General features: G+C 32.7%; 18 protein-coding genes, 1 long non-coding RNA gene and 1 other non-coding gene across 24 annotated transcripts in view; 10 read left to right on the top strand and 10 right to left on the bottom strand.

Moving 5' to 3' along the window:
• LOC11437070 (50S ribosomal protein L4) overlaps positions 1 to 391 on the bottom strand; it is a 7,242-nt gene extending 6,851 nt beyond the window's left edge. Inside the window, exons 1-2 of the mRNA XM_024780212.2 lie at positions 239 to 391; positions 1 to 5 (exon numbers count right to left, since the gene is read on the bottom strand). The exon at positions 1 to 5 is cut by the window's left edge and continues 142 nt beyond it. The gene's annotated coding sequence lies outside the window, so the exon portion shown is untranslated. The remainder of the gene's footprint in view (positions 6 to 238) is intronic.
• A 5,771-nt stretch (positions 392 to 6,162) lies between these two features.
• Positions 6,163 to 14,170, bottom strand: LOC11436627 (transcriptional corepressor LEUNIG). The gene is made up of 18 exons (XM_003603412.4): positions 13,972 to 14,170; positions 13,580 to 13,677; positions 13,323 to 13,432; positions 12,599 to 12,964; positions 12,418 to 12,506; positions 12,093 to 12,171; positions 11,934 to 12,009; positions 11,771 to 11,820; positions 11,294 to 11,605; positions 10,929 to 11,147; positions 9,436 to 9,681; positions 9,205 to 9,349; positions 8,462 to 8,571; positions 8,142 to 8,291; positions 7,265 to 7,420; positions 7,001 to 7,117; positions 6,653 to 6,847; positions 6,163 to 6,535 (listed from the first exon to the last, which is right to left on the bottom strand). Exons 1-18 carry the CDS (start codon positions 14,001 to 14,003, stop codon positions 6,392 to 6,394), a joined length of 2,694 nt encoding a protein of 897 aa, XP_003603460.2. The 5' UTR covers positions 14,004 to 14,170; the 3' UTR covers positions 6,163 to 6,391.
• Positions 14,171 to 25,987: 11,817 nt separating this feature from the next.
• On the bottom strand, positions 25,988 to 26,873 carry LOC11429975 (uncharacterized). Its single transcript, XM_003603410.4, has 2 exons — positions 26,714 to 26,873; positions 25,988 to 26,595 (listed from the first exon to the last, which is right to left on the bottom strand). The coding sequence occupies exons 1-2, from the start codon at positions 26,797 to 26,799 to the stop codon at positions 26,202 to 26,204; spliced, it is 480 nt and encodes a 159-aa protein (XP_003603458.1). The 5' UTR covers positions 26,800 to 26,873; the 3' UTR covers positions 25,988 to 26,201.
• Positions 26,874 to 31,108: 4,235 nt separating this feature from the next.
• Positions 31,109 to 33,972, top strand: LOC11426779 (probable protein phosphatase 2C 22). Of its 2 annotated transcripts, none has more exons than XM_013606442.3 (4): positions 31,109 to 31,629; positions 32,135 to 32,338; positions 32,750 to 32,961; positions 33,221 to 33,972. In XM_013606442.3, exons 1-4 carry the CDS (start codon positions 31,465 to 31,467, stop codon positions 33,783 to 33,785), a joined length of 1,146 nt encoding a protein of 381 aa, XP_013461896.1. In that variant the 5' UTR covers positions 31,109 to 31,464; the 3' UTR covers positions 33,786 to 33,972. The 2 variants fall into 2 exon arrangements, with proteins under 2 accessions (XP_013461896.1, XP_003603456.2); XM_003603408.4 differs by having other exon boundaries at positions 31,110 to 31,629; positions 32,138 to 32,338.
• Positions 33,973 to 34,012: 40 nt separating this feature from the next.
• On the bottom strand, positions 34,013 to 41,675 carry LOC11418462 (pleiotropic drug resistance protein 1). Its single transcript, XM_039831862.1, has 24 exons — positions 41,321 to 41,675; positions 40,791 to 40,911; positions 40,588 to 40,676; positions 40,418 to 40,502; positions 40,166 to 40,325; positions 39,993 to 40,069; positions 39,850 to 39,903; positions 39,667 to 39,757; positions 39,262 to 39,563; positions 38,889 to 39,170; positions 38,484 to 38,800; positions 38,231 to 38,391; positions 38,023 to 38,126; positions 37,743 to 37,900; positions 37,547 to 37,659; positions 37,296 to 37,453; positions 36,408 to 36,740; positions 36,026 to 36,316; positions 35,858 to 35,941; positions 35,625 to 35,758; positions 35,263 to 35,490; positions 35,016 to 35,187; positions 34,515 to 34,769; positions 34,013 to 34,420 (listed from the first exon to the last, which is right to left on the bottom strand). Exons 1-24 carry the CDS (start codon positions 41,641 to 41,643, stop codon positions 34,163 to 34,165), a joined length of 4,350 nt encoding a protein of 1,449 aa, XP_039687796.1. The 5' UTR covers positions 41,644 to 41,675; the 3' UTR covers positions 34,013 to 34,162.
• Positions 41,676 to 43,132: 1,457 nt separating this feature from the next.
• Positions 43,133 to 43,204, top strand: TRNAG-UCC (transfer RNA glycine (anticodon UCC)). Its single transcript has one exon. It is a non-coding gene; the product is annotated as a tRNA-Gly (tRNA).
• A 531-nt stretch (positions 43,205 to 43,735) lies between these two features.
• On the bottom strand, positions 43,736 to 47,729 carry LOC11425856 (uncharacterized). 2 transcript variants are annotated; one of them, XM_024777750.2, is made up of 7 exons: positions 47,515 to 47,729; positions 47,398 to 47,440; positions 47,233 to 47,318; positions 47,091 to 47,153; positions 46,494 to 46,548; positions 46,297 to 46,374; positions 43,736 to 44,123 (listed from the first exon to the last, which is right to left on the bottom strand). In XM_024777750.2, the coding sequence occupies exons 1-7, from the start codon at positions 47,631 to 47,633 to the stop codon at positions 44,037 to 44,039; spliced, it is 531 nt and encodes a 176-aa protein (XP_024633518.1). In that variant the 5' UTR covers positions 47,634 to 47,729; the 3' UTR covers positions 43,736 to 44,036. The 2 variants fall into 2 exon arrangements, with proteins under 2 accessions (XP_024633518.1, XP_003603454.2); XM_003603406.4 differs by having other exon boundaries at positions 43,743 to 44,123; positions 46,494 to 46,589; positions 47,226 to 47,318; positions 47,515 to 47,723.
• A 6,262-nt stretch (positions 47,730 to 53,991) lies between these two features.
• Positions 53,992 to 55,189, bottom strand: LOC11423363 (BURP domain-containing protein BNM2C). The gene is made up of 2 exons (XM_024777748.2): positions 55,028 to 55,189; positions 53,992 to 54,957 (listed from the first exon to the last, which is right to left on the bottom strand). Exons 1-2 carry the CDS (start codon positions 55,082 to 55,084, stop codon positions 54,184 to 54,186), a joined length of 831 nt encoding a protein of 276 aa, XP_024633516.1. The 5' UTR covers positions 55,085 to 55,189; the 3' UTR covers positions 53,992 to 54,183.
• A 7,159-nt stretch (positions 55,190 to 62,348) lies between these two features.
• On the top strand, positions 62,349 to 65,960 carry LOC11435450 (uncharacterized). Its single transcript, XM_003603400.4, has 2 exons — positions 62,349 to 62,439; positions 64,425 to 65,960. The coding sequence occupies exons 1-2, from the start codon at positions 62,398 to 62,400 to the stop codon at positions 65,817 to 65,819; spliced, it is 1,437 nt and encodes a 478-aa protein (XP_003603448.1). The 5' UTR covers positions 62,349 to 62,397; the 3' UTR covers positions 65,820 to 65,960.
• Positions 65,961 to 70,385: 4,425 nt separating this feature from the next.
• Positions 70,386 to 75,933, top strand: LOC11431520 (ABC transporter B family member 11). The gene is made up of 12 exons (XM_003603399.4): positions 70,386 to 70,758; positions 70,877 to 70,931; positions 71,049 to 71,224; positions 71,320 to 71,541; positions 71,626 to 71,864; positions 72,123 to 72,648; positions 72,768 to 73,041; positions 73,159 to 73,952; positions 74,098 to 74,364; positions 74,594 to 74,857; positions 74,941 to 75,234; positions 75,538 to 75,933. The coding sequence occupies exons 1-12, from the start codon at positions 70,411 to 70,413 to the stop codon at positions 75,913 to 75,915; spliced, it is 3,837 nt and encodes a 1,278-aa protein (XP_003603447.2). The 5' UTR covers positions 70,386 to 70,410; the 3' UTR covers positions 75,916 to 75,933.
• A 3,152-nt stretch (positions 75,934 to 79,085) lies between these two features.
• LOC11437069 (EG45-like domain containing protein 2) lies at positions 79,086 to 85,694 on the bottom strand. 2 transcript variants are annotated; one of them, XM_003603397.4, is made up of 5 exons: positions 85,642 to 85,694; positions 85,502 to 85,533; positions 80,185 to 80,313; positions 79,651 to 79,951; positions 79,086 to 79,364 (listed from the first exon to the last, which is right to left on the bottom strand). In XM_003603397.4, the coding sequence occupies exons 3-5, from the start codon at positions 80,306 to 80,308 to the stop codon at positions 79,358 to 79,360; spliced, it is 432 nt and encodes a 143-aa protein (XP_003603445.1). In that variant the 5' UTR covers positions 80,309 to 80,313; positions 85,502 to 85,533; positions 85,642 to 85,694; the 3' UTR covers positions 79,086 to 79,357. The 2 variants fall into 2 exon arrangements, with proteins under 2 accessions (XP_003603445.1, XP_024633519.1); XM_024777751.2 differs by lacking the exons at positions 85,502 to 85,533; positions 85,642 to 85,694 and adding an exon at positions 80,384 to 80,663.
• LOC112420284 (uncharacterized) lies at positions 81,346 to 82,120 on the top strand. Its single transcript, XM_024779068.1, has 2 exons — positions 81,346 to 81,753; positions 81,986 to 82,120. The coding sequence occupies exons 1-2, from the start codon at positions 81,346 to 81,348 to the stop codon at positions 82,118 to 82,120; spliced, it is 543 nt and encodes a 180-aa protein (XP_024634836.1).
• Positions 85,695 to 91,834: 6,140 nt separating the features above from the next.
• Positions 91,835 to 97,709, top strand: LOC11432476 (probable 1-deoxy-D-xylulose-5-phosphate synthase, chloroplastic). The gene is made up of 8 exons (NM_001422019.1): positions 91,835 to 92,351; positions 92,445 to 92,595; positions 92,746 to 93,014; positions 93,933 to 94,215; positions 95,212 to 95,504; positions 96,406 to 96,684; positions 96,834 to 97,118; positions 97,299 to 97,709. Exons 1-8 carry the CDS (start codon positions 91,938 to 91,940, stop codon positions 97,449 to 97,451), a joined length of 2,127 nt encoding a protein of 708 aa, NP_001408948.1. The 5' UTR covers positions 91,835 to 91,937; the 3' UTR covers positions 97,452 to 97,709.
• Positions 97,710 to 99,971: 2,262 nt separating this feature from the next.
• Positions 99,972 to 104,652, top strand: LOC11428836 (probable boron transporter 7). 2 transcript variants are annotated; one of them, XM_039831856.1, is made up of 13 exons: positions 99,972 to 100,174; positions 100,814 to 100,926; positions 101,036 to 101,311; positions 101,414 to 101,552; positions 101,644 to 101,809; positions 101,935 to 102,101; positions 102,341 to 102,514; positions 102,612 to 102,707; positions 102,806 to 102,922; positions 103,031 to 103,338; positions 103,430 to 103,709; positions 103,823 to 104,041; positions 104,146 to 104,652. In XM_039831856.1, exons 2-12 carry the CDS (start codon positions 100,832 to 100,834, stop codon positions 104,039 to 104,041), a joined length of 2,037 nt encoding a protein of 678 aa, XP_039687790.1. In that variant the 5' UTR covers positions 99,972 to 100,174; positions 100,814 to 100,831; the 3' UTR covers positions 104,146 to 104,652. The 2 variants fall into 2 exon arrangements, with proteins under 2 accessions (XP_039687790.1, XP_024633382.1); XM_024777614.2 differs by having other exon boundaries at positions 99,972 to 100,279.
• A 780-nt stretch (positions 104,653 to 105,432) lies between these two features.
• Positions 105,433 to 111,329, bottom strand: LOC11429973 (potassium channel AKT1). Its single transcript, XM_003603390.4, has 12 exons — positions 110,895 to 111,329; positions 110,419 to 110,781; positions 110,137 to 110,194; positions 109,713 to 110,033; positions 109,285 to 109,530; positions 108,927 to 109,025; positions 108,250 to 108,282; positions 107,878 to 108,063; positions 107,192 to 107,386; positions 107,001 to 107,076; positions 106,048 to 106,641; positions 105,433 to 105,927 (listed from the first exon to the last, which is right to left on the bottom strand). Exons 1-12 carry the CDS (start codon positions 111,110 to 111,112, stop codon positions 105,662 to 105,664), a joined length of 2,655 nt encoding a protein of 884 aa, XP_003603438.1. The 5' UTR covers positions 111,113 to 111,329; the 3' UTR covers positions 105,433 to 105,661.
• Positions 111,330 to 112,134: 805 nt separating this feature from the next.
• Positions 112,135 to 115,471, top strand: LOC25490033 (GTP-binding nuclear protein Ran/TC4). The gene is made up of 8 exons (XM_013606438.3): positions 112,135 to 112,288; positions 112,374 to 112,443; positions 112,568 to 112,624; positions 112,741 to 112,858; positions 113,878 to 113,967; positions 114,088 to 114,267; positions 114,366 to 114,443; positions 115,087 to 115,471. Exons 1-8 carry the CDS (start codon positions 112,286 to 112,288, stop codon positions 115,154 to 115,156), a joined length of 666 nt encoding a protein of 221 aa, XP_013461892.1. The 5' UTR covers positions 112,135 to 112,285; the 3' UTR covers positions 115,157 to 115,471.
• Positions 115,472 to 117,243: 1,772 nt separating this feature from the next.
• Positions 117,244 to 120,302, top strand: LOC25490032 (GTP-binding nuclear protein Ran/TC4). The gene is made up of 8 exons (XM_013606437.3): positions 117,244 to 117,403; positions 117,494 to 117,563; positions 117,711 to 117,767; positions 117,880 to 117,997; positions 118,726 to 118,815; positions 118,918 to 119,097; positions 119,199 to 119,276; positions 119,950 to 120,302. The coding sequence occupies exons 1-8, from the start codon at positions 117,401 to 117,403 to the stop codon at positions 120,017 to 120,019; spliced, it is 666 nt and encodes a 221-aa protein (XP_013461891.1). The 5' UTR covers positions 117,244 to 117,400; the 3' UTR covers positions 120,020 to 120,302.
• A 2,541-nt stretch (positions 120,303 to 122,843) lies between these two features.
• Positions 122,844 to 125,610, top strand: LOC25490031 (GTP-binding nuclear protein Ran/TC4). Its single transcript, XM_013606436.3, has 8 exons — positions 122,844 to 123,004; positions 123,081 to 123,150; positions 123,257 to 123,313; positions 123,402 to 123,519; positions 124,077 to 124,166; positions 124,283 to 124,462; positions 124,563 to 124,640; positions 125,332 to 125,610. The coding sequence occupies exons 1-8, from the start codon at positions 123,002 to 123,004 to the stop codon at positions 125,399 to 125,401; spliced, it is 666 nt and encodes a 221-aa protein (XP_013461890.1). The 5' UTR covers positions 122,844 to 123,001; the 3' UTR covers positions 125,402 to 125,610.
• Positions 125,611 to 128,106: 2,496 nt separating this feature from the next.
• On the bottom strand, positions 128,107 to 130,031 carry LOC25490030 (uncharacterized). The gene is made up of 2 exons (XR_003010477.2): positions 129,095 to 130,031; positions 128,107 to 128,475 (listed from the first exon to the last, which is right to left on the bottom strand). It is a non-coding gene; the product is annotated as an uncharacterized lncRNA (long non-coding RNA).
• Positions 130,032 to 130,532: 501 nt separating this feature from the next.
• LOC11433529 (uncharacterized) lies at positions 130,533 to 133,787 on the bottom strand. Its single transcript, XM_039831854.1, has 5 exons — positions 133,572 to 133,787; positions 133,077 to 133,337; positions 132,806 to 132,989; positions 132,114 to 132,167; positions 130,533 to 132,000 (listed from the first exon to the last, which is right to left on the bottom strand). The coding sequence occupies exons 2-5, from the start codon at positions 133,309 to 133,311 to the stop codon at positions 131,976 to 131,978; spliced, it is 498 nt and encodes a 165-aa protein (XP_039687788.1). The 5' UTR covers positions 133,312 to 133,337; positions 133,572 to 133,787; the 3' UTR covers positions 130,533 to 131,975.
• Positions 133,788 to 140,207: the final 6,420 nt, after the last annotated feature.

Raw genomic sequence — 140,207 nt, 5'->3', positions numbered from 1 at the left:
TCAACCTACAATTGAATTGAAGTTGAGAGTAGAAACAATGGTGAAATGTGAAGTGTAAGAAATAATAATAAAGAGCGTTGAAGAAGAAATTAAAAGCAAAATAAATGAAAGTGAAAGGAGACATTTCATCGAACACATTGTAAGCATGAAAAATTGAAGGCAATTAGAGCATAACTAGCGGAAATAAAAAGCACGTGAGTTTGGGGGATAGAAGAATAAGAAGAAGAAGAAGAGTTACCGGCAACAGAAGAGAACATAAATGAGGTGAGATCGAGATTGATGAAGCAAGAGCTGCGAGAATCAACAGGTTTGTTCGGAGAGAGATGAGGTTTTGGATTTCTGAACGAACGAAACTACCCTTTTGTCAAAAAAAGTATCAACCATTCAACCCTTTCATTTTTAGTTTAATTTTTTATTTAATTATTTAAATCCTTTTATTTTTTATTTAATTCAAAAGAAAATTATGACGAAATTTGCTAAACGAGGATAAAAAAATAAATTGTGTCGATGCTAGAAGATTAATGAATATAACAAAGTGTCACATCTTATTAATTATCTATTGAACAAAATTAACCACAATTTTAAATGTTAGTAATCGTGATATTTAGGTATTCAAGTATACATATATATTCATTATCATTCGAAATATGTTTAAATACAATGATTTTTAAATTGTTCAAATATATGTAATATTTGTTCGTTAACCATGATTTAAGTTTAAATAGGTGTTCATCACAAGTATCAAAGTTCAACAAATTTTTTAAGCGGATCCTTTTGTGTTCTAGTTGAATGATGAAAATTTATACACTCATCGTAGTCGAATGACAAATAATATTTTATTATAAAAAAATAAAAATAAAAAGTCTAATGACCAATAGGGTCCCTAAAACATAAATATCAATCTCTTTTTATCCCTTGTTACCACTATGGTCTATGTTGTCGGTGTATGAAGTCTCTCGTTACTCCATGCCTATATTAATTATTATAATTATGATGGTTAAATTAATTACTCGTATAACTTTTTAATAAATACTTTGCAATAATTAAAATTCAATATCATTTAGTAGCCACCAACCATTTTTTTTTTTTGGTAGATTACCAACCATATATTAGTGCGAGGAAGATGGACAAAAAAAATTAAAATATACATTTACAACAAAAATTATAATATTATATGTGATTATTTCTCAGACAAACTTCCGGATTATTCAAAATCCATTTGCTCTAAAATTTTGAGGGACAACACCTAAAAATTACAACAATCATTTAGTTGGTATGCGTTCGTGTACTATCACAATCTTTATATATAAAAGTTAATCCGTAAGTCAATTTTTAACCTAATTTTAACCTAGATTTTATGATAACTTTTATGTTATTACCCCCGTGTTCAATTAAACCTGTTTAATTAAGATATAAACTTTAAAAATCGTTCCTCCTATTCCTATAACAATTTCCTCCTATTTTGTTTCCAACACAACAATAAACAGATAAACATAAAAAAAAAAAAATAATAATAATAATCACTCTTATTAACAAATTCTTCCTATTATTTCCATTTAATCAAAATGTTATTCCTCCTATTCCTATAATAATTTCCTCCTATTTTGTTTCCAACACAACAATAAACAGATAAACATAAAAATAAAAAAATAAAAATCACTCTTATTAACAAATTCTTCCTATTATTTCCATTTAATCAAAATGTTATTTTCAAATGCTTCTGAAATAAAAAACAACAGCTCACTACTAAATTCAATCCAATCCTATTTTCGCTCCTAACAAATTCCCTTTTTCAAAAAAAAAAACACCTAACAAATTCACAAATTCCTGTAAGTTTGTTGCACCTTTTCCAATTCGTGTGCATTAATTAAGGCATGATTTAATCAGAATTTGTTAGGCTTTCCATTATATTAGGCTCCCATTTTTGCGATTGCAAAATTCAAATTCCCTTCTAATATTAACCACGACCCAGACTCCAACTCCCCACAAATTTAGCTGTTTCCAAAGCACTTTTACGTATCAATTCTCCTTCTCACTGTAAATGTGTACCATACAGAATTGAATAAAACACATCCTTATTTATCCCTTTAATCATTCGTTCAGAGAATTTCTCCCTTCAATCATTCATTCAAAGAATATCAAGTGGTAATATTGAAAAATGTTGTTGTCGTATCACTGCTTAACGGGTATATATGATGTTATGGTCTGATTTTTGCTTATGTTTTCATGCTTAAAGATGTTTTGTAATACTTTTTATTTTTACTGTATTGATGCAACAGATCCTTTGGTTAATAATCCAGATTAATATAATGGAGTGTTTGCTGCTCCATCTTTTTGCTTTATTTTCAGCTGTTGAATCAAACATTTGATTCTTCAGTTTTTGCTTTTCAATCTAATGAAGTATCAGTCTTGCTAAATTCTCTTCATAATTTTAATCTAAGCATCCATATTTTATTCTCTTTCCAATTTTGACTTTCTTTTTTTACGGCATCTGTCTCTTATTTTCTTAATCTTGATTTTACAATTTTTCACATTCTCCATTGTTGCAGTTTTGCTACGATGTCGATATTATGATCTTTTTCCGTGTTCATTTTCTTTCAATTAAACGTAAGTATGCATTCGTTTTTCTTCATTCCTTCCTTCGATAGAATGTCGTATTAGCTTTGTTTAGTCTTCCCTTAAATGAAACAAATAAACAATTTATTGAGGGATTTAAGTGTCTTCTTTTATTTTGTTTCTTTATTTATGTGTGCACAACTCAAATAATACCTATCTTGAAGTAAAAATCATGTGCAGTTGCAGGTCCTCGCAATGCAACAATTGCTAATGTTATTGGTGGGTGAGTAAGAGTTTAGTCTCTTCATTTGGTAAGGAGATTTTATAAATATAACTTTTATTTTGCAATATTTAAGATTATAACTCAGAAAATATACATTGATTTGATTTTCACTTTGTGAAAACTTCTAGCAGGTGGTGAAAAGTGATCATGCTATATTTTATAGAAATTATATAGACTTAACTACAAGGGATTTGTTTTTGTCTTTTAGTTGGTTAACAATGTTTTTGTCCCGCATTTTGTTCTCTTAGATGTTACACTTTTTAGTTGTTAACATTTAATGCCTTCTTTATCTTAATTTATACCTGTAAGTTCTTATCAATTGATGGAAATGTGACAACGTAATATATTTAGTGTATAAAACGTAGGACATGCTTCGACAGAGGGTATGAATATGAACCAGGCATTTAGCTGCATGTGTGAATGTTAACTATAACATAATCTTTCATTGTTTTATATTCAGATAATATTTTTGAGATTTATTTCTCTTCATAATCCTCTTTAGGTAAAAATTATTGTCTTCACTCTTTTCTAAACTGCTTTGCTGATTTGTTGTTTTGTAGTCATAATAATATTTTTTATTAGAGGCTTTATGAATGGCAATACCAATTCTATAGATAACACTTTTCCGTAGAGCTGGTCTTCATGAGCACACATGAGTTCTCATCATAGCCATACAAATAGAACGATCCCTTTGAAAAATTCTTGATATTGTGGAGGATATAATGCAAATTTAATTTTTTGTTGATTAGTTTAAAGAATTGTAAGCTAAATAAAACAATCCAAATATTGTTGTTAATTCTTCTTCTTTGCTCATTGTGTTTAGCATTTCATTGCAGGAAAACAATTTACATAGAATTCCTTAAGGTGCCTAAAGCAAATATAAAGGTCTTCAATTTTGTTTGTGGATTGAGATAATGCAAAAGTTTCAGTTGTTTCTAAGCGTTATTGAAAGTTAAGGATATTTGATTTATTTTTTCAACCTATAAAAAACTGGTGTTTTTGTCTTATGAGGAAAGTCATGTGCATGGACCTACTATTTAACTTACGGTGCTTTTGACACAAAAACAATACAACAAAAGGAATTGTGATTTTGAAGGCTAAAAATCGTTCTTCTGGGTCCTTTGAGAATAGTTGATTTTTGTTTTGAAGGTTTATTATTGTTATTTAGGTATGAGTGGTTTTCATGTAACATAGGTTTTTGGAGTCAAGTAGTGACCAATTTGTATAATGTCGATTCTATTTGCACTTGCAAATTTTTTAATGAAGTTTAGATGATTACAATGAAGAGAACCAATTATAATTTTGATATGTGAATGATTGAAAATAGAATTTTAGATCCTTGTCGTTGTCTAATTTTTAGTTTTTAATATTCGTTTGTTTCAACTAAACAATTTCATGTCATCTCCTACTTTATTTTTTGAACTTGCATAAGTAAAATGTATAATACTCTTCATCTTTTATTTATTTTAGGATTTTTTTTACCATTACTTATTCTTATATATTAGTCGAAATGACCCGTGCGACGCACGGGTCTAAAGTCTAGTATTTTAAAATTTCCTCTCAAAGAAACCCTAAATATCTAGGGATGAGTTGTTTCCAGAAAGAGTAATTTTAGAGTGAGTGTCTAACTATGAGATTTCACTCCTTCAAAAAAATTATGAGATTTCACATCGAAAGATAAAAGATGTATAAGGCTATTAATCAGTCAAAAAAAATTAACTTTGGAAAGTGTGAAAGCATGCCAAAAATAAAAATATTTTTTTCTCTTTGTAAAGAGAAATATTACGGTGACAGCAAATTTGTCGTCAAACACCGAAGATAAATATAATGTGTATACATCAAACTCAAATTTTAATTAGTTTGTTATTATTTTTGACAGAATTAGTTTATTATTTCCCATCAATTTATTATGACCGGTGCTAGTTACACCCCAAAAAAAATTAGCTACATCCAAATTTATTTAAAATTTTACAATAATACTAAAATTGTCCTCTTCATGTAAATTTTTAAAAACCCATCTTTTATGATCGTTCTGAACCCTTACCCCCTTTCATCCACAAATCACCATAGATGTGCAACCAATATCTGAATCAACATCTTTGTTATTGATCTGTATTATATTCATAAAGGTTAGTGAATTTCATGAATTTCATTTTCAATGAGTTTCTATTTGTTTATTGTTTATTTTGGTATGAGATATGTTCAATTTAGGTTAGTGTAAATTAAGTTTACTTATGTTCAATTTAGGTTAATGTAAATTTAGTTTGCTTATGTCAATGTAAATTAAGTTTACTTATTATGTTCAATCTAGGTTAATGTAAATTTAGTTTACTTTACCTTCAATCTAGGTTAGTGTAAATTCATTTTACATGTATATAAGAGGTTAGTGTAAACTCAGTTTACTCAATCGAGGTTAATGTAAATTCAGTTTACTTATGTTCAATTTAGGTTAATGTAAATTTAGTTTACTTATGTCAATGTAAATTAAGTTTACTTATTATGTTCAATCTAGGTTAATGTAAATTTAGTTTACTTTACCTTCAATTTAGGTTAGTGTAAATTCAGTTTACATGTATATAAGAGAGGTTAGTGTAAACTCAGTTTACTCAATCGAGGTTAATGTAAATTAAGTTTACTTATGTTCAATTTAGGTTAATGTAAATTCAGTTTACTTATGTTCAATTTAGGTTAATGTAAATTTAGTTTACTTATGTCAATGTAAATTTAGTTTAATCAATCTAAGTTAATGTAAATTAAATTTACTTATGTTGAGTTAATGTAAATTCAGTTTACTTATTCAATTTAGATTAATGTAAATTAAGTTTACTTATGTTCAACTTAGGGGTATATTAGTCATTCTGGGGTGTAACTTGTTTTTTTTTTGGATGTGACTAGCACCAGTCATTTATTATGAATTACATATTTTTATACGATATTGATACGTTGTAAAAAAATTATGTTCAAATAACACTAGTTAAAGCACTACAGTAACTATATACAATATACATTTAAGTTAGTACCATAGATACTACATGTGCTATTTTTCTTAACAGGATGTTACAAGAACTATGATTCACCTTGTCAAAAAAAAAAACCTATGATTCACTAAATTATATAACAAGTGTCGCCTCAAAAAAAAAATATATATGTACACGCTGTTTCACTAAATTTCATTAGTTTCTTTCCGTTGCTTTTTTGAATAGTCACAAACACTAGTTTTGTTAAAAAATATTGCATAGGAAACCGGATGATGCAAGCACATGTCGGTGCAAGTGGCGTGAACTTAATTCATCAGCAGCGTCCCAAAGTTCAAATATTGTAAATGGAAGAAAAAAAAATAGACACTACGATAAATGTCTCCTTATATATAAGTCTACCTGAACTCGGCTCGGATTAATTGTTACTTGTTAGACAATCATTCAACGTTGCATTACATTACATAAGTTAGTCCAAAAAAGAGGGGAATAATTACAGAATGTTAGATCAAACACTAATGTAAACCTGACTGTATCGCAAGTATTGTCAATCGGAGACACAATTACCGTAAGTTAGTTACTTCCAAAGCTTGATGAACTTGTCATGACTGGCAGAAGCAACCAAACCATTTACGGTTGAAACCGCCAAGGCAGTAATTAAGCCATCATGAGCAGACAGAGTCATTGTCTTGTTCTCAGCCATGTTCCACAGCTCCAATGACTACACAACATGTACCAATATCAAGCATGAATTTCTTAATTGCATATTAGAGTAGGGAAAACGACAAAAATAACCAAATTCGCAAATATCAACAAGAAAATAAAGACGTGGACTTGCCTGGTAACAACCAATGACGAGCAGTGAAGGGAATGTTGGATGGAAAACACATGAGTGAAACTTACTTCCATTACAGCTAAGCTCATGAACACATTCCCCTTCAAGAGTCCAAATCCTGACAGAGTCCTCACTCACAGATGCCAGCAATTCTCCCGATGGATCCCAACATACAGAATCTATTGTCTTTGTGTGACCCTACAATCATTGTACAACATTAAAACAACCATTGGTTAATATTTTAAGTTCACTTCTAAAACTATGATGATAACCGGATAAGATAAAAAGTGCACGACTGGTGACCCTAACTCAAGTAGAACTTCTAACTTCTCATCGAAACATTTGTTTTACCTTTAATGAATATCGGCATGCCTGTGTTTCCACATCAAGTATAGACACAATGTTTTCAGCTGCTGCAGCAAGATACCTCCCTAGACGAGGTTGAAATCTCATCTGGGTAGTGCCACCCTAACCAACAAGAAAATTGTCACTTTAGTACGCAAGCTACAAAACAGGTTTCCCTTAAAAAATATAAGAGAAAGGCCATCTAGGGCTGAAAGCATCTTGTACAAAGGGACATGCAAAGAAAATAAGATAAATTGATTAAGATTCTACCTTAGAGACTCTAACACAACTGCCATTGTTTATGCTCCAATACCGTATCTCACCATCACCATCACACGAGCATATAAGATCATCTTTATTTGGATGAAAATCTAGTGACATGACAGATGTAGAATGTCCCGTAAAAGTGCGAAGAGAATACCCAGGCTGCATAGGAAGTATATATACAGTTAAAGCAAAATACCCATTAGAGAAACACAATTCATCTTCTATATAAAGGCAACAAACTATCCAAGAATGCAATCATTAACATCCCAGTAAAGATATAGATCTAACGCTCGAATCTAAATACAATAATAGGACAACTTTTTAGCCTTTTACAACTCCATGTAGTAAACATTAATCTAAGCAGCCACAAAATTATGCATAGACTACATGATCTTAAAAAATATGAGGATTACAGCATAAATCCATGATAGAATAGCATCTATGTTGAACACAATACAATTTCAATAAACTTCCAATTGTTGGTATCCCAAAATAAGTGTTGGTGTTTACTCATATCAAATCATAATCATCAATCATATTTGAGATTCGAAGTCTATAATTTCACTTTACTCTTCATCTAAAATCCTATAACTTGAACAATCTTAAACTCAAATCTTAGCATAGAGAACTATTATAGATATTATGTTTTTCTTGTAAATAACATTAAGAAGATTTGTTATCTCACTGACAAAATAATTTCAGTGAAAGATGGACAGATATACATCTGTATAACTTTTCGGAGTGGCACGCTTCAAGACTGGCAAATATTACCATTGTGATATGCATAGTATGTTACTCAAAACCATTTGGAAAATATAGAAATAATTTCCCCAAAGTGATATTATATTATTAAAGAAAAACACGAAAGAAATCTACTAACATTGTCAACATCCCAAACCCTGACAGTTTTGTCGAATGAAGATGTTGCTAGACGTGGCATGCTTGCACTGAAACGGACATCAGTTATCAAAGCTGAGTGCTCTTCAAGAATAGCTTTTTGTTTTAGTGAATCCGCGTACCATATAACAGCCTGCATTACATGAAAATCAGGAGGAGAATATGACATTCCATATCTAAACAGAATAAAGAAATGAATTTTGTTTTTCAATTTCCTTCAAGCAGGACAATTGCACAAGTTGACTGCTAATTTCAGAAAGTTAGTAGAGCAAAGAAAGTGTCAAGATTAATGTTTCCCCTAACCTTTTTGTCATGGCCACCACTTGCAAGTAATTTTCCATCAGATGAGAAATGGCAACATGCAATTTTGCTTGAGCTTGCACGTACAGAATTTACATCAGAAAATGTGAAGCCTGAAAGAAAAAAAATCAGCCCCATAGCTTCTGAATCTGTGTCATTGCCTCACGTCAAGGAATTAAAGAGTAACTATGTACAGTGGAGATTCACATATAAAAGATAAAGAAGCACATGCCTTTTAATTACATAACCAACAACACACACACACACACACACACATATAAAGAATTGTAAATGTTTTCAAATTAAATATTTGAGGCAAAACGATAAGAGACTTTGCGATTTATTAAAATCATCTTGATTGCTGTTTAAGATTCGTACTTCATTGTAATTCACCATTACCACAGCGAGTTACACACTAAAAGAAATAGTTTCGTGTGAACAAACTGTCAGTGTAAATTCATTTTACACTGACAAGACAACTAAAGAGAGTCTGCTACTTTGCTGCGTCATGTCACCACTTTGATGATGTAGTTAGAGGAATGGAGTGATGTGACAAAATAATAAATTTTTATTGGATGTCGGTGTAAAGTAATATAGTGACGGAGCAAATATCCTTCAAATTCTGAAAGATAAGAATGCAAACTTTTTTATTCAAGCGAGAGAATATTAGACATACACATAAGGAACTCTTTGAAAGTTTGAAGTCAGAAAATTTTATGATCAATATAAAGTGGTGTTTACTGCACCTTTGCTTACATCCATACAACGGCCAACAGGATCTCTAGGATCCGTATCATCTTGCGATAAAAAAGACTCTACATTATCATCTAAAGACCCATCGTCCACAAAGCGATCCACATCAGCCTTCAATTCAAGATCCTTATCATCCCACTGCCAAAATGAAATTCCAATGAGTATGCATGCAAGGAATGAAATCACTCCTTCCATCAATTAAAACGCATATAAAAGCAACTCACCAACTGGTTTGAAGGTGATGTAAGAGTTCCAGTACCATCAGTGCTAAACATCATTAGAGGCTTTGAAGAACTACTATTATGAGGCAAAGCAGGCATTGAAACAGCATCTCCAGGAGTATGAGTTGAGGGAGTTGAGGGGGCTGAACTTGGTGATGGGCCTGCCGTATTTGCCGTTCCTGAACTATTTGCAGGACCCGAAGAAGATACAGGTTGCTTTCTCTTTCTTCCCATCTGGTTTTTTGAAACCTTCAAGTACATTAAGAGAACCATGTTAGGAACCAATTTCATACTCTACATAAGTTGCACACTAAATTTATAATAATGTCGCCAAGTTGGACATATAAGTAGATGAAATCAAGACTTTCACTTTTTTTAAATGCAAAAACCAAATAAGAAATAAAATCTTTTCCAACTATTCAGTCCTGGAATCTTGAAGCTAAAGAGATTGTTTTGCAATATTTGAAAATCTTTTCCAACTATTCAGTCCTGGAATCTTGAAGCTAAAGAGATTGTTTTGCAATATTTTAAATTGAAACCATTGAAGAAACAACCAAAGATTCAAATTCCCTATTCTGTATTCCAAAATGCTTCCCACCATTAAAATTCTCAAAGTCACACGTAAATCTCGTTCATACGCACATCCATAAAATACACTAACCACAAAAAGAATACATGCATAATCATGCAATGAACGTTCAAATATCCTTAAAAAACATGTAAATAGATTTGAAACATATAAAATGCAGTTAACCCTGCTGTGGAACAAGCTACTATTGCAAAAATTGGTGAATACAAGCTACTATTGCAAAAATTGGTGAATGCAACCAACCATCATTAAGAATCTCATCCTTGGACCAAAAACAAGCAAAAGGTGGAATACCACAAAACATAAGAACTCACACTTTGAAGAAATATAAAATCGCTATTTTACTTTGATACATTTAATAAAGGTCAAATGCATCTAAAGGTCCTTAAAGTTTTTCGTTTTTCCCAAAGTGGTCCTTTTAGTTTTTGAATCGTTTCAGAATCATACTTTCCCTCTGAAAGCTAGGCAACAATGGTCTATGAATAAACTCTTCTCCATTACCTTCTTCACTTTGTTCAGTTGGTTGAACTTTGATCTGCACTGTGCTATGAGGATTTGATCTAATCAACTCATGACCATAATCATAAAGCCTTCTAAATTGCTCCTTAAATGACGGAAAGTATGATTCTGAAACGATTCAAAAACTAAAAGGACCACACTGGGACTTTTGAAACTTAAAGGACCATTTTGAGAAAAACAAAAAACTTAAAGGACCTTTAGATGCATTTGACCTTTAATAAAACAACCTGATTGTGCATTTCAGAAAAATTGTTAGCCGTTATGTGTCAAGCATTATACATTTCTACAGCTCAGAAAAAAACTATTACCCATCGTTTCAGAAAAGGAGCATCAATAAGTGAAGTGTTGCTCAAACACATGAGGTATTGACAGCTATAAAAGGACTGACCTGATCATTTCCTCTATATGAGTTTGACATGCTGCCATCCATGGTGACACTACCACCACCTCCCCCTACCTTATCTTGCTGGTGCATGCTATGATTTGAAGTCTGAGATTGCTGATTTGAAAGAGCATGCTGTTGAAGTTGCTGCTGTTGTGCATTGATGCTCGACTGTTGTTGATGTTGCTGCTGTTGTTGCTGCTGCTGTAACTGAGCCAGTTTCAACTACACATACAAAAAAAACACTTTCAGATTATGCAGATCATGAATCTTTTGGCAAATATAAGAGACTTATAGATAAAATTGTTTAACTAATTATGTTACAAATAAAATGAAGATAAAAAGGTAATTAATTAGAATAGAACTAGCACCTTCATTAGCATATCTGTATCTCCACGGGGAAAAGGAGGGCCACCGCCATGAAGAGGTGATCCAACATTCGATAACATGTCACCCCCAGGGTTCGAAAGGCCATCCTTATTTAGGCCAATATTCCTATTATTCAGAAGCATTCTCAGCCTTCTGCTTTCTTCACTGGCAGATGGTGATGCCAAACTCTGTTGTGCAAGCATAAGCTGTTGCTGATGCTGTGGTGTCAACATTTGTAGTTGATGAAACGGCTGAGGAGCCTGCATATAAGGCTTTTGCTGCTGAAGTAAACCAGAGCGAAGTTGCTCCAAACCCTAATAAAATTATAAGAAAGGCTTAGTAATGAAAGTTCACAACTGAAGTGCTTTTGTAACAATTGAAGAAAGCATATTTGAAGGATGTGTACGATGTGTTATGTTTATGAAAGTAGAATATATCTGCAGGGAGAAGTGATATTAATAAAAAAAATGATCACGTACTGTGAGTGGCCACCCTTTCAAAGTCAAATTGTTGTTCCCTTGATTTGATCCTGGCACAAAAAAAGTGAAAATACACTGTTTACTACAATTACGGGCAAGAATAAAAACTAAAAGACCACAACTAATGTTTCATTGAAACCCAAAAATCCTTATGGAAAAATACCAGAAATTCCTAACAATGATCCTTCAGGACCCGCAGCTCTGGGATTTAAAACAGGATTTATCTCACTCTTTATATCCTGATTTCAAATGGCAAGTCAGGGAAAAGCAGCTAATATGAAATATAGGAAGTAACAAGATAACTCTGGGAACAGAGGTGTACCGTTGTAGACCCTGGTAGTTGCTGACTACGAGCTTGAACTTGTGGAGACATCCCACCAGCAGTGCCATGCAAAACTTGCCTGAAATCAAGAAATTTGGTGCTAGCAGAGTAAACACCCACAGATATAGAGAATGCAGAATGTTCAGAGAACTGAACGCCAAATAAATGTTTTTAAAATAACGAACACATGATCATTAATTTTTCAAAAGCAGGAGTAGACCGTCCAAAAGACTAAGATATAAAGAATGTCTTTTGCTTCGCATTAATAACATGATCTTCAACTCATAGTATTTCAGACGAAACTTCAATTAACAAAAAAACTCACCCTGAAGGCTGACCACCAGCTGCAGCTGACTTCAATATTGAGGCATGATTTGGGTCCAAGAGCTGACCCATGTTCTCACCAAATCTTTGCTGTACAACATACAAAAAAAAAAAGCAATGAACATATGTATCATTAAAACAATATTCATCTTATAGTAGGATAACCGGGAACATCCCTCTACCTTCATGGCTGCGTCATCCAAAGAATCCCTCTGTGGGGGACCTTTTAACCTTTCCTCATACATCTTTGTTGCTATTGCATTCGCAGTTGCCGGGTTTCCAGCTAACCCATTTGCGCTACCATTTAACAGATGAGTCCTATCTCTATTTTGCTGTTGTTGTGGTTGTGGCTGCTGCGGCTGCGATTGTGGCTGTTGTTGATGCTGCTGCTGCTGTTGCTGCTGTTGTGCATGCCTCTGCATCAGAAGTTGTTGCATCTGCATGTGTTGTTGCTGCTGCTGCTGCGCATGCTGTGACTGCTGAGGTTGAGGCTGCTGCTGTTGTTGTTGTTGCTGTTGCTGTTGTTCCCTTGCCTTGATTAATTGAGTCTGCATACGAAATTTCACAGACCATCAATTTAACAACGGTAACAAAGATAATGGACGAGTACTTATTAAACAAAAGCAGCTGTGTAAACTGCAATTGCTATATCACTCAGCTAAAATAATAGTCTATAATCCATTTAAAAGAAAAATAATAGTCTATAATACCCGCAGTTCATTAAAACAATCAAATTTCGACCAATTATTCTGTGATAGCAAACTATCCCACAAAGGTCCTTTACAATCATGTGAAAAACAAACAGATTTAAGTACACAAATAATCACATGATCAAGTTTAGCATAAAAGAAGTTAGCAACTAGCATAGCATAATACAAAAACCATAAAAGTTTTCTTTCAACTAACCTCTATATATGATGCAGCCACCTCAGAGTGCTTCTCATTAGTCCTGGCAATGAAAATATCCCAGAAAACCGACCACCACTCAAACAGAAAACCTCCAGGAGCATCAATAGCTGCAATCCAAGTTGCCATCAACCACACACACACACAAAAAAAAAACAAAAAAAAAAAAAAAAAAAAAACTAAATCAATAAAATAGACAAATACAAAGAAAATTCCAGTTTTTCCTTCCATAAAAGCACGGTTTTGAGGAATCTTACCAACAGGGTCAGAAGATACTTTTCCCTCAGCTTGAAAAGCTTGAGCAGAAGCTTTCAAATCCCTCTTCACAAGGTAATCATGGATGTAAACATCTAACCTGAAATTTCTCACAATGCAACAACAAATAACAACTTGAATCAGCAAAAAAATTGAAACTTTACAACAAAATTGAAGTTCAGAAGCCAAAATTAGCAATTTCTTATAAAACCTAAGAAACCCAACAAAGAAAAAATATGTGCATTCATAATAAACATAAAAAAATATACAAGTGCATAACTGAAGAATAAGAAAAACCCATTAAGCAAAATGAAGAAATAAACAAAATAGAGCATGAAAAAGAAAAGTCATGTTAGAAAAAATGATGAATGAGTAAGTAAAGGTTGAAACTTGCATCTTATCAGCTTCCCAGTTAGTTTGAGACATGGTTGAAAAAGGTGACTGTGTAGAAGGTGTTGGATGAGCTGCGTGTTGCAGAAGTAGATGAAGAGTTTGGTTTTCTTGCTATGGCTGGCTGTGACAGAAGCTTGAAGAGAGAGAGAGAGAGAGAGAGAGAGAGAGAAGTAAAGGAGAAATGAAGGAGAATAAGAAAATCCAGAGGACTTATTTATTGGTCCATTTATTATATATTTATTTGAACAAATTCCTTCATTTATTATTTTAATAAATTCAGATATATTTTGGCACTTGACAGCTGGCTCCGTGTCAAAATAAAAGAATATCTTTTAACTTTTTTTTTCCTACAAAAGAAAGATGAATAAAGTTCTTTTTTTTTTGGGCTTTTGCCCTCTTTTATACTAAAAAAAAAGTTTTTTTTTTTACGTTAAGATTAAATAAAGTTAATTGCCGCTTATAGCACAAAAACAAATCACTCAAAACCCCTTAAAAAATTTGTCAAAAAAAAAACCCTTAAAAAAAGACTTATCAAAGAAACGTTATGCATAAATAGTAAAAATTAAAATAATGTTAAATATTTGTTATAATTCATAACTTGTTTTCATAAATCTATGAATAAAAAAATATTATCGTAAATCATACTCCCTCCCTCCGGTCCTTTTTATTAGAAACAAAAGTGAGAATCTTTTTTTTTTTCTTTTTATAAGAAATATTGATCAAGTTTCAAGTATGTTGAAGCTAAATTTCATTTGTACTCTTATTTATTATGAGAGAAAATATTAAAAGTAAGTAAGTTGGTGGAATAAAGAGTAATTAATTAAGGGGTATTCATGAAAAAAAATTAAATGTAGAGGTGTATTAAATGAAGATAACTATTTTCATGGTCTTGATGTTTTATGTCTTTTGTTTCTTGTATAAATGATCGCAAGGAGTATTTGTCTTTCTTTGTTTCCACCTTTGTGATGAAATGAACACACGTTTATTCAAGTTTACCAGGACAAAGGCTACGGTAAGCAACCTTTACGGGTCTCCTACCGTAGGAGACTTGATTTTTTTTTTATTTTGTTTGTAAAATGAATATCCACCATTGAATATACTTAAAAACTTTTAAATGGTTACGATTTACATGTTATGTGACCCGCTTGAATTATATTTTATAAATAGATTAATTTTAAAAAAGGCTAATTAATATGAAAAACATTATTTATTTAATGAGTAGAGAAAGATTAACCTTATTGGACAAAGAATTGTTTTTATGGGTAAAAAAATGCCAGTTAACGAAGCAGTATTTTAGGATTAAATAAAATATGATATATAAAGAATATGTGTGGGGCGTTTATTTTCTTAAAATAGATAAACCCATAATTTGTCAAAAAAAAAGATAAACCCATAATAAGAAGAAAAAAAGATCTGCCCTTAATTATGAAGAAAAATGGTGTGAGAGAAAATGCACAATATATATATGTCTGATTTTTTTTTTATTATTTTAAAAATGCAACAAATTAGATGAGTATATTTATTCAACAAATTATTTTAAAAATGCAACAAATTAGATGCACAATACTTACTTTTTCCACTAGAGTAGATAATCCATAGTACAAAGTTATAATAGCAATGTAAAAAAAAAAAAAAAAAAAAAAAAGGTTACAACATGTCTCGTACCATACGAGACCTGCCAATGTTGCGCACAGTAACCGGCGCCGTCTACAAGGCAGTGCTTTTGCCTCAACATTGGTTTTACCGTGGTTTTATATTTTACCAACCGTTTGTATAGGTTTTTACAAAGTCTCACATAACATGTATATAAGTAGATAAACTCACGTTATTTATACTTAAGATTTTCATTAATAAATCACATAATAATGATTTTGGGGGATGTTATACAAAATATGAAAATGGATGAGTTGTTTTACCTACTCTCTCGTCTCATTGCAAGTGCCTTATTTAAGTTATGTCTCGGTGCAACTCTTGCATGGTCATAAACATAAATGTTTTGAATTTAGTTACACTCATGAATGATAAAAAAAATAGAAAATAAAATATTACTATTATATTAATTATTATATAATAATTAATTTTTCTTTTACTTTTTATCAATTTTGTGTGTGCCTAAAGACTCGTTTATTTGGGATTTTTTATAAAAAAACTATTTTAACAAAAAATTCACTTTATTTTTCTATTTTTATAGTGTTTGTTTCTGATTTTTAAAGAAAAATCTTTTTTGTTAAAAATAACATTTTTAGCCTCGAAATGAAAAGTTATTCCAAGTAAAAAAAAATCGTTTTGATATTGAGAAATATTGCAAATGAGACAATAATGTAGAGAATGAATGCATGAGACAGTAACTCGCTAGGTACCATATTGAAGGTGGCATTTGGTAAACACAAAGGTTAAAATTGTGCATGATACACAAGTTGTGTAAATATAAAAGCAAAATTGATTTTGGACCGTTGATTTATTATTATTTTATTCGAATGGCTGAGATTTGTGATGTTAATGGCATGGGTGACCTGCTGATGTTGTAGCTGCTACAGCACACACGGGTTCCACCTGTTGAATAAATCGGAATATTTTAATTTTTTTTTTTGTTGTAAATGTTGTATTGGACTTATATAACAAAATGAGACCTATAAGAAAATGTTACATTGAACTTAATGGTAGAAGAAAATTATTAAATTTTCCTTAAATCAAATATAAATTAAATATACAATTAATCATTATTAAAATACATTTTTTTTTACAATTGGAATTTTTATTTGAGGATTTTTACAATTGACATGTAATAGAATATGGGGGGAGTCTATTATATGGATAACTAATAATCAATTATATCCCTTTTCCTATAAAAAAAACAAATCAACGGTATCCCTTAAAAAATAATTAATTATTGTAGCATTATATAATTTTATTTTCTAAACAAGATAATTTCCGTCTTTTTATTGTCATATTCTCTCCTTGACAACTTCCTCGTACCAATAATGTGTATTTTTTTATGGTTGGATTAGGAGCAATTTTTAAAGCACAAAGTTTATCCTTCAAGGTGTTTAGGTTTAATCATGCCTTCCAACGAAAAGATAGTTGGTAAAATTTTAATGGCACACACTATAATCTGTAATTTACTTCATATTGGTTGAATATTTTTTATGGTTGCATATATTATATATTGTCTCAACCTTTTTTTAAGAAAATATATTGTTTCTACCTATTGAGCTAAGTTTGTAGGGACAAAAATCGATCGAATATAATCCTTAAGAGATATAACAATTCTGCTTTAATCATAATATAAATTAAACATACAATAAATCATATTTATAAATTAAATATACACTGAATCGAAAATGAATAAAAATTTAGTAGAAGTTGTTGAAGTAAATTGAACGGTTGTAATTGAAAATAATTATTTTTTTCGAAAATTTATAATATGAATAAATTGGGTGTAATAGTTGAGTAATAAATAGACAGTTTAGTCACTATTATAAAAAAAAATATAACCTTTTAAGTTTCTTTAATAAATAGTGCGTGTGATGTATATTAAAGACCACATAGATTAATTATTGAATAAATCTAAAGTGTCAAGTTTTGCTTATTTTGGTGACCAAAGTGTATACATTATTGTTGAATGGGTCAAGGTAAATGGACATTAAAATACGCAGAACATTTATTCATTAGCAAGTTTGAGTTTTTGTATTTTTAAGAAAAAAATTTGTACTTTTATTCTCGGGTTTATTTAATTAATGTAGTATTATGTTATTTGTAAGAGTTTTGAGTTTGATAAGTCGTTCCGAAGTCTTTGTAGTAGTTTAGGTCAAAGAAACTTGCATTAGGGTGAGAGTTGTAAGCTTAATTAGTCAGTAAAGAGTTTGATTAGTCATTGAATGGTCATCCAAGTACTTTCACTCTAAGATTCTTTCACGTAGGGTAAGAGTTTTGAGTTTGATCAGTCGTCTTGACATCTTTGAAGTAGTTTAGGTCAAAGATTATTGTCATTAGGGTGAGAGTTGTAAGCTTGATTAGTCTGTGAAAAATTGGATTAGTCATCGAACATTCATCTAAGTACTTTGATTAGTCGTTGAACATTCATCCTAGTACTTTGACTCGAGGATTCTTTTAGTTAGGGTAAGAGTTGTGAGTTTGATCAGTCGTTCTAACATGTTAGAAGTAGTTTAGTTTGAAAGAAATTTGTTAGTTGATATGATATACATGACTTAATTAATGGACCCAAAAAAATGTAATTTTTGTTACAGTTAAAAAAAAAAAATAATACCTCAGTCCCTAATTATAGGGTCATTTTAAAAAAATAACGGGAATTGAGAAAATTGAAAGTGGTAACAAATTTGTTTGTAATTACTATTGTTTTCATAATTTTATCTTTTAAGAGAGAGTTGGTGTAGTTTAGGGTAAAAGTTGTGAGTTTGATCAGTTGTTATGACATCTTGGAAGTAGTTTAGGTCAAAGAATCTTGTCATTAGGTTGAGAGTTGTAAATTTGATTAGTCTGTGAAAAATTTGATTAGTCATTGAATATTCATCCAAGTACTTTGACTACAAGATTCTTTCAGTTATAGTAAGAGTTGTGAGTTTGATCAGTCGTTATGACATCTTGGAAGTAGTTTAAGTTTATGAATCTTGTCATTAGGTCGGGAGTTGTAAGCTTTATTAGTCTGTGAAAAATTTGATTAGTCATTGAACATTCATCTAAGTACTTTGACTGCAAGATTCTTTCGGTTAAGGTAAGAGTTGTGAGTTTGATCAGTTGTTATGACATCTTGGAAGTAGTTTAGGTTGAAGAATCTTGTCATTAGGTTGAGAGTTGTAAGCTTGATTAGTCAGTAAAGAGTTTGATTAGTCGATAAAGAGTTTGATTAGTCATTGAACGTTCCAAGTACTTTTACTACAATATTCTTTCAGTTAGGGTAAAAGTTGTGAGTTTGATTAGTCGTTCAGACATCTTTGAAGTAGTTTAGATCAAAGAATCTTGCCAAACACAAATCTCACATAATACTAACATCGAAGTAATCGTAAAACAAACATTGAGTTCAAATTGTTAAGTTTTGGTCTCTGCATCATTTTTCTATTTTTCACAATTTTATTTTTTCTATTAGGGTTAGACTTTATTAGATCTTCCATTTTAAATTTGTCATCATTTTTTTAAATTCCACAATTTTATTCCTTCTATTAGGGTTGAACTTTATTAGATCTTCCTTTTTAAATTCATCATTTTTCTAAATTCTACAATTTTATTCTTTCTACTAGTAGGGCTGGACTTTATTTGATATTCCTTTCCAAATACATCATTTTTCTAATTTCCATAATTTTGTTCCTTACATTAGGGTTGGAATTTATTTGATCTTCCTTTTCTGATTTTCACAATTTCATTCCTTCTATTTGGGTTGGACTTTATTAGATATTTCTTTTCAAATTCATCATTTTTCTAAATTTACAATTTTATTCCTTGTACTAGGATTGGACTTTATTTGATACACCAACATAAAATTGATTCTTATGAGTTAACTATATTTGGATAGTCTGAATTAAAACAGATTTTGAATGTGTAATGACCAAATTAACCTTTTAAATTTACTTAAACCTATATATTCTTTCCTTATTTTAGATAATTGTTTAAACCTATGTTGAATAATAAAAATTTAAGATAATCGTATAAAATTAGTAAAATATTATTATTGGTTTAGAAAATCATTTTTTTTCGTTACAGGTTTAGAAAATAATTTTAAATCTAAAGTTTTTATATTGTAAAAAATAAAAAAGAGGATGAAATTATTAAAAACAGTAAAGGAAAGGGTATCACAAGCAATTAAGCAACTCAGTGAGTTGACACGCCGTGAAAAATGAATTGAGATAAAACGGAAAAACGCAAACACAGGTTGAGAATTGAATACACCAGAAGCAATCAATGTCTTATTGTCTTTCCTACGAACAAAGATTTTTCACTAGAATTCCTCCATCGCTTTCGGTTTCACCGGCTCTTCCGCCGCGAGCCGCCCAGCTTCTCAGGAAACCGAATCCACCTCGGATTCAGAAAATTCCTCAGCGCTTCGCCATATCCGTCAACCGAGTTGCGGCGCCAATCCTAACTGAGGAGAAAAGAACAACGACGGATGCAAAACGAGAAGAAGAAAGAAGTACGGTGGTGATAGAGAAGCGTTGGGATGAGAAGAAGGAGAAAGAGAGACGGAGCGGTCGGAGGGAATATTTGGAGCAAGCGAAGAAGGAGTTGATCGGAGCTGCTGACGGTGGACCTCCGCGGTGGTTATCGCCGTTGGAGTGTGGTTCGCGGTTGGTAATGAAATTGGCAATGGATAGGAATTGAATAAGTTTAATGATGATTAATTTTTAATTTAGGAGGAAGAAGAAAAATGAGGTTGAAGTGAACTGTCTGGGCATGGGATGTTGGTGACCCACATATTGAAAGTGAAGGAAAGAAGAAATTATGATGTTGAAGAGATATGTTTGTCTTACCTAATGGATTAATTGTTTAAAGAGTGGGTGTATTTCTCATATAGAGGTGACTTAGCAAAAGAGACTGGTCATTATTTACAATTAAAATATGTTCTTTTTGTTTTTATGTTTTTTATTTTAGCAGGTTGGAAACCGATAGGTGGCATTAATACACCAATTTGTGTATGGTGCACAAATTTATACTTTGTGCAGGCTAAATGCCACCCATATTCAAGGACAAATAAAAAATAGGTGACTATGAGATAGCACACCCTGTAAATGTACTTTCTCTCTTCTCTGTCATGTGCATGCACAACAATAAAGAGTCGAGCTTTATGAGATAGAAAAACAAAAATCCAAAAGCTGAAAACAACATTACAAGTTGAAATACCATAAACAAACAGAAATATCAGTCCACCAAGAGTGAAGATCAAAGAAAAGGTTGGGCTTGGAAGCCTTGAGCCACCATCAAGTATGACACTTTGTCTTATCAGTCAGTTGAGCGATCGAAGATTCTTTGTTTTGAAAAATCATTAGGTTTTATTACTTTCAAATAATCCAATTAGTATCCAACCAAATTAATTGAAAACAAATGTGAATATCCTTCAAAAATATATGAGAGCCCACAAATTGAATGACATGCATACCGACGTTAGAGGGGTGCATGCTCGAAATCCCTAGTCACCACATAACATACACCCAAAACTCCAAAAAAAAAAAAAACACAATCCAAAAACAAACGATTAACTATCTCGTCCTTCCCACAATCAACCAAACAAAGTAAAGATCATAAATGAAGAGCACTATGCCGAGCCAAGTTGTCCTTAGTTGGAATCTGATTCTCCAACACCCTCCAACCCAATCTCCCATTTATCTCAACTATTGAAATGTTCTTATCATCATGAAGCTCAAAACGACGATTAAATCTAAAGTGTATGTCAAAGATCGTTCTAAACGAATGTACTTTCACTGTTGCTCACTGGACGACCTAAATTTGACAAAAACCGCCCTTCCCCAAAACTCATCAATTCCCTCCTTGATATCGCATAAGTCTTTTCGTCAGCCTGACGTCTTAAACCTCCCCCCAAATTTTATCGTCGTTAACTTCATATTTAGCCTCCGATGCCTTATACCAAAAACCCTCCTTATCAACATGTTTACCTCCTTCACCGTTTTTTCTGTGAGCCTTGAATAACTTCTGACAAAATTCCGCCACTAAATTATTATTAAAATGCAATGATGTAAAATTATTAATGAAATTTCTTATAAAAACAACAGTGAAACACGTTTAGGACTTCTATAAAGGTTCCATCACTAAATTATTATTAAAATGCAATGATGTAAAATTATTAATGAAATTTCTTATAAAAACAACAGTGAAACACGTTTAGGACTTCTATAAAGGTATTGGATTTGAGAGACAATGATTAGTCATTGTAATTTTATGAATATCTTTTGACAAATACACCCTCATTGAAATTTGTAAAATATTAAATATACTCATTAATTTTAAAAGGACAAACATTAAACGAGGGTTATAAAAGTATTTTAAACAATAAATATATCTTAATTAAAAATTGTGAGTATATAAACATAACCACAATAATTTGTCCTCGTGAGCTTAACTCAGTTAGTAGGGACAATGCATAATATCAGGGCCGTCTCAAACAATTTGAAGACCCTGTTGTAGGCTAAAAAATGGCCCCTAATAGAATTATAAAAAAGAAATGTGTTCAAAAAGAAACTTTATTTTCTTTAAAAAAAAAAACTTTATTCAAAATTCAAATCCCTGACAAGCACAAGGACACACTTTGAATGGAACCTACTGTAGATCCAAATATATCTTTGTGTAAAAGCAAATGTGTTCTTATATTATATCTTGAGATATGATTAAAAGTGCTTGATTACTAAGAACATACTTTCAAAATTGACTTTGGGATGACACGTCAGCGTAGACCGAGTCAAAATTGACTTTGGAGGCCAAAACTGCCACAGATGCAAAACTTGAGGGATGGTTTTATAGTTTTTTTTCTTAGGGGACCAAGATTGCAACTTTGGAAAAGTTAGAGGGCTAAAATTGCTATTAAGCCTAACTTTTAAGACACTCTTTAAGAGCATCAATATCGCCTGCTGTATGTCGTGCCATCACATTTTCCAATAGCATAATGTCAGCTTTTCACTTGGCACCGTAGCACTGCATTGCAAAGGTGGTTTATCTGATTTCTTTGATTAAAAAAATTAAAATATAAATATTAGAGATATTGTGATGTTTAATGGAACCCATTTTAAAGTTTTAGATGAGTGGTATGAATATTTATAAAATATAGTTGAGTGGTTTAAATAATTGAGATGTAAGAAATAATATAATATATTATATGAGTCCCATTTATACCACTCATCATTATCATATGGGTGGCATGGATGGGGACCATGTGGTTGCTCTAAAAAAGATACAATTAATAATTTGGCAAAGGGAAATGAGTAGTAAGCTAGAAAAGAGAACACTGATATGCTAGAAGTAATGTATATATACCACAGAGATTGATCAAGTGGCCCGCTGAATCATAGAGAATATCTCTACAGCTGCCATGATCGCAAGAATGAAGGAGGGGACCCTAAGGTATGATCTTATATTATCGCCACCTCATCACTTTTCCTAACAAAATACACGTACGGTATATGCTTTAATACTTTGTCATATAGACTACAAAAAAAAATGTACATATACAACTGATAGAATATGTTGAAAAAGGTTGTATTCTATGAAAAATGATTGGTAGACCACTCATATTTTCATACCACTCATACACCCCCACATATTTTAGAGGAGAGAGATGAATGAAAGAGAAGAGAGACAAAGTGTTTGTGGGGTCTAGGACACGTGTCACATGTTTATGTGGAGGTTTAAGTGTGTATGCCACCTATGGGTGTACATGTATCACCGCTCATTTTATATATGTACACGTAGGCCGACAACACAAGTAATAAGTTTATCTTTTGCATGGAATGGTACGAGATGAACAGAGGATGCTAGAAAATGATTCATGCAGTAGCAGTAGCAAAGAATATCCGTATACTGCATCACTCATCGATCCCAATCTCTATTCAGGTCATGTTTTGCCAATACACATGCGGAGAGGTTAAGTTAATTACATGATTAAATTAAATATTTAACGCCATATGTGTGTTAAGATCTTTAACACCTGTTTTCAACTTGGTTAAAAACTCCCAAACCGGTTTTAAAATGTAATTAAAATCTTACGCTTTATACTACTTTTACGCTGTTTTTTCTGTAGTCGGTGCATTTGTCATTTTGAACATTTTTAAACCCTTTTTTTCATTTAAAAAACTGTAATCGTTTTTTGTCAAAGTGTTTTGCCTTTTTTTTAAAGGTTAACAAATATTTTATAATGAAAATTACTAAATTAACCTTCACGTTATTAATTTTAAATAATAAAGATGAATGATATTTTTGTCCAATTGAAAAGGTGCACATTTGCTAACTTAGACCGTCGTATTTTTGTTGGTCTAAGTTAGCAAACCACTAATTTAAATATATTAGCTTACATTAATTTTTAACATATTAGCTTACATTAATTTTAACACATTTGAAAGTATTATATAATAAAAAAATATATAAATAGGTGTCAAATAGGGTCATATTCTCTAAATATGATGTTGAATGTCAAAATAGAACTTAATATCATATTGATACATTAGCTCATACTCAAAATAGAACTTAATATTTAAAGACTAAGTATGAAATAAATCTTTTTTTTTTTGACATATCATAATATACTTTTAAAAAGGTCGGACTCAAGCTCGAAAATAAACCAAAAAATAAACTTATGATAAGTAACATATCGAACTTAGATCTTAAATATTTTGACTTTGAAAAACTTGATACAACCTAGTCTATTTCACTATTACTTATGGAGATACATAAAATGAAGAAAAACGAAGATCATGATCAGTTTGTGAGGCAGCAAAAAAAAGTTGGATAAACATACAACCTCTTGAATATAGAAATGTAGAGAACAGTTGAAAGAATGTTAGCTGCAATGGTGGATTTTTGCTCACAAGGTCACAACCCAGCTTATCGGGAAGACATTAATTAGTAAACTGAATTTTGAAAATGCATGAAGACTCATTTACTTAAAATATACGGTTATACTGGATGATGGGTTGGCTCATGTGAAAATTACTAATAACTTAGTCGACGAAGTAGTTCAACCGTCAACCTTCAACATTCTTTAAATTAGAAGGAACCAGCAACTGTGAAACAATGTTCATTTGTTTCTCGTCATATTCACGCAACATATAAGAAAGAGATCATTGTCGGATGTAAAAGTTGATCTACATATCATCTTATGAGTTTCTATGAGTATTATGTTGGTGATTTCCAAAATAATAGAATCACTTTAAAACCAAAAGTTGTAACTCTTCATGGAAATCATTCATATACATTGGAACATTATTATTTATTGATAGATAATGAACCATGACATTGATTCAAGTGTATATGGTTATAACATTTGGCAAAAGGGTGCATAATAAACCATATCATTGATTCAAGTGTATATGATCATAAGCTTTGGCAAATGGGTGCTTAATGAATCATAACATTGATTCAAGTCAAATGAGTGTTTTCTCTCATGTGAAGAGTCATATAATGCACTATAAATGCTTGACATTTGGGCATTAGTTGGACATACAACAACACACAATTTTGGACAGAATTTTGTTGCATTAACAACATAATTCCCCCTCATTCTTTTACTTTAAATCATCTATCAATTCTCTAATTCATGAGTGAATTGCTGGAACCATAAATCTGGAAAATATTGTTAGGAGATATGTTTGGTATGGTTGTGCAATACACGTCAAAGAACTCATAGTGTATCTTGAAGGGGATTCGCCAGTCATTCCTTATTGCATCCAATATACAGTTATTGGTGGGGGGGGGGGCGAATCGAACCTAAATGTTAGTTTGACAACCCCATGCGCTTTGAGTTACATGCATAATCATTAAACTAGTTTCAAGTGCAGCAACCTCTTGTCAAAAATCAAGATATACAACAATCTTTGGAATTTATGTGCACACTTTCATCACATTCATGTTCATCATCTTCTTCGTCAAGTTATTGCAGCAGACCCCCAACACAAATTCCAACATATTAGGTTGGGTGATATAAATTATTAATGTTTCTCATACGTTGCAGCTTAATGCCATTTAATTCGATTGGTAAAATAAATACCGCAAATCGAATCAAACTAAAAAATGACAATATATTCAAATCAAACACGAGTTCAATTTAAATTTGTTCAATTTACCATTTTTCTATTGTGTTGATTCAATTTGGGTGGGTTCAAATAAGAATTAATTCGTAATTGTTCTTGGTCAACTACTAGTATTTATTGGTCAACTGCGTAATTTTATTTCGAGGAGCTCCTAATTCCATAATGTTATAGAATAAGTCCTAATAATTGGGTGGACTAAGGAAGATAAGGACAAAAAATACTACAAATACAGCATGTAGTAGTAGTACAACGGTTGAATCGGAGAAACGTGAAAGCAATCGAAATATGTATGTACTACACATTGTACTACAAGATGAACGTGCATAAATCCAACAAAGTACTAGCTATTACGATCATTACATGACTTATTGGATATTTCTGAGTTTCCAAGACAAGAATATATCACAAAGCTAATTTGTGCAAGAACTAAATGATTAATAATTATGTACAATTTTACTAATTAATTGAATTTTCACATGGAGAAACAACTGTCCCTATTGGTTTTAAGTTTGACGGACATTGAGAGTGGTGGAGCAATCTTAGAGGTGGAGCGAACAGTCTCATATCTCCGACGTGCTGCTGGCCGTGGAAGATTCTCTGGCACGATGGTTTCGAGGGGATTGTTTCCTTGCCAAGAGGGGCACATCCTTTTCTGGCTCCATTTGGCCGCACCACCAACCAAAAACACATGCTCATCATCATCATCTATTGAATTTGACATGGCCACCAACATGGTATTCTCCTTAGCCACAGCTTCATGTTCCAATGACACTGAATTGTTGAATTGTAGTCCAATTATAGAGAAGCACGAAGCCACTCCTATCACAACACACCGCCTTCTCCAGCATCCACTGTTTTTGATCTCCCTTTATTTACATCCAACAAAATGTAACTAATCAACTTAATAGACATGATCATATGATCTACTAATTAATTGTGATCCAATATAAATAAGCATTAAATTAAAAATAAATAAAAACTTACGAGGAAAGTTGAGGTGAGTTTTTAGGGATGAGAGAAGCGTTTGAAGTTGTAGGGTAAAGACGGAGGCAGCAACTGGTTGATGTCATGGTGGAACTACTTGAGAGGTTAGATTCTATGTGTGTGTGTATATATATATATTATGTATGATGTTCAACTATAAATTAATTAATTATTACGAGTATTGTATAAAGTATATATAGGGAAGCAGAAAATAGAAATGTCAAATGAATGAATGAATGTATCTATATTCTTCTATAGGGTGCGTGTGTAATGAAATAATGTAAAGTAGAGAAATTGGTGTGTATGTATGGATGGATGGTCAGAGCACGGTAACTGTGAGTGAAAAGGATGGACTGATGAAGTGGCAAATTGTGATTGGAGGAGGGGGTTGAGTTGAGTCTAATTAGCAGGTTCCATGAGTCATGTTGATATTGCTTTGGCGTCTCTCCAACAATGTTGGCAACAAGTAAAGTACGTAGAGGACACAAGAGGAGTCACGGTCTGGACGTCTGCTAAACCTACAACCGTCAATATGTATGAAACTTGGCTTAATCAACTTTCCAAGTTCAAACTAAACTACCACCAAACAAAAGAAATTTTGTACTAATTTCCTACCACCTGTAACTACTAATTAGGACTACTTTTCATAACTTCATTTCATTGTACCGATGCCGATGGAGTTTCGGTGCAATCAAAACTCGTTAGCTAAGTAGTCGTCAAACTTGAGATTGATTGATCAATACCAAATAAATTGAGTAAATCACTAAAGTGATCCCTGTCTTTATAAGTGTTTTTCAAATTAGTCCATAACTCTATTAATATTTCAAAATAGTTCATGCCTTCGTCAAAAGTTTCTTAATTTAGATCCTATGTCATAAACTTTATTTTAGTTGTGAATTTTTGACACTAAATTTGTCATAGATGACAAAACTCATGTTTTGTTTCTATCTGTGTTATTTGCATTGTTCAACATTTCTAACATGTTACATGAAAAGATTGTTACGACATATTGCACCGTTTATCACAGATTAGGCTTCTTATGAAGGACTTAGTACATAAGGCCCAGATCCAAGATATTTTGAGAAGATATGACTAATATTTGCATGTTTTCATAGTTAATTTTTGAAAAATCTGTCCAAATGTACACTATTACTTATAAGATCATGTTATCTGTGGTTTAAAATTATTTTAATTTAAAGTTACTCATTCATCAAAAAAGCGTAAATATAAAGTAGTTTTTTTTCTTTCCGATAAGAGATACGAGTTAAAATGCTATTTCTTGAAGTGTAAAACAAGTAAAACGGCAGTTTCGTTTGTTTACCTTCTTGCTCGGCAAGTCTTGTAATCTACAAAGTTGTTTTCTTTATATGCAAGATAAGTTGAGAGATGCCTTTATATACAAGGTGTTGTTTTCAGTTCTACCATGAAGTTGGAGTGAGGCAAACTAGGGTTTACCAAAAGAAGAGATCCCTGTAAAATCAAAGATTAAATGTTGATTTCTTTTGGAATAGATTCTTGGGTTGGAAAACACTTTGGTAGTAAAATCATTGAGTATCTTGTCACCCTTGTTTCATTTTGTAACATTGATAGTGGATTTGAGAGCCATTGTCTTTCAGATGTAGGTCAATTTAGACCGAATTGAATAAATAAATATTACGGTGCTCGTTCTCATTCTCCTTTTCCTTCATCTTATATCTTATATTTTTTTTGTTTGCGGTTTGTTTGATCACTTTATTTATTGGTTGCTACTAATTTTGCCCAAGAAATCATATTATTTGTGAGTTTGATTGAATTCACGGCATCATATCATGCAAACACATGTTATAAGAGCACTTATCAGAAAAAATAAATTCAACTTAAAAAAAAAACATTTTTTAGAATTTTAAAATGTAGGCTATAAAATTAAAAAAAAAAAGTTTCTCAAGTCTAAAGATATTTTTCTTACTTATACGATGGTGGTACAAATTATAATACCTTTGATTGTTTTTTGACAGCAAATTTCGTTAGAATAAAACAGTATAATATCTGTTTCTGCTACTACTATTACATGAAATTTTAAGTTTAAAAAATGTGTATATGATAACCTGATGTTGAGTTGACTCAAAGGGGTGTCAACGTGTCGTGATTGGTGAACAACCAATATTTGGTTGATGCAGCTCAATCAAAAAACTTCAATTCCAGCTTGCACTGTGCCTAATGATTACAACTCAACTCAACAACAGCATTACTACTATCACCTATTACAGAAATGATATTTAAACAATCATTTTTGCACAACTTTTGTGACAACTTTCTATCTCATATTCATATTATATTTTTTTTTTTTTTCTATTGCTTTGGTTTTTGTGCCAATACCTCCTTTTCTTTGTAAATTTATGGTTGTCATAAAAATTATCACTTAAATAGTTATTCAAATAACACAACTCCATTATTATTGGAAAGAAGGCATGTACTAGATCACTAGTTTAATTAGATGAGTTGTGGTGTTCAATGAGATTGTGCATGCTACTAATTTCAAAATTTAAATCTATTTTAAGATAATTAAATACTCCCTCCGTCCAAATTGTATCTTGCTTTGGAAAAAAAATTTGTCCCAAATTATATGCCGCTTTACAAAACCAATGAAATATTAATGTTAATTTTCCTATTATATTCTTAACTATTAATTACTCCCTCTTCTTTCAATTATTTCATTTATCTTTTCTATACCATTTATTAAGGATAATTTTGTAAAACAACTCATAATTTATCTTCCCCACACAATATTAATTACATTTCTTAATACGTGTGAAATAGCTAAAACGTCATACAATTTGGGACGGAGGGAGTATGAAAAGATGATAAAATAACTCTAAATAATCGAGTGATGATGAATACATTTTTAACTAAATCTCAAAAAGTTTATCTTTTTAAAATACTATTCTAAAAGTGTTTTTATTAGATGTTAGTATAAAATTGTTTTACACTACCAAATGTTTTAAATCCTAAATTTAAACATATTCATTTAAGCATTTTTGTTTGTTTCGAAATGTTTTCAACCATGTTACTAATTATTCAAAGGAAAAAGAAACTCTAAATTAATGAGTTTTGTCAATCTTATTCGAGTTTTTTCTAATTACACCTGTTTAATCTTGGTTGCATCCCAAAATGACAAAATTATCTTTTCATAAAATTTAATTTTCAAAAAGCATCTTCCTTTTTTCTTGGTTACACCCTAAAATCTCTTTTCAGTTGAAGTAGGTCATGTAAACTTAGTTTCAGTAGGTCATGTAAACTGAGTTTAAGTGTACATACTTAAACTCAGTTTAAGTAGGTCATGTAAACCGAGTTTAAGTGTACATTTAAAAGTTCAACCTTGTTCAATGATTCTATGTAATCTCAGTTTAAGTATGTACATGTAAACTTATTTTAAGTAGGTCATGTAAACTTAGTTTAAGTGTACATACTTAAACTTAGTTTAAGTAGATCATGTAAACTGACTTAAACTCAGTTTAAGTAGGTCATGTAAGCTCAGTTTAAGTAGGTCATGTAAACTGAGTTTAAGTGTACATCTAAAAGTTCAACCTTGTTCAATGATTATACGTAATATCAGTAAGTATGTACATGTAAACTTAATTTAAGTAGTTCATGTAAACTGCGTTTAAGTGTACATACTTAAACTCAGTTTAAGTAAGTTATGTAAACTAAGTTTAAGTAGATTATGTAAACTAAGTTTACATGAACCTATTTAAACTGAATTTAAGTTAACCTCAACAATGTAAAACTGAAACTGTCGTACATTGCAGTTGAATAAGAAGAAGAAAATTGAAACCAGCGTTATTGAAAAAGAAGAAAAAATTCACTTATTTATATGCAATCGAGTATGAATGAAAGATGTTTTGATTTACTCTTTAATCTTCCATAGAGATTAATTGAACATCAGGATTGTTTGATCGTTGGTGGGTGAAAGAGAGTGGAATTTTAGAGTGACATTAAATGAAATCAAGATTTTAAGAAAATTTATATAAAAGGACAATTTTGGTATTATAAAAAACTTTTTAAAAAAATTGGATGTAACCAGAAATATATAAGGTGTTAATAGAAAAACTCATTTTATTATTATTATTATTAATATTTTTTTGAACAAACTAAAATGAAATATTATTAATAACAACCGAAACTAAAATTCACTTATTATTATTATTAATATTATTATTATTTTCTTTTGTTGAGGAGCATTCTTACAATTATAGTTTTTTACAAGACATTTTTTTTTTTGAGAGAAAAGACATTCTTATTGACACGATCTTTATCTTAAAAAAAAAACATAATCATATGTCTAAAAAAACATGTAATCATTATTTTTCTTAAAAAAAATTCATTATTTATTGTACCTTTTCTTTATACTACAAAACATAAGTACCCCTTCAAAAAAGGGTTGTGCCGTTGCAAAAACAAATCATAAAACAAGGAAACACATTCATTCATTCCACCGCATCTTCGAAACCCAAACCCTCACCGACCACCGACCACCGCCTTCAATTACGACGGTCATTCTTCCTCTTTCCCAACACACTCCTTTCTTTCGAACCCTTTCAAACAAATCTCCACATTCGTCAAACCACCCTTTGAATCGCCGACATATAAAAAAGACCTAATTTTTACACTTTTTCTGATAACCCAATTCCTTTTTACAATCTGGGTTAAACCCATTTTCGAATTTTGGTTACTGGGTCTGTATTTTTGAAGTTTGGATCTTATGGTTAAGAAAAATGGAAGAAATTGAAGGTGTGAATTGTTTCAGTGAAGGTAGAAGCTCTAGTGAGACTCGACCTCCAAATCCTAATTCATCTATTGCTTCTGCTTTTCGTCAATGTCAACGCAATGATCCTCTTGTTTTACCATGCAGAAAATCTCTTGTTCGCCACGCTTCTCTTGTAAGAAACGAATCTTTGTTTTTTAGTGTCTTGTGTTTTCATTGTGATAATGATGTTACTTTTCTTGTTTTGGAACAGTTATTACAGCATTTATTACTTTTCTTAAAATGATTCTTATCTTCATTTCTACTTTTTTAACTTCATTCCTTTTTTTTGTTTCCATTTGTCACTTTGATGTACTGAGAGCGTATAGTTTAAGCTTTGGTTTGGTATTTAATGTAGATAGAATCTAGGACTAGAATAGAAGGAATTTTTTGTTGGGAAAGAGAGATTGGGGAAGTTGAAAATTAGACGGCAACAACATTATGATTTATTCATCTCATTATGATTAGCTGTTGATTATGTTTTGTGGGTTCAGTTTGCAACTTTAGGATTGATTATTGATTATCAGTTTTAGTAGGGTTATTTCTGGAGTAGTATAAGTTTATTTCTGCACTGAAAAAAGTTCATCTTTCTACAATTTTTTTCTTCATTTTATTGATGTGTTCTTTCACGGAAAAATCAGCAGACGAAAATGAAGTTGTCTGATGTATCTGCTGAGGATGTTACTGAAGGTTTCCAGTCTGATTTCCTTCCAAAGCTCCGTTCCGGAGGATGTGCTGATATAGGGTTCCGGTCAAATATGGAGGATGTGTATGTTTGTGTTGACAATTTTAGGCAGGGCCATGGGCTCAACAAACATATAGATGGACCAAGTGCTTTCTATGGGGTATATATCTCTCTCTCTCTCCTTGGCGCTTATCTTGATTGGAGTACTGATATGATAGTTGTTGGAATGGATTTTCATTTTTTCTTCATGATTTTTTATTCGTTGACATCCTCATGTGCCATTATTCTCTTTTCCTCCGTTGTCTTTTTTCATTCTCATGTTCTGCACATCTGATGGCATCTTTCGGAAGTTCTTTGCAAATCTTAGTTCACATGCTAATCTTATTTTATAATTGGTGTTGCTTTACCTTTGGTGTGGACCAATGTGCATAAACACATATTAGATGCGCCTTTACTAGCTATGGAGTTTTTACAGCTGACAAGAATAGATAGGTTTATTTATGTTGCTTGCATTTGTTTTTAAACTGCTTAGAAAAGTCAAGTAACGTTATATGTCGAATGGCTTGGTCAGGTGTTTGATGGGCACGGTGGAAAGCATGCTGCTGACTTTGCTTGCAATCATTTGCCAAAGTTCATTCTCGAGGATAAAGATTTCCCAGTGGATATTGAAAGGATAGTTGCTTCCGCCTTTCTGCAAACAGACTATGCATTTGCGGAAGCTTGTTCTCTCAATGCTGCCCTTGCATCCGGCACCACTGCTTTGGCCACTCTTGTTATAGGAAGGTCAGGATTTTGATATTCAATAATTTGAGCATATATCCTTTTCTTCTTCTTTAAATTAGCACCAAAAGTATGATTATTTTTTTTACTGTGTTTTTTGGAAGTACGAAAGACATAAATCTAATTGAGGTTTGGGATCTTTTTGGTCTGCTACAAAAGTTGGCCCATATTTCCATTTTCATGCTCTTGCTCTGACATGACATCATATACATACATGTGATAATGTGATAAGTTGCATGCTGATTGTAGTTTCTGACTGTAGGTTGTTGGTGGTGGCAAATGCTGGAGATTGTCGAGCAGTGCTGTGCCGTCGTGGAAAAGCAATTGACATGTCAAGAGACCACAAACCAGGTTGCATGAAAGAGCAGAGGCGTATCGAGGCATCTGGGGGGTCTGTCTACGATGGGTATCTTAACGGGCAACTTAATGTTGCTCGAGCTATTGGTGACTGGCACATGGAAGGAATGAAAGGCAAAGATGGTGGACCACTCAGTGCAGAGCCTGAGCTCATGACTACAAAACTTACTGCCGAGGACGAATTTCTCATCATAGGCTGCGATGGGATTTGGGATGTTTTTAGAAGCCAAAATGCTGTAGATTTTGCACGGCGCAGGCTTCAGGAGCATAACGACCCAGCTGTTTGCAGCAAGGATCTGGTTGATGAGGCCTTGAAGAGAAAAAGTGGAGACAATTTAGCGGTTGTTGTGGTTTGCTTTCAGCAGCAGCCTCCACCGAATTTGGTAGCACCACGCTCCAGAGTGCACAGGAGCTTCTCTGCTGAAGGTTTGAAGGAGTTGCAAAGCTTTTTGGATAGCTTGGCAAAATAAGTTGGCACAAGTCTTTACGGTTCCTTCTTGTTTAATTTAATTTTATGTACCTCTTACGAGAATTGAGATTCATTTGTAACTGTAGGTGTTACTTGTTAGGTGTAGTAGGATGAGAGAGAACTTTCTGACTGTATCATATGCGGCATCTGACATTTTAATTTACTGGCACTTGTTCGTTCTTATTTCATTGTTGCATTAACAAAGCCAATGAATACATAGCTAGCTTCATTTCAAACAAAACCGTCATTATCAGTTGGATACTTATTCATGTTGAACACTTCACAGATATTTCATACACACTTGAGATTACATTTACAACTTTATACTCTTAATCTTGTTACTAATTAAGATGTGAATGTACAATTTGGACAAAATGCTTATCTTTTTTGGAAATTAAATGCCTTAATTGAAAAAGCAAAGGCAGATCCAAAGATCAGTGAAAAACTAACAACCACAGCTGCAGCTACATCTTTGAAATCATCTCTGTAACCAAAATAACTCCTAACAAACTCTTCCACTGTCTCTCCAGTATCCATACGTTCGTTAACATCACCAAATTGTGTTGTAATCAAGCCATATAATGTCCAAGAGATGGGACAAATCCAGAAAAACCATCTCCACCATACCGGCATCCTCTGTTATATAAAACATTTTAACCGAGTTAACTTACATGTTTACACTTGCATGGTCTAATATTAAATTTGAAGCGAAAGGAACAATGAAACTTACGGTTCGGGGAATAACGAATCCTGAGAAAAGGTTCCATAGCAAGTAGAAGCCAAAGGAAACTATAGCAGCAACATTGTGATCTGGTGTAGCACCGACAAGCATCATTCCAAAAAAGGTGAAGTATAGAAAGGTGAAGAACATGAAGAAGAGATACCAAAAGAACTTGGTAGGTGTCCTTTCAAACCCAACCATGGTATACACTATAACCCCATATACAAGGCTCTGTATGAGTATGTATGGGATCTCAACAGCAACCTGAATATTTCAAATCTGGTAAGTTTTCTAAACAGTTTTCATTCTCTCAACTTCATATAATTAGTATTCATTAATTAAAAAGTTTATCTGTTCACTAATATTTAGAATAAACCTTCAATTTAGTCACTAAACTACCATGAACCTAGCTAATTAGAGAGATAATGATAATTTAAGGATAAATTGATGGTTTATTCATAAAAGTTAACATTCCTTAGCCATTTCGTGATCAAGAAACTTAATGCATACCTGTCCAAATGCATATGGCAATGCTGAGTACATTCCAGCAGCCTTTTCTCTATAGAAAACTGTTCTCTCAATGGCTACAACTGGTTGCACCGATGTAGCATTTTGTACCCCAATGAAGAGCACTGCAGCGTACATGGACCCCATCGCGTTAAATAGATCTTGTCTTCTTTCCCTGCATTACAATAGTACATAAGCAAAGGTATAATGAACAGCAACTCAGAAACGAGTCAGGAACATGGCTTGGTACCTTTTTGAGCCAATATTCCAAAATATTGTCCCGAACAAGAAGGCTATGACCGTTGTGAATAAAAGTCTCACTGCACTGTATGGGGGATTTCGCCAATACGATAGGTTCTGCTTCCAAAGGCAAGCCATACATTGGGTTAAGAAAGACTGAGAGTGCTGTGTTGTGAAGTACAAGTCTTTAGAACCCTCTGGAGGAGTACTTAGTTCCCTGATCAAGGCCTTGTTTGTCCTGAATGTAATTATACAATATGGCTTAATAAACCATATATCCTTAAAGAGCAGATTTTATTTCCAAGCTTCATTATGGATTCAAGATGATAATCTATGGAATGTGCTTTAATTTACAAGTTTTTCCTGTCTTACCTATATAAGTCAGAGTTCTTGTATAGTTCGGCGAAGTTAATTCCGAGAGCTTCTTCTTGTGCTTCTGAAGTAACCTCCAACATCCAAGTGGCAGGGTTATAACCATTCTTGATTTTTGGCACTCCATTAATTCCCTATACGAAGCAGGTAAGTTTTGCTTTGGTGAAAAAACTGATTGATAATATGTTAAGTATTTAGCATTAGACTATTAGTAAAAAATTAGAGATAGTGACCTCAAAGTAGTTGATCAGATGAGAACAATGTCGGCCTAATGGCCCCACATATATTTCTTCTCCTCCACGCTTCAAGAGAAGTAGCTGTAATTTACAAGATAGATGTTCAGCCTTGGGACACTATTTTTTAACAACTTAGAAAGAAAAAAAAGGAAAAGGGTCTCTGACCTCATCAAAAGCATCAAATATATCAATACTAGGCTGATGAATTGTGCAGACAACAGTTCTCCCTGTGTCCACTGTATTCCTCACTGTTCTCATTACTATAGCAGCAGCTCTTGCATCAAGGCCAGAGGTAGGTTCATCCATGAATATAATAGATGGATTGGCAACAAGTTCAACTGCAATCGTTAACCTCTTGCGCTGTTCTGTGGACAGACCATTCACACCAGGTAATCCAACAAGCGCTTCTCTTATTGAAGTCAGCTCTATCAGCTCCATAACTTCCTCAATGAACATCTGAAATTAGTGGTGTGTGTTGCATGTCTTGTTAATATACTCTGATTTTATCTACAAAGTAAAAGAGAAACACAAAATTGACAAACTTTACCTTTCTTGTAGAAGTATCAACCTCGGGGGGTAACCGGAGCCATGCAGAATAAACAAGAGATTCATAGACAGTAACATGGGGAGAGTGGATATCAGTTTGCTCACAGTATCCTGATATCCGAGAAAATGTTTCTTGCTTCTTAGGGTACCCGGATATAGTGATTTGTCCTTGAACATATCCTGTTGTTTTCCTTCCAGACAGCACATCCATTAGAGTTGTTTTACCAGCTCCACTTATACCCATTAGAGCTGTCAGAACTCCTGGTCTAAAAGCTCCATTAACACCTGTCAAAAGTTCAAGTCGATCTTCAGGAATACCTTTGGCTTTCATTTCCTACAAGCAAGCACAAATTAAAGGGAGACTATTAGAAATATATCAGTAAGGAGAGTGTAAATTTACTGTCACTTTTTTATGCTTGTTTTATTCAGAGTGTGTAACTTTGGTAAGCTTCACATGCAACCACTATATTATGCTATGTGCATGCAGGATGAATCAGGCCCTGTTTGAATAAACAACTTAATTAAGCGCTTATATAGCATAGACACTTATCATATAAGTGTTTATGTATAAGCTATTTTTGTAATAAAAAATAAAATAAAGTCTAATTGTTTTCGTAGGAATTATAAGTTGTTTTCGTAAGCTATCTTTGAATTCTTACGTAAAGAAGCTAAAAAAAGCTTATGGACATCTCATAAGTTGTTTCCATAAGCTCTCCTAAACAGTCTCACTAGTGTTTATGCTAGTTAGTATGTAAGCTTAAATAAGTCAATCCAAACAAACACTTCTAATGCTCCATTATAGAAATGACCACTACATTTCAAGTTGATGATTTGATAGTGGAATTATCCACTTAAAAGTTCCTTTGAAGTTTGAAGCTAATTCTTGTACCTGCGGCATGTCCACGGCATATCCGATTTCATCAAAAGTGATAGAAAGGGGAGTGAAAGGAAGAACCATCCCCCGCTTCCTAGTGTGATCAGCTGCATTAATGCTGCCTACCTTTGTTGATAGCGTCGTTGAAGAAAAACTTCTTCGACTTGCATTTCCTTTTGTTACATCAAAATTATATCAATCATCTTACAGTGAATTAACATGTGAAGTAAAATAGGAAGAAGTTTAGTAAGCTAATTGTAACTCACCTGACGAACATTCCAATTTAGGCGACAGTTCAATAATCTGTTTGCTTCCAGCAGTGGCAGCATTTCTCTCAGCCAATGCTTCTTCTGATATTAAAGCCTGCGGTTTACCAAATGCTGCAATAAAATGTTTCATTTGTTACCAAGAGAACTATCAATTTTATAACCTGACAACCACATATAATATATTGGATACTTAGAGTCAAGATAATGTAAGGCTAGAGGGAAAAGGAAGTTGAATAGTAACATGTATCCAATGGAAGCTCCAACTCCAATCCAATACCAGTATGCTTCAGGGAAAATCCCACGCGACTTCAAGATCTGCACTCCTAATGGTTCTGTTGAATCAGGTGGAATCTGCAATGAAAAGGTATTCATGTATTATCAGACACAGATTGAAACTCTTCATTAGTCATATTTGTATTCTTGTATATGTAAGATCTTTCACTCATGGAAGTGTGATTATATTGCTTGCTTACATGGGACCAACTTTTTCCAAGGAATTCATTCACAGCTATAGCATTTTGTCCATACATCATTGGGGATACCCAGTAACCCCATAACCACCACTTCTTCACATCAACTGATGCATAAGAACATAGTTCAGTGAGCTTTTGATATTATAATACATTGAAACAAAAAGTATGCATCTTCGATAACAAACGGCACTAACAAGTTGCACTTCACCTCTCGATAGGATGAATCCACCCATGACCAAAACTGCAAGTAAAGCAAATGATCCAACTGTGTTTGCAACAATAACATTCCTCCCAACTGCGCCAATAAATCGAAAAAGTGCAGATGCCATCTGGTTGATACAAACTAGCAAAAAGTACTGTTTGATGAACCTACAAGTAAAGCAAATGATCCAACTGTGTTTAGCAGACTGGAGAATATTATGTTTGGAATCTACGTACCAAAGGAAAAACAATATTCCCACCTTTCAAAACATGGATCAAATCCGATTACATAGTAAGTCAACACAACCCAAATACCAACTTCTACAAAGGTTATAGGAATCTTAAGGATCCAAGTAGGCAAAGAATATGCCCAAGCAGGGAAAAGCAGAAGGTCCCTTTGCTTATAGAAAACTGGGAGTTTCATTATGAACATCGATAGCTCGGAGTATCCATTGAACATAATTACAATTAGTATGAAGAATAGAGCACCCATATAGATCCCACCATCTGTTTCAGTATTCCGGTGCATCTCAGTTCGTAGGAACATTGTCATTGTTACGATGCCAGTGAAGATCAACTGAAAACAAATGAAATCAAACATGAATCTAGTGTAAATAACACCGATGAATGATCAAGTAAGGTTTTTTTGATCGGTTTGTGTTTACCTGCCACATCTTGAAAATATAGACAAACGAATTCCTTTTCATAAGTAAGAGTTCTCTTGATACGCAGGCTTTTAAGAGTTCTTTCCTGCTCACACCATACTTGTTTTTGGTTAAAACGGCAGGGTGGCCTTTGGAGGCATCAAATGGAGTACCAAGTTCATCACCGAGTTTTTGACCGACATGAAACAACTGAAATTCTTCAGCGAATTCTCTAACAGTGATAAAGGTATATGGCTTATCTTTATTTGACCAGTACTGTTCTTGATCTTTTCTTGAAGTTACCTGTCATATAAAGAGATAAGTATAGTGTCTTCTATTAAAGGTGAAAAGTGCAAAACAAGTCATAGAGTCTAATGAAGCTAAGAAAAAGTACTTCTTGTAAAAAATCTGCTACTCCTTTCCTCTCTGGACATTTGAAACCAACATGCTCAAAGAATTCGAGGACGTTTTCCCTTGGACCTTGATACACAATTTGTCCGTCTGAGAGGAGAATTATGTCGTCGAATAAATCGTAAGTTTCAGGTGTTGGCTGTAGAAGAGAGATAAGAGCTGTTCCATTCAGAATGTGGATGGATTGCCTTAGTGAATTAATCATTTGAAATGTTGTTGAACTGTCCAAACCAGTCGATATTTCGTCCATGAAAAGCGCTCTTGCTGGTCCAACTAGCATCTCACCTGTAGCTCATAGTCACATCTTGAGTTTCACAAAACACAAATGAAAACATAAACACTTCATTTCATATTAGTATTACACAGATAATGAGATTTATGGTTTTACCAGTTGTGACTCTCTTCTTTTGTCCACCCGAAATACCTCGAATCATGTCATCTCCTACCATGGTATCAGCACAAACATCTAGTCCTAAAATCTGCCAAATGTTTTAAAACAGGAAAAAAATGAGATTCTTCCTTATTTTATCCTAAAGTCATCTTTAAAAATTTGATGAACTGGATTTTCTACCTTAATTATATAATCTGTAACTATGTTGGTTTCTTGGCCTTCTAGTGCTTCAGCCTGAAAATTAAGCAGGTTAGCTTTATCTCCAAGTTATTCATTATGCATAGAGGTCTATTAACATTTATCTAATCTTTATCTCATCTTACCTTCATATAAATATCAAGATCAGGATCTGGTTTAATGTTTTCAGCCTTTTCTCTTCTTGATAATTCTGCGAGCATATCTTCCGATTGCACAAAGTTGAAAAACAGTTCAATCAAATGTAAGTGACAATACATAACCCTTCATTGTACAGACAACAAAGGACTATATTACTGACCATAACGAGTTCCTATTCCTTGACACCTTGCTGAAAAGGCCAATGTTTCTCTCACTGTCAGTTCTCCTATGTGTAAATCAGTTTGACTTATGTAAGCTGATGTTCTCTGTGGTACGAATTCTTCCATCCCGTGATCATTATACGCAACTCTCCCCGAAAACTGCAATTAATCATCAATGGAAAATTGGAAATGAATGAATTATGATTGTGAAACATAATTTCTGAAACAAAAGGAATGTCACATGTGCTTACTTTTAGATCTCTACTGAGTCTTCCGGCTAGTGCCAACAACAATGTAGTCTTTCCAGAACTTGGAGGACCTAAGAGCAGTGTCATTCTGCAACAGGCAAAACAAATTGTTAATTGAGAAATAGATATTTTCTGTCAATCGTGTGAATTTCACTAAGGCAATGTTGTCTTACCTTTTAGGCTTGATTATTCCACTAACATCATGAAGAACCGTTAGCGGCTTCTTTCGACTCGGGATAAGGTGAAGATTATTCAGGAATCCCTTCAAAAAGAGAGCACAAATACATAAACATTAGAGCTTGTCAGTATATTCTGCTTCAAAAGGATTTTTTTGGGATAGCAAAACATCCAATTCCAAAATTTTTGTTATGACTACCTCCAACAAATTAATGGAGAAGTTGAGGATTGTAGGCAATGCCCTGCTTCCCACATGAGCTTCTGCTTCAACATTCAAGTGCTCAAAACGGACTTCAATTGTCGGAAAATCAAGTCCAACCCTGAACCATGAAACGAACAAAATTACACAAACTTGTAAATTCCTCTACACATGATGCCAGAGTTTCAAAAAATGGTACATTATCACTATTTGGCCAAAACATCGTCGATTTTTTATATCTCGCAACCACAACCAATATTGTATCAACTGCATTTGACAGTAATTCAACACAAATATCAAGAATTACGATGCAACCACTACTTAAAACCTTACATAATTTCTTTAAGATTCATTTCAAAACTAGAACAAACACAGACACAAAACAACAACTCAAGTTAGTACTGCGTTAGAAACATTTACACAGACACGGAATTTGTTTATAATTTAAGAAAATGTCCTATCTTAATCAACGCAATAAACATGCATTCAATTTGAAATGTCGGTGCTAGATAAGTTGGTAGCATACATACCGATCAATGCGTTGTCTTAACTTCAACAAGAACTTCTCATTATCTTCCTCGGCAATCTTGACAAGTCTCTCCACTAAATTCTTCCTCTGCAGTGGTCCAAGTTTGTTGATATCAATCTCTATAGGCTGTTCACTTTGTGATTCATTCAGTATACCTCTAGTCATGCGTAGATAGGTCGGAAGCTTCTCAATAGCAGCCCATTGAAGCTCTTGTTCATCATCATCCCTTCTTGACGATCCTGAAAATACATCAACTGCACCACTTCTCCATATGCTGGAGCTCCCTACGCGTCCACTCGCCACTCTCAGTTCACCACCTTCCATGTATGTATTATTTTGTATTATGTACTCTGTTTAGAGTCACCAACTTCTTATTTATAGCGTTACAAATTTCTACGTCGTTAAATAAGTTTGAAGTAATCAATTATTAGAATAAACAATGCTAGTACTTCAGACATGAACTTCATATAAAAAATAGACAGTAGACATTATGTTTAGTGTTATATCCTCAGCATATTTGTTTTGTATCAAATTTTTATTCAATTCAATCAAATAATAAAATGAGGTGATGTGATTGTATGCACCATGTCTCAGTTATCGTAAGTCCCCTTTTCCCGCCACCTAACATGCCAAACGCACATTCCACTGCCAACTATATAATACGAATAATTTTTTTGTTTCCTTTATAAATGTTTGTGTATTTTTAAAGTCTTTCTTCCTCAAATAATTATATTGGTACCTTTTCATCAAATGGATCCATGCTAAATAGTGCAACAACTATGAATAAGAAGTTTTATGTCTCTAAATCTATCGGTTATTATAGTTGTTGCATTAGCAGTTGCAGGGAATCCAAATCTGGTTTTGACAGCGGCTTTAAAAGGGTTCATTTTGTTTATTTTTTCTTTGGTTTGAAATAGAGTGAGCAACCATTTTTTTATACTTGAATCTGATAAGCGTCATTCCTATAACAAAAACATTCACAAATGTGTAGCTTATTAGTTTGTTTGTTTGTTTATCGAATGTGTCTTTCATTAATTTGATTTCAAATGTGTTTTTATAAGTTAATCAATTTTATTCATAAATTACTAACATAAGACACACACAATGATGAATTTATAGTTTTGAAAGAGAACATCTCACACATCTTGCGACAAACTAATCACTCAAACATGAAGTTTTTTTTTTCCTTCATGAACAACAAACGAAAATGAACTTTTAACGTTGGTATAAAAGACAAAACCAAGCTCTAGTTTATTTGCAATTTGTAGGATGACATGTGAAAGAAAATATATGTCTTTGTCAAACTATAATTAACAATATCATCAACCAGCTAATTAGCTGAACTAAAAACATTTTGTTTAAATAAAAGTGGATGAGATAAGACAAATTTGGAAGGGTGAGGATATTCCAGTTCTTGCTTGAGGAACAAAACTAATTTTCTAGATTAAACATAAACTCATGAATTATGGAACCTAAACAAACATGTTGTGCATCTGGGACGTAAGTTAAGTTGAAATTAGCCGCTGTTTTGTATTAATTAATAGTAATGATTAAACAGCAGTTTAGATATGGAAAAGTTTAGCTTTGTTTTTTTGTGGTTTGATGAATAAATTAGTTAGGGAGAACAATCATTGTCATGGAAACAAATTAGGAATTGAGAACTTAAGCATATTCCATGCATACGTAACATAGTTGATTCGTTTATATGCTAACTGCCACTGTGATACAAACAAAAATATTGATGTCATCCTAATAAATCAATGACTCTATAAAATTACGCTATAATATTAAAACATATCCATGTTAACATCAAGCGTTTGTAGTCCAACGGTTAGGATAATTGCCTTCCAAGCAATAGACCCGGGTTCGACTCCCGGCAAACGCAATTTATTTATTTTTTGTATTAAATATCTTCAATTTCTCTGTAAAGAATACGCACTCCATACATATTTCATTTAATGCAACTAAATTTTATATACATCATCGATCATATCACATATAATTCAAGAAACCACCAAACGTTTGCTAATATTGGATGTCATGAAAATTGTTTCACGACTCTATCTTGAATATGAAAATGTGTAAATACTATGTACTACCTTTTATGTTTTCCAATAATATTGGCGTCTTTCCTGAATTTGTAACCAACAACAGCATGAAACTGATACATACTTTCTTAGCATATCCAAATTTAAATCTTTCATGATATACACCAAAAGACGCCATGTACTTTTGTTTCTACTCATTCAGTAGTACTTCTTTATGAGGCAGAAACTTTACTCATTTGGCACATATTTTGTATACTAATCATTATTCAAATTCAAACCATGAAATCAGGCTTGCATTCTAAGGATTAGTTAAATCATATATGAACATAACTGAAAATGAGTAATGACAGTGCAAAGAAAATGTAATGTATGCAATTGAAGGAGTAATTCTCTTCATTTTATTCTATCTTGCACAAGTATACACATTTGAGTATAAGCACGAAACACATGGCAACTTGTCAAAATGTGCAGGACTGTTTACATTGGATCAGCAAGGACCAATTATAGTCCTCGTTTATTTACACATAATAACAACTGAATTTCTTATAAATATGTACAAATTTTACAGATTAGAATTAGGAATCTATGATAGTAATAATAGCATACTGCATATCACTTTATGTTTTGGCCATGGAGCTTCACGAAACTGACTACTGCTTTGAAATTTTTTCAATATGCTACCCCACCAGAAAACGTATCCAAGTCGTGAAGCACAGACTCCGTCAGCCAATAACCATCCCAGCAACCACCAACCCGCTGCCAATAACAACAAGAGATGGATATTATCGATAAATCAAATAATAAAAGGGAACTGAAAATAAACCAACAGTTCATAATTCCATGTTATCGTTGAATTAAGCACGATAAATCGAAGTTAAATAATCATCTAGCTACCCAATGTGGTAAGAGCACAACTCAGCAAGCACCAAAATTCAAAAACATGCAAAAAATGTATTAGATAATCTACAGTATAGACCTGTGTAACACCGAACCTTGAAATTAAAAGTGTGTCTGATATGTGTTGGTGTAAGACACCGACATGACACCAACACTTATAATGACATTTAATCTTTTCTTTTTTTAAAATTATTATCGGTGTCGATGTGTCAGTGTTATGTCAGTTGTCTATGTATGTGAAAGTGTTGGTGATTCATACGAATAGACCCAAAGGATTGAGATATATAAACCATTGAGTAAATTACACTTCTCTCCCCGCAAAGATGTTTGAATTACACTCCCCTCCCCTCTTATGTTAAAATATACATTCCCCTCCCTTGAAAGGTAAAATTTATACTCCCCTCCCCTATAAGATACTTGAATTACAACCCCCCTTAATAATTAAATATGGACTACACTTTAATTTATTTTAATATAAATAAATATTTTTATAATATATATTAATTTTGACAATGACAACGTAAATGTCAATGACAATTAAATTTAAATATTTTGTTATTAATTTTATAATTCAGAGTATAAAATTAACTTTTAAATAACCATACTTAACCGACTTTAGTAATTTTTCACATATTTTAATTTTATTTTGGAATGTTTCATATTTTGTAATAGGGTTTAAAACTATACCTTAATGAAATTGTGAATACAAAATAGAGAAATATATGTATTCAAAATTTGATTATATTAAAATGAACCCGCAATGTTATTTTTCTTTGAAGTGTGTTAGATTATTTGTTTGCTAGATTATTAGAAACAAAAAAAATTATTGAGGGACTAAATAGTAGATTTTAACATAAGAGGGGAGGAGAATGTAATTCAAGCTTCTCTCAAGGGAGGGGAGTGAAATATTTTCTAATATGTTTTGAATAAGAGGGGAGAGAAGTGTATATTTTAACATAAGAGGGGAGGGAAGTGTAATTCAAGCATCTTTGAGGGGAGGGAAGTGTAATTTCTAAACCATTTATTAGATGGTCTAATTGCTTTATGAATTATTAAAGAAATGGTAGAAGGCAAAGTTGTGTTTTTCATTGACAGTACCAAGAGTTATTTATACAGTCTAATGAAAATAGTTTTGTGGTTGGGGTTCGAGGCGGCTTTTCATGGAGACATTCTTGTTCATGCTCATCAGTTTCGTGGTCTTGGAGGGTTTTCCAAAAACTCTAGGATTGCGTTACCACTATTTGGACTTCAGTTCTTTTTGTTATTTGGAAAGATCGCAACAACAGAATTTTCCACAATAAGTCTGATCAAATTGAGACTCTTGTTGAAAAGGTTAAACTCCAAACGTATTGGTGGTTGAGATCGTACTACATCCTGTTTGATTTTGACTACTCTGTATGGAGGCAGAATCCTCTTAGTTGCCTTAAAGCTATTGCGTAATTGTTAGCTTTATTTTCTTGCATTATGGCTGTTTGTGGCTTAACATTATTGTAACAGTTTCTTGGCAGCTCCCTTAAGCACTACTTGTGCTTGAGGAATTGTCTGTTGTTTTAATATATTTTTCTTAGCTTCTTAAAAAAAAAAAAAAAGAGTTATTTATACAGAGCGTGCACATACTATCGCTACTACCAAAAATCAGGAGCTGAGCCAATTTCATTCTTTTAACTAATTGAGGAAGAATTTGCAAATTGATAAAACCAGGTGGACGAATTTTCCATCTCCAAGGAAAATCATTCTGATCTCCTATTAGAAAAATTCCTAATTCCCCCTTGGAGGCCTCAACTCTCACATAAAGTTCTTGTTTTGGCAATTCAAAAGTCGGAGACGATTTTTTACGTACATGAGATATTCTATGAGCTAAATATGTACAACAAATATTCTAGGAGGTAAATATGATATTCTAGAAGATCTTAAGCAATCAACTGCTGATATGTAGCTAATTATCCCAATAATTATGGTAATTTAATGTCAAAATCAAACACTCTAATGAAAATAGTTGATGTCTAACAAGAATGGCTATTAATGATCAAACCTGAACCATTGTAAATTGAAATATCTCCTCTTCCTCTGGTCGACTTCCTCGAACCCAAATCCGCTGCTTATATTTGTTCTGTTAGAAGTTCATCACACCCCAGAAAAATGCCAAAAATGAAAAAGAATATTAAGAACTTGTGGCAGTGACTTTTTGGTCTTAAATGAAAGTTATTGTGACATGTCCGTTTTATTTACCTCCTCCACAAACAAACTGCTCATGATCTTTCTTTCCTTGTGACCCAATAAGACTCTGTAAGTAGAATGGTGAAAAATACGCCTAAACCTTTCAAACTGCATACCAAGAGTTGTACTATTTACTTTGGCATATGCTATACACTATACAATACCAATCAATCTGTGTTATTTTGACACAAAATAGGACAACAATTTGGATGGTTAACACATTTCAAATACATTTGTCAATCACGGGTGATTAACTAATGTAACAAGGTGTTGCAACTCATTAACACAATAACCACGATTTTTAACATCATTTACCACGACATTTAAATATATACTTGCAGACAAAAAGTGGTTAATGGATATCATGCATATTTGGACACCTGAAAAAATCGGATAGATTTAAAGACAATTTGAATAGTTAATGGATATCATGTTATCTTTGAACACCTAAAAATCGTGATTAATTACGTCCAATGGTTACTGAGTTGGGACACTTGTTATATTCATTAATCATTCAAAATGTAGTCCAAATTTTTGAGAAAATAGAGTATCAAAATATCAATTCTAAAATGAAGAAAAAAAAAGAAACATTTAGTATATATTGCTAACCTGACCGAGATCAAAGAATGGGCCAAAGTATGTCGACCTTTCAAAAGGATCAAAACCAGCAAACTACAATGAAAATGAAGCATTACAAATAATTTGTTATAGAAGAAAAGGAGAGAAATGAAATGATTAGCCTACTCTGTACATGACTTCAATTCCATAATCTTGACGAGGCTGGTCATTATACTTCAATGCTTCAAGCTGATGATGAACAGCATCTTCTGCAGTGAACTATAGCAAGATTTATTTAACAGAATTAAACTAAAAAATAAAAAAGGGAAACATACTTGGCAAATCAAATAGTGCTCACATCTAATTTTGGACCAAATGGTTTTTTCTTGCGAGATTCAAACCTGAAGTGATGAGGATGATGATGATGAAATTAAGAATATGAAGATGAATGAAAAATGAAAAGAATAGTACTGACCAGTCAGCAGAGAGAAAATCGGGAACGTTTGCAGAGACCTTGAAGAGAGAGGTTCTGTTTCGTTTTCTGCAAACAAGGTGGGGCGGAGGAGAAGAAAACAGACAACAACCAAACGACATCGTATTGCTAAATTGAAGATTCAAAGCATCCTTTGAATTTAGTTAAGGAGGATGATGATGTCTAAATTAAATTGTCTATGGTCTCTCTCGGTCTCACTTCATCTGTGCCCACGTGGCTTTTTACTTTTTTTTTTTTTTTTTTTTTCTTTCTTTCTCTTTTTTCCACATTATGTGTAAGTAAGTTTATATATATATCCTTCAAAATTTTGAATCATTTTTTTCACCAAATTTCAACAATTTCAACCTACACTTCTCACATTTTTTTTTGTTTTTAAATTTTTTGTCATATGGTTTCATTTGATCGTGCTACTATCTCATGATTTTCTCGATTCCCCTCCCCTTTTTTTGGTTTACATTTAAAATTTGATACAATACATAATAATATGTTTGAGATAATAATTCTCTGAAACAGATAGTAATTCGAAAAGCTTGCGTGGACTAATATTGATATTTTTTTTGTGATGAACATTCATTGTTTTTTCTTTGGTGCTTATTAACTCTTACCTCCCATCATCATGTGTTAAACGTGAGAAAGTCTCCTTTCAAGCCAAGGTAAACTTGAAATGTGGTGTGGTACCGTTGAGTTTCCTTATTCCAAATCTCTACTATTGTCTTCATCATGGATTCCTTGTTTTTTTATTGAGGAGTGTTATTTGAACAATCATTTAGTTGACAACTTACATGACAATCATAATTTATAAAGAAAAAGTAGGTATTTGCACAAAAACCAAAGCAATAGAGAGATAAAGTAAAAAATAATGTGAGTATGAGAGAGAAAGTTGTCACAAAATGGATGTTCAAATATCATTTCTCTTTTTTATTTTATTTTAGAGAATAGTTAACTGGATCTAATGTTTTGTTTTAGTTTTTACCAGAGAAATGATATTTGTACAACCATTTTCTAACAATTTTTGTACAACTTTCTCTCTCACACTCACATTATATTTTTACTTTCTCTTTCTATTACTTTGATATTTGTGCCAATACATATTTTTCTTTGTAAAAATGTGGTTGTCCATTTAGTTGTCAAGCAAATTGATGTTGAAATAACACTACTCTTTTTACTATTATAAAAAGCAATCCATTTGATTGTTATTTTTACATTGCGTCTATAAGTAGACTTGCATTACGTCTCAATATCACAACTCATACTCAAAATTTGGATGACGAACCATTTTTAGACTTTATAACCTTTTGCAATTTTGTTTACTCAATGACGGCCATGCAAGATATCACCTTATCCATCTTCTCATTCCACCTCGAATGTTGTAACTACTTCTACGACTGCAGGGATGTATGCAATTTTGATTATATTGGAAGTAACGTAAACATAGACTTCTCCAACTCATTTTTCGTTAGTCACATTGCCTTTTTTGTGAGCAAAACATTGTTAGTCCTCAAATTGAAGAGGATAACATTGACTGGAGTTCCGTACGTTGATCTTCCTTCGCTCAAAGCCCTTCACTTGGAACTTGTCACTTACACATATTATGAATATATCTTGAAACTTTGATCTTGATGACCCATTTTGCAGGATTTGGAATAAAAAGTTTTACGAGTAGAATCACCATATTCAGAGAGACCAATTTTAGGTTTGTGTAATTTGGTTAGAACAAATATTTCTAATATCAATGCTGAGATTGATTTGCTTCAAAACGTGGAACTCGGAATGGTGTATGGATACCAATATATGTCTCCAATACTTTCAAAACAATGTGTGGTCAATGTTGCCTATGGACTTTGATCGCTTGTAATATTTGAGACAATATTCCTCCAATCCCTTCATCAAAAGTCGACAAAACTTTTTTTCTCCTCTATTTAAAGAATTCCATGTACCATAGAACTAGTTGGTCATAATATTTTAGTTCATCATCATAAAGAAAATCAATTTTGTGTGATTTATCTAATATTTAATTTTTTTTAAAATTTGAAGTTAATTATATACGTCTGAACCTTTCAAAGTGCACAAGTGCACACAGAGAGTTGTATTGTTTACTTTAACCATAAACGTATGCTACACAGTATACACTATACAATACCAATAGAAGTGTGTTATTTTTACACAAAATTCGAGTTGTTGCAACTCATTAACCATTCATGAAACACAATAACCACAATTCTTAATGTCATTTACCATGACTTTTAAGTGTATATTTGAACACAAAAAGTGGTTATTGGATATCATGCATATTTGAACCCCTGAAAAAATCAGGTAAATTTAAACACAATTTGAATGGTTAACCGTTAAATGATCAATGAGTAATGATATTCAAAATCATGATTCGTTACGTTCAGAGGATGCTTACCGAGTTGTGACATTTTGTTATATTCTTTAATTATTCGTAAAATGTAATTGACCATATATTTGAACAACATTTATCATTTGATTTTTTTTTGTGCATCAAAATATAATTTCAAAAGAGTTTGTCCATGTAATAGAGGCAATGGGAAAGGAATGAAGAATAATTTATTTTATTGCTAACATAATATTGTTACAATACATTCATCAACACTCTACAAAACTTTTTTTTTTGTGTTGATGTCAAGGTTGCGACATAAACAATCTCGGCTACATTACGATGTAGCCGAAATGCTGTCGCCGAAACCACTTCTCCACTTTAGGAGATTATATCGGCAATAGTTGGCTCCAATAGTCCAAACTTGCACACCTTTCCATGCAAAACCAGTCCCTTCTATCATAGATGATTGGCGAACAGACTAAGGAGTGGCATCGCACAAAGCTCCTGATATTTCTGCTCATCCGAGCGGTGCTAGCAGTGGTCATGACATTGATTGGACGAAACCGGCATATGGCAGGTACAAATGCAATATTGATGCTTCACTCTCTGATCCTTTGAATGTGGTAGGTATTGGCATATGGATTCGTGATGATCAGGGTAAGTTTGTCATGGCCAAGATGAATTGTTTCTCTCTCGTGATGTTGATGTGAGTGAGGTTGTTGGCCTTCACATGGCGGCTACTCTTGACTTTGATCATGTCGATTTTGTTTTGGATCCAAGTTTGTATATCGTTTTAATTCAAACCTAGAGGATAGTAGTGAACTAGGTTGCATTATTCAGACTTGTAGGCTGTTGCTTGCTTGTAATTTTCAGAACTCTTATGTCGGGTTCAATAGGAGGCAAGCTAATGGGATCGCTCATGAATTGACTAGGGTATTAGACAGATGATAGCTAATGAAAAGAAATGAATTTCTTTTCTAAAAACAAATGAGAAAACACATAAATAATTAACTCTGTCGATGTTCTTCGACTAATTTTAAAGTGATAAATCATGATATTCTCCGCCAATAGAATGTTACTAAATATTATATTATGTGATTGTTTCTAGAAAATTAATTCAATTATTTGACACAAAATAGAAACATAATCTACATCTATACTTCTATACTATATACGTAAAGAAAATAGCATGTTTTGACTCTTTTGGGTTGACTTTTTCTGTTTCTAAAATTATCCTCAACTTTCAAAACAAATAACACATATAACAAATAGATAAGAGTAAATTCAAATATTAAAATAAAAGTGTAACTAACACGATATTAGTGTGTGTATATATATCGAACTTTTTTCCTTTATCATTTAAAAAGTGTAACAAACTAGATGAGTATATCTATACTTACTTTTTCATTATTTCAATTATACCTTTAAACAAATTTTTCTATAATTAAGATCGTTTTTGGTTTCATAAAAAAAGGAACTTAGATTATATTGTTGGTGTCATTAAAATAGATAATCATGGTTAGTTTGATTTATTATAACTCGAAAGCAACATACATTTATATTTTTAGTTTTAATCAAAATCTAAATTTCATAAGAAAAACACCCTTCAAAATTTTCAAACGTTAACGCAATAAAAAGAGCGAAAAGACGGGCACGTGAGTGCCCGTCTTTACGCTAGTTATATATATAATAGGAGTTTTTGGGTTGGATTTTTTATTATTTCAATTATACCCTTAAACAATTTTTTCTATAATAATATTATATTGTAAGTGTTATTAAAAAAAGATAAGAATTTTGTTATATTATCGATGTCTTTCAAAAATATAAATATGAATTGTTGAGTTTATTACATTTGAAAGTCACAAATACTTATACTTATAATTTTAATCTATATCAAAAATTTATATAAATTATCGTTTGTAATTTACACGCAAAATTTCTATAAAATATCATTGATAATCTACACGCGTTAGTGCAATAAAAAGAGCGGAAAGATAGACACGCTAGTATGTAATAAGTGTTAAAGTTTAGAATCTCTTTATATTTCTAACATATATAATATTTATTCTCACATGATATAAAGAGACTTATTTAAATATATATAGAATGAGGAAAATATATATTATTTAAAAGATATATTCATGCTTCATGTGTAGTTGGTTTTGTTGTTTGTGATTGAAATACATGACTTCAGAAGTCATATTTAAAACATGAGAAATGAAATTGATATGTGTTATTTTATTTGCACAATATATTGTTGGTCTGGGCATATAGTTTGATTGCAATACATTACTCCAAAGTCATCTTTATCTTTAGTTCATGAGCATAAGAAAAAATCAATAGTGTGTGATTTATCTAATATTCATTTTTTAAAAATTTGAAGTTAGTTATATATTAATTTTTTTTATTTAAATAACAAATCATGCATTCACCAAGGTTCAATAATTTCTAAAATGATGCTATTTACAAATTGATTCAAGTAAGTTGTGTATCAACTCACAACATTAAAAGTTGTAATGGTTGTTTTCTTAATAGGATTTAAGTTGTTTAAGTTTTAGGTCATTTTATATTAACAAAAAGAATAAATTAGTAGTTTATATGAAATAAGCTTTGACAATTTTGAGATTTTTTTTCTAGACGAGTTTTGAGATTAATAAGTTGGGTGCCGTTTAATTTGGGAAAGGAGACTTTTTTCCTACCATGGGAAAGTTTTTTTGGATCATTGGATTATGCAAGGAACATAATATTATTATGGTCTGTCAGTACGAGAAATAACCACTCATCCTCTATTATCATCTTCTTCTTCCATTCTTCCGACGCCTCTTCCATGGCCGTCGCCGCTTACAACCACCGTTTCCGTCGCCGTATCTTCCTCTCTCACCTCCCTACTTCCGACGTTTTGCCTTCACAATTGTGGATACTTTTTACTCTATCCTCTTCACTATTTCTTATTTTCCAAAACCATGTATGTGTTCTATTTAACAATCGAAACTAACTACTTCTGATTTCAACTGCACATCAGGCTCATTCTTCTCCTTCTCTCCATCATCACTGCCGACCGCCGTCTCTCCTCTTCCTCACGTTAGCGCTGTGGCGATTCTTCCCCAAAACAAAACAAAATCAAAAACTAGAAACAACACAACCTCAAATCAATCTTTCAACAGCTAGATCTAAGTCTGAAATAAAAAAAATATCAGAAAGTCATTTATCAAAACAATGATGAACAAATTATCAAAAGGGTCCAGAATCAAATTCTTTGGAAATAGATTTGGCAACACAAACCAAATAGAAAACAACAAACGCGTTTTTTGAATAATTCTATTTGGGTTAACAAGTTGTTGATGATGGTGTTTTATGAGTTTGTAATGTTCATGGTGATGATGACTGCGTGAGAACATAGAAGAAGGAAGCAAATGCTTTTGTTTGATGGTGGGTGGGGACATGGAAGAAAGAGGGGTGGAAGATTAGTTGATTTCCTGTTTAAAATTCCAGATCTTAGAGGATGAATAAAGTATGGGTGGACCATGATAAGATCAATACACCTCATTAATTGAATGACTAAATCTAAACTTTCCCATGGTGGGAAATAACATTCCTTTTCCAAATTAAATGGCACCTAATAATTGATATATTATGTAGTGTTGTTTGTTTCAATGTTTCTACACAGTGAGATATAATAATATTAACAGAGTGTTAGGACCCTATCATTTTAGTTTGTCATGACAAAAAAAAAGTCACAAGCGACCCAGGGGTTAGCCCACAGGAGGGTTACCGAAAATTCTATATAGGGGATTTTCTTCTCATATCATCGTACTTCCACCCGAGTGATCCCAAATTGAGTAATATTCTATTTTTTGCTGTAATTTTTCTAATAGTAATAAACAATATAGACAAAAGATTTGGGTTTCCAGCTTTTGGAAGAAATAGGAAAGAGGGCAAATGGCAAATCAGTATGGATATTGTCTCTCTAGAGTGTTTAATCTTCTTTTGATTTCTTTATTTGTTCCATCTTTTGTTCATTCGTAGAGTTCAGGTCTGTTTGGGAGAAGATAAGGGAGAAACGTGATTTGCAGAGGGAAAGAAAAGCGATCGTGTATGGTAATTGCAGACCATTGAACTTATTTTTTTTAAAAATAAATGGAGCATATCTGACTTCACTATTATTATAAATTTATTTTTCATTACATTATTTAGCTCTGTAAGACACTATTACAACACACAATTATTTATTTTAGCATTATGGAAGCACATAAACACAATGTGCAAGCACACTAGTACCATTATACTTATATATTATAGATAGCTTGAAATCACATCCTAGAAGAACCTTGTGATTTCAATTTAGGGACCCAGATGTAATTATCCGCTGGGAAAAAGTGACACACAGAAGAGGTTCCTGGTGTAACCTCAAGAACTTGAAATGAAACATGACTTGGTGCCCATTGTGATGTATCCATATGACAAACCGCCATAGCTTCCACCTTATCTCCATTCTCACCAACCAATGAAGCTCTATACACCCTATTATCACTTTCTTGGCCATGACAATAAAAAACAGCATAAGGGTAAGGCACAGTGTGACAAGCCACCATTTTGGGAGCTAGAATTTCCTTTAGAATTTCTACTATAGTATAATTTTGGAGAGTAACACTTGACTTGGTTTTGTGCAAAGTTGCATAACCTTGGATTTCATATTTTGAACCAAGAACGTTTTGTGTAAATTCAAGCATAGATTCAAAAGAGGTAGCACATAACTTTACCTCTCCTTTGATGGGTTTACTCTCACATTCTCTTAAAGTGTTTTTCATGGCCATTGCTTGAGGTGAATCTTGAGAGAAAGAGAAGAATTTGAGAAGATATGAGAGTTGGTTTGATGAAAAAGGAAGTGATTCAGCTTTTTGTTTGGACCATAACTTAGGGGAAGTTGATGGGTCTCTCTTAGGAAAATAAATTTGCATTATGTTCCCTACTTTCAAATCTTTCAAAGTGAAGAAAACCATTAGTGAAGGATCAATATTATGACTCATATGATTATGATCATGATGGTTTTTTTGAATTTCCCTCGCTTGGTCTCCATGAGAACACTGCAAAAGTAACAATAATTAAAATAAAAAGAGAAACGGAGTTTCAAGTTAACTTAAACTTTTAACATACCAGTAGGATTACTAGTAGATGAAGAAGGAGGATCCAAGATATAAAATTTATTCCCATATTTCTATTTTCAACGTTGAATGAGTAGAAAGAGATCGAATTAGTACAGACTCAAGAGTGAAGACTTGGAGCATGAGTTAAACAACAAGATCTAACTTGGATTATATAAGAACAAAAAAAATATCAAGACAACTTAATTGTTACAATTTTTTTTTTTAAATAAATCTTGTAGCGTTTTATCTTTTTGTTATATTTTCTTAACAAAGAAATATAACCAAATGGCGAAGTTCACATAATTTTTATGAGGGGGTCAAATATAAAGAAGAAATAAAATATATTTTAAAAACTAATATATTAAACTTAATCAATAAGTAAAATAAATTCATAGTAATTTTTACTTATATTGAATGAAATGTTAACGAAGAAAATAAAATCTAAGAATAATTATTTATAAAAGTTGAACTCCATAAAGTTTTAAGAAATACATTATCACTATTTATTTTAATATCATCCCTTTTAGAACCAACAAATTGTTTGGAATAACCGAATAATATATTAATGGAGTAAGGACATTCAAAACTATACTAATTATTCGAGAATATTTTTTTGGGTAGCGATGCTGAAGTCATTCGCCACCAAATATAACAAACAAGTTTAAAATAATTTATACTACTTCTGAGTAAGTTTTCACAATAATCGTTTTTAAAAATTTGAAGTAAAAATCACTTTTTTAATTTATAACAAAGAAAACCTTAATCTACACCTAAATCATGTTGAAAAATCGATTTTTTTATGATGACTTGTGCTCTAACTCACCGCTGGATTCATCCAAAATGTCATTTTGTTTCAAAAGAGTCAATTATATATTTGACAATAATTAAAAGTAATCAATTAAGTTCTCCATAATAATAAATTAAAAAGTGACGATTAATTTGATGATTGATAATAACTAAAAAAAAATGACGATTTATTCCACTCAAAGACAAAAGTTATTTAATTAAGGGAATTTCAACAATGCTTGAAGAGTATTATTCCTGTGTTTCCCAACCTTTGGTTTTGTTTTATATTGACTTAGCTTGTACACTAAGCACTTTATTTTTGGAATTTCATTATCGACATTTTCTAAACCATTTAACTGTGATGGTGGGGATGCTTAATTATAATCAATGTAATCAGAGAGATACGTAGCAGTGTCAACTTGGTTTATATGGTGGTGGCATGTGGGTGGATATAGCTATAGGTGAAATATTAACATGGACGTTTTTGGCTGTTTACAAATGACATTATACAAAGATATGATGATTAACTATTTGGTTATGATAGGAAGTTGTGTGATGTGCATAAGTTAAATAGTTTTGTGTTATGTATAAGTTTATTTTTAATAATTAATAAGTCTTATAATATCTCATTTGATTTAATGGTAAAATTTATTAATTTAATAGAAAAAACTAACTTTTATATGATACAAAGTTATTTCGCGGCTAAGTTCTGGATTACTAGACCTCATTTCTCTAAGAACCGAAAGGTTAATGTTAAAGAAAAAGTTTATCACTTGTACATTATAAAACTGACCTTAATGAAGTTCGGTTATGAATGATTAGTTGTGTGGCTGCCTTGGAGCAATGCATATGATTTTTTGTTTTGTTTTTGTAGATATTTGATTTTTTATTATGCTCTAGATTCGATTGGAATTTTAGATCGGAAAGTGTTTACATAAGCAAGGAAATTAGGTGGCATTTCACATGGGAAAGGTTAATCCTTTCCCACCTTAACCTTTCCTACCATGGGAAAGTTGGATTCAATGATTAGATTAAGTGAAGAATATATTTTTAACATGCTCTCTCAACACTAGATTTTTCTTCACACTATCTTCCAACAATTTAAAAATTCTGAAAATTAATTTTCAGAAATTAAAAAAAATCAGATAATTTTATTTTTTAAAATTCTGTAATTCATTTATTGAATGTATTGAATGTTAGAATTTTTTTTTTTGAAAAAATGAAAAAAAAAAATTCAGAAATTTCCAGAATTTTATTTCAAAAACCTTATTTTCCAGAATTTTATTTTCTTAGAAAAATAAAAAACTTTAATTTCAAAATATTTTTTTTTTCAAAATATCTTATTTTATTATGAAATTAAAAAAATATATTCTTTTTAGAAAAATAAAAACTTATCTTAGTTTCCAAAATTTTAATTTTATTGAAATAATTTTTTTCCAAAAAAAAAATAAATTCTAACATTCAATAAATGAATTACAGAATTTAAAAAAAAAAAAAATCTGAATTTTTTTTGATTTTTTTAATTTCTGAAAATTAATTTTCAGAATTTTTAAATTGTTGGAAGATAGTGTGAAGAAAAATCTAGTGTTGAGAGAGCATGTTAAGAATATGTTCTTCACTTAATCTAATCATTGAATCCTACTTTCCCATAATAGGAAAAGAATAAAGGATTAACCTTTCCCATGTGATCACACACCAGGAAATTCAAATAATAGAAATCTTGTTTCTTCCCTTCAAAAAAAGAAATTTTGTTTTTTGATAGTGATATGTAACAATTTTATCACTATTTCGTTATCTTATGTCATTGTCTTTCCCTTATTGGTATTTTGGCCGACGGTGTGCATTGTATCTTGTGCTTGGATATAGTTTTTTTAAGGATTTTTTTTTCGAAAGAGTTTGTTTTCTTTTTGAAAACGTAAGAATAGACTAATTGATTAAAATGTTTTTACACTTTATAAACTTCCTATTTCGATATTTTTGCTCAAAAAAAAAATTTCCTATGTCAATATTTTTGTTTACACAAATAGTTCATGTTGTTTTTTTTTTTTAACAAATCAAAATGAATATATATATATATATATAAAGGTGTTTTCCCTCGTACAAGATGCGCAAAGAAGAAACACCGCCAAAAATTTACAAAATTACAATGTCATGGTGCCCCTAAGAGCACCAACCAAGAAACAAAAATTACAAGTACACATCCATACAAGGCAACAAAAGTTTCCACCGGTTATTATAAGTATAAGCTAAGACTGCCTGTTCAAATTTCAACAATAAAAATGAATTTAGCTTGACTTTTTCAATAAAAATAGATGGAGTAGCTGTCGTGTTTTGAAACACACGATTGTTCCGCTCCTTCCAAATAGTTCATGCTGTTAGATTAATATTGTTTTAACTTTCTTTTAATTTTCTTGTAAATCAGGTTAACTTTTGCGCACAACTGCACAAACAAATAATTTTAGATAACTTATTTTTTTTTTTAAGGGTTGGTCCCCTCACTCACCACAAACACTTCTCCATTATCATCGATCAAAGATCAAACTTTGGACCAAATTATCAGTGAATCAAAGCATCTACTATATATGTCACACTATGTTGGTTCAACTTTAAATTTTTTGAACGATTTACTACAATTATGTTTTTTTACAGCTTAGTCGAAATATCAAATAAATATCACACGCACACCATTGCACACGCACTATTAGATGACAAAACTTGATCAACCAATAATGGGGGGCTATTATAGTTGTGTTTAGGACATTATAAAAAAGTCATCCTACAATTATTTTTCTTCAATATGAGATTAATTAAAATGATTTTTTTAACAAAAAAACTTAAAAGTAATAAAATAAAAGTAATGAAAATTTAGACTTATAAATTGAATTTTAAGTTATATCTTGTGCTAGAACTTTTAATAATGTTTTAAACATGTCTAAAAAAAAAATCATTTAAAATTTAAGCCAACTTAACAATATGACTATTTTTATTTTAAGGATTAACGATAGGACTAATTAAAATTGCTTGCAGGATAATTTTATACAAAAAAAAAAAATGTGATTTTTTTTTGTGAGAGCAAAAAAATCAAACTTTTGCAGAGACAAAAATATATTTAACCATATAAAAGCGACGCAACATATACCGTGTAAGACATATAATTATATAAGACATATTAGAGACAAGAGGATTAAAATCTCTATATTTTCTTTGAAAAATGTCAGCGGCACATATTTTTCAGTACACTCTATTTGATTAGTTAAAATTCACATGGATCCTACCAAATTTATACGAGGCTCACACGATTTAGTGGAATCCATGTGAATTTTAATCAATCAAAGAGAATGTGTTGAAAAATATGTTTTAAAACGTGAATTGTTAACATTTCTTATTTTCTTTTTCTCATTTTACACTATATTCAATTTAGAAGATCTAAATTCTTGTGTCACGATGGTGCTTTGGTGAGGTGATAAAATTAAGCATTGGCATTTTCGTGAGCTTAGCTCAGTTGATAGGGATATTGCATATTATATGCAGGGGCTGGGGTTCGAATTCCAGACACCCCACTTCTTCACATTTAAAATGTGAAGCTCTAGCCACTAGATTACGTGATTAAAAAAAAAATAAAAATTAAGCATTGGCAAGTTGGAGATCGTATACGGGCACATATGTTTTGGTGTATGAGAGGGGCGGGCTTGAGGTAAATCAATTGTAGAAGTGGTTGAGAGGCTTAACTTTAGTAAATGTAATTAGAGAGAGACATAGCATTGGTGGTGTCAGCTTGGTTTATATGGTGGTAGCTTGTGGGTGGATTCTAGATTACTAACACGGATGTTTTTGGCTATTTGCAAATGGCATTATAGAAAAGGATGGGTATTTTGGTTAGGATTGCTTGTTTTGTTTAATGGGTGTCATTTAATTTGGGAAAGCACATTTTTTTTCTATCATGGAAAACTTTGATTTTTACCTACAACTGTCTGTGTATCACCTGCTGTGATTTAAATTTTTTATTAATAAAAAATATTATAATGGGCAAATATTGAGAAAATACTTTTCTGAATCACCTCCCTGACATAAAACCGCTACACTCTCTTCTTCTCGTTGCCTCATCTTTCTTCTTGTTCCTTTTCTTTCTTCCTCCACCAAATTATATACCATTTTTTTAGCAGCTAGTGAAATCTCTGTTTTGTTCCATGTTCACAAACGATGGGAATTCAGAAAAAGAAACAAATAAGACAGCTCTTATCGGCGGCTTCACAGATAGGTGCATGGTTGTCGGATCTGAAACCAGTTTAGGCATCATCCGAATCCGGATTAGGTTTTTTTTTTTTTTGAAAAAAGATTGTTGTTGTTTAATGCACATTGAAATTTGGGATTTTTGATTAAAAACAGGGTGATGAATAAGACGAGGTATTAATGGATTTTTTTCTACGTTAATGGTGTTAATTTGGTTTTTGATGGTGAATGGTGTTAATTTGTTTAAAGTGAATTTAAAATAAATAGTTTGTCAAAAAAAAAAAACAGCGCTAAGACAAATAACACAAGCGTTAGTCATTTTTCCTTAAACAAAATGTTAATCTCCATAAAAAAAGTGTTAATTATTTTTGTACCCATCTTTAAAAACATAATAATTGATTTATAGAAAAACAATTTTTTAGAGGAATTTATAGATAAATAATTATGTGTGGGGTCTCATTTTTTGTTTTTGTTTATCAACAAGTTGTAAAGAGGTAACAGGTGAAAGATCTGGACCATTCAATTAAAAAAATAATAAATCTATGGCTGAAACACTCACTTTCCTATGATGGGAAAAAAATTTCCTTTCCCAAGTTAAATGGCACCTGTTTAACATGCATAAATAAGATAGTTTTGTATGTGTACAAGTTTGTTTTTACTATTGAATGATGAGATTTATTGATCAAAAAAAAAATAAAAAATTGACATTGAATAATTTTTTGTTTTATACGATTTTTGGGGGACGAAATGTTATTTTGGTATTTAAAACAACTTGTACGTGGGACAAAAAGTTGTGTTGTGGTTTGGTGAGGGACAAAAATATCAGTTTTTGTCATGTCCTTTGCCTCCAGTTTGTCCTGTACCTGAAACAGTTTTACAAATCAAACACTAAACAACTTGAGTTGTTCTATCCTATCCTTCATTTTCTAGCAAATCAAACGCACCCATATTTTTTTAATAACAAAAGGTAAATAATAGTATATTAATAAGTTAAATATGTCTTTTGTTTCAATAAAATTTCAAAATATGTCTTTTGTTTCAATATAATTAATAGAAGAAAGTATAATCAATTTATTAAATCCAAGAGTTTCGTCTAGTGGTAAAACATGCTTTGAATTTAGAGGTATCGAATCCAAACTTTCTTAGAGTCTCTAGGGAGAGGTAAGTTACATTTATAGGGTTGGATTCGAATTCAAAATCCCTGATTAAGTTGGAAGAGAATTCTTATCATCTTCATCTAGGGATTCTTTGCTTATTCTCTTAGACGCCATATTTCAATCTGAATTTTGTCAAAAAATACAAATGTTCAATGTTTGATTAGGATTCATATGGGCTTCCCCTTGAGTATTGAATGCCAATAATTCTCTTTGCAATCACCAGAGGTATTACCATTTCTCTTGCCCTACATGAAGCTACAAGTAGTAAGCAGTTTGGTTATTATGCTAGAATTTTTGTGAATATTGATTTATTAGACCTCTTGCCTAATTACCTTCGTGTTAAAAGAGATGGTTATGCTTTCACTGTAAATGTAAAGTATGAATAAATAATAATCCCATATTTTTGTTCATACGGTCATGTTATTGGTCATTATTTGGATAATTATTGTACACAAAATAATAATAATAATAATAATAATAATAATAATAATAATAATAATAAAAACGCAAGTTATTGAAGCAAGAAAAGTTGACAAACAAATACACTTTTTTTTCTCTTAATATTGAAGCATGTTATTGGTCCTTTTTTTTTTTCTTAAAGAAAAGATTAGATTGTCAAGACATCACATGATAAGCCTTGACATATGTTTACATATATTTTCGGTCTAAAAAAGTCAACCAAATTCAAAACATAAGTAAATATTTAATCGGTGTGACTACAAAAGTTAAAACAAGTTATAGACTTGCAATTTAGGGTTGTTGTTTTGAAAATATTTAATGTTAAATTGTTCTTATGTAGAAATAACAATTAAGTTTAAATAGCACGAATTATGTAGAAATACTTGAAGTTAAAAAACAAACATATATAAATGACTTGAAAGTTAAATTGCCGGAAATGATTTTAGAAGTAATGTTGCCAGAAAGTAAAGAACCAAATATGTGGAAGGTCAGATAGTGAAATAGAGATGCTTACTATTTCTTTTGGACTCACTGTATAATTATTATAAACTAAAGACATGAGCAGTGACGTAGCTTCAATATTTTTCCCAAATGGATTCATAACTGAGGCACGTGGTCACGTGCTATCTCTTATGGCATTGGCATGGGTGTTGAGAATCTACCTATAAATAGAGGGGGGTTAACAAGTCATAAAGGACCATCCATCAAAACCTAAAACACACATTAAGGCTTTAATTTGATTCTTAAGATGAGACCTGCTCTTGCTTTACTGCCTCTCTTGCTTTTCTTGGTATGTTCACTTTTCACAGTTAATCTAGTTGTTGTTGACGATTTGATTAAGATAAAAAAAATATATATATATATATATATTTAGCCTTTTATTATTATGAATAAAAAAAAAGCCATATAATGTACTCGAATTTGGTGATTTGGCGTACAAAAAGCCATATAATCATATATGAATTTGTTTTATTCTCTGTTATATAATCTAATCTAATAGCAAATTGTCCCAATGTTACATTATTTTTTTACTTCAACATCTTTGAAGGGCAACATTATATTCTCTAGCTAGCTATGTAGTGTTAGAGTTGGCTGTTAGTGTGCTAACTTATACTACAAGGATTACCATGTGTCCTAAAGGGGTTAAATATGAACTAATAATCTAATATACTACAGTTTACAGAGGACACACCTTTTTTTTTTAGGAAACATAGGACACAACTTAAATACAGTTGCTTAGGTCTTGTTAATCTATATTGTAAATTAAGGGCACCCACTCTCTTATCCTTATTAATAAAGCCAACCACTAAGAGTACGTCTATGGTGCAACCAACATTGATATCTTAACCAATTAAACAATTGTTTCTCTTTTTGGATCATGTTAACAAATGTCTAAGAACATTGTTTAAAAATTCTATTATAGAAAATTTTATCTTAAAAGTATAAGTCAAACATAAATAAAAATAATAATTACACGACTTTTATTTAATAGTTAGAATTTTTAGTTATTTAAACAATATCTCTTTGAAAACATTTGTTAGCATTTTTTTCTTCGACGGTGCAACTTCAGTTATGCTTTAAAAACCAACTTGGTGATTGACGATATAAGAGTAAGAGTAGAGATTCTCTAATAAAGAAACCAACTCCTTACCGTAGCTATACAATACCTCTATTTCATTTTGTTTACTTAATTTAATTTCAATATCTTCCAAACCACACTATATATCTCCTTTTGTTCCCTATAAGAGTGTTGAACAAATGCTTCTTATCTCTGTCTGTCCGTATGTTGAACGCCCCTTTCTTTTTTCCACACAAGCTGCTTCCAGCAACTTTCTATTTCCATCACCTTTTTCAAACAAAGGGAACATAGAATAAAAAAGGGAATGAAAAAGGAGGTCAATGATTTGTTTTGGTATGGACTCGGTCCGGTTCATTAAACCAGTCAAATAATTGGTTTTGACCAAATTTAAATTTACTTGAGTGAGTCTAACATATTCTCATGCATGATTAGTCTATCACAAGTTAAAACTCCCCCGTTAATTCATGCATGATTTGTCTCTCAAAATATTATGAATTTTGATTTTAGTCCTTCTGAAAATAAAATTAATGTTTTTCGTTTTCCAATTATTTATTTATTTATTTGCGCTTAATGATCAATTTATGTTAATATTAATGTGAAGGTTATGAACACTTATGTTCAAGTTATGCAAATCTATTATGTCCAACTTTCTTATGGTCATATTATATTCTAGAAATATGAAAGACATGTCAAAATTATTTATCTTAGAGATAAAAAAAATGAAACGGAAAATTTTGTGAGAATGAAAACATCCCGTTTTATTTTTTAAATACTAAAATCAAAATTCATTATATTTTTAAGCAACAAAAACTTATTTAACTCTTAAGAGAATGTAGTTCAGTAAAAAAATAATTAATGTGCTTTGAAATTTATCGAATATCATATAAAAAAATAATGTAATTAAGAATTAATGAAGTCCAAACCTTTGATGAGAATACTTCACATAGCTATTTATCTACAAGGTATCAGCCTAGTGGTAATAATAGCTTGACAATGAAAGCTCAAGCAGAAAAAACTCAAATATTATCAAGAGTGGTTGTAAAATGGTTATTTGCGTCACACTTTAATTAATAATAATTTTCTCTTTCCCATTTTTTAAAAACTTTCATAACTATTTTGAAAGATAGCAACACTGATGTTATAAACACATGTGCATCATTAAATTTTTCGCTGTCTTCATTTTTGTGTGTGTATAGTTTGCAACAACTATGGAATCAAGAAAAGATCCAGGAACACACTCAAAACTTGTCATGAAAGACCGAGATACAAAAGAAGATATTCAAGTACTCCTTAACAACAATGCTAAAAAGAATCTCAAGACCCAAAAACCTAATGATCTTCTTTATGGAGACAATGAGATTGATGCAAAGGCAAACAAGGGAGCCAATAAAGATTTTGAACCAAGACCTAACTTTTTTCTTTACGGAGACAATGCGATTGATGCAAAGGAAAACAAGGTGGCCAATAAAGATTTTAAACCAAGACCTAACTTTTTTCTTTATGGAGAAAATGGGGTAGATGCAAAGGAAAACAAGAGGTCCGGTAAAGATTTCGAACCAAGACCTAACTTCTTTCTTTATGGGGAAAATGGGGTAGATGCAAAGGAAAACAAGAGGTCCGGTAAAGATTTCGAACCAAGACCTAACTTTTTTCTTTATGGGGAAAATGGGGTTGATGGAGAGGAAAACAAAGAGGCGACTAAAGATTTTGAATCAAGGCCTAACTTTTTTCTATATGGAAAAAAAGAGGTTAATACAAAGGAAAACAGGGGGGTCAATAAAGATTTTGAACCAAGACCTAGTTTTTTTCTGTATGGGGAAAAAAGGGTCGATACAGAGAAAAACAAGGGGGCCACTAATGATTTTGAACCAAGACCTAATTTTTTTCTTTATGGAGAAAATGGTGTTAATGCAAAGGAAAACAAGGGGGCCACTAAAGATTTTAATCCAAGACCTAACTTTTTTCTTTATGGAAAAAATGGGGTAGATGCAAAGGAAAATAAGGGGTTCATTAAAGATTTTGAACCAAGACCAAACTTTTTTCTGTATGCGGAAAATGGGGTTGATGCAGAGGAAAATAAGGAGGCCACTAAAGATTTTGAACCAAGACCTAACTTTTTTCTATATGGAGGAAAAAGGGTTGATACAAAGGAAAACAAGGGGTCCATTAAAGATTTTGAATCAAGACCTAACTTTTTTCTTTATGGAGAAAAAGGGGTTGATACAAAGGAAAACAAGGGGACGGCTAAAGATTTTGAACCAAGACCTAACTTTTTTCTTTATGGAGAAAACGAGGTTGATGCAAAGAAAAATGAGAGGACTACTAAAGATTTTGAACAAAAATCTAACTTTTTGCTTAATGGTGACAATGAGATTGATGCAAAGGAAAATACGGTTGGCACTAAAGATATTGAACCCAGACCTAACTTTTTTCTTTATCGAGCCAATGGTAATGATGCAAAGGAAGACAAGGTGATCACCGATGATTTTAAACCAAGACCTAACTTTTTTCTTTATGGAGACCATGTTACTGATGTTAAGGAAAAGAAGGATTTTGAGCCCAAGTCAAGTGTCGCTAAATATGATGCATAAACCGTAATAATGAAATAGAATGCAACTAATGTAACATATTTAAATAAGTTGTTGCTGCTATATTTCAATGATTACTAAGTATGTATGTGATGTATTATGCTTTTTGAATAATTGTATGTGATGACAGTCAGTCATTAGTTATTTTTAGAGTCTTTTTATATGTATTTTGATCATAAATTGGAGTTCACAAGGTAACTTATGCAGCAAAAGAGTAGAAAACTGAAGAAAATACAAAGAAGAGAATCGTGTCACGATTTGGTAAAAACGTGACACGATTTTAGAAGACCGAAATCAAGCTTCGACATTGAAGAAATCGTGTCACGATGGCATAATCGTGGCACGATCTGAGGAAACCCTAATTCAATGATTTGCGATTCAAGGAGAATCGTGCCACGATTTACTTAAATCATGGCATGATTTTAGGCGGAATTTTGTGCCTATTTAAGTTGAAGTCTATTCCAAAGACAAGAGTTACGATTTGGAGAGAGCAAAGTGCGATTTTGAGACCTAAAGACGGCTAGGAGGGCGATTTCTTCAACCTTCTATCAGTTCATGTATGTTTTGATTCCACTATTGATTATGCTATTTGTAAACTCAAATATGAGTAGTTAAATCTCTTAGGGATTAGGTCTGAGATGATTCTTTGTAACCCTTATTGAACCATGTTGCTGTGAAACTCTATTTATTGTGAATGACAATCTAGTTTTTATTCAATTCAATTGTTCTTAATGCTTTTTATATCCTGATCAAATATAAACATGATTTAGTGAGAATGAATGACTACTGACCATAGCTTTCTACTTAGACAAAATTGAATTGTTCTAATAAACAGGGTTAGTTTAGGAATGGATAATCGTCTGTTAGTGATATTAGGTTAACGTTCTTAAAACCTTCAAAGATTATTAGACCACCTAAGGAATTAGGGGTTGTAGTTTGAGAAGAGGGTCCTAACTCAAGGGATTGATTAGGACTATTTTGTTAACTATCGTGGAACTAGAAAATCGTTCATAAGAATAGGTGCAATATACCAATTAGGGGAACATAAATGATTCGAAAGACCTGATCTCATCTCTCTTCATATTTTCTAACCAAATCTATATTTTCTTACTCAATCTTTATTTTATGTTATTTAATTTTATGCAATCAAATAAAATCTAAACAAAATAATTTATACATCCTAAATATTTACTTTATTTCTAAATTGAGATTAACACAGTCCTTGTAAGAACGATATTTTTTATTACTTCGATACGTTTTTAGTACACTTGCTAAAAATTCTATCAAATTTTTTGTGAATAATTGTATGCTTGTGAGGTTAAGTTATTGCAATGTAACTTCCCCTTATTTACCAAGAATTGAATGTAGCATTGTTGATTACTGTAATGTACATACTTTTCTTGGCAGATGTTCCTATTATCCTCACAAAAAGACATTCTCTCTTTATATGAACTATACACATTTAGACATACACAGGTATATCTAATGATAATGCCTTTTTTATACGAGAGTGAAAAAAAAAATTAATTATCAACCTTAAAATTTAAAATAGATGGTTGAGATTTCTCATTTAAAAAATCCATGCATGTGCCTTTACCTAGTATATCCGTATCCTCCCAAAGTTCCAAACACGGACTCATTGACATTAGAGTTCTGCTCTTCACCATGCACATTTTACTCGCACCCTGCAGCCATGCCAAAAATGTCCTTGCGCTAGTTAAGTCACGCAGCGTGACTTAACTCACGCACCTCACAAGCTCTGCGTGACTTAAGTCACGCACCACTGAGTCTATGCGCGAGTTAACTTGCGCAAGTTGCCCGGTGGTAGAAACTGAAGCACAAACGTTTCTTGGACAATAGTCAATGGTTTTGATTGGATTTTACACGTTTTTCTTACGTTTTTCACACGTTTTTGGACCTTATTAAGTGCCATATACCTTATACCACCTATAAAAACTCTCACATACTTCCTCTTTTCCTCACATTTTCTCCTCCCACTCTCTCCCCCTCTTTCTCTTCTTCTTCTTTGCTTCTTTAGTTTCTAGGCTTTTTTATACCCCTTTAGGTAAATACCGGTGGCTTTTGGGGGAAATAGTGGTCTGTTAAGTTGGGGAAAAGACATCATCCCTTGAGATAAAATTAGGTTTGTTTCCTTTTACTCCTAAAATCTTTTTACCGTGGGTAGAAAGAATCAATATGGGGGTATAAAAGGAACCAAATTTAAATTTAACTCAAGGGATCTTGATGTCGTTTTCCCCAACAGGAAGGATCACTATTTTCCCCAAGAGCTATTGGCATATACCGAAGAGGGTAAAATATATGTATTATATAATGTAATGTTTGAATCATATTAATAAAATGAAAGTTATTTTTATTAATTTTGTTTTTTATTTGTATTTATTTTTCGCATTTATTTTATGTTTATGCTTATGTATTGAATAAATAAAATCGATTTTATTTTCTAATTTTGCATTTAATGAATAAATAAATTAGAATGAAAATTGAATTAGTATAAAATCGAATTTATTTTAAGTGCATAAATAATTTAGAATAAAATAAAATAAAATAGAATTTATATTTAGACTTAGCGCCATATTGACTAAATAAAATAATTTATTGAATCATATTGAATAAATAAATAAAAAAGTAGGCACTTTGCGCCACTTAACATGCGCACAAATTTACACTTGCGCTAGTTAACTAGAGTAGGATTATTTTGGACATGACGGCAGGGTGCGAGCGAAATGTGCTGGGTGAAGAGGAGAATTCTTGACATTACCGTGTGCATAGAATGAGAAACGGCCACATCCAATAAGTTTACTTTAAGCCCAATTTAAACATTGATTACTACGTAGTTTAGTGTAATAATACAAGGCCAAATTAACACCAAAAAGCTTTGTTGTATCAGTAACCCAAAAAAGGTTATTTAAAGATGGCGGGAATGGGGATACTCATACAACATAAACAAAACATTAGCAAACATAGTTTGTTGTTATCGCAGGCGGTACGATGAAACCAGAGCTGAGGATATATTGAAGAATGCAAAGAATACATATAGACTAGTAAGACACATGGGTTGTTTAAATGGGGTTTTTAAATCTTAAAAATTCATAATTATTTCTTTCATTCTCACTTGTTATGTCACAGTCTCGACTCTCGAAGCACGACATCAAACACAAGTAGCATCATCTATTTTTAATAATTGTAAGGACCAAATTGTCTTTCTATAATTATTGTTTAAGGTCTCTAATTGTCCATTTTGCGACCATGTTTCATGTTTCAGGTAGAGACCAAGCTGTCTCTATTATTTTCTTCTTCTCGTGAACTAAAAAAAGTTGTTTCTATTTTTCTCAATAACTAAATTGGGTTTTTGATGTTTTTCTTATGAACTAAAATGAGTTTTAATTCTAAAAAATATACAATGGTCCTGCCTATATTAAGCATCAAATCAACCACTAAATTATAATCAATGGGTAACTTAAAAAGCACGAGTCACTTGCTTAGGTCAAATATTTAGCTTCAAACCTACAATTTACATGAAAAAGTGAATGGCTTAATGTGTTTTGTACCCTCTTTATCTTCACCATATAATGTTTATCTCTATAACTTCAAATTTTGTTTCTATATGATGACATCAAAGAGTTTTAGTTGCATGGCTTGGAAAGGGTTTCATAGCGATTCATGCGAAAATAACAAGTTTTTAGGCAAGTATATTTGTGTGATTAATTGTTTAGGTTTTGCAATAACTAATTTAAGCATTGCATTAATTAAATTACTTCCCAGATAGTAATTTAAAGAGGCAAATAATAGGAAAAAAACTTCTCTGATGGTCTAGAATTATGCTTGGAAAGGTTCATATTTATGTAAGCAATGGATTGATTAAAGAGTTATGCTTGAAGAGCTAAAAATGGAATTGAAAATATAAATTTTAAAGCAATTTCTTAATTTACTTCATGTGATATCAAAGGAACTGTACCGTACACTATTAAAGTGACAAATAACAGGGGAAAAAAAACTTCTCAGATAGTCTAGAACCATCTAACTACAGTTGAAATTTGATATCTATTCATAGTTCAAACATAATTCAAGGATGAATGATTACAACTTCCAAGTGTTAATTTAATTAGTGGATGGTGTGTGATACTTTCCATATACATTTTTTTCCCTTATTCAAAGAGCACATGTTGTTCCAAGGTGCATTTAATGTTTAAACCATATATAAATCATAAATGGCTAGCTTTGGTAATGAGCATCTTGTTCTGTAATATATATTCTTCTGCTTTATCTTATAGTTTAAAGATGGTCAGGTTAGCTTGCAATGCAAGCCTATTGCCAACTGTTCCATCAAACTTTGTAGTTCTTATAGTTTCCTTCATTCTTTTGTTGCTTTGTAGTTCATTCTTTTATTTTATCTTTTGATGTAAAAATAGCTTATACATCACCACTTATATGAAAAGCGCTTATGTCATAAGCGCTTAATTAAGTTGTTACATAGAGCTTAATGAGATTTGCTAACTCAAACTGGTGAACTTTATTCAACTGTTTCATTGTGGTTTTTATAAGGTGTAAGCAACAGAGGTTTTTCACGTGGACAATGTTGGCCAAGGCTAGCTTGGACGGAGATATTACTGCAACTGAGATGACAGGGTCAACAAATCATCATCATCTACCAGTTTCAGGTCATGAAAATGGCCAAGAAATGGCTGACATGCGCCAAGATTCCAAGAAGAACAAGGTGAAGGATCAAAGCAAGAAAACAGTACCCTTTTACAAGCTTTTCTCATTTGCAGACTCTTGGGATTATTTATTGATGTTTGTTGGGACTATCGGTGCTGTTGGGAATGGAGTCTCTATGCCTTTACTGACTATAATTATTGGAGATGCTATTGATGCTTTTGGAGGAAATGTTAACACCAACCAAGTAGTTCATCTAGTTTCCAAGGTAACAAACAACTAGCTCCCCTTCAACCGGAATTGATTTTATTTTTTAGGGGAACAATTTGGTTTTCAAACTCTCTTGTTTTCATTTAATAATTCTCCATGGTTCATTTCATGCTCAGGTGTCTCTCAAGTTTGCAATCATGGGTGCAGGCGCCTTTTTTGCAGCGTTTCTGCGTAAGCATGCCAATTTTCTTTCGTAGTATAATTCAACTTGCTATAACTAGAAAATTATATATATAGTTTACCTTAAGATTAAAATAACGAGAGTTACTTATGCATGAAATCTTGCAGAGGTGGCATGTTGGATGGTCACCGGGGAGAGACAAGCTGCAAGAATACGGGCCTTATACCTCAAAGCAATTTTAAGGCAAGATATAAGCTTCTTTGACAGGGAAACAAACAGTGTTGAGGTTGTTGGAAGAATATCAGGTGACACAGTTCTTATTCAAGATGCCATGGGAGAGAAGGTATTTCTATTAATGCATAATCATTTGATCTAACTATGATAACAAGTTTTAAGGATAATAGCTTATTCTTCCTTTTTTGGGTGATATCTTCTCAGGTAGGAAAATTCATACAGTATGTGTCATCTTTTTTAGGAGGTTTAGTTGTTGCATTCATCAAGGGTTGGCTTCTAAGCCTTGTCCTTCTATCTTCTCTTCCTCTTCTTGTCCTCTCTGGTTCCATAATGAGCTTTGCTTTCGCAAAGATGGCATCCCGAGGACAAGCAGCATATTCTGAAGCAGCAACTATAGTAGACCGGATAATTGGTTCAATTCGAACAGTACGCCAATCTACATAAAGAACCTTTTACTATTTTTTATTCCTTTTCATATCTTTAGCTAACACAATTACTCGAATACGCAAGGTTGCATCATTTACTGGTGAGAAGCAGGCCATAACTCAATACAATCAATCATTAACTAAATCTTACATAATTGGACTGCAAGAGGGATTGGCTATTGGTTTAGGCCTCGGCTTGGTTCGTTTATTTGTTTATTGTAGTTATGCTTTGGCTGTATGGTTTGGAGGGAAGATGATATTAGCGAAAGGTTATACAGGAGGGGAAGTCATAAGTGTATTTTTTGCAGTACTGACAGGTTCCTTGTAAGTTAAGTTAGTTTCTGCTATATATATCATCTACACCGTGTGTCCATACATTATTACATATCTTAAAATTTATAACCTGTGGAATTCTGGTGTCTCTGATATTTATTTATCTGTCATTGTTAGTGCGATGTGAAATTGTATTTTCTGGTCGGCCTAGTTATCTGATACTGGCTTTATAGGGACGGTCATCTCTGGTTTTTCCAAACAAAATACACTTACATATATCACTTTCTCTGAGCTAATTTTATTTTCCAGGTCTCTAGGACAGGCATCTCCGAGCTTAACTGCATTTGCTGCTGGACAAGCTGCCGCCATTAAAATGTTTGAGATAATAAAGAGGCAGCCAAATATTGATGCTTATGACACTGCTGGTAGGCAGCTGGATGATATTTCTGGAGATATAGAACTTAGGGAAGTTTGCTTTGGTTATCCTTCAAGGCCAAATGAAATGATATTCGATGCACTTTCTATTTCAATATCAAGTGGCACTACCGCGGCTTTGGTAGGACAAAGTGGGAGTGGGAAATCGACGGTTATTAGTTTGATAGAGAGATTTTATGATCCACAGGGTGGTGAAATTCTCATTGACAATATCAACCTCAAAGAATTTCAACTGAAATGGATCAGACAAAAAATAGGCTTAGTCAGTCAGGAACCAGTTCTCTTTACTTGTAGCATTAAAGAGAACATTGCCTATGGTAAGGATGGAGCAACAGATGAAGAAATCAGAGCTGCAACAGAACTAGCTAAAGCTGCTATCTTCATTGATAAGTTTCCCCATGTGAGATCTCAACATCAGTTTCAAATTATACAATACTGGAGACCATTTTTTAGTATATGTTTGTTCATTACATGTTATGTACCTTTTACCTTATTAGTTCATGAAAATTATTAATTTAGGGACTTGACACGATGGTTGGCGAACATGGAGCTCAACTTTCTGGAGGCCAAAAGCAAAGAATAGCTATAGCAAGAGCAATTCTGAAAGATCCAAGAATTCTACTCCTAGATGAAGCAACAAGTGCCCTTGACGCAGAGTCGGAAAGAGTGGTACAAGAGACGCTAGAAAGAATTATGATAAACCGAACAATGATCATTGTAGCCCACCGCCTAAGCACAATAAGGAATGCTGATATCATTGCCGTTATTCACCAAGGAAAAGTAGTAGAAAAAGGTATACTGCAGTAATTTTCTTAAAAGTAGTAGAAAAATGAAACTCAGTATGGCAATTTGCTTAGTTTTCCTTGACACTTGCAATGAAGCATTCATATATCTTCTAACTGGTTATTAGGTACACATGATGAGCTCACCAATGATCCTGATGGAGCTTATAGTCAGCTCATTAGGCTGCAAGAAATTAAAAAGGATTCATCAGAACAGCATGGTGCTAATGACTCAGATAAGCTAGAAACATTTGTAGAATCTGGAAGAGAGTCTAGGCCTACCGCACTAGAAGGAGTGTCTGAATTTCTTCCTTCAGCAGCAGCATCACATAAAAGTAAGACTCCAGATGTCCCATTTCTTCGTCTCGCTTATCTTAACAAGCCTGAAATCCCGGCGCTACTCATTGGGACTCTAGCAGCAGCAGTAATTGGAGCAATGCAACCTATTCTGGGACTTTTAGTCTCCAAGATGATAAATACATTCTTTGAGCCTGCAGATGAACTTCGTAAAGATGTGAATTTTTGGGCATTAATGTTTGTGTTCTTTAGTGTGGCTTCATTCGTTTTTCAGCCGTTAAGGTCCTACTTTTTTGCTGTTGCTGGTTCTAAGTTGATAAAAAGGATCCGGTTAATGTGCTTTGAGAAAATAATTCACATGGAAGTAGGATGGTTTGATAAAGCTGAGAATTCAAGTGGTGCACTTGGTGCAAGGCTGTCAACCGATGCTGCTTCGATTCGAACTTTGGTTGGGGATGCACTCGGTTTGCTAGTTCAAGATATTGCCACTGTAATTACAGCCTTGGTAATTGGCTTTGAGACTAGCTGGCAGCTTTCTCTCATCATTCTTGTTTTGCTACCTCTACTGTTAGTAAATGGACATTTACAAATCAAATCCATGCAAGGATTCAGCACAGATGCAAGGGTTTGTGCCTTATACACACAAATGTGATTCAATTCTCGTCTCAAAGCATGTCTAAATTTATTTAGTACATATTTTGCTTTATATATTTAATTAGTACTAATCTCCATTTGACATGATGTTACTATGCTCTATATATGTTTGACAGAAACAGTATGAGGAAGCAAGTCAAGTAGCGAATGATGCAGTAGGGAATATCAGAACAGTTTCCGCTTTCTGTGCTGAAGAGAAGGTGATGGAGTTATACCAAAAGAAATGTGTAGTACCAGTACAGACAGGAAAAAGGCAGGGTATAGTTAGTGGAGTTGGTTTTGGCTTATCAATCTTCTTTATGTTCTGTGTTTATGCATGCAGTTTTTATGCTGGAGCACAACTTGTTAAGAATGGCAAAACCTCAATATCAGATGTTTTTCAAGTAAGTTATTGTCCAAACTTGGATGCTATGTCACATATAGAGGACAAAGTTCAGAATTGTCCAAATTTAAGTTTTTTACTTATGTCAATTGTTACTTACAAAGCATAAGCTAATTCTAAAACAGATTAATATGTTTTTCAAAAAAAATATATACAAAGCAACAAGGATTTATAAGAGTTGAATTCATCACATTGTTCTAGCATCAAGCATTTAATTTCCTAATTTTCAGGTGTTTTTCTCTCTCACAATGGCAGCCGTCGCAATAGCTCAATCTGGATTCATGGCTGTAGGAGCTAGTAAAGCAAAAAGCTCTGTTGCTTCTATATTTGCTATTCTTGATCAGGAATCAAAAATAGACTCTAGTGAAGAATCAGGAATGACATTGGAAGATGTGAAGGGAGATATTGAGTTCCATCATGTCACTTTCAAGTATCCAACTAGACCTGATGTTCATATATTCAAAGATCTTTCTTTGACCATTCATTCAGGACAGGTAACTTAAAAAATTATGTATTAGGTTAATGCTTTAATTCTCACAAGAACTCACTATCAAACAATCCATCTATTGAAAATCAGACAGTTGCTCTAGTAGGTGAAAGTGGAAGTGGAAAGTCAACAGTGATATCATTGCTGCAAAGATTTTATGATCCAGATTCTGGTCAGATTAAACTGGATGGAACAGAAATCCAAAAGCTACAACTTAGATGGTTTAGGCAGCAAATGGGCCTGGTAACCCAGGAGCCTGTGCTGTTCAATGACACCGTGCGAGCCAACATTGCGTATGGAAAAGGTGGCAATGCAACTGAGGCTGAAATTATAGCTGCAGCAAAACTTGCAAATGCTCATAAGTTCATTAGCAGTTTGCAGCAGGTAAATAAATACACACAATCTATGATAAATACCAACTCAAATACAAACATCGGACACGATAGTGACACTAATACGTAAACACTCTTGTAATAGTTTAAGAAATTAAAGTGATTGAATGTAACCATGTCGGTGTCAGACACTACACATGTCACTAAACACGTCATCGATCTGAAGTCATATTCAATGTCTGTGTGACTATTTCATAGTTTGCAACAAACATGTGAATTCCAATATTTCAAATAACTAGCTATTTGTGTAGCATGGCTTATGAGGTTCTGAATTGTTGAAAAACAACATATGCAGGGGTATGACACAATAGTAGGGGAGAGAGGGATACAACTTTCTGGAGGACAGAAGCAACGTGTGGCAATTGCAAGAGCCATAGTTAAGAATCCAAGAATATTACTACTAGATGAAGCCACAAGTGCACTTGATGCTGAGTCTGAAAAAGTGGTTCATGATGCACTTGATAGATTGAGGGTGGACAGAACCACCATTGTGGTGGCTCATAGACTATCTACCATAAAGGGTTCAAATTCAATTGCAGTGGTTAAAAATGGAGTGATTGAAGAGAAAGGAAAGCATGAAACGTTGCTCAACAAGAGTGGTACCTATGCTTCTTTAGTAGCACTGCACACGACTAGCACAACAAAGGGTGGTACCTATTGCAATAGAATTTAAGTGATTTTTTTAATTTAAGATTTGAATAATTTTATATAAATACAACAGTTCAAATAAAAGGTATAATTGAAAAATTATATACTTCCTCTGGTCATATTTATAAGCAAAATCTTACATTTTAGGTTATAGAATATTTAATGTATTTGGTATATATATTATATGCTCAATACATTAAGTATTCAATAAATCTAAAAAGTTATGTTTTGCTTATAAATGTGACCGGAAGGAGTACACCAATTCTTTTTGGAGTACACCAATTCGAATCTTTCTTATAATTAAGTCTCGATAAAATAAGCTTTAAAGTCTAAACCAACAAAGTTGCAGACGATATGTAAATTCTAGAGGACATTTTTGTTTTGACAAATTCTAGAGGACATTTAAAAACTTAGAAAACGTTATCCATGAACATTAAAGAACTAAAGACTTTTTTTTTGTAAACATCTTAAAATTGGTTGTACATCAATTTTTCCAAAGTGACATCAAACTCAATTAATTGCGGCCAGGCTAGTTGAACTAGTCCATTAGTCGTCATTAAATAAAAATTTCCCCTAAAAAAACAACAAAAAATTGATAGTTTAATGGGAAAAAATCCTTTGAAAAAAAGGAGAAAAATCAAAGTGCAAAATTCAAAATTATACATAATCTTTTGAATTTTAAAAGTTGCGCCTTATTTTTCTTTAAGCTAGCAGCCTTGGGGCATGACGGTTCTGATTTTTTGTGGTGGGATGCTATATTTGTAAGCCTTTTCGGTGACTTTTTTAGAGATTGTTGTAATCTTCTGAGTTTTTGCTTTTGTTAGATTTATTTTGTTTGTTCTGTTTGGGAGTTTTAGTCTAATACCCCTTCTTGTATTTTTTATTTTTTTTAACAATATTTATGAGTGATTGACAGAGGATGAGGGGATATAAAGAGTGTCAACATAGTTAGGATGTTTTACCGTCTTTGTGATGTCATGACGCTCTTGATTTTAGAAAAAAATAAGTATATTGTGTCGTTTTCTTTTTTTAGAAAAAGTATATATTGTATCATTGTTGAATTTAAATATACTCCATTTACATGTTTTGGGATCTCCTAAATAAGGAAGACCATTGGATCAAATTCTTTAACTTAGAAATTTATGATTGATTTATTGAAACCTCTCCGCTAATAATATTGGGTAGTCTATAGACTACTTTTTTTGAACTCGTCATTTAAAGCTTTTGAAGATATATTTTTATTTTTTTAAGAGCTTTTGAAAAGATCGTAAATTCTTAACTTACTCACTCACATTTTTTTTTTTGAAAAAGCCAAAAAGTGTCATAGAGACTACAACAGGAATCAAGAGTTACAACAAAACAACCAACCCAACAGAGCTACATCAGCCTATACCCAAACACACAAGAGGGCATGACCACCACTGCTGAGTACCAAACACAAAAGTAGCTTTTTTAGCTTTCAACCAAGCTAAGGACAACATCTTGACCTTGTCTAACAAACGGGGAATGAGAGTTATTACATTATTAAACAGACGATTATTTCGCTCGTTCCACACAACCCGGGCACAGAGAAGCCAAATAAGTTGCATAAAAGAACGTCTAGACTTAGCACCACCTGTCAAATAAGTAAACTGAAGAAAATGGTCGGATATATTATCAGCATCCACCCCCGAGCAACCAATCCAATCACGTACCACATGCCAAAGCGAACCAAAAGTGTTACACAACAAAAAGAGATGTTGGGCCGTTTTCCGGATGACCGCAACCAGCGACACATAAGGACATGTCATTCGATAACACCCGTCGAGCAATCAAATTAGTCTTTGTCGGTAAACGATCCCGGAGGAGTCTCCAAGCAAAAACTGAAATCTTCAAGGGAACCTGTTTGTGCCACACCAGCTCCGCATCAGTAGCCGCACCAGAGTGGTCCTGAGAGGTTAGCACATGATAAGAACCACTAACAGTGTATCCATCTGACGGAGCAGGAAGCCAAACCCATCTATCTGAAACATTCAGAAACAAGAGAACATCAAGAAGTAAAGCCCTACACTCCGCCAACAACTCCTCCTCCCACTGCCACAAACTACGTCTCCACCTCCACATAACCCCCCGCTGCTCCGGATCAACAGAGAACAAGTCTGCCACATACATGAACTTATTCTCTGTTAACTCAAACAGTCTACGAAAACGGACACAAAAAGGAACATCCCCTAACCACCTATCAAACCAAAACAATGTGTCAGCTCCATCTCCAACCCTCCTAGCCACATGATCAACAAACCAGCCGCACTCTCCATCACCATCACTACCCCTAGCCACATGAACTTACTCACTCACATTTGAATGCAAAGTTGATATGAATATAGGCATTATGTGTTTCTTAAAATAATAATAATAATAATAATAATAATAATAATAAGGATTTTGTTAACCATTGTCTTCAGGCTTCGCACACGAGACTTTCCATGTCTTCGCGTTCCTCGTCAACTGCAGGTTGTGATATGCATTGGCAAAGGTCGATCCCTGGTCGTCTCAAGTGTAATATAGATGCTTCCTTTTCGCAATCCATGAATCCTATATGCATTGATATATGTGTGCACGACGATGATGAATCTTTTGTTCTAACCAAAACAATGAGTTTCTCTCCTTTATGCTCTCTTCCTGTTGGTGAAGCTTTAGGTTTGTTTAATACTATAGAATGGTTAAGTGATATGTCGATGGACAATGTAGACTTTGTGGTGGATTTGAAAACAACCAATGACGTTTTTCACTCCAACGGACCTAATGTTCCAGAATTTGATCATATTATATCAGGATGCCAGAGACTCATTCATGCATAGTTCACAAACTCTCGGGTGGAGTTCAACAAGCAACAATCAAATGCTCATGCTTTAGTTGGAGAAGCGTGTTATCAGCTAGTCCTACTATTTATTTTCATATCTCGCGTTGTATTCCTAATATTATTATTAATGAAATGCTATAAAAAAGTTGTTAAAAAATAAAAATATATAAAACTACATAATTGATTGTCCTGTTTTGTCAAAAAATATAAAAAAAATCAGGGGAGTAAGGAAAATAATTGATTGTCCTGTTTTTGATTGCTTTTACTTATACTACTAAAATTCTGATTCACACCGTGATTTCGCAGTAAGCGGCATGACTTAGGATATAATATTCAAATCAATAATTGCACAATAATTGAACTGTGGAGTCAACCTAACTTGATGTTTTCAAACAAGAATCGAAACATACATGCAGTAATAATAGCATTAGCTGATGGACAATTTTGAATTGATAGAACTTATACGAACATAGTACTATTAAGTTATAGAATATGACATACAAATACTACTCATCTAAGTTCCTCTGCAGCGAGTTATCACCATTTAAATAAGTTTCAGAGCAAAAAACTTGTCACGCTCCAATTCTTAATGCCGCCATCTAAGTTCATTGCCTATTTCAAATTTTCAAACCCTGCACATGAAAAAATACCATATTTAAGTACCTAACTAGAAAAATATTGTAGTTTTCATAAACTTTTTAACTTTTAGTAATTTTCAATCCTCTCGTTTTCACAATTTCATTTAAACAATTAACAAGTCCACCGTTCAACATTTGATTTTTCAACAACTAACCAACTTGTGATGTGGAGTAGTTAAATTAATTAATATCTCACCAAAACACAACCAACACGGAATTAGTATAATAAGAAAGAGAAAGTATTGATCATATGAATAATAATAATAATAATATAACTTACTGTTGGAATTCAATGTTAATCAAAGATGAAGAAACATTTGCAATGATCTGAAAGGCAGTGGTGGAAAGAACCATGGAAGTATCATCCGATGAAGGCCTAGAAACAGAAGATTGTGCTCTATCAACAATCTTAATCTGAATGGTTTGACCAGGAATACAAGTCCTAGGAACAGCTGCACTTATACATCTCACCTCATACAACCTCCCACACGCTGCACCATTGTCCCATATGCCTTCTCCAGCTGAACCAAACATGTTGCTCGATGGAAATTGTGACGCATCTCCCCCAAAACACGCCGTCGCTGTCTTGTCACGTTCCACAAAGCACAACAAATTTGTTATTTAATTATGAGCTAATTTATTTTCAAGCGTACATCCTCTACCGTTGTTTCACTTGCATCGATCAGTGGTAAGAACCGTTGAGTTTCGAGAGAAAGATTATTCTCTTTTTAAATCTAACGGTTCCTACAACTGATACACGTACCGGCCAAGGATGCTGCTATTGTTGAGTTGAGGCATAGGAGGGGGCACTTACGTAAAAAGGGAGGGCTGTAATGGGAAGCAGTGCCAACGTCAGCTTGAGAGAAGTGAATGAACAGTATTGAGAGGAGGAGGATGATGATTAGGTATTGGAAGGAAAGATATTGAGACTTGAACATGATTGCTGCATAAAGTACAAATTAACTAACTAATTCAAGAAACTATGAGGCAAAATTAGTTTATTTATTACATACTGTTTAGCCAAAGTCAACGCGGAAAAATCTATGGTCTCTGCTTGGCCCTTTAAACATGCCTATCAATACTGTTACATAGAGACTCATCAAAAATCAAAATAATACTATTGTTCTATCGAGTTTCTAGAGTATTTTATGGGTTAATTGTAGAATTTGATTAAATATTCGTTGACTAATAATAGAATATATTGCTATGCTCTCGATAAAAAAATATACTACTAGTATATTGGTGGTATCTAAGAACAAATACTTTTTTCTGAGAGGAAGAACAAACACTTATTCATAGGGAATCAAATATTACTTTTTGAAAACGAAAAAAGAAAGAATATAAAAGTGTATAAACATGTTGCACAAAAAAAGCAGAAAGGAAAAGCGATATTAATCTAAAAAGTTATTCTTATATTGTGGTTTAGGCTTTGGGGAGTCGTAAGTATAGATGAACCAAATGGATTTGGTTTGATTTTTTTTTTTTTTTTCAAACAATAAGTTGGTTTGATTTGGTTCATTTCAATTGTAACTTTTAACGATTTAACAAACTTATATATTCAAAAATCCTTGTTTTTATTTTTTGTCAATAGCCCTAGAGCTCACACAATTTAATTGTGGAGTGTCCGGGATTCGAACCCTGGCTCTTGCATATAAAATGCAATATCCCTACCAATTGAGTTAAGCTCAGGGGATAAAAAAAAATCCTTGTTTTTAACTAACACTATAATTTTTATACTATTAAAATTAGTAAGTAAACTACGATGAAAAAAAGTTAAAATCGATTAAAAAATACATTAGTGCAATATAGTTTTTAAGATAATATGAAATTAAACAAATAATTATAAAATATACTCCATGGTTCTTTTTAAGATAACATGACTTTTTAGTTTGTAAAAAAAATGATTTTTTAGGTTCATTGAACAAATAATTATAAAATATACTCCAAGCTTTGATTTATCAATGGTTCTATTCCTATGCCTCATGATGATGATTTGAATCGTGCTGCTTGGGAACGTTGCAATCACCTTGTTCAATCTTGGCTCATCAATTCAGTTTCTGATTCCATCGCGCAAACCATTGTTTTCTGTGATACTGCACTTGAGGTTTGGCTTGACTTGAAAGAACGTTTCTTTAAAATTGATCGCATTCGCATTGCAAATATGCGTTCTTCAATCAACAATCTCAAACAGGGTGCAAAATCTGTCTTGGATTACTTCACTGAAATGAAGTCCCTTTGGGAAAAGTTATCTTCACATAGACCAATTCCCAATTGTTCTTGTATTCATCCTTGCCGTTGTGTTGCATCTAGAGTTGCTAAGACACTCATGAATGAAGACCAAATCGTGCAATTTCTAACTGGTTTAAATGACCAATTTCTGGTGGTTAGAACTCAAGTTCTCCTATACTTGATCAAAGTTTATTCTTTGGTTGTTCAAGAAGAGAGTAACAATGCTTCTCTTCATTAAGTGTTTTTGAATATTCTTCTGGTCAAATCAATGCCACTGACATAAGGAAATCTCAAGGGCGTGGTAAATGTTTTTATGGTAACAAACCAACTAGATTCTGACCTTTTGTAACCGTACAAATCATACTGTGGATTTTTGTTACATGAAGCATGGATACCCTAATGTCAATAAGCCTTCACCTCATGCTAATACTGCTTGTCAAGAAGATTCAGAAAATGGTGCAATGTCTTCTTCTGGTTCAGGTGCTTCTGCAAGTTCTCCTTCTGCTGGTTTTTCTCAATAGCAACTAGCTCAACTCGTGTCCATGTTACAACAATGAAATTTAGTTGTTTCAGCAACCCCTCCTTCACAAGCTACTTCCAATCAAAAATGTCCTCTAGGAAACTGTGTGAATCCTTCACAAGCTACTATCAAATTTAGTTGTTCATGGTTTGAATTTCAATAAAAAAATTCAAACAAATTAAATGTGTTAAGATCCTCTTGATTTAGTTTAATTGTTTTTCATGTTTTGATTAAAATTGAACTAAAACAATCAAAGACGATCTTCATTGTTTTTGGAATTAATTTCACCTTATTTAAAATTGATCACTTGAAATCTAAACTATTATACCCTGCTTGTAGCAAAGTCGTGATTTAAAGGTAGCACTTGGGTGATATATAATTGATGATATTAACCGATTACAATGTCACAAGTGGCATTTTACTCTCTCTTTCATAAAAATTGTGACATTGTGATTGATCGGTGTAAACAATATCACAAATTCTATATTATTCAAGTGTCATCCCTAATTTAACTCCAATTCTAACAACAACAACAAAAAAAAAGTAACAATTAACTATCACCATTGACAGTTAAAAAAATCTAAAAAAGTTGTCCCTTTATGTAATTCCAAAAACAAATTCATGGATGCCCTCGTCGGTTTGTGGCAGTGGAATCAAATTATGGGTCCCTTCATTTGTTATTATTTCCACACTTACGAACAGACAGGCAAGGTCCAAATTATGGGTCTCTGATGCCGGCCACCGCCGTTGGTGTTACCCGTTGGCACGTAGGAGTTAGCAAATCCATTTTTTTAATTATAAATAAATAAATATTCAAAGCTTTTATTGACGTGATAAATTATTCAAACTTAAACTTCATTTTTCTTTTCTTCTCTCTTCTAACCTCTATCTCTTTTTGATCATAGGCTTAATTTGCAGTTTTGATCCCCTTATTTTTATCATTTTGTGAAATTAATCCCTCTATTTTAATATTTGATAATTTTGGTCTCTCTATCAAATATTTTGTACAGAATATTGTGATATGATATATTTTAAATGAAGTTTTCAAGAAAATTTTGTTACAATTTCATCGATGTTGATCTTTTTACATCTTCAAATTATATTCCACGACATTTAAAATTTATCTCATCATATTTTTATAGTTCAAAATATGATGGAGGGACCAAAACTGTCAAATTTTAAAATAGGAAAATCAATTCTATAAAATGATGAAAATAAAGGGATCAAAACTGTAATTAAATCTTCATTATATATTTCATTTTTTAATGAAGAGAGTGTATAAGACTGAAAGACCAAAGAATCTTTGCCAAAGAGAGAGAATTAGAAGAGAATGAAAGAAAAATGAGCGAGAAGATCCAAGATTTGATTTTTTGGAAATTTTATTCAAATCCTAATAGTTAGTAATTACTAAAATAAATAATAAATGTAAAATTATGTTTGTTGTCTGTTAATTTCATATGATAATTTAATCTTTTATTTTTTTTAAATAATTTTGAACTTTGGTTCATATTTGAATATGAATTTCAAACCTTATATATCGAGTAAATAGTCAATTACCCCCCTGAAATTGTAACTTTCGTCAAAAACCCCCCTGAATTTTGTAAAATGTCAAAAATCCCCCTGAAATTGTCAAGCGTCTGTCAATTACCCCCCTCCGTTAATTTCCTCCATCCAACATGCTGATGTGGCCGTTAACTGCCACGTGGCACTGACACATGGTCAAAAAAGTCATGCCACGTCATAGGGGGGTAATTGACTATATTTATTTTTTTTTGAAAAAAATCTGATTTTTTTTTTGAAAAAAATCTGATTTTTTTTTTAAATGTGATTTTTTTTTTCTTTTCATAATTAACATCTGTGCCATCCACTGAACATGCAAATACCCCCCCTGAAATTAAACATTTATGAGCAAATACCACCCTCAAATTTAAAATTTATGTAGCAAATATCCCCTCAAATTTATAACTTATATGCAAACATCCTTTTCAAATGTAAAACTTATATGAAAATTACACCTTGAATCATAAAACTTTAATGGTTAAGTAAAACTTATTCTTAATCTATAATTTACTATATATCTCTAATAACAATAAAAAAGAAAAAAAAATCACATCTTTAAAATAACATGGAAACAGAGATGCATATGCATCAAAATGTTGTGTTTTGAGAGCAAATAATTGCAGATCCTACAGAAAAAAAAATTAACAAGGATTTGACCAAGACATATATATAATATATGAAGGTAAATTTGGTAGTTATGGCAAAGTGTAATTACAGCGGGAAGTTAAATTTTCTCCAACAACAAAAGTGTAATGGCAATAATTTGTCATCATTTCGAGCAACACCATTAGGCCTTAACAGATAGAGAACTAGTGGTGTGTTCCGTGGGAACCCCTGAAGGAGCATAACTAGAAATATTCCCAAGCTCTTGGCCAAAAAACAATTCTACGTGAGCCTACACACAACCATCCATTCATGCACCAATAACCTCTCCCCCTTTGTTTTATTTTAAAGATGTGATTTTTTTTCTTTTTTATTGTTATTAGAGATATAGTAAATTATAGATTAAGAATAAGTTTTACTTAACCATTAAAGTTTTATGATTCAAGGTGTAATTTGCATATAAGTTTTACATTTGAAGAGGATGTTTGCATATAAGTTATAAATTTGAGGGGATATTTGCTACATAAATTTTAAATTTGAGGGTAGTATTTGCACATAAATGTTTAATTTCAGGGGGTATTTGCATGTACAGTGGGTGGCACAAATGTTAATTATGAAAAAGAAAAAAAATCAGATTTTTTCCAAAAAAAAATAAAATATAGTCAATTACCCCCCTATGACGTGGCATGACTTTTTTGACCATGTGTCAGTGCCACGTGGCAGTTAACGGCCACATCAGCATGTTGGATGGAGGAAATTAACGGAGGGGGATAATTGACAGACGCTTGACAATTTCAGTGGGGTTTTTGACGAAAATTACAATTTCAGGGGGGTAATTGACTATTTACTCCTTATATATCTATAATTTTCTTTCTATGTCAGCTTTTGGTCTTATGTATTAAAAGAAAGAAAACCATAAACTTGACATTTAGATATGAATTTCAAACTTCAAATCTATATTTCAAATTTCAACCCAATTCAATCTAGTTGGGTTAGATTGCTACTGAATATAAGTGAACTGATCAATTAACATATTTAAAAAAAAAAAAAAATATTTACAAGTAAAAATCAAAGACGACAACAAAATGTAACTAAAAAAAAGAGGCGATCAACAAAACATAAACTGAAAAAAACAAAACTTAATTTACACCGGAGGCAGCAAAACTGAGATGGATATGCAAAATTAAAGAAGAATCATGAAGCGCATGGACGTACCTACCTGGTGTGGTCACTTCAAAACTTTATAGCACTCTGCAGTATGAAATTAAAATTGCAGTGATGAGCAGATAAATAACAATTGATCAAAACTGTAATTATTAATTGAGTCTTAAGACTTGAAAAAGGAAGCAATTACTTTACATTGGTGTTTTGTTCATTTTTCATCTAATAAATTCTACTTTCAGGTGAAATTATTGATTTGGATAGCTGGAACACTCCATTTTAGGGATAGCATTCAATCTGATTTGTTTTGTTTTGTACAGACATTTAACGTGATTAATGTGTTTTTATACCGAAAATACAAATCTTTGTTCATAAGTGAAAACAGACAAAAGTAAGCGATTTTGCCAATACGGCAAGATATGTAGATAAAATGGGTTGCTTGAACGATTAATGATTGTAATCTTATCACAAATTTGATTTGGGGTCTTCTTAATATCTTTGTTTGAACTTTTATACGAGCCTGTTTCGTTATTATAAAACTAAAAAACAAAAGTGATAATTATATAAAGTACTAAGATAAACTTTTACTATATTTTTTATCAACAAAAGAAAAAAATACTTTTACTATTTGCTTACAATAACAAAGGGTCGGACTAATCCATTACTATTTGTAGGTCTAAAACGAATTTTAAATTGAGGTATTTTAAATGTGCTGATAAAGAAATACAAAAATTAAGAACATTAAATATGTAATTTTATGTGAGACATGTCATACACTAAATATGAATATCATTCTATATTAGAGTTTGAACCATTGATTCGTCAGGTTGTGAAAGTCTAACTCCTTCCGTTAGACTCAACCCCAATAGCGCATGAATTTCTTTAAACAGTTGATAATATATGTTAAGAAATAATATATGATATAGATATTATTTAGTAATAGTTTTATTTTTATTTTTACGGTAAACACTAGCTTAGCATTTCATAACATAGAGAACATTACAAGCAGATAGCGTTAACATTGAAGGGACATTCCCCAACAATTTTGAAGATCCAGTACAAAAGAAAAATCCTACAAGAGCATGATTTGCAAAACACATAAACTTTGCAGACAAATATGAGAAATTAAACCAAAATTCATAACCTAACAACCCATTCATCAACAGCTTTCATCTTCTAATGCTGATAAAGAAGATGTGAGAATCCAAAGTCTTTTTTCCTATCCAGTTACGGATCATATTTTTGGCTTCATCACGCGCGTTTTGACTAAACTTGGTCTCGGATTTGTTCACTTTATCATGCTGGACAAAAATCAGTTGATAAAAGGCAAAGGTATTGAAGTGGGGAGCATCCTCGTAAAAAACTACACAACTTATGTGCTTTATAGCATCAAAACTCAGTTGTGATACACTTTTGATAACTAAACCTGAACATAAAACACATAACACAATACTACACACATATAACGTAAAATCAACAACAAACACTTGAGCATAAAACAAACAACACAAAGTAGACTAAAATGCAAATCAACCATGGAGGCTTTGGTGGCAAGCGACACAGATCTGGATCCGGCGGCACAAATGCGTTCATGGAAGTGGAGGAAGTGGGTGGAGGTTCAGGTGGTGGCCGCTCAGATGGGGTCAGATCTGTTATGGTTGAGGTTATGTGAGTGTTAGTGGTGGTTGGGATGGTGGTGAGTCTCTCACAGTGGAGGTGGGTAGAGATGGAGGAAGGGTAAAGGGGAAAAACAACCCTCCATAGTAGGGGAGAAAAGGACCTCCATGGTGGAGGAGACAAACCTCCATTTCGGAGGGGGGAGAGACCTCCATGGCGGAGGGGGCGGAGAGCCAGAGATCTTAAGGGGAGAGGCAGTAGCAGCAAGGGTCGGATTTTAGAGAGAAGTGAGAGCTTCTCTCTCTAGGAAGTGTTTACTTATTTAGTAATAGTTAAACCTTGAAACAACGAAGTAATATTAATTCTAACACAATTTTTTTTTTGAAAGAATTCTAACAAAAATATAAATTACTTTTTACTTTTGCATATTTTGGATACATACAAGCGGTCTTAATATATTTTCAACAACTAACATTATACTAATAGAAATTCAAAGAATAAAAAAAAGAATTTTATATACGTATTGTAACATGAACTACAAGTCTACAACTCCCCAATTAACAATCAATTGAGTTAGGCAAAAATATGTTCAAAAAATTTGACTTACGAAAATATATTTAAACCAAAAATGATTTAGAGAACTAATTTAAGCCTTAAAAAATTTGGAAGTCTAATTCCCTTGCTTTAGTGGCAGCCACTTGGATCGATCTTGTAACAAAGATTATTTCTCACTACAGTTAGATTATAATTTCAAAACATTATTTAGTATTAACCTTTCATCCCTAAAAAAAAGTATTAACCTTTCAAAACAAGATCTTGCTTTCTATTCTATCTAATTATTCCAAATTGTCTAATAAAGAAAATTACTTCCATATTACCAGTCACTTTTAACTTTCATAAATCATTGTTTTTCTCCATGTTTTATACTTGAACGTTTAAAAAATGGATGCACGGTTTAGGAGAAAATCTTGTGCGATGACAACCTCAAATAAACTATTGTAGAAGAATAAATATTTTTTTTGAATAAAAGAAGAATAAATATTTAAATGACCTGTATTTTTGAAATAACTAAATTATATGTATTTTTATATGTGTGTTTAAGTAATATTTATTTGGAATTGTTGGAGTTGTGACAAGACAAACATTTTGCTATTTTATGTTCATTTCTCAGTAGAAGTAAAAAGTCGTGTTTGTTTTTTTTGTTACTAAAGTTGTGTTTATGTACTTGACCAAAAAAAAAAAAAGTTGTGTTTATGTCCCTGTCACCTGTCCAAAAAAAAAGTTGTGTTTATGTAGTTTTGAGGTGTATAAAATCGTAATTACATCACCAATTCATTTTTTCCATGAATTACCTCACCGATTCTAGTGTAAGCTAATATATGGACTTGTATTGTACTTAAATTGCAGCAATGAAAGAAATAGAAAGCAACTTGCTAAAAAAAATGAAAACTCTGCTAAATTTATTGGATTGGCTTATCTATTTTTCAAACGGTTACTCTATTTAAATTTTTAAATTTAAATTTTTTGTTTTCTTGTCTTTTGGTTTTGGTCCCTCTATGAATTTTGTTTTTGGTTCCTCTACGAATTTTGTCCTTTTAGTTTTGGTCCATCTACGAATTTTGTATACGTGATATGACTTGCTCTTCCTATTTTGCATCGCAGTACCTTCATCTTCCGTGTTTGAAGAAGGATGCAACAATAGTGCGTCACAGAGGCTTACACCAATCTCACCCGAAAGATATGTTTTGAAGCGTCGCAGAGATTCAATGAATGGTGACCATATTTATAAGGCTTAATTACACTTTTGGTCCTACTATTTTGACCAACTCACGAAAATGGTCATATCTTTTTTAAATCGAACAAAATCGTCCTTAAACTATATGTTTTTTGCAGTTTTAGTCTTATCTCCCTATTTCCAACTCCAGAAATGACAGTTTTGGTCCAACCACCTATGCTCAACCATGAAATAAACAAAGAATAAAACATGTGGGTACAAGGAATCTACTTTATTCAGCACACTAACCTAATTTCCGAGACATGTTACGTACCTGAAACATGTCTTAAAAATTAGGGTTTTTCTTGGTTTGTGTTCTGAACAAAGTAGATTCCTTGTACCCACATGATTTATTCCTTGTTTATTTCATGGTTGAGCATAGGTGGTTGGACTAAAACTGTCATTTATGTGCGTTTCTGGAGTTAGAAATAAGGAGATAGGACTAAAACTGCAAAAAACGTATACTTTAGGGACGATTTTGTTCGATTTAAAAGAGGTAGGACCAATTTCGTGAGTTGGTCAAAATGCAAGGATCAAAAGTGTAATTAAGCCTAGTTATAATAATGGTCAATGTTCAAACTATCAGCATGCCAACTATATGGAGTGCAACGAGAATGTAGAAGACTTTTATATCCCTGACAATAATCACGGTATGTGTTCGCGCATTGAATTTTTTAGTACAACGATTGTCATGGGCGGATCTGAGATTAAATTACTAATGGGGCTAATATTTTTTTGAGGAATGCTAAGGACACTCACTTTTCAACACTCTCTCAAACACTCACTTGCTTATTGGATTAAATGAATGTATATCCCACCATTTTAAGTGGAACCCATTTCCAAAGTGTGAGACCCACCTTCATTTAAACTAATAAGCAAGTGAGTGTTTGAGAGAACGTTGAAAAGAAAGTGTCCTTAGCATTCCTCTATTTTTTTTTTTTTTAAGAAGTAAGACTAAAATTTTGACGAAATAAATTATACCAATAATAACATTTGTATTAAATCGTAACAAATCGTCAATCATCTGTTCCTTGTGTAGTAAAGTTGTTTATATTTTAGTGAATTTAACTTTTTAATTATAATTTAAATGACATCATAAAAATGATAAAATAATTTAAATGAATGTTAAATTCAGAGTAAAATATTTCAATCTAAAAATGGGTCTCCCCTTTATATTTTTTTTTTATAGATTAGATAATGCATGACAGAAGTTGCAAAATCTTAATATATATTCATATATAATTTATGTTGTTTATATTATTATCTAAAAAAATTAAGAAAATTGCAAACGAGGAAAGTTGAACTTGAAAAAATTAAGAAAAATTGGAGAAACTGAGAGTTGAACCTGAGGCATAAAATTAAGAACATTGCAAACGAGGAGAGTTGAACTTGAAAAAATGAACCTGGGACATCCAAGTTCGTACTCAAAAACTTAAAACCCACACCACCAGGCCAAAGCTTTAGAATTGTTTATACCACGAAATAGAAGATATATATTACTTAGCATAGGCTGTGTATATAAAAAAAAAAAAAAAAAACAGGTATGGGCTGGGCTGGGCTGGTATGGCTATTGCCACACCCTGCCCTGCTTAGGTCCGCCCATGACGGCTGTATTTATGTTATATAAATGGTAGGTTTACATTTGAAACAAATCTATATATGTTGGTAGTGGCGGAGATCAACGACGTTGTACATGACGAAACTATGTCATCTGATATTATATTTGAGTTGGATGATAATCAAGATGTGGACATAGATTGTGACGAAAATGGCAAAATAGATGATGTGCCTGATAATGATTATGGTATGCCTTATATAATATCGTTTCAAATATATTTATTAGTTGATTTTGTAGTTCACAAACATTGTACATTTCCGATTAAAAATGGTTGATTTTTGTTATTAACTCAAACATGACAGATGATGAAGTCGGACAAGACGTCTCGGAAAGGTAGTTGAGGAAGCGCCTTCAATAGGTAGTTTGCACGTCGCCAATTTGTTTTCGATCATCTTATAGTACAATTATTTAATGAAGCATAATTGATATAGTTTATTGAACTCTATATAATTGCAGACTATTTTGATGTGGGAGAGCCGCGTTTGTTTGTCGATGAAACTGATTTCATAATTTTTCTTTTCGTCGTGTCTATCACTTCATTTCCATAAGTTATACTCATATGTTATTATGTGAAACACTTTTGATATCACCATGAAATATGCGCCTCATGTATCAGCATAATGAAGCGTAATTGGTTTATTGAACTCTATATAATTGCAGACTATTTTGATGTGGGAGAGCCTGCGTTTGTTTGTCGATGGTGTAAGGAAGTTATGTGGTACGAGGAAAGAGTCTCCAAACATCGTAACACATCTATTCCAGAGTTTTCCATGTGTTGTATGCAAGGGAGAATTGAGATTTCCCCTTTTGGTAAATTGTCGCAGCCTTTGCATGATCCATATTTCAAAAACAATAGAAAAATCAAGTTCTTCTCGAAAACATTAGATCATTTAATAGCATGTTTGCCTTTACATCGATCGGTGCAAAGATCGATAAAACAAAGAATAATGGCAGTGCTCCACCCATCTTTGTTATGAATGGAGATAACTATCATCAAATAGGAAGTTTGCTCCCCCATCCGCGTCACCAACCAAAGTTCGCTCACTTAAGCAAGTTGACATATATCTTCCACCATCAGTGTTCTCGCATGGTCAACAATATGTTGCAATCTCACGTGTTACACTAAGGGATGGTCTGAAAATAATCAAATATTGTTAAACTGTTGTTTATGTAATGGATCATGATGTAATATATTTTCCATCTAGTTTTGTTCCATTGAATTTATATGTAACTCAATTTGAATGGACGAAATCCATGTAAATTTTATGTCACAAAAATACTAGAGTGCTTTGGAAAAGACAGCAGAGATTGTAAGTGGGACCCATTTAAATTCTTGTTTTCCCTTACTTTTGAACCAAACACAGTTTTAACGAAAGCTTCAGCAAGAGCGAGCCAAATTGTAGTCTCATACGGTCAATTGATTCATTTGAAACAAAATAATACTAGGATATTTTTTGTGAATTGTGAAGTTTGAAGATTTGAGTAATGATGGGTACTGTTTGTGCTAGATACCCATTTGTAATCCCTTTCCATTCCCAAACCCTAACTCGCAGATTGGATTGCTCAATCTCCCAATTCCCCCTTTCCAGAATCACATATTCTTCTTCTTCTAGAATCTTAATTCATCGAGTATGTTCACGACCTGATATTGATGATTTCTACTGGGAGAAAGTTCCAACACCCATTCTTGACACAGTTCAAAACCCTCTTTGCTTGAAGAACCTTTCTCAGCAAGAGTTGAAACAACTAGCTGCTGAAATCCGTTTAGAGTTGTCTTCTATTTTGTCGGGCACGCAAATATTACTGAATCCTAGTATGGCTGTGGTGGACCTCACAGTTGCAATACATCATGTTTTTCATGCTCCAGTTGACAAGATTTTGTGGGATGTCGGTGATCAAGTAAGATTTTACTTATTCAATGTGAATTGCAGATTATTAACATTGTTCTTTTCCTAAGCATTCAATGAAGAAAACTAACCAACTTGTTTGCAGACATATGCGCATAAGATACTTACAGGACGGAGATCGCTCATGAAGACAATAAGAAAAAAGAATGGTCTTTCTGGTTTTACTTCTCGATTTGAGAGTGAATACGATGCATTTGGTGCTGGTCATGGATGCAACAGTATTTCTGCCGGACTTGGTACTTTATATTTTTCTTCCTTCCTTCTTTCATAAAATTATATTGCATTAGTTGCATTTTTCATTTTCCTTCTTAAATGAACTAATGAAAATATTATAGGTGAAATCTCAAATGTTCTCAAAGTCATATGGAGAGTATATTTTGTTTCAGGAATGGCTGTTGCGAGGGATATTAAAGGGAGACGAGAACGTGTAGTTGCAGTTATCAGCAATTGGACAACTATGTCTGGCCAGGTCTATGAGGCAATGAGCAATGCAGGTTATTTGGACTCAAATTTGGTGGTGATTTTGAACGATAGCCGCCACTCTTTACTCCCAAAAATTGAGGACGGCTCGAAAACCTCTGTCAATGCTCTATCCAGTACCCTTAGCAGGCTCCAATCCAGTAAATCTTTCCGAAAATTTAGAGAAGCTGCTAAGGTATGCATCTTTTTCTCCTCCTTTTGCAGAGAGAATGCAAGATATCTGTAAATTAGCATTCAGTGTGTGTTGTTAGTAATAATAGCATACATGGTCCTCGTGACAATGCCACATCATTCAACTTTAAATGAACTTTCCATGTAAAGAAAGTCTGTGTGCTAAATATCGGATACGACGCGTACCCGATACGGCGATACGTCGTTCATTGAAAAACATAGGATACGATACGTTTGAGATACGCATATAAAAAATTATATATATAATAAATATATTATTGTAATTTAAGAAAATTAAAATAAACAGACAGCTTTAAACATTTATTTATTTTTACCGGAATTGAATTGACATTTATAGAAAAAATATTTACAGTAAAATCCAAAAGCAATTGTAGTTAACGTACAATTGAATGGGCAACTGGTTAAATGTATCAACTATCAATTAAAGTAAAGAAAAACATAGCTGCAATAAGTAATGAAATCATAGAAATTATTAAAAGAGAAGAGGTAACTAAAGGAAAGATCGGAAATTAAGGAGGGGAAAGTTTTTTATCGGAAAACTAAACAATCAGAGATGAACCAGCCGTATCAGTGGCGTATCCGAGGCGTGTCGGCCGCGTATCGACGACGTTTCGAAATTATTTTATTTTTTAAAAATAAATAAATAAATCGGATACTCTGTCGATACGTATCGATAGAGTATTGGGAGCGTATCGGCGTATCGGGGCGTATCGGATATGATACGGTAGCTACTTTGATGTATCGGTGCTTCATAGATTGTATATCTTAAGGTTTATATTCAACTAGCGTTTCCATGTTTTCTCATTCAAAATAAGTGATCTGTCTAAAATGTAATAATGATGATCCTTATTTGGCCTCCAGTCTCTATATCGTAATGCTCCCCACTTCTGCTTTACCACAGGGTGTTACAAAACGTATTGGCAGAGGCATGCATGAATTAGCAGCTAAAGTTGATGAATATGCTCGTGGTATGATGGGTCCACCAGGTTCTACTCTATTTGAAGAGCTTGGGTTGTATTACATAGGCCCAGTGGATGGACACAATATCGAAGATCTGATAAGTGTTCTTCAAGAAGTAGCTTCCCTGGATTCAATGGGCCCTGTCTTGATTCATGTTATAACTAATGAAAATCAGGTTGAAGAACACAATAAAAAAAGTTACATGACAGACAAGCAGCAGGATGGTATTGCTTTTATTATTCTATCATAAGTGTATCATATGTTTTGTTCCATTATGTGCTATTTCTTGTTGTTAAATGGTTTATCTTGTAAATAAAATGAGATTACAGTTTAGGAGTCTACTGATTTACTTAAAAATGAGGAACTGGACAAGACAAGAATTTTTGTTACATGTTTAAAATGGTTAAGAGATAGAACAAATGTAGAAGTGTGGTACAGAAAGAAATTCTAGATTTTAACACTCAAGAAAATATGTGACAACACTACATTGCTACCTAAAAGACCAAAATATTCATTTTCCCCTTCTCTATATGTGTTGCAATGTTTAGCGGGACATAAACATTGCACAGTATAAAGGTTGTTGAAGTAAATTTTACCTTGTTTTGTTTGTATTGTCTATTTACTACCAAACAATAATAACCATGATACAGAGTTGTGCTTAGACTCAAGTGTTTGGCCTACTTTTAATGTGCCTGAGTGTGCATCAAATGCGTCCTAGATTTCCCCCCTTGTTGAATTTGTTTCAGATGCTTAAGCCTTTCAGAAAATGAAACCAATCACTTCATTTATTGATTACCTTACAGATAAATTCTAATACTCTATACACTAACTTACATATAAAAAACAAACCAAGTCCAATCCTACTGGTTGGAGTAAACTATATGGATAAATGGATACCATTATCAAAACACCAAATTTTAGTAAAACCATTTACACTGGGTATTTTTTAAGGTTTTCTCTATCCATTTAAATATTCTTCCCAAGCCTTTTTTTTTTTACCATTTCCTGAAATGAGCTGAAACCAACACTGCATTTATTTGGCTTCTTATCTTGACTCTGGTGGATATAATTAATATTTCCTATAGGTGCAGTACCATGCTTTTGAAAGCAGGAAATTATAGCTTAGTTTCTTAATGGCTTGACTTCCTCGTTATTTGAAAATTTAAAATATGTGATTTTCCCAATCACTTTCTAATTGGTTGTGTATGTTAACTTTTCAGAATCGGTTAGTTTTGATTTGTTAGACAATGCTGGTCGGCTTCAAACATATGGTGATTGCTTTGTGGAGAGTTTGGTAGCCGAAGCTGAGAAAGACAAAGATATTGTGGTTGTTCATGCAGGAATCACGACAGAGCCATCGCTTAAACTGTTTATGGAAAAATTTCCAGATAGGATTTTTAATGTGGGAATTGCTGAGCAACACGCTGTCACATTTGCTTCTGGTTTATCATGTGGTGGATTGAAGCCATTTTGCATTATACCTTCTTCCTTTTTACAGAGAGCCTATGACCAGGTTCATACTTATTTCAGCTTAAGCTATCATGATAACCACTATATGTAGGTAACAAACAATAAGAATTTCTCAGAGAACATCCTATCTTTTGTCAGGGCAGGTCACGAGATAAAGCTACTAAAGGTTTTTTTTAGACCCCCACTTTATAAAATTAAATTGTTAATTTTATTATAATCTTTTGCTTATAAAAAAATAGGATCCCTCTTGTATAAATAAACTGTTAATTTTATAATGTTTTTTTTTATAAAGATAGGCCTCTTATTTCCTAGTGAAGACCCCTCATTTAATTTACCGAGATTTACAATGATCCCTTTTTAAGTTTGTTTTAGGCCTAGATATATATTGGGCAGGTCCTTTTTTAGTTAAAATGAAGGAGTGCTACATATCTGATTCACGCCTTAACTGCCAAATTGTAAGCAATAAAGGGGATTGTACTTTATGAACCTTAAGGCTTCGTTTGGGGGTTTGGAGAGGAGGGAATAGCAGGACTTTGAGGGGACAGAAAGAAAGGGAATGAGATAGAAATCTTTCACCTCATGTTTTTTTATTTTTTTTATTTTTAAGAAACCCTCTAAAATCCTCCTCCAATAAATTTTTTTAGTTCCCCCAAATTTGGAGGATTTTTTTACATGAAGAAAAATAAACTCCCCAAAGTCATCCCCTCATAAACTCCCAAACAGACCCTAAGGAAGTATGGGAATTGAGGATATCTGGTCTGGCACTTTCATGAGAAAGTAATTAGGTATCTAAAATCAATCATTCCGTTTTATTTTAATTGGCAATATGTGAGTTGGTGGGAATGTGCCTGCCTACTTGTATGCAGAACAGAATAGATAGCTCATGCACATTACATAATGGTCAAAATAATTATGAATTCAAACATGTTACGTGTCATGTCCAGGTGGTTCACGATGTTGATCAACAGAAAGTTCCAGTGCGTTTTGTCATTACAAGTGCAGGATTGGTAGGTTCAGATGGTCCCCTCCAGTGTGGAGCATTTGATATAACGTTCATGTCATGCTTACCAAATATGATTGTCATGGCACCATCTGATGAGGCTGAACTTGTGCACATGGTGGCGACTGCTGCTCATATCAATGACCAACCAGTTTGCTTTCGGTATCCTAGGGGTGCCTTGGTTGGGAAAGACGAAGCTATACTTGATGGAATTCCAATTGAGGTAATTGAGCAACGCTGTTTTCTTGATAAACTTTAGTTATGCTGACACCTATTACTTTGTAAAGGGTAAACTAATTTCCCCAATATTTTGTCATAGTATCGTATCTCCCCTCTTTAACTTAAGAGTGGTAGTAATTTATTCATACACAGATTGGAAAGGGAAGAATTCTTGTTGAAGGTAAAGATGTTGCCTTATTGGGATATGGATCAATGGTTCAGAACTGTCTAAAGGCTTATTCACTTCTTGCAAATCTTGGCATTGAGGTGACTGTTGCTGATGCAAGGTTCTGCAAACCCCTTGACATCGAGCTTCTGAGGCAGCTTTGTAAACACCATTCTTTTCTAATTACCGTTGAGGAAGGATCTATTGGAGGATTTGGTTCCCATGTTGCTCAATTTATTGCTCTTGATGGACTTCTCGACCGAAGAATTAAGGTAATTAGTTTAAGCGTGAGAAGGTTATACCTGTTTTATGCTTTCAAGAATATTTGGGTTTTATGAATGTATTATTGGTATTATTGATATATCTTGTGTGCCAAGGCAGGACTAAATTTTGTTTTTCTTGTGTTGGAGTTTCTAATATTCTGTTTAATTTTTCTTGATCAACTCTTCCAGTGGCGACCAATTGTCTTACCAGATAGTTATATTGAACATGCATCACCAAATCAACAGCTTAACCAAGCAGGGTTGACTGGACATCACATTGCTGCCACAGCATTGAGTTTGCTGGGCCGTACCCGTGAAGCACTATCCTTTATGTGTTTGTGAATTGTGATGAAGATGCTTCGTGTCCTTTCCCAGATGTGCTGAATGTGCATAAGAGAACCAAGAATGCAAAAGGCTTTATTAGGTTTGCTGATGTAGCTATATTTGTAATCTTGTTTAGTTCTGATTTGCATGTCTGGTGAAAAAAGAGATCATGGGTGCCATTTTAATTGTACAGAAAAGAGTGTCAAATAGAAAGGAGGAAAAGAGCTAATATAAAGTTATAAACTGTGAAGTCTAACAAATCAAGATATGTTGCCAGTCTCGTAAATTGAGAATGCATTACTTGTTTTGAAACTAACATAGGTATAACATGGATTTGTCAGCTCTTCAACTTATTTTGCTGTGCCCCCTCAAAAAAAAACTTATTTTGCTGTGAGGTGATTGTGTGAATTCAATGTTTTTTCCTTTAATTAACAGAAAATTGCAACAGTGTTAAGGTTATTAAAACGACGTGCAATACAGCTCCAAGTGATTTAGGGTGTGTTTGTTTTAGCTTTAAAAAAAATAGATTTTCCGTTAGAAAAAGGAGAAATGATATTTATCCGAAAATAATAATATTTAAGCAAAATTACATAATTAGTCCCTTAACTTTATTTTAGGTAACACTTTCGTCCGTTATTTTTTTTTGTCACAATTTAGTCCTTTTTGTTATAAATGACAATATCTTATCATTTTTTATGAGATTTTTTTTTAAAGAAATTTGATTTTTTAGGCTTGTATGATGAAGATTTACGTTTGCCTATGAGTTTGATGAATTTTTTTTGGAGTTTTTGATTATTTTTTTCATTAAAAATGATAACTATGTTGTTATTTTATAACATAAATGACTAAATCGTGATAAAAAAAGATAAAGGACGTAAGTGTTACCTAAAATAAAGTTAAGGGACTAATTGTGTAATTTTGCCTAATATTTATTATTCAACCATTTTTGGGACAATTATTAAGATAATATTGTTTTTCTCTTTTTTGGAATAAAAACAATAGAGTGAGAGATAAAAAAACAAATTTTATAGTAAAAAAGAAACAACCTAACATAAAAAAATCAACAGGTGCAGTGCATGTTGTCAACTTAACCTAATTTGACTAAATAGATTGCTTGGATTAAAATAGAAAAAGCTTCCGGTTTCCGCGTGACAGCGGACGCCAAACTGTGTGCAATGCGACGAATGTTTGTTTGTTTCTACCAACTCAGACTCAATTGTGCAATGCATTAAAATAAGGGTATGCACCAGCACCCTCGGTACACTGGTTAAGGAATCTATAAATAGAATTTCTGTCTTAGAAATATAAAATGTTATTTTTTATAAATAATAATTATATTAATTTTTAATAAAAACTTATTTTATTTGGTGCTTAATCAATGCTCCGGAGGCAATGGTTAACATCCACTTTAAAATAATAGTGTCAAAAAAATTACTCCTCACACACAATTTCGTTTCGGTGTGTATTAAATTTCTTTTTATATTATTTTATAAACTTTTGGTTAACAAAAGCAATCATTGGTATTATTATTTTTTTTTTCCGGAGTTTGAACTCCGGACCTTGCATATTTTATGCATTGTTAATACCAACTGAGTTAAGCTCATGAGAACACTCATTGATATTCATTGATGGAACATAAAACATTTTCAACTATAAAATTTAATATTTTGTTGGATACATATCAACTGAGCTAAACTCACGAGGAGACTCATTTATAATCATTTTTGACCATAAACGAAATTAGAAACGATGCATATGTTAGAAGAGTTAGGATTATGAACTTAGTACTTGACCATAAAAAATGATTAGAAACAATGCATATGTGAGAAGAGTTAGACCATTTACAATGGTTCACACTCTCAACACCCACTTTTTCTCTTCCCAACACTCCACATCATTTTCTCTCTCTTATTCAACACTCATTCAACTTTTACTATCTCCAATGGTTTTTTCATTCAACACTCTACCCCACCACTTTTTATTTCATATTCTTATTTAATTTTATATTTTTGTTTCTCTGAGTACATAAAATTACAATTCTCGATTATAATTAAATTAAAATAATAAACACTTAACAATTTATTTTTATTTTCTTAAGATTAAGATAGTGAAAAACTTGGTTTTTTTTTTCTGTGTCAAAATCAAATGAACCAAGTCTCTATTTATAGACAAAATAAAATCATGAATTTTGGTAAAAAAAAAAATTAAAAATAATAATTTGCAATAAAATAATTGAATTCAAATTATTAAAATGAGTAAAATCCAGACAGTCAATCAGAATTTGCCACGTGACGGCTACGGGTCCTGCATGGCAGAATTCAACATAGTTGAACCAATTCAACTCCTCTCTCCTCTCTCCTCTCATTCAACACACCATTGCATTGCATTCAAGTGTTGAACCTTACTTTCAACACCACCATTCAACACCATTGCACATGGTCTTAGGATTGTACTACTAGGAGGAGTAGATTAATGATACGACCTACCCTTGATATAGAGTAGGAAAATGAATGAAACGAAACGGATATCCTAAGTTTAGAATTGAACCCCACAAATCTCGGATATTGATTTTCTAATTTTTGCATGCAACCCATTGGCACCCTTTCTAAACCTAAACCCTGCCCTCTCAACTCTTTGGTCTCTCTCAAAAACTTACCGACATCTAGAGAGAGAAGATCCCCTCCGTCATTCTCCGGGGACCCTCCTTCTCTCTCCCACGGGGTCCGTCTGTCTGGTGTAACGTATGTACAGCCCCCTCTCATTTTCACTTTCTAATACACCATGATAACATTAATTTGATTCTGGCCCCATCAACATTGGTGCATTATTTCCGTCTCCTTTTAAATGTGAGCACCCTTTTTGCATTTTTAATTACTACGATGATATCATCTCATAGAAATTGACATATCTGTGTCTCTCATCTTTGACTGGTCCTCATTTTCCTAGATTTAAAACACATTTGTTTGATTCCCAATATTTCCTATATTTTATAATTTTAATTTAATATACATGTAGAATAAATAAATTTTCACCGTTTTCTTTTGTTGTATATACACATTAGAAATCAAATGCAATTTGAAGATCACATGCATCCAACTGTTTTAAAGTGTCAATCTTGTCTTTTTATGATTATTATTTTATTTTATTTTTACCTTTTTTCTGTCAATTCTCCATCAAACGCGTTTTCATTCATTATTTCATTAGTTTCTGTTTCTATACATGCAAATCCACTTCATTGTTACTGTAATAGTCCCTCCCTCTCTTTACACATTACATTTTCTGAGATTAATTCTTCAAATGTAAACACATTTCTCAAATTAAATTAATTTTTGTTGTCCATTGATATATATATATATATATCTTACAATTTCCTCCTTCAGCTGTGAGAGGAAATTAACATGGGCGCACCATTTGAGGGAATCATTCAAGATGTCAAAGGAAGAGTTAAATGCTATAAACAAGATTGGGTCTGCGCAATCTGTTCCGGCGTTAGGTAATTTATTCTTGTTCATTTTCATATTGTATCTAGGACTATAATTTTTGTTGTTTGTTGTGTTCATTTGCAACATCTCTGATTTATGATTGATTAATAATAATGACAGCATATTGGCTCCAACTTTCTACATATTTTCTGCGTCCGCTCTTCCGGTTATTGCTTTCGGAGAACAACTTAGTAGGGATACAGATGGAAGCTTGAGCACTGTAGAAACATTGGCATCTACTGCCATTTGTGGAATTATTCATTCAATTATAGGTGGCCAACCTTTGTTGATTTTAGGAGTTGCAGAACCAACTGTTATAATGTACACTTATCTCTACACTTTCTGCAAAAATACACCTCAATTGGGTACCAAGCTCTTTCTAGCTTGGGCTGGTTGGTAAGTTATTTTTTCATAATTGTGTAAATTTCTGTTTAAGGGTTTTTACAGTTATATAATCACAATATGTATCGAACTAAAATGTTCGTATTTGTGTTCCAGGGTTTGTGTTTGGACGGCATTGATGTTAATTTTGCTTGCAATTTTCAATGCTTGCAATATTATCACTAGATTTACAAGAATTGCAGGGGAGTTATTTGGCATGCTAATCACTGTTCTTTTCTTTCAAGAGGCTATAAAGGTGTTGTTGATTGTTTCCTCTTTCTAGCAAAAATAAAATACATTGTGTATTTAATTGGCAATCAACTTAACAAAAGTTGTTTGAACCACAGGGACTGGTAGGCGAGTTCAGCACTCCCAAGGTTGAAAATCCTTCGTCGGAGGAATTGCAATTCCAATGGCGGTATACCAATGGACTACTTGCAGTCATTTTCTCTTTTGGGCTAATTGTCACTGCAGTTAAAAGCAGAAAAGCAAGAACATGGCGATATGGATCAAGTAAATGATTCCAAAAATCCAATACCACATTAGACCTTAAGCAAATGGTTTTTATTTTGGTGTGTCATTTACACTTGATTTACCTTATCACTCCAATGATATTTTATTCTTGCATCTCAATTCAGGGAGGCTGCGAGGCTTTATTGCAGATTATGGTGTTCCAGTGATGGTAGTGTTGTGGACTGCAGTATCTTATATAATGCCCGATGACATTCCAAATGGTGTTCCTAGAAGGCTGTTTTGTCCACTTCCCTGGGAACCTGCATCTCTTTATCACTGGACAGTAGTGAAGGTGCTGTATGTTATTATACTTCATTACAAATTTTCAATCCAAAATGCTTTCTTTTGATACATAGTTGACTCGGCATGTTCATGTAATGTATGTTTGTACAGCACCAACACTTAATATTGAAGGTGTGTCCGATGTATGACATGTATTAGTGTTCAACATTGGGAACTATTAGTTGTGATCATTTTAATTTAGGCAAACCCTAATATCCATACAAGTCTAACAGCTTCTACAAACTGCAGGATATGTGGAAGGTACCCGTGGTTTATATATTTGGGGCAATTATTCCAGCTTTGATGATAGCAGGTTTATACTTTTTCGATCATAGCGTGGCCTCTCAGATGGCACAACAGAAAGAATTCAACCTTCAAAAGCCATCTGCCTACCATTATGATGTTTTCCTACTTGGAATAATGGTGTGTTATTTTGTTTTCTTCCTAGAATTTGGATTTATGTTATTCTACGTTGATGATAAAGTTTATTGACATAATTATCTCTATGGTGAGTCTTTAGACTCTGATTTGTGGCCTCCTTGGCCTTCCTCCTTCAAATGGAGTCCTTCCACAGTCTCCCATGCATACAAAGAGTTTGGCAGTTCTTAGGAGGCAGGTAAGCATCGATATATTTTGCATCAAAGCTCCTGGTTCTTAATTTCTTCTCAAATTTGAACTCAACTTAGATCCTTGTGTTGCGCCATTGATTTGCAGCTGATCCGAAAGAGGGTTGTGAAAAGCGCCAAGGAATGCATGGAACAACAGAGTACCAGCTCTGAATTATATGGAAAAATGCAAGCTGTGTTCATTGAAATGGATACAGCCCCTACCGTATGTATTGTTAGGTTGATAGCTTTGTTTGTGTGTTTGTGCATCCAGACACGAGACTTGTTCAAGATGATACTAATACATATAGTGTTGATTTTTAAATTATAACAGGTTAAAGAATTGGAGACTTTGAAAGAAGCTGTAATGAAATCTGATACCAAGGGTTGTGCAATGGAACCTTTTGATCCTGAGAAATACATAGATACTTATTTACCAGTCCGAGTTAATGAACAAAGAATGACCAACTTATTGCAGTCCCTCCTGATTGGTTTATCGATAATAGGCATCTCTGTTATCAAAAGGATACCAACCTCGGTTTTATGGGGATATTTTGCTTACATGGCAATAGATAGTCTTCCGGGGAATCAGTTCTGGGAAAGGATATTGCTCCTCTTTGTCACCCCAAGCCGGCGTTTCAAGTAATTGAGTAACCTTGTGCATAAACCTTTTTTTCAATGTAGAAGCTAGTGTTGTACTAATTGTTGTCATTGTCTTGTATGTTTTGGGCAGAATATTGCAAGATACACATGCCTCATTTGTGGAGACAGTACCATTCAAGACCATAGCTGGATTTACAGCCTTACAGTTGGCATATTTTCTGTTCTGTTTCGGGGTCACATGGATACCGATAGGTGGAATATTGTTTCCGCTACCATTCTTCCTTCTCATAATTCTAAGAGAACGCCTCCTTCCAAAGATATTCAAGCCTAACCATCTTCAGGAACTTGATGCTTCTGAGTATGAGGAAATTATTGGCGCTCCATGTGCTGTACGTAGTATGTCACTCAGGGTATGAATTATTATGAGTATTCATTTCTTGTTATATTTAAGCATTTATTCTTTCTTTTTGTTAAGTTGTATACTCCAAGCTTTCCAACTTAGGATTTGAATTTGGTTGATCAGGATAGGGAGCCACGTGATAGTGATAATGATGGAAGCTCGGAAGATTACTATGATGCAGAGATATTGGATGAGATGACAACCAACAGGGGAGAGTTGAAACTTAGAACTGTAAGCTTCAATGATCGAAACCGCAGCAACAGCTTTAATGATCGAAACCACAGTAACAGCTTCAATGATCGAAACCACAGTAACAGCTTCAATGAAGACAGACACAATTAAGTAAGTTACTTGTGTAATCCCTCTTAAATTTTAAGTTTTAAGATTCATTTCAATTTACAATACATAGTTTGTATTGATTATGCTTGTGTTTTGTACTTGGGCAGATTTGACCTGGAGGTGCTGTCTGAATATTACAAATTTTAGGATGCAGAAAAGGTTTTGATTTAATTGTATCATCCTCTGAAGAGGACTGCTCTCACGATTCTTTTGTAATCAATCAGTTAAGCTTGAAGATGATCTTCTTTGGAACAAGAAAGGATTCAATTGGTGAAAGAGAATAATAGCAAAAAGGAACAAAGAAATGGAAAAATTCATTTGAACTTTGAAATGGGTTTCAAATATATTAGTAGGAAAATTACATTGAAATATTGAGATCAATGGTCATTTCCTTCCTTAGTTGGCTATGAAGTTTACAAAAAAACAAAAGGAGTTAGGTTGGGGGGAAAAGATGGTACGAGAGTGAAAGGACAAGAAAGAAAAAAAAAGACGGGGGAGCAAGGAATGAGACAAATGAAGCATACTATTATTCTTCAAATTTTTTTGTTAAGAATTTTTTTTCTGTTGGCAAAATACCATAATACCAATAAAGTTTTTTGAGAGGATAATCACTATGAAGTTAGAAGTCGATACAAACATCACTCGCGAAGTCATGCGTGTTAGAACATATCTCTAATATAAACCGACCCGAAAATATCTAAAGTAAGATTAAGAATGATTTCGATCCAAAGGATTCAAATGCAACACATAGTATTCGAGTCTATGCTTGATAAGTCGTTTGTTGTTGTTGCTTAATAACTTGTGAGGATTTTTTTTTTTTTTTTGTTACACATAACCTATGAAGAATCTGCTTATGTAAAAGATTATGTACCCATTTACTATTTTATTTTTTTACACACATCAAAGGCCTTCTAGTACCTTAATGCCTCGACTTAAGTTATAAACTTGTGGTATCAAGCTACCCAATTTACTATTTGTTCCATCATACTAGCTAGTTTGTATTTTATAAGAAAATCATTTTTATTTTGATTCTGGTGTTTTAAGTCTCTCCCTCCTTATATGAATGTATCATTTTTTAATGAATATCAATCTATCATATTTGCTATTAATATTATGGACGATTTTTTTTAGAAGAACATTGACGCATTGATCATGCTAACTGCTAAGCAATGTCCGTGTAGAACTCATAGTCATGGCATAAGCTTAAAACATTTATTTTCTTTTCAAATATGTTCATTTTAATTTAGTTCTAGGAACATGCGAGACTCTTGAAGTGAGCCATTGCGGTAGAGAGAAGATGAAATGTTAGGAACAATTATTATCTTTTTTGTTAGCAAATTATATTTAACACAATATTGTTGAAAATAAAAATGGAAAATGTTTTACAGTAAGTGTGACGAACAATCAAGTAATTTACCATTCTCATCACCTAAGCTTGGTATCCAAGGATTTTAAATGAATGATCAAACTTTATACAGCTATAGAATAATAAAATCGGAAATACAAGATATCTTTCTACTTTTCCTCTATTGACTAATCTTATCTTATCTATGTCATTTTACAAGTATGTTCCAAACTAAGAACATTACTGCACAAAATTATTGTTTCCCTTTCCCTCTTCCGTCACTTTGCAATAATAAGATGATCACCATCTCTTATAAGATCTATATCGTCAATTTCAGCTCCTTCTTTGGTCAAAATTTTGGTGGGTGAGAAATCAAACTTTTTGGCACCAATGTCTAGCAGTTCTTCGAGGGAATCGGGCAGAAAAGCAAGCTTTACAGCATGTTCACCTTTTTCTGGACAAATAAGTGTCACTCTAGCTACTATTCCATTCATGTTCGCAGTATTCGTGATTCTGCTTTCAGATACCCCAAGATCTTTTTTATCTGCTTAGTTAAAATAAAAATCAACTGGTTAACCGGATAGCCAAAAATAAATAAATAAGGATTTTTTTTTTTTTGTATTTCTCAACTCAAGATGAATGATGTAAGTGATATACTACTTACCGTAATTGGCAGCAGATATCATCCCGAAAATTGAATTATGAAAGGTGTTGGCCCTTTGCCTCCGATGACTATCTAACCATGGCAACTCTTCTTGATTAGGTGGTTGTAGCATGTTATCTAGGGATCCACGAGCATCAGGCATAACGGGTGCACTTTGAAACGACGACACATTAGGCGTACCATCTTCTGGTATTGGACTAACAGGTGCTGTTTGTTTGTTTTCTTTAATGTTTTGGAATATATTTTTAATTTCATCGTGGCCTTGATTTTCTGCCAAAGCCCTTGGAGTCCAGCCATGATCATCTTGCATATCAACTTTAGCTCCTAGGTCCAAAAGGAACTTTACCATCTCTACATTTCTGTCACTTACTGCTTTATGCAGGGCAGTGATTCCGCTCATTTCGGGTTTTGTCACATCCACACCGAGTTCTTTGAGTTCCTTAAGCAATTCAATGCTATTTTTATCAACTGCAGAGCATGCTAGATGCCCTGCATCAACACAAAATATGTCTGCACCCTTGTCTATGAGCATTTTTTTGACAGATTCATGTCCACCGATCATTGCTTCCCATAGTGGGATATTTCCATCCAAATCTGTATAAACAATGTTTTCACCAGTACTAACACAATTAAATTCATTGCATTGTATGGATAAAGTTTTTATTAAATTTGAGCGCTAAGTTTGATAAAATTGGAATAATTATTTAGGACATGGTTTGAACAAAAAAATGGTTTTAGCCGTTCAAATAAAATAGACGAGGCTATGTTATGGAAACTCTATAACATCATATATAAATTTATATTTTAGATATAGAAAGAGCTGTTTCTAAATGCTTACAACACAATAACCTCTCGATCTCATGCTCTATGTTATGACTTATGATCAGCACTTGTTTTTTATTTTTGAAAGGTATTGTCCAACTGCATTAAGTCATTGTAGGACTGAAGAGTACCTTTGGCATTTGGATCAGCACCAAACTTTAGAAGCAGAGTTACAAAAGACTCATTACCATTAGAAGCTGAGATATGCTGTAACATTAGAAAGTAAAGCTGTAAGCGTCTAGTATTGTGTCTAATGAATCTAAACATATATGGTTATGTACGTTTGTGTATTTGTTCATGCAAGGAAAGAAAATCCACAAACCAGTGCTGTTCTTCCATTCCTGTCTGTTTCATTTGGATCTGAGCCCTTCTTCAGCAACCGTTGTAACAGTCGTTTGTCACTTCTGCCTGCTGCAAAGCATGTGCTGATAGGTAGATCTGTTTTACCACGAGCCAACATGGCCTCTGTTTCTTCCAAAATAGCATCCAACCCTGGAATATCAGAAGTTTGCAAATGCTGCAACAAAGTACGGCACATATCACGAGTAGTATATACTTTATAATCATTGGACACAACTCTTCCTTGAGTAAATATGTAGTTTGTTTTATCTGAAAAACAGTGTTTTTATATCCTAATTTGAATTATAAATGCTGATGACAGTGATACTATTTCGATTCCTAAAGAAAATGAATAGCTAAGCGTCCTAAAACAGTAAAACTCACTTAGAGGATCATCATAAACATTATGTTATTTTGTCGAAAGTACATTATCCAGTGTTTCCTTGTCACTAATATATGAAAACATGCATGGTTAGTCAGAAAGAAAGAAAAAAAAATGGCAATGAAGTTAAGATCTTGTATCTTAGGTCTTCATCAAATGTAAGAATAGGGAAATGTGAGAAGATTCTGTGAATAAAACATTATGTGAAGCTAAAACAGTAAAACATGTCCAGGTATTAAAATCATTTTTGGAAGAAAACATTTATAATTGCACAAAAAACTATATACATTTAGAAAGTTGTTCATGATTATTGTCCCATCTCCAACACTTGAATGAAGAATATTTAGAAATGTAGCACGACTCAAGCGCAAAATTTGGCTCAATCGTTTAGTCCGGACTGTATACGGCTGCGGCCTGTAACATAGAACTCCTACTTCACCAACAAGATCTTTTGCATGTACCTTACCAACGACCTGCAATTGTAAAACACTTGTTTTATTAACCATAGGAACAATTTAGCATAATCTTAGGAATCTGTTAGCATATTTTCAGCATGTGTATTCCAGTACTCCTGTATATATTTGGAAATCACATGTATGAAGAACAAGTTCATTCCGTCCCAAAACAAAATTCTTCTGTGTTTAAGTTATTAGACTTACATGTTCTACTCCATTCACCCGTTTGATAAGTTCCTGTAACTCAAAAGAAAAAGGAAGGTTCAGTTTGCATTTTCCCCCTATATTATAGAAAAAGACATTTGAGAAATACAAATTGTGTATACGTTCAAAGGAAAATTAATCACAGCCACAATAAAATGCAGATTTTTAAATTACTTAACTTCACTTGAAACATGACTCCTTTCTTATGTTGTTATCCTCAATGTTCAAATATCACGTCGAATTATGACTAACTCAAGTCAATGGATGGGATAAAACTCTCCTGACAATTATTTTTTTTCATTCTTGAAACTCAAATTAATTTGCCACATTACTTAACAAAAGTTTTTTTTTTTTTGAAGAAGCCAAACTAGCCCACCAAAATTGGCACCGGGGAGAATTCATTACTTAAGAAAATTTAAACAGTAGAACTTCTGAAAAATTGAAATGCATAAGCTAATTTCAAAATATTATTTTAAAAACTAATAGTCAGTGTGGAGTTTGATGTTGGTGAAGTCTACATCAGTGTGATAGAAACTGCTTAACTAGTATAACTAAATTGAAAGCATTTTTTTCTTCATAAAAGCAGTAATGAATGATGTATAAAACAGCTTTAATTGGAAACATATCTTATCAAAAAATAAAATGAAGTAAGAGATTAATGGGGTATAGTTTCCTACCGCGGCACCGGTGACAAAAATATAAAAGTCTGTTGGTGCTTCATTATCCAAAATCACATCTTCCTTTGGAGGAAAATACTCCGCCTTCATCTCTGTGACCTTCAAATTTCAATATGTATGCACATTAAACAATCTGTTCATAATCCAAGACACAAGAACTGACAATAAGCAGACCTACAACAAAATAAACATGTGAAGAAAGAGTCTGTCTCATTTTTATTTTCTTTTTGCTCTCTAGTGAAACTTATTGATTACCAAATACCGAAAGATGCTCACTGATCACAGACCAAAGTTTTATCACATACGATCTCAGTTTTTGTCAAATCAAATCAAAGGATAACCAAAAAGAAAATATTACCAATTGAAAAATTAGGTCTTTTGACACTCCCTTAAACAAGTATACGTTGTCCATCATTGAAAAGAATAAGTAGTATGAGATACTAGATTGAATAGCTTTTGGAAGGGAATCAATAATCTCTTGTTGCTGCACTCCTTCCAAATCGGTTCGGTACTTCATGAACAAATGAGAAAGCATCTGTTCTTCCAAGTGGATAGGTATCTTATTCCGGCGGGCAAAATTTGCGGCAGCTTGTACTGTGTACCTCTGATATATCACAAATCCAAAAAGAAAATATCCAAATATTAATTAACATCATAGAAAGAAATGAAATACCAAATATAGAACCTATCACCGCAATTAAGTGCATAGTTTTCTCAGACCTGTAATACAAAGTAGGAGTTCCTGCAAAGATAAAGTTAGGAAGGTTTAAAAAAGATTGTACTCACATATTGCCTAGTTCTGCTTGTGGCATGAACAGCTAGATTTGTCATGTTTCCAATGATGTATGCAGTAAGTCCCTGATTAAAGAGTATAAAGAAAATGTCAAATAGCATCTCCCTTGTATTTACAGGATGCAGATCACCATAACCAACTGTTGAAACAGTGATAATGGACCAGTATACTGATGCTACGTAGAGAGACATCGTATTCTTCTTGTCAACCGCATCAGGAACAAGCCCAAGCCACGTTGTGCTTAGGTCTTTAGCATAATGGTCGGCAAGAAAGTAGAAAATGCAGGCTCCATTATGTACTACAAATAGAGTAACCTACAGTGTAAACACAAGACAATGCTTGTTATAAACTCATTCAGCTCCACGAGGAAATTAAGTATGCAATTAACTAGTAACTGTTGTAATAGTAAATACTCACACAAATAAACTTTGAACACCGCAACCAGAAGTAGTTATAATGTCTATCCTTTTCTAATCTGAACATTGAGATATAGATGAAGAGGAGTTATTACCATGTTAACAAAAAAAAAATGCTACAAATTGCAAATTATTCGGTTAACTAGTATGTTTCACTTAAAATTAATTCTTTTGAGCAGCATTTTAGTTATGACTGAAACAATCCTAAGTCAGACTTTATTTATCTCTTTGTCCAAGTTTAGATAATCAAAGTTCTTTTTCCCTGGGAACTAATCGCACTGACCTTGCAAACATGGCACTGACTCTGCGAAGACGCCAAAGGCGAAGCATACCGAAGTAGCCATAAGTGTCGAGTCTAGGAAATAATCTGTGGGCGAGTTCATAAGGAATAGTGGAAACGAGATCAAATAGAAACCATGTTCTTAGATATCTCCTCGCAATAGGCCCATGGCTATCCACAAGCAAATACGTAGTTTTGTCATAGTAAGCAACAAAGAAAGTTAACCAAATATCAAAGAAAAATATTATATTCACAACATTATCAGTAATCGAAAGAGGTCTCAAAGGTTCATTCAAGAACCCGAATTCAAATGGTGACACCCATGCAGTGTAGAACACTAACACCACCAAAAACATCTGCCACCATCTGCATGCCAAAAAAACAAGAAATTAACTTACTAATTAAGAACAAAATGATTAGTTTATACGGTTTCACGCAGATATAAGAATTATATAACAAAAATTAATAACGAAGCATACCTGTAGCGACGGTCATTGGGGGAGATGGTTCTTCGACGGAGTTTGGTTCTTTTGGCTCCGAAATCGCCTAGAGGCGGAAGTGGAGCTCCGCCAGTGAGGCTGTACATGCTGCCATCATCGTGTTCCGGGAGAATTCCATCTCCATTATGATTTTCCATCATGTTCATATTTCTCTCATGATCTAAGGCATCATCATCGTTGTGGCTTTCATACATCATTTTTGCACACCGTAGAGATTAGTAACAATGTTTCAATGAAATTTCTTAATGTCACGATTGTACGTCTACGGTTTTTATGAAGCTAGCTAACTTTGTTCAATCATTATATGATTAATCACCATGCAACACCAGCTTCTTTATTAATTCTCTGGAGATGGAATTTGTGTGGTATTGTATGGTGTTAATTGCTTCTTCTCCTTGACATTAATCAATGAAGTTCCACAAAATTAATCGTTGAGTGATTTGTAATGATGGTTTAATTGATAATTCTTTTTTATTTTTTTATTTTTTTTTGAAAAAATTGATCATTCATGTAACCAGAATATATGGGGGAAAAATATGCATGTGTCTCTACAACTGCCTCAGACCCGTCTCACTTTCTTTCTATTACGTCTATGTTTGGTTGGCCACGAGCAATTTTACTCCATAAAAATTGTGTCTCATAATTGAATTTGTAAAAAAATGGATGGATAAAATAAAAAGGGTCATGTTGCCTGCGGTTACATGTTTGTGTCGTGACATTGGTGAGTATTTTTTCGGGACACAAACATGTAACCGCATGCAACATGACCCTTTTTATTTTATCCATCCATGTTTTCTACAAATTCAATTATCGAAAGTGTAACATTGTTTGAATGGATGAATATAGTTTACTTTTGTAAAAATAAAAGGTTTTTTTTTATATTCTTTACAAAAAAAAAAAAAATTATATTATGGGGATGATCAATCTTCGTAGGCTCATCATACCCTAAAATGAAAACCACAGATTACTGAGGAAGTCATGTTCGTGTTTTGCATTTAGTTCAGAAGTCACATTCACGTGTGTACATCATGTAAACATTTTGGAAGGTCAAATTGATCGAGAAACTAAAATAGAAAAATATTAAATTACATAGTTGTTTTCAAAAAATCAAATTCCGTTGATATTATTTGGACCAAAATAACCTTAAAAAAAAAGTTTTGGTTGGAAAACACAAAAGAAGGTTTTTATTGTGTGTGATTTGGCCTTGCGATTGAACGCATAGGATTTAATCGAAGGGTGGAGAAAGCTGCGTCAAAATAACGCTAGAAGAAGCCTCACTGAAATTCGAAAACCCTTGAAATATATAAACCCTCGCTCACCAGTGCTCATTTTTCTTTTCTCAGCGCGACGAAACCAAACCACTTCATTCCATGGTACTTTTTTCTTCACCGTCTTTAACGTTCCTTTTCACCTTGATTTCTGAATTCGATTGTAATTGATTATTTCTTTGTTCCGTAGGCTTTGCCCAATCAGCAAACCGTTGATTACCCTAGCTTCAAGCTTGTCATCGTCGGCGATGGTGGCACAGGTACCAATCACTTTTTCTTTTTCAATTTTTTAGTTAAATTTCGAAAAAATTTGTCACATAAAACACCGATTCGCTAGGATCTGGCTTATTGATTTTGAAATTAACATTGTATGATGATTTGCAGGAAAAACAACATTCGTGAAGAGGCATCTTACTGGAGAGTTTGAGAAGAAATATGAACGTAAGTTTCGTTTTTAATTTAGGGTTATATACGCAAAATTAAGTAATTATACATGTTTTTCTTAATTAATAAGCTTTTAACTGATTAATTAGTTGATTTGATTTGTTTGTAAACAGCTACAATTGGTGTGGAAGTGCATCCATTGGATTTCTTCACAAACTGCGGCAAGATTCGCTTCTACTGCTGGGATACTGCTGGACAAGAGAAGTTTGGTGGTCTCAGAGATGGATACTAGTAAGTTTCCTCATCATTTCATTGAATGTATTGTGCTCTCAAGTTTTTTGGAACCTGTTTAATATATGATCGCTTGCATATGAGACTAAGTTTCTCGATCATATTGTTTTGCTGATGATAAAATGAGTTTGCACTGTGCATCTGCACTGCATGGGTGTTAACTGTTAAGTTAAATAAATAATGTATATTTTGTTGCATGTCAAATAAGTGTAGGTTGTGTAGCTGTTTTCTAGGTCATGATACCCTTAAATTTATCAGTATTGTGGGAGTTGCATGTCAATTACTTGCTTTTGTGTATCGGTCTTCATTTGCTTGAATATAGTTAGCTTGCTCCTGTTTATTGTGCTCTCAAGTTTGTGTGATCTTTACTTTGTTGTTAATGAAATTTATTTTTCTCTGGCAACATTTACTTATACCTAACATGAATGATCATCTTCAGTAATCTAATGCTGAAAATTCAATTGTGTTTTTCATTCTTAGAATAAGTTTTTGTTAACATCTGCTTCCATGCCATGAGCTTGTACACATATACATGTTTTAGGTCGTCAGCGGTCACTGTGATCTGAAACATATGATTTTAGTTCTTATATCATATAAGTTTTTGTTATCATCTGCTTGCATGCTGTGAGCTTTTTACACATACATATTTTGTTCTTGTCTGCATGTTTTTGGTTGTCAGCGGTCATTGTGATCTGAAACCTGTAATTTTAGTTCTTTTATTTTATGTGGCAATCTTGAATCAAATTGTTCCTTGGCCTTGATGCCCTGGGATTAATCAGAACAGAGTACTGTAGTTTTGCATGTTCTTTTTGTAGTCTTTAGGCGGGGATGAGTTATTTAGGTATTTGAGAATTTTAGCATCAAAGAATGTAGTGAAATCTAAAATTATTTTCCGGTCGAACAGTTTGTATAAGGCTTTTACTCTGCAATGGTATCCTTCACTTGTGTGTGTGTGTGTGTGTGTCTGCATTGCTCCCTTTCTATTTGTGTTTAACATGCTGGTCTCAATTTGCATGCAGTATCCATGGGCAGTGTGCGATTATAATGTTTGATGTTACTGCCCGACTGACTTACAAGAATGTCCCTACCTGGCACCGTGACCTTTGCCGGTATGTAAATTAAGTCCTTCAAACCTTTTTAATTGTTTTGTTGTTAAAGACCCAATATTCACCACCAAGTTGTTTATCTTACTTTTTGTTTTTTTTCTTTTTCTGCTCAATTGTTTGTAGTGTTTGTGAAAACATCCCTATTGTTCTTTGCGGCAACAAGGTTGATGTGAAGAACAGACAAGTAAAGGCAAAGCAGGTTACCTTCCACAGAAAAAAGAATTTGCAGTACTATGAGATTTCAGCTAAGAGCAACTATAACTTTGAGAAGCCTTTCTTGTACCTAGCCAGGAAACTTGCAGGGTAGGTGTTCACTTCTAGTTTCTACATAGACAGGAAGAACACATTCAACTGTATTATTACATTTCAATTAATTATTTCTAACTCATGCCTATTTGCAGTGATCCTAACTTGCACTTTGTAGAATCTCCTGCACTGGCTCCACCAGAAGTTCAAATCGATTTGGTTGCACAACAACAGTAAGTTTTCTGTCATCAAAATATTTATCCAACAATCATTCAGTATTCGCTTGATAAAAATGTGTATTGTACCATTGCAAAACAGTTGTAGTTTCAAATGGTCTTCTAAAATCATATTGTCACACCCATCATTGGTTATGAGGGTTGTAAATCATTGTTAGTGTTAGTTAAATAACTCTATCATACTTGAGCTAATGTATAAACTGTTTTTATGCTCTGTTTAAACCTTCTGGAAGCTATTGTTGATGAGTTTATGAGAAGTAATTGAAAATACCTTTAGGTGTGTGTGGTTGTGTTCGTGGGTGTGGGGGAATTGTTTCTGTTGAAATAAGCTCTTCAGATTGTTAGATTTTTATATGTGATGGAAAGAGAGGGGCGTGCGAAACTGTGTTTGGATATTTATATAAATCATCAAATCGAACATTGGGAAATAATTTCATTTTCATCATCCCTGTCCATTCCTTTCCTTATCTAGTCTTTCCCTTCCCATTTATTTGTATGATCTGTTAGGAATATGTAATAGTATGCTAAAAGACCATAAAATCCATTTAGTTTTTTTTTACCTTTTTGATTGCAGTGGTCTAAAGGTATTAATTGAATTGGAATATATTTTGAATTTCTTATGTATTTGGTGCTTTTGCAGACATGAGAATGAGCTTCAACAAGCTGCTAACCAACCACTTCCTGATGATGACGACGATGCATTTGAGTAGAACTTGTGCGAACCCACCATCATCTTGAGTGTATGCTTACTGTGTGTTTCGGAGGCTGTATCATTCACATTTTTGGATGTGGATTTGAGGATCTGAATTCAACCAGAATGGAATATTTTAGTTGAACTGAATCGTATTGCTGTTGCTGTGGGCATTAATTCTAGTATCACAGCCCTTTTTTTTTACATGTTCTGCGTCTTAAAAAATACTGCCATCTATGCTTTTGGTTTCATATACAATTCTTATTTTCTTAGACTCGTATGTTAAAGTGATGTGATATTTAGTTTTAGAAGTTTTATATCTGGATACAAAAAATGTTTAGTCCTTTTATTGTTTTACTTGACACTGTTAATCGGCTAGTTTTGGTGAAACGAAATAGTAAATGCATTAGGATGCTTTAGACGCCAAAACTACATCACATTTTAAAAAAATTCGCACAATTTTGAAAGCGGAACAAAATTAAGTAATGTCTCCACTTCCCAATATCTTGCATAGTGTTTTTATTCACCGTTGATGAGATGTTCTAGATCGGGATTTTATTTAAACAAGTAAGGCTTAAGCAGCATAAAGGTTTTATATAAACCCTATTTGCCTAGGTTACAGCCTTTCTTTATCCTTCTAATGCTCCTACACACACCAATCCACCACCATCTTCGTCACTTCTCTTTTGCTACTCAGCTCTGTGTTGCCGTCATTTGTAGTCTTCAACAATGAAATCATGAAGTCTAGAACTCATAAGCTTTGTCGTGGATTGGTGTGGCATTCTTGTCAAACATGAGGGTGTAGGTGGATGTTGAGTAAGCAAGGGAGGTGTCCCAACAGATACCCACTTGTGGTTGCAAGTGTTCGGTTTGGATTAAAATAGTATTTTTTTTTTTGTTTTGCCAGACACACCATAGTTTGGAAAACACACTATATTTGGAAGGATGGTTGCACATGTATTGCGTCCTGGATTAATTTGTAGTTTGAGTTCTAAAATTCTACAATGATGAATCTGAAAAACACATTGCAGTCATATTTATTAGAAGGAAAAGGGAAAAAAAAATTGCCAAAGGCAATGGATTGTTACTAGCTTCTTCAGCTCAAGGTTTCTATCATGTACTAGTATGTATCATCCATGAATGGAACTAAGGGGAGCATGTATTGTGTGTCGAAGTGTCATGACAGAAGGAAACTCATCCTGTTAATAGCCTTGATTGATTACCTTCTCTGACTATTTCTATGGCGTTCAATCAACATCCAATTAGGAGACTACATTTTTATTACCCATCAAAAAAATAAAAATCTTGACAATAGTTAGTTGAGAGGGTTTTTATCGAACATTGGTGCCATATCTCGCGAACAAAAACGTCCCAAACATTTCACGAATTGATATCGAGCGATAGATAATCAAATTTGTAGAAAACGTGGATGGTTAAAATAAAAGAGGGTCATGATGCGGTTACATCTTTTGCTTATTTTATGCACCATTTTAATCAAATGATAGAAAATAAGACATCGAAAGGAATTTTTGTGCGCATACAGTTTGGATGAGTGGTATGACATGTAAATTTCTCGAACAATATAGCATTTTCCTTTAACAATATACCATTTTGGACTCAATTATAAACAAAATGGTGCATTAATATGTTGAGCTTAAAAAAGTTAAGTAAATGATTTTTTCTTATAAAATAGTTTATGACTTGACGCACGCGCACACGCGTGAAAAAGTGATAAATATGGAGTTTAAACCCCAATCTATATATCAATGGTCATAAAGCTACCAAAGAGCTGCACTTACAAGAGAATGATTATTATTATTTTTATTATTTTGTATTTGTTATTTCAATTAAAAATAAATTAATTCAAACACTTGAAGGAAAAAAAAAACAGCAGACTTAAAAGGCAGAGCAAAAATATAAGATTAATAAATTTAAATTAACACTCCATCAAATTTGCAAAACATAAAAATGAAAGAGTCAGAATTATAACATTTTGACAAATGACACGAGAATGTACTCAAGTCTCCAACCCAAAAAAAAAAATCAGAAACTTTTGGGCGAACGGGCTCACCTACAGCTGTGTGGACTGTGGAGCCCAATTGGAGAGACAGATTGCAAACTCGACCGAAAGACAGAAGAGCCGCGTCAGTTTCACGCTTTCAAAACTCGAAACCCTTACTAATATAAAAACCCTAATTCGTTAATTCACTACTCACTCTCATCTCACATCACAACGCTCTTCTTCTTTCGAACCAAAGACACTATGGTATGCTCTCATTCTCATTGCGCCGATTTCACGCCAATCCTTTCTCTTGTTCGATTAACAATAACAATTCATCGTGTTTTTCTTCTGTAGGCTTTGCCCAATCAGCAAACCGTTGATTACCCGAGCTTCAAGCTTGTCATCGTCGGCGATGGCGGCACTGGTACCAATCGCCTTTTTCCTTTTCCTTCATCGCTTCTTTATTCCGTGAAATATTTAACATAGAATCAGTGATTCGTTAGGATCTGGCATATTGAGTTGGAAGTGAACTTTGTTGTAATGAATAATGATCATTTTTTTTTTCCTTTAGGAAAGACAACATTTGTGAAGAGGCATCTTACCGGAGAATTTGAGAAGAAATATGAACGTAAGATTCCTTTTTAATTTAGGGTTATATACGCAAAATTAAGTGATTATACTTGTTTTTCTTAATAAGCGTGTAAGTGATGACTTAGTTGATTTGATTTGATTGTAAACAGCTACAATTGGTGTGGAAGTGCATCCATTGGATTTCTTCACAAACTGCGGCAAGATTCGCTTCTACTGCTGGGATACTGCTGGACAAGAGAAGTTTGGTGGCCTCAGAGATGGATACTAGTAAGTTTCCTCTTCATTTATTTAAATGTATCTGTGATCTCGAGTTTTTGAGCAATCTTGTGGTTACCTGTTTAACCAAATTCCCTGTTCGGTTTATGTAACACTTAAATCAGATTTGTTTAGATGTTTCGTCATTTGTTTGAATTTATGTATTGTGTTTTCAAGTGGTAGTTGTAGCCTGTTAAATCAAATGATCCATGTGGTTTATATATCACTTAAATCAAATTTGAAGCAGTCCTCTACTTGTATGTTGTGAGCCTTCACTTCAGCTATGAATTTAAAGCTTGTCTGTTGTCAGTCATCTGTTCCTGTTTTTTGTGCCAATATTACATGATGAATTGCACATGAGATTGAGTTTCTTTATCATATTATTGTGCTGGCCGTAAACTGACTTTGCCCTCTTAACGTATACTACATATTTAAGGATCTTAAATGTAGACTTTGTTTCATGTTAATAAGGGTAGCTGTTTCTTGGTTATCACACACTTGCATGCATCAGTATTTTGGGTACTACGTGTAAATTACTTGCTTTCGCAGCCGTTATGTACATCTAGGTGTCTTATTTACGACATAGTAGGAATCTCCTTTCTTCTTGTTTTACTTGCTTTTGTAGTCGTTATATACGTATCGGTGTCTTTTTTATGACATAATAGGAATCTCTTTCGGTCTTGTTTGTGCCTGTTTTACTTGCTATATATTGTTTTTAACCTGTTATCTTTATATTGCAGTATCCACGGGCAATGTGCTATTATAATGTTTGATGTTACTGCCCGTCTAACATACAAAAATGTTCCTACCTGGCACCGTGATCTTTGTCGGTTAGTAAATGCAGTCCTTGAAACCTTTTTTTAACACTTTATTTCAGCACCACGTTCCTTATGTTGCTTTATGGACACTTCCTTTTTGAAACTGATTTTCAGGGTCTGTGAAAACATCCCAATTGTTCTTTGCGGTAACAAGGTTGATGTGAAAAACAGGCAAGTGAAGGCAAAGCAGGTTACCTTCCACAGGAAGAAGAATTTGCAGTACTATGAGATTTCAGCTAAGAGCAACTATAACTTTGAGAAGCCTTTCCTTTACCTTGCCAGGAAACTTGCAGGGTAGGTGTCAGTTTTCTAGTTTCTTTCTCTACTGTCAGGAAGAACACATTTAACTTTTAGTGCATTTCAACTAATTATTTCAAACTTGTCCATATTTGCAGGGATCCTAACTTGCACTTTGTAGAATCTCCTGCATTGGCTCCACCAGAAGTTCAAATTGATTTAGCTGCACAACAAGTGTAAGCTATCTTTCTTCAAATCCTTTTATTCTTTATCCTACAATCATTCATCATTGGCATGATAAAACTTGTTGATTGTAGCATTGCAAAATAGTGGTTGTAGTTGAAAATTATCTCCTAAAATCAAAGTGTCACAACTATCATGGATATGAGGGTTATAAACAGCTTTTTAAATGTTTGTTAAAAAACTCCTATCATACAAACTGTTATTATGGTAGTTTAAATGCTGTGTATGCGCTCTGTGTAAGTTGTTTCTTGAAGCTATTTTAAGAAGTTTATGAAAAGAGATTGAAAATAACTTTCTGGGGGGCATATCATTAGCTATACATCATTGGCCATGTTTGTAACCATTGAACACTAATCCATTTGTTTTTAAGTTCAGATATGCTGTTCAAGTTACCACCATATTGTTGTTAGATTTTTGTTGGTGATGGGAAGAGATTGCATGGGAATGGTTATTTGCAAAAATAAAATTCAAACATTGAGAAATTATTTCATTTTCTCTTCATTTTATCCGCCTCGTTTAGGAATATGCAATACTAGTATGCTAAAAGACCATAACATCCATTAGTTTTTTTAGGAATATCAAATAGTATGCTAAAACATTGCTTTTCTCATTCAATTGCAGTGTAATTGTTTATTTTTAATTTCTCATTTATTGGTTCTTTTGCAGACAAGAGAATGAGCTTCTCCAAGCTGCTAATCAACCCCTTCCTGATGACGATGATGATACATTTGAGTAGGACCCTTGCGACTGCTGTCCTCTGTCTTGAGTTGGTGCTGTTGTGTAGTATGCTATAATATTTTGTGCTTGAGGTTGAAGTTTTAGCATTTTTGGTTACAGATTTGGGCATTTGAATTTTATCATCATGAGTTTGGGATGTTTTACTTTTATGTAAACCCTCACTTAATGTGGACGTATCGTATCAATACTCTGCTGCAGGCAATGATTTTGTTTGTTTAGTATTTGCTCTATGCCACCCATTTCACTTGAAAAAGTTTACTTGTTCAAGTTTAGACTTTTAATGATATTGTGTGAACTGTGAAGAGAGAAGTCCATGTTCAAGTTCAGATTTTTGAGACAGGAAACCAATCACAGACGTAGTTATGTGATTGTGTATTGCCGTTCAGGTTTAATAACTTTCAGTTTGTGACGTTTAAAAAATTCAAAGTATTGAAGTTGATAGGTTTTAGGTTTGGAAAACAACTTGCAGTTGCAGTAATATTCCGAAGAAAGAAAAAAAATCAGAACCTTTCATCTCTCATTAATCTTCAACACAGCAATTTTAATTACAAATCTTAGCATTCAACTTCCTTGACAAACATAAAGAATGAATTGAGAGAAAGCATACTGAAATTTCTAAATCCTTCTCCAGCTACCCTTTTATGGAATTGATATCCTCTTTATTGGTAGTTGCATATAGGCACTGAGTTCATCTACAGTCACTTGAAATGAATTTCACAATTTGTAATTTCCTGAAGAATCATTACCGTGAACTTGTATAAATAAATTGAACTTTTTTTATAAATAATATGTGAATTGAATTAATCATTTGTTGGTACGTAAATATGTACGATGGAGTTCTTGTACTCTTAACAAATATTCGTACGTGTAGGTATGCATGTTGATGTTAGTTAAACTCATGTCATGTAGGTGCGTAACATCTGAAATTTTAGAATTTACGATGAGTTGAGTTTGCCTTTATTTTTTTTATTTTTTTGAGGGGTTGCCTTTATTAAAACTATTTTTTGTATGTGCGTCGATTTAGTTCACGCTGTTCAAATGCACCCAAAAAAAAAAACCAAGAGAAACCTTATTTAAATAACTTGTGTCAAACGAGTGTAACTAGAATGTATGAAGATGTAACAAGCAAAAAATATTTCTTTTTAAAATTTATCCTTCTACCAAAAAATAACTTGATGACCTTACCAATCGTGTAGAACAATTCAAATTTAAATTAATTTTTGTAACAATTATTGATTATTTATTTTTCTTCGACTTAAATTACAACAAACTTTCTCATTCTCTTTCAAAACGAAGGAGCGAGAAAAATAATTTCAATAACCTTTCTGATTTGTCTGGAAAATTTATGGGAGACCCCACATTGGGTCAAGAGCAGGGTCAAAAGGATCAAAAAACATCCCAACATCCCTTTGAGTTGTATGCATTATAAACAATCTTTATATATGTGTGTCCCATCCATGGGCACTTTAACAATCATTCTTTAATTATCATTTTTAAAAGTTTATAAATATATGTACATACACAAAATATTTACTTGTAATTATAATAAAAGAAATGATTGGAGAACACAAAAGCGGACACAAGACATTGTATAATATACGCTTGGGGACACCTTTTGCTCTCTTTTAATAGTTTCCACATGCCTTGATTTCCGTGATGGGTGTTTTGAGTTGTTGTTGCACATGGTGTCTGAAAAATTTGTGTTCCAATACCAAACTTTTTATAATAAGCACTCTCTTCTATCTTTTTTATAAAAGACATTTATGTCAACAAAAGTTGATTTATCTAGTTTAAAATTTAGATAAAATACATCAACTTTTGTTTACCTAAGTATCTCTACTAAATGGAACGAGAGGGAGTATAACTTTCATTACATATTTTGCTTTGTTAATCAAGAATATTATAAAACGCAAATAGTACCGAATAAACTATAAGCTACTTTTTTTTTTTTTTTTTTATAATAAAAATTTATGTTATTTGGACTCATTAGGATCAGAGAAGGCTCCAACGAGCAAGATACTACAAACAGATCACTTACTAAAGAAGTCATCACATTAATAACAGAAATTAAACTCACTATCTTATAAGTAAATCAACTTCTTAACAACTAAATCACTCAAATTATAAACTACTCTATTTACAGTCCCAACATTTCAAACTCTTAAAAAAATAAAACCGCAACCTTCGTGTGTGGCAAACATGTAAGTGTATGTATTTCTAAAAAAAAAAAATATCAAGTCTATGTTTGAAGTAGTGGTGAGTTTAACAAAGTCACGCTTTAAATTTGTTTAAATTTGAAAGTGTAGACACTTTAAAATTTAAATGATCTTGCCAAATACATTGGCAATCTAAACATTCATACTTGACAAATTGCTTTACAATTTTGTTTATAATTAGGAGCAAATTGAAAAGTAATTGCACGAGGTGATAATAAAATGGAAAAATCATATTTATACGAATATTTTGGGATAATTTTTGGACAATTCTCATACTTTTATTGTATATATAAAAAGAGTTGATGTCAACATTGCGTTAAAGATTATTTTGATTAAGAAAATGGACAAGACTATTTTTAAACTTCGATACATTGAAAGATTATTGTGGTTATTTTTACATGCAAAATGACTATTATCCCAAATAATTAAAATATAGAAACAAACAAAAAAGGATAAAAACATATTTAATTTGAAGTTAAAATAATTTGAAGTTATTGTGGTGTGTAAGTTTTGAATTAACGGGAGCGAAAGTAACGGTCCTTACTTATGAAGACGTTGTGACTGAATGAATCAGAGGGTGGAGAGAGCTGCGTCAGTTGAACGCATTGGTGCCAGCTAGCTACTTTCAAAACTTGAATTTGAAACCCTTTTTTTTCCTTCCTATAAAAACCACTCTCCTTTCATTCTTTCCATCACACTGAACAGAACGCAACCTAACCTAGCTAGCTTCTTCTTCTTCACCACTTCTATCAATTCCCTTCATAATGGTACTATTCATTCTCCGATTTCTGCAGTTTCGTTTTGTTATTCCATTCGCATTGATCTTGATTTGTTGAATTGCAGGCTTTGCCTAATCAGCAAACCGTTGATTATCCTAGTTTCAAGCTTGTTATCGTCGGTGACGGTGGCACTGGTAAACCATTTTATCACATCGATTCACTCTAAATTCTTTAAGATAATTGAAATCGTTTGCAACCATGTGATTACGATTTGAACTTTATTTTTATCAACATTTGCAGGAAAGACAACTTTCGTCAAGAGGCATCTTACTGGAGAGTTCGAGAAGAAATATGAACGTAAGATTCATTTTCTAATTTAGGGTTATTATATGCATGTTATTCTTAATTAATACGCGTTTAATCGTTGATTTGTGATTGTAAACAGCTACAATTGGTGTGGAAGTGCATCCATTGGATTTCTTCACAAACTGCGGAAAGATTCGGTTCTACTGCTGGGATACTGCTGGACAAGAGAAGTTTGGTGGCCTCAGAGATGGATACTAGTAAGTCTCCTCTTCATTTCGTTGAATATCGTTACCTCGCTCTTGTTTAGTTGTGCTCTCAATTTTTTTTGTCTGATCTTTTGGTAATCTGGTTAGCAAATTCATTGTCACGCAACATTTATTTATACCTAACAATCATGATATCTTCTTCAGTCACTTAATGCTGATCACTCGAATGCGTTGTTTCTAACTCTAAAAATCAATTTCAGTTTACTTCTGCTGTTTGCATGTTGTTAGATTTGGAACATATGAGATTTTAGTTCTTTTGACATCAAAAAAGTGTACTGTAACTTGGCCTTGATGTCGCGTTGTTGATCACTTCAGTAGTTCACTGTACTGTAGTTTTGCATGTCCTTTGTGTGTCTTTATTCCTGTGCTGATGAGTTAGTATTCCCTTAAGAGGGAATTTTTGCATTGAAGAATGTAATGAAGTATATTTTTTTTTCCTTAGAACAGTTTGTCCAAGGCTTTTAGTCTTCTTTGATACACACTTTTATTTGTATGTCTGCATTGATTCCTTTCGAATTGCTTTTAACATGCTTCGCCTTATTTTACAGTATCCATGGGCAGTGTGCTATTATAATGTTTGATGTTACAGCCCGACTGACATACAAGAATGTCCCTACCTGGCACCGTGATCTTTGCCGGTATGTAAATCAAGAGTCCTTGAAACCTTTTTAATCATTTTGTTGCTAAACACCCAGTATTCATCACCAACATGGTTATCTTACTGTTTGGTGATTTTCTGTACAATTGTTTTCAGGGTTTGTGAAAACATCCCGATTGTTCTCTGTGGTAATAAGGTTGATGTGAAGAACAGACAAGTAAAGGCAAAGCAGGTTACCTTCCACAGGAAGAAGAATTTGCAGTACTATGAGATTTCAGCTAAGAGCAACTATAACTTTGAGAAGCCTTTCCTTTACCTTGCCAGGAAACTTGCAGGGTAGGTGTCGGTTTTCTAGTTTCTTTCTCTACTGTCAGGAAGAACACATTTAACTTTTAGTCATTTCAACTAATTGTTTCTAACTTGTCCATATTTGCAGGGATCCTAACTTGCACTTTGTAGAATCTCCTGCATTGGCTCCACCAGAAGTTCAAATTGATTTAGCTGCACAACAAGTGTAAGCTATCTTTCATCAAATCCTTTTATTCTTTATCCTACAATCATTCATCATTTGCATGATAAAATATGTTGATTGTAGCATTGCAAAATAGTGGTTGTAGTTGAAAATGATCTCCTAAAATCAAATCATGGATATGAGGGTTATAAACAGTTTTATGAATAAACTACAAACTATTATTATAGTTAAAGAGCCTTATGAGTTTAAATGCCGTGTATGCGCTGTGTAAACTGTTTCTATAAGCTATTTTGAGAAGTTTATGAAAAGAGATTGAAAATAACTTTCTGGGAGGCATATCATTAGCTATACATCATTGGCCATGTTTATGACCGTTGAACATTAATCCATGTGTTTTTAAGTTCAAATATGCTCTTCAAGTTACCACCACATTGTTTTTAGATTTGTGTAGGTGATGGGAAGAGATTGCATGGGAATGGTTATTTGTAAAAATAAAATTCAAATATTGAGAAATAATTTCATTTTCATCATCCCCGTCCCTTCCTTTCCTTCTCTATTCTTTCCCTTCCATTTATCCGCCTCGTTTAGGAATATGCGATACTAATATGCTAAAAGACCATAACATCCATTAGTTTTTTAGGAATATCTAATAGTATGCTAAAAAATTGCTTTTCTCATTCAATTGCAATGTAATTGTTTATTTTGAATCTCTCATTTATTGGTTCTTTTGCAGACATGAGAATGAGCTTCTCCAAGCTGCTAATCAACCCCTTCCTGATGACGATGATGATGCTTTTGAGTAAAGCTTTTGTGTCTCTGGACTATCTTCTTGAGTGTATGCTTACTGTGTGTTTCAGAGGTTGTACTATTCATATTTTTGGATGTGGATTTGAGGATCTGAATTCAACCAGTATGAAATGTTTTACTTGAATTGAAAATTTATTGTTATTACCGTGGGCATTAACTTCAGTCCTATTTATATGAGTTTGTTTCATACAATTCTTATTTCTTAGTCTGTTTCCGCCAGATCTGCTATTTCTTTTTACTTACCCACGTCTTTCTCCGCTTGTTATGAATCATCTGATCCTAGTCTGTTGCAATTGCTGTGACTGTCCATACCCAAAATTGAAACAAGCTTCTTGCTTGGTAACTCGACTTCTTATATTGAAAGTGATTGGTCCTGAAGGCAAAGAATGTAATTCCCATTGTTTTGTACTTAGTGTGCTCAAGTTAATTCATCAAAACAATAGTCTTTCCGTTTTAATTTTCACGTCCGGTACCGGATAATTCGTATCACTCAGAGAACCCTGATGTCATAAACCAAATTGATGTGTTTGACTACTAGGCTCTACAAAGTAAGATATTATTAACATACCAACATTTAACATTACATGATGGTTCTCTAACTTCAGGGGATTGCACACTTGTGTCGCATAATATCACATGACATGGTTCAATAATAATTGTTGCTATTTTTTTCTTAAAAACAAGGGAGGCAGTTAGGCCAAACTACAGTCGAACACGATGATTAAAATAGACATTGGCTACTTCCTACCATAAAAGGGCATAGTCCGCAGGCCAAAATCAACGACCTAGTTTGTCCGCATATAAATATGAGAAATAATCCTGTCAATCCTTCATCATAAGGCAATTAATGAGAAAGACGATAGAAAAGCAAGGATGTGTCGAGGGACACCCTTAAATCGACAATAATATTTAAAATAGAGAGAAAAATATTATAATACACATTCATGTTCCTATCTTACAACTGGGTTCCAATTGTACACCCTATCTACTACCCCATGAAAATGGATTACCTTGACTATAGTGCTGTCAAATAATTGAACTAGTTTACATGACATCAAATTTACTTGATTATGAAATTTGTGGATGGATCAAATACTGGCAGCATATATACAGCTCTTTAAGATGTGTTCGTGTTCTTCTAAGGTTTTGTTTGGGAGTTTGGAGAGGAGGGGAGGGTTTTAGAAAAAAGGAATGAGCAAGTGGAAAAAATAGAAGACATTAGGAGGAGAGGGCTTTGGAGGTTAATTTTTTACTCATAATAAAAAATCCCCCTCATTTGGGGGAACTCAAAAATTGTATTGGGGAGGGTTTTGGGAGGTTATGGAGGGTTAATATGAATTTTTCAAATTCAATCTATCTTGTTATAAGATTCTTAAAAATTAAAAGTATATTAATCATAAGTATTAGTTTATCATTATCTAAAAAAATGTTTTTTCAAAAAATGTGAATTTTTTGTTCATTTTTCTATATATTTCCAACCCCCAAAGCCCTCCCCTCCCTTCCCCTCCAAACTCACAAACAAACGTCATTCCGAAAGAGTTGAATTATAAACAAACTGGAAGTTTCGTATCAAAATTCGTAGACAAGCAGTGAAAATGTTTTTTTCCGCAGTCATGAACATGAATTGAAGGCTGAGTCTCTTGTTCATTCGATGTTCCAATCCATACAACTGGCTACTCCTTTAACGACTGAACTCTTCCAACCTGTGTGCTAATATTAGCATCTGTATCCTCTAATTTCAACCATAATTGGTGCTGATGCTAAGAACCCCAGCATCTCATAATGAATTAAACTCAAGCTTCAGCAATGTTATTCAAACAAAAGAAAAGTCTCGGCAATGATATTTAGGCCCAGCAAAAATCATTTTCAATTTTTATTTTCTAAAATGTGTTCGTTAGCTTGTTAACAAGAAAATATAAGACTTTTGAAATGACACATTATGATGGTCGACGGAGAGAAGATGAAATATTAACTAGGTGTTTCATTTATGAAAATAACTAAAACAACTTTTTTTGGCATTTTAACTATTTCTAAACAAGGGAAATGTTAACGAATGTCCTAAGAGTATTTTTTAAGGACTTTAAATAGTAAATTTTTATAGAAAATTGTGCATTCAATGCTTCGGAAATTGAAATGTTAAACTTTTTTAAGGAATAATTTTTTAATTGAAAAACCTTAAAAATGGCCCTTAAAATTACATTAAAATTACATGAACTAGGACTACTAGCATTATGAAATAAATAACATCATAATTGAATTAACCATGCACCAATTTCTATCCGTTGGTAAAAAAATCCAATCCATCCACTCACTCACTTTCTATGAAATAAATAAAAATTAAGTAACCTACCAACTCCCATCTAATATAGTTCAGATTTGCACTAAAATAATGTTTTTTATTATTAAGTTCTCTCATTCGAGGGTGCCTTCTTGAAGTCACATCCCTTATTTTTAAGCAACTTGATATGCCATGTCATCACACTCCAATGGCAAACTAAAATAAGGCACGGAACTTAAGACAATAGGAACTTATAAGTTCCTAGCATTGGAGATGCCCTTAATTTCAACCACGGTTAATAGTTGGATGATTATTTTTCCTTTTTTTTTTTTTTTTTGTTTTGTTAATATCTTAGTTTGATCAATCCAGTGGATTGGAATGATGTTGTAGAGCTTGCTGTAGAAATATTTGTTGTCAAGGAAATAAATCTGAAATAATTGTGTGCATAGTAGTAGAGAATGTACAAACACGAGCCAGTGTTTCACAAAGATGACAGTGGCACAGGGCCGTGTTTTATTCATGGCGAGTGGCCTCTAAAATCCAAGATGTGATACGATGCTGATATGATGTTAAAATAATTTTGAATACGATATGGCTAAGATACGGCTAAGATACGTTAACAACTTTTTAAAAGTAAAGCTCATATACATGCGAAAATGAATAACAGATGTATCAATATGCACCCTCTACAAGCATAAATCACCTGCTGACAAATACTCTAAACTCCCGAAATGGTGTCCCCCCAAGTGGTAGTGCATAGTTGTCAACTGTTCTGGAATACCGTACCCTTATCTGCACCAAAGAAATGAAAGAGTCCCACATCACTCACGGCGCATATGAAAGAGTTTGAGATCTTTAAATAAAGAGGAAATACTTCTTCTTGCAATACTTCGTGAATTCAACAGTTTTACGGAAGTTTTTTAAGAACTAATGTTTTGGTAGCCAAAACTATTATCAAGTTTGGTTCTCAGGTTACCCGATGCATCAGACCAGTCCAGCAATGACAAATTCAAAAATAGTACAGTAAGATAACATGGTTCCACTGTCTCAATATAAGTTACTTTAAGACAAAAAAAATATGGTTAATTTTATATAAGAAAAAGAAATAATGAATTACTCTACAAAATCATCATTCACTAGTAGTATGGGAAATATAAATTACAAGAACAGAAAATAGATATGGTTAATAAATAACTAATGGTGTGATAAAAATATTGGTATTGAAAAACAACATTGAAAACTAACATTGTTGGTTGAGCTATCACAACAATACTCTAAAATGTGGATTATACACAAACTGCGAAGAAACTCATATTACGCTAAGATGACAATGAACTTGAATACACAACATTAGCAGTAAACACAAACTTTGAAGGAATGGAATCAAAAGTACTGAAGAGCCAACACTAACGTTTTGAACTACAATGTGTGCATGAAAGTTGCTTGTTTGAATCATCTTCTGCAACACTTTGTTTCCGCGAGCGTTTCATTAACAACGTCAAAGATTGATTTTAGCTGAGCAGTAATAAGAGTAAGCAACACTTCACACACACACGAGTGTGTGTGTGTGTGTGTGTATATATATATATATATATATATATATATATGAGGGAAGATATTTTGACTCCAAGAGTAAGTGTAATAACTTATTCCAAATCTTAACTTTTAATTGCAATTTTGATTGATGACTTAGATTAATTGATATGGTAGGCTTTAATTATATTTTCTATTGTAGTCAACACTTATCACCACAAAATAAAAAAACAATAATTGTCATTTAATTGATTGATTTTTTTTTTTTTTCTCTTCTCCCATTGCTTGTTATGTTATGTTGGATTCACATGTTGCTTTACTGTTATGTTGAACTCCTAAACTCTTTCTCAAATAACTTCATCATCTATATATGTTCATGACAACAAAAACTAATTAAAATGGAGATGATTATTTTAATTTGTCGTTATTTATATAAAAAAATACACCAATTTATTTATTTTTTATGCAATTATTGTAAATGAATTGGATATAAGAAAAGACGGGGTTACTTCCTCAATCGATTTTTTTTTCATGACAGATTAGTACAAAAATGTGTGTTTACAAAAAATATAAGAAAAGATCATAATTATAATGAAGAAACCAAATAAAATATGTCGTATAAAAAATAGTAAAGAGAAGAATAAATATACAATTCTTTAAATTTTACAATTGTTTTCTTTAAAAAAAATATATATGCATTTTTTTAGCGTAAAAAAAAATAAAGGGTGAAGAAAAAAATTGTGGTCAAATTACAACTTTGATGCTTATTTTACCATTAACCCTAAAAAAATCTTTTAACGTGACAAAAAAAAAAAAATCAATCAATAAATGAGAATTATTGTTTTCTTATTTTATGGTGATAATTGTTGACTACAATAGAAAATGAAATTAAAGCCTACCATATCAATTAATCTAAGCCATTAATCAAAATTGCAATTAAAGATCAAGATTTGGAGTAAGTTATTACACTTACTCTTGAAGTCAAAATATCCTCCCTATATATATATATATATATATATATATATATATATATATATATATATATATAGGGGGACAAATCGATATGCATCATAATTATTTGTTGGTATCATCTTTCCACGTACTTCTTTTCCGGGTCAATATCCTCTCCATTTATAAATTTCTCCATTTGTTTCATTTAGAGAGATAAAGACACATAAAAAGTAAAAAATAATTAATGATGGTGGGACCCATTTAGTGATAGGACCCGCCACTTATTTTTTGTGTCTATCTCTCTCCAAATTGCAACAAATGAAAAAATTTATAAATGGAGAGGATCTTGATTTTCCACAGGCCTATTGATATCAAAGTCCAAAACTTGATTAGCTAAAATCAATCTTGATTTTAGCTGAGCAGTAATAAGAGTAAGCAACACTTCACACACACACACACACACACACACACATATATATATATATATATATATAGGGGGACAAATCGATATGCATCATAATTATTTGTTGGTATCATCTTTCCACGTACTTCTTTTCCACAGGCCTATTGATATCAAAGTCCAAAACTTGATTAGCTCAGCAGTAGTCACAGTAAAATAGTCAAAGAAACATAGTCAACAGCAAGGATGACCTAAATGCATTGAACCAAATTGTATAGCTAATTAAGCTTTTGAATTGCCAAAGACAAGGTTGTACATAAATATCAAGACTACATGCTAAAATTACAAAAACATTGACAGTTACATGTCTCTGCTAAGGTAGCATGCTGCAAAACTAGCACGGTATCAACCCAATTAATTCAAAATTAGTAGATGTACCCATAAACCCAACACCATATAAACAACAAAATCAATTAGACACAAAAAAACATTAAAAAGAATCTACCCTCAATAAGATCAATAACTAAAACTGCTCTATTTCAAAAGTAAATTAAAGTTCAAGCTTGAATTTTTTCCAATTTAGGGGTCTGATTGATACCGGAAGGGTAATTATATAGAGGTTCATTGTTATTTGGTTTGCTAACATTTGAATAATATGGAAAGGCTGTAACGAAACAACATTTAGGAACACAATGGATCTGCAGAAGACATTCACCTGCTGTCTTAAAAGTGGTCATATAGCAAGGTGCTTGGTTTTAACTATCCTATCAATCAATGGATTTTATACCCATAGAGTTGGTTTTATACCCATAGAGTTGCTTAGGAGTTTCTAATAGCAGATTGGGGTACGGTGGTGCTGTACTGAGACAATCAAGATATCTATTTTATTTTATTTTATTTTTTAATGAATTCAAGCTTGGAGTAGCTGTGGGTATTAGGTGCTTCATATCTATTTTATGTTAATCTGCTTATTTTAGTTTTGCATCTCTGTTGATCTGTATTTTCTGATAGCATACAGTTTATTAGTAGAGGGGTTATTGTTGTTAAGTTTCAGGTTGTAGGAATTTGAAATTGTAATGGGGTTGGTTGCTTTGCAATCTGCACCTACTTGGCATACCTTACGCCCTTTTCTCATCAATAAAATTTTATATTGGCATTTAAAAAAAAAACTAACCTAGAATTAACACCTATTGTAACACTCGGTCATAACTTGCTTTTCAACTGGTGGGATAGGGTATTCAAGTTCCATAAGATAATCCACACATGTCATGCAAATAATTAAATGCATAAATAAAATAGACTACCATTATCTGAATAATGTTTAGAAGATCATCCATATGAGGGTTGTGCCTGCAGCTTTTAAGCAAGTTCATGTTTTGTTCTGGCCATGGCATGGCAAGTGTGAGCTCTAAGCACACCTGAGATATCCAATACTATTGGAAAGCATATAAACAATCACAACAAACAGAGGTCAGAAATTTCTCATCTCTGAAATAATTATTGGTAGAAGTTACCAATCAATTTGCAGAGAGAAAAAGAGGCAAACCTAGCATCATATTTAGCCATTGAAAGCAAGGCATGCAAGCCTCCTACACTGGCCCTGGAAAATGATTTTGATTCATCAATAAAAATTAATAATCAATGGTGGAAAAAATAAAGTTGACTGAATAATACTAAGCAACATTTTAGATCAAGTTGTAAAGCAGTAACTATATACATTAAGTTGTTCATCAAAACTTGGCAATTGAAAGTTACATAGCATCAAAAAGTAATTGAATAATCAAATGAATCTCTCATAGCTCTTTGAAGGTTCGGAAGCTCACCTTAAATATTGAAAGAAGAAAAAGGACAACAAATAAGATCCCAAAATCCGAAGAAAAAAAAAAAAAATTGTATAAAATAGAAGGCATCTTAACCTGATCATTGATATGCTCATATTGAGTGCGGCATCATAATTTCTAGAACAAACTGAATAGTAAAACCGTAATCTTGTTCAGAACCAAATAATGCTACTGTACATGGGTTTTCAAAAATGGAAAATTGAATGGCAACCTCCCCTATGTAAACATCTAAAAATTCTGACCAGAAAAAACCAAATTCTTTATCCCCATCAAATGTTCATCATTTGAGATATTGAGTGAAATACGAAGATTAGTCAATAATTCCTCTTTTTCCCAACTTAAAGGACCAGAAGCATACATCACCCCTAAGGTACAGAGATAAGCATTCAACTCTAACCTATGAATCCTTTCTGCTACAGCCTCTTTAGAGAGGTCTTCAACATCTAGTGATTCTGCAACAATGCAAAGGGTATCTTCTTCACTTTGGTATGGACCAGCTAACATATGACTTTGAATTTCATCGAAATCTTCAACATACTCTGCATCACTGTGAAGGGAATCATCATCTTCAAAGCAAGGATCTGCTAACGTATTATTACAAAAATTATTTGCACTGCCACCTATAACACTACAGCTACCAACAGAACTCGGATTACTATAAGAATAACCTGGTTCTTCAATGGTTTCAGGAACATGCGTTGTAACATCACTAAATTTCTCCTTCCTCGATTCATACAATTGATCTGTACAATTAGTGACAGAATAATGCATATATTTTTCACCCGTATTATTATTATGTGGGTAAGCAACAGCATCTACCTTTTCCATAATCGCAACAGCCCTCTTTTTCCTGGGATATTCGTAGAATCGAGATGAGCCATGAAGCGACACTCTTTTCATCATCTTTTCCGGATAAACTATGCCAATACCTGATTCAAGCACAAGAAATTGGAATGAATTTCTATTAAAAATAATTTCATCAAGTTAATTCTATAATTGTCACCACGACATAAAATAAAATCAAAAATTATGCCACTATAACAGATACAATATGAATGGGAAAACAAATAAAAATTGCACAAATCGGAATGCAGAAAAGTAAATAGAACGAATCAAAATAAGTGAAATCAATTGAAGTTTATAAGAATATTGATGCTACTGACCTTTGTCGACGACGAATACCGGTTTGATTAAGCGTAAACTCTTCGGAATAACCGCTTCGATGCGATTAATTTTCACTAATTCGAAAGGAATGAGTCTTGAATCGCCGGGCAAATTAGGATTTAGGGTTACCGGAATTTCAAGAACATGAATAACAGAATAATTTGATTCAGAATCAACGGAAATATATACAGAAGTAACTATGGGCCGTTTCGTGTATATACAGGCCCGTTATGTCGTTAGAGACATGCTTAAATAAATAAATAAATAAAATATCAATTTTAAATTCCGAAACTATATATTTTTATATAAATAACATATTATTATATTTCCCCTAAAAAACATTATTTTTTTTTATTTCTACTACTCATAATTTGGGTATTTGACTTCTATTGTACGTTTTAAGGTATCCATGTGGTTTATGTCGATTTGTTTCACTATAAAGTTAATTTTCAAGTTGACAACGGAATATATGAAAATGGGTCTAGAATCGAACTTTTTTTCCTTCTGCGATATTGGTTTTGTATTATACATTTTACGTAAACCAGCTAATTGTATGTACATATCTAGTGTAGTGTATATTTCACATAAACCAACTAATGGTATATACATATCTAGTGATGAAGAAAGGTTTACAACAATTTGATGCCTAACAAAGAGACACTTAAAGGTGTCCTAGGTGCAATAATCATCAATTAGAATCTATAATGCATATGTTCGGTGATTGTAAAATTGCTATGAAGTTGTGCAATAAAGCCACTAAACAAGACTATTGGAGCAAATTTTGTAGTCTTGGAAGCTTTGTTTAACTGGAATTTTACTGCAAAAGATATTGGAGTGGGAGATGTTGATTGATTTACTACTTTTTACGGTGGCAATTGATGTTGTTTTAGAGGGAAGAAATCAACCCATCTTCTCACAAGAAACATGTATTGATGATCATCTTTGGGTAAAAATAAAATTCTCAACTGACAAATAATTGATTCATTCTTCAGAGTTAATTGAGGATCACAGAAGACTAAAGAACATTGGTTGGTCTCCTCCTCCAAATATGTTTAAGGTCAATGTGGATGGATCTTATAGCATAAATTACGATATTTCAGCTTGAGGTTGTCTAATACAAGACGTTAAATATCATATTATCAAAGAATTTGTCTATAATCTAGGAGTTTGTCCTGCTTTCCATGATGAATTGTGTACGATTATGATCATAGTCAAATGCACTCATGAAATTAATCTTCAAATTATTTTCAAAATTGATTATGACGTTGTTGCTAGTATGATCCATGTTCGTACAACTCTTTAATTGCACTTTAAATATGTATGATACTTTCTCCCTCCTTTATTCAACATATCGGTATGTCCAAGATTGTCAAAACAAGATCTTGCATCATATTTAAAGGGCGTAGCAAGATCACAAAACTTAAAATCGCAATTGAAATCGAAGGATTTTACTTAATTAGTTTTATAAGATCGAAAGGTAATATAACAAAAATATTTATCTTGATCAATCACATTTTTTTAAGCAAACTCTCACACATATCATCTTATTCTTACTCGTTGGGGCATGAAAGTCACTTTAACTAGTAAGACTTTTAAATTAGTTTTTCCTTTTTTAGGCATTTTAATCATAAGGATAAATTGCCTTGTCTAATTGCTTAATTTTTCGCGTCTTTTATAAATAAATAAAAAATGAAATTTTTATTTCAGAGTGAGATATTAACCATATTTTTAAATATATAGTTCAGATTAAAACCTACATTATGGAGTAAGGCAATGTTCTCACGTGCACAAACCAAATTCAATCCCGATTTGTTAAAAAAAAAACTTTGCTAAACCTAGTGAAGGCCACAAGAACTGTTATCAATGATTCGCATATTTACCAACCGACTAATCCAATTCAATTATGATAGATAACATTGATAAAAACATTACTTAAAGTTTTTTTTTTTTTAAACATAACTCAAGGTTCAAAAGTACTTAGTTAAGTATAAAAAGATGGCTCAATTATTATTTCACAAATTCTGAAATTACACTCTCCAACACCTTCCATGATTCTCTGGTAAACTAACACTATTAAATATTTTTCTATTCTTATAGCATGGCCCTTTTTAGAAGTTTTGTTTTTCAGAAATCAAACAAACCCATCGAAGATCTTTTTAAAAGGATAAGAAATAAAATTGTTAAGACACAAATTTAAACAACACAGTTGAATTTATAAAAGAAGAAATTATGAATTATTTTATAAAATTATTTTTTATTATCCGTATGAATAATATAAAATACAAAGAATTGAAAAAGAAAAAAATTGAGCGGTGCATGGTAAGAGTATAATAAGAATTATACAAAAAAAAAGTATAATAGAAAAATAAAATAAATATTTCTTTTTCATTCAAAAAAAAAAATATTTCTTCTTTTTTTTTGTTACAAATAAATATTTCATTGATATTTTGTATAAAATTATATCTTGATTCATATCAATAAAAATCAATAGGTGGAAAAATTCTAAAATATAAAATAGACAGCAAATAAAGTTTTTTTTAAGCAATATTTTATATTGTATCTCATAGCTCTTTGAAGGTATGGAAATCACCTTATAATATTGAAGAAAAAAAGGGCAACAAAAAAGATCTCAAAGTCCTATTAAGGGATATATAAAATAAAAAGCACCGTAACTTGATAATTAATATGTTCATATTGAGTCTTGTTCAGAACCTAATAACTTCGAAATTAAAAACTCTGACCAGACGAAACTAAGTTCTTTATCCCCTTCAAATGTTCATCAATTGAGATATTGAGCAAAAGACGAAGATTAGTCAATACTTCTTCTTTTTTCCAAGTTAAAGGACCAGCAGCATACATTGCTTGTAAGGTACGTAGATAAGCCTCCAACTCTAACCTATGGGTTCTTTCTGCTACAACCTCTTCTGACAAGTATTCAACATCCAATATTTCTACATTATCTTTATCACTTTGACAAGGACTTGTCAACATCTTGTATCTGTTTGAAATCAAATTCTTTTATCAACTTCACGACTCTAGATTTGGTTGGTCCCTGGATCAAGCACAAGCAAATATAACAAGGGCACGCAAGAAGATTTGTGTGTGTTTGCAACCCAACCCAAATATTTCAACCATTAATATAGCATATTCTTGAACAGTTGAAAATACAACGGATCATGAAGAGAAGGAGATAAAAATTAAAATTCACAAAAGCAAATACAACAACTACTGAAAGAAATGACATGAACAAAAACCTGTGAAGAAGATCGGTGCAACTGACCTTTGTCGACAATGTTTTTCGGTTGAAAAAAACTTATAATCGTTGGATTTAGTCGCTTATGTGTGAGTATTAGGGTTTCCACGAAGCAAATAATAAATACTACTAGACTTTCCACCCGTGCTGCCGCACGGGTCATATACATTGTAGATATAGTAGACAAAAACAAATCTCAATGCATATCAAAGAGAATGAAATATGTGGTCCCAAATATATGCAGATGTTGGAATTCGAACCTCAGACACCACGCTTATTCACCAAAAAAATATTAATTTTTATCAATCGTGTGTTACTTCATTCTTTTGTTAAAATTATATGTCAATATTATATTATTGGTATGTTACTTCATATTTTTCTTCTTTTTTCTGAAAAAATGTTACTTCATTCTTTTGTAAAAATTATATGTTAATGTTATATTATGTACCTAAAAATAGTTCATTCTTAACCTCAACATGTAAAATGTTTTATTTAAATAATTTTCCTTTTATCGAATATTTGGCCTTTACCGTAAATGATACCCTTTAACTGTTTGTTGAAATGTTTCTTCCACCTGTTTATATAGATTGCAAAATTCAGGTGCATTTTGTGGTAAATATTTAACAAAGAGAGTTCAGTTCTAATTTGGATGAAAAGTGTAACATTAACAAAAAAAATGTTGCTATAATCTTTCAAAACCCTTTTATTCCAATAGGGCGATTTGTTTTGTTGAAGAAATAGGGCGATTTGTTTTGAAGAAATAGGGGAAATAAAGCGATGCCGATTTGCTTTGTTCATGAAAATAGGAGATTAGGTGTGAGCATTAGCATTGTTCATGAAAATAGAAGATTAGGTGTGAGCATTAGGGTTAAAACGGTAAATTATGCAACAGGGTTTAGGTTAAAATTAGGGCTCATGAAAATATGAGATTAGGTGTGAGCGTTAGGGTTGTTCATGAAAATATAAGATTAGGTGTGAGCATTAGGGTTAAAACGGTAAAATTATGCAACAGGGTTTAGGTTAAAATTAGGGCTCATGAAAATATGAGATTAGGTGTGAGCATTAGGGTTGTTCATGAAAATATAAGATTAGGTGTGAGCATTAGGGTTAAAACGGTAAAATTATGCAATAGGATTTAGGTTAAAATTAGGGCTTACGGGTTACCTTTAATATATAAGAAGATTAGGTGAGAGCAATAGGATTGTTCATGAAAATAGGAGATTAGGTGTGAACATTAGGGTTAAAACAGTAAAATTATGCAATAGGGTTTAGGTTAAAATTAGGGCTTACTTGTTAACTTTAATATATAAGAAGATTAGGAGAGAGCATTAGGATTGTTCGTGAAAATAGGAGATTAGGTGTGAACATTAGGGTTAAAACAGTAAAATTATGCAATAGGGTTTAGGTTTAAATTAGGGCTTACATGTTAACTTTAATATATAAGAAGATTGTTCATGAAAATAGGAGATTAGGTGTGAACATTAGGGTTAAAACAGTAAAATTATGCAATAGGGTTTAGGTTAAAATTAGGGCTTACTTGTTAACTTTAATATATAAGAAGATTAGGAGAGAGCATTAGGATTGTTCATGAAAATAGGAGATTAGGTGTGAACATTAGGGTTAAAACAGTAAAATTATGCAATAGGGTTTAGGTTAAAATTAGGGCTTACTTGTTAACTTTAATATATAAGAAGATTAGGAGAGAGCATTAGGATTGTTCATGAAAATAGGAGATTAGGTGTGAACATTAGGGTTAAAACAGTAAAATTATGCAATAGGGTTTAGGTTTAAATTAGGGCTTACATGTTAACTTTAATATATAAGAAGATTGTTCATGAAAATAGGAGATTAGGTGTGAACATTAGGGTTAAAACAGTAAAATTATGCAATAGGGTTTAGGTTAAAATTAGGGCTTACTTGTTAACTTTAATATATAAGAAGATTAGGAGAGAGCATTAGGATTGTTCATGAAAATAGGAGATTAGGTGTGAACATTAGGGTTAAAACAGTAAAATTATGCAATAGGGTTTAGGTTAAAATTAGGGCTTACTTGTTAACTTTAATATATAAGAAGATAAGAAGATTAGGAGAGAGCATTAGGATTGTTCATGAAAATAGGAGATTAGGTGTGAACATTAGGGTTAAAACAGTAAAATTATGCAATAGGGTTTAGGTTAAAATTAGGGCTTACTTGTTAACTTTAATATATAAGAAGATTAGGAGAGAGCATTAGGATTGTTCGTGAAAATAGGAGATTAGGTGTGAACATTAGGGTTAAAACAGTAAAATTATGCAATAGGGTTTAGGTTTAAATTAGGGCTTACATGTTAACTTTAATATATAAGAAGATTGTTCATGAAAATAGGAGATTAGGTGTGAACATTAGGGTTAAAACAGTAAAATTATGCAATAGGGTTTAGGTTAAAATTAGGGCTTACTTGTTAACTTTAATATATAAGAAGATTAGGAGAGAGCATTAGGATTGTTCATGAAAATAGGAGATTAGGTGTGAACATTAGGGTTAAAACAGTAAAATTATGCAATAGGGTTTAGGTTAAAATTAGGGCTTACTTGTTAACTTTAATATATAAGAAGATTAGGAGAGAGCATTAGGATTGTTCATGAAAATAGGAGATTAGGTGTGAACATTAGGGTTAAAACAGTAAAATTATGCAATAGGGTTTAGGTTTAAATTAGGGCTTACATGTTAACTTTAATATATAAGAAGATTGTTCATGAAAATAGGAGATTAGGTGTGAACATTAGGGTTAAAACAGTAAAATTATGCAATAGGGTTTAGGTTAAAATTAGGGCTTACTTGTTAACTTTAATATATAAGAAGATAACCTACCATGGGCCTCTAGTGTAGTACATTCAAGCCCGCATTTACTCTAAGAAATATACAAATAATTTATTTTTTTTGAAAGAAAATATATAAATAAATTTGTAATCTATTTTGAGGAAAAAGAAATTTTTAATCTTTAATATTCCCAATTGAAGTTTAGACGTAAAAAATTGGCTAAAATATGGTTTTAGTCCCCTGCAAATATGCTTCGTTTTGGTTTTAGTCCCTGGTAAAAAAAAATTGTTTTTGGTGACCCCACTTTTGTGATGATTTGCATACGTGACACATTATAACTGAACCAATTTTGTAGTTTTTGGTCCCTGCAAAATATTTTGTTTTTAAAAAAGGTCCTTGCAAATTTTTTTGTTTTTGAAAATAGTCCCTGAAGGGACTATTTTCAAAAACAAAATAAAATTTTGCAGGGACCAAAAACAATTTTTTTTTACCAGGGATTAAAACCAAAACAAGCCATATTTGCAAGGACTAAAATCATATTTTACAAAGGAGAAAACTTATATGCAGTACCCTACATCCTGT

Source organism: Medicago truncatula, chromosome 3, assembly GCF_003473485.1.
Source record: "Medicago truncatula cultivar Jemalong A17 chromosome 3, MtrunA17r5.0-ANR, whole genome shotgun sequence".
NCBI classification, from domain to species: Eukaryota; Viridiplantae; Streptophyta; class Magnoliopsida; order Fabales; family Fabaceae; genus Medicago; species Medicago truncatula.
Note: the sequence above shows the minus strand (reverse complement) of the source record. Positions and strands in the feature narration are given on the sequence as shown.

Bases quoted from the DNA above. Each gene is read 5' to 3' on its own strand.
- LOC11429973 (XM_003603390.4), bottom strand. From the start codon at position 111,112: ATGATGTATGAAAGCCACAACGATGATGATGCCTTAGATCATGAGAGA. The intron at 110,034-110,136 runs GTGAGTATTTAC...TTTACACTGTAG, and splicing joins GGTGTTCAAAGTTTATTTGT to GTTACTCTATTTGTAGTACA. The intron at 108,064-108,249 runs GTAAGTCTAATA...TTACAATTGCAG, and splicing joins GGGTGAATGGAGTAGAACAT to GTCGTTGGTAAGGTACATGC.
- LOC11431520 (XM_003603399.4), top strand. From the start codon at position 70,411: ATGTTGGCCAAGGCTAGCTTGGACGGAGATATTACTGCAACTGAGATG. The intron at 71,865-72,122 runs GTAAGTTAAGTT...TTTATTTTCCAG, and splicing joins GCAGTACTGACAGGTTCCTT to GTCTCTAGGACAGGCATCTC. The intron at 74,858-74,940 runs GTAACTTAAAAA...ATTGAAAATCAG, and splicing joins TGACCATTCATTCAGGACAG to ACAGTTGCTCTAGTAGGTGA.
- LOC11428836 (XM_039831856.1), top strand. From the start codon at position 100,832: ATGGGCGCACCATTTGAGGGAATCATTCAAGATGTCAAAGGAAGAGTT. The intron at 102,515-102,611 runs GTGTGTTATTTT...GTGAGTCTTTAG, and splicing joins TTTTCCTACTTGGAATAATG to ACTCTGATTTGTGGCCTCCT. The intron at 103,339-103,429 runs GTAATTGAGTAA...TGTTTTGGGCAG, and splicing joins ACCCCAAGCCGGCGTTTCAA to AATATTGCAAGATACACATG.
- LOC11432476 (NM_001422019.1), top strand. From the start codon at position 91,938: ATGATGGGTACTGTTTGTGCTAGATACCCATTTGTAATCCCTTTCCAT. The intron at 93,015-93,932 runs GTATGCATCTTT...GCTTTACCACAG, and splicing joins AATTTAGAGAAGCTGCTAAG to GGTGTTACAAAACGTATTGG. The intron at 95,505-96,405 runs GTTCATACTTAT...TGTCATGTCCAG, and splicing joins TACAGAGAGCCTATGACCAG to GTGGTTCACGATGTTGATCA.
- LOC11433529 (XM_039831854.1), bottom strand. From the start codon at position 133,311: ATGATGAAAAGAGTGTCGCTTCATGGCTCATCTCGATTCTACGAATAT. The intron at 132,990-133,076 runs GTTATTCTTATA...ATACGTTAGCAG, and splicing joins TGAAACCATTGAAGAACCAG to ATCCTTGCTTTGAAGATGAT. The intron at 132,001-132,113 runs GTTTGCCTCTTT...GCTTTCCAATAG, and splicing joins ATGGCTAAATATGATGCTAG to TATTGGATATCTCAGGTGTG.
- LOC112420284 (XM_024779068.1), top strand. From the start codon at position 81,346: ATGCCTCATGATGATGATTTGAATCGTGCTGCTTGGGAACGTTGCAAT. The intron at 81,754-81,985 runs GTTAGAACTCAA...TGTTACATGAAG, and splicing joins TAAATGACCAATTTCTGGTG to CATGGATACCCTAATGTCAA.
- LOC25490033 (XM_013606438.3), top strand. The intron at 112,444-112,567 runs GTACCAATCACT...GATGATTTGCAG, and splicing joins CGTCGGCGATGGTGGCACAG to GAAAAACAACATTCGTGAAG. The intron at 112,859-113,877 runs GTAAGTTTCCTC...ATTTGCATGCAG, and splicing joins GGTCTCAGAGATGGATACTA to TATCCATGGGCAGTGTGCGA.
- LOC11425856 (XM_003603406.4), bottom strand. From the start codon at position 47,633: ATGTCGTTTGGTTGTTGTCTGTTTTCTTCTCCTCCGCCCCACCTTGTT. The intron at 47,319-47,397 runs GTGAGCACTATT...ATCTTGCTATAG, and splicing joins CATTTGGTCCAAAATTAGAT to TTCACTGCAGAAGATGCTGT. The intron at 44,124-46,296 runs GTTTGATCATTA...TGTTATTGGCAG, and splicing joins TTCAATTTACAATGGTTCAG to CGGGTTGGTGGTTGCTGGGA.
- LOC11435450 (XM_003603400.4), top strand. From the start codon at position 62,398: ATGAGACCTGCTCTTGCTTTACTGCCTCTCTTGCTTTTCTTG. The intron at 62,440-64,424 runs GTATGTTCACTT...GTGTGTGTATAG, and splicing joins TGCCTCTCTTGCTTTTCTTG to TTTGCAACAACTATGGAATC.
- LOC11423363 (XM_024777748.2), bottom strand. From the start codon at position 55,084: ATGGGAATAAATTTTATATCTTGGATCCTCCTTCTTCATCTACTAGTA. The intron at 54,958-55,027 runs GTATGTTAAAAG...TTACTTTTGCAG, and splicing joins ATCTACTAGTAATCCTACTG to TGTTCTCATGGAGACCAAGC.
- LOC11429975 (XM_003603410.4), bottom strand. From the start codon at position 26,799: ATGACATCAACCAGTTGCTGCCTCCGTCTTTACCCTACAACTTCAAAC. The intron at 26,596-26,713 runs GTAAGTTTTTAT...ATGTAAATAAAG, and splicing joins AACTCACCTCAACTTTCCTC to GGAGATCAAAAACAGTGGAT.
- LOC11436627 (XM_003603412.4), bottom strand. From the start codon at position 14,003: ATGTCTCAAACTAACTGGGAAGCTGATAAGAT. The intron at 9,682-10,928 runs GTCAGTCCTTTT...ATGTACTTGAAG, and splicing joins CATATAGAGGAAATGATCAG to GTTTCAAAAAACCAGATGGG. The intron at 7,118-7,264 runs GTAGAATCTTAA...CTTGTTGGTTAG, and splicing joins GTTGTGTTAGAGTCTCTAAG to GGTGGCACTACCCAGATGAG.
- LOC11426779 (XM_013606442.3), top strand. From the start codon at position 31,465: ATGGAAGAAATTGAAGGTGTGAATTGTTTCAGTGAAGGTAGAAGCTCT. The intron at 31,630-32,134 runs GTAAGAAACGAA...CGGAAAAATCAG, and splicing joins TTGTTCGCCACGCTTCTCTT to CAGACGAAAATGAAGTTGTC. The intron at 32,962-33,220 runs GTCAGGATTTTG...TTCTGACTGTAG, and splicing joins GCCACTCTTGTTATAGGAAG to GTTGTTGGTGGTGGCAAATG.
- LOC11437069 (XM_003603397.4), bottom strand. From the start codon at position 80,308: ATGTTCAAGTCTCAATATCTTTCCTTCCAATACCTAATCATCATCCTC. The intron at 79,952-80,184 runs GTAAGTGCCCCC...GTGACAAGACAG, and splicing joins TTACAGCCCTCCCTTTTTAC to CGACGGCGTGTTTTGGGGGA.
- LOC25490032 (XM_013606437.3), top strand. The intron at 118,816-118,917 runs GTTAGTAAATGC...ACTGATTTTCAG, and splicing joins TGGCACCGTGATCTTTGTCG to GGTCTGTGAAAACATCCCAA. The intron at 119,098-119,198 runs GTAGGTGTCAGT...CCATATTTGCAG, and splicing joins CTTGCCAGGAAACTTGCAGG to GGATCCTAACTTGCACTTTG.
- LOC25490031 (XM_013606436.3), top strand. The intron at 123,314-123,401 runs GTAAGATTCATT...GATTGTAAACAG, and splicing joins GTTCGAGAAGAAATATGAAC to CTACAATTGGTGTGGAAGTG. The intron at 124,167-124,282 runs GTATGTAAATCA...AATTGTTTTCAG, and splicing joins TGGCACCGTGATCTTTGCCG to GGTTTGTGAAAACATCCCGA.
- LOC11418462 (XM_039831862.1), bottom strand. From the start codon at position 41,643: ATGGAAGGTGGTGAACTGAGAGTGGCGAGTGGACGCGTAGGGAGCTCC. The intron at 39,758-39,849 runs GTAGAAAATCCA...AACATTTGGCAG, and splicing joins TTACAGATTATATAATTAAG to ATTTTAGGACTAGATGTTTG. The intron at 34,770-35,015 runs GTATGCATTAAG...TGAAATATTCAG, and splicing joins TGCCATATGCATTTGGACAG to GTTGCTGTTGAGATCCCATA.